Genomic DNA, 144,179 nt, shown 5'->3' with positions numbered 1-144,179 from the left:
TGAAATTTTCACCTACATAGCATTAGCATTAGTAGTAGCAGTAGAGCAGAAGTAACAGTAAAAGTAGTAGGAGTGTTAATGGTAGTAGTAGTAATAAGATTAGCAGCAGCAGCAGTATGTTGCCTTTCAGTCAGTTGAAAATCCCCTTCATCAAACCCAGGAAATTGATACTTAATATAACAAGGTGTAGTTACAATATTGCTGACATATCTTTTGATAATCTTTATGCCCAGTGTGTTTTAATTGTATATAACTTCCCCTCAAGATTTCCAAAAATTTTCATCTTAATACACTTAGCCTTAGTAGCAATAGAAGTAGCAGTTGGGGCAGCACTAGTAGTATTAGTAGAACCATCTGCAGATTGTCTTTAGGTCAAATGTTCTTCCCCCTAGGCATTCCCAGAAAGTTCCAAATTTATACCTGCAGCATTGTGAGCTAATCCACTGGCTTGTGCTTATATGCTCATGGTTATACGATGCTTATGCCTATATCATACTTTGCTATTTGATTGCATGCGTTTATATTGTGCTTTTGTTCTGGGTCAACCATACCTCATCTAGGAGTCTACAACATCCTTTGTCCCTATAAAAATGGACCAGTGCAGTCACTTGCCTTCTATGTGGTTGAGTCAAACACCACACTCATAATTGCTTTAAAGGCAAACAAACACATGAATCTGATCAAGCTTGTACTGCAAATCAAACAGCCATCAGTAACCAAATATTGCAATATATTTAAGGTCATAGGGAAACTTGAAACAGAATGTGAAATACACCCAAAGGACAACATAACACCCATGGTACATCCAGCTAGAAAAATACCACTAGCTCTGAAGCAGAAGCCTAAGGACAAGTTAGAACAACTAAAAAGTCTTGACATCATTAAAAAGGTCAGTGAACCAACAGATTGGGTTAATACCTGGTAATGCTTGAAAAAAAAAAGATGGACACATAAGACTCTGCATTGATCCTTTGAAACTGAACAAGGTGATGAGACACCCCCACTACCCAGTCCCAACATTCAAAGATACTGTTGCTGAGCTTGATATAGGCCTAGTAGCAGTATTCAGCATGCTAGATGCCTACTCAGGCTATTGGATACTCCCACTCTCCACATTGTCTTCCTACTACACAACCTTCAGCCCCATCTATAGACAATGCAGATGGAAAAGATACCCCTTTGGTCTGGTGTCTGCACAAGACAAAGTTCCAGAGGAAAATGGAAGAGGAATTTGAAAGATTAGAAGGTATTAGAATGCTTTTGGATGATATTCTAGTATATAGGAGAAACCACAAAGAGCACCACCAAAGGCTTGTAGACATTCTTAGAGGAGCCAGAGAAAAAGGAGTCCATTTCAACAGTATAAAATGTGAATTTACTGAGACAAAGTCAGATATTTTGCATGTATTACTAGCAAGGACAGGATAAAGCCATACCCAGAAAAGATCAGGGACATAAAAGACATGCCAAATCCCCGGTCTAGAGAAGAGCTGCAGACATTGTTAGGAATGCTGAATTTCCTATCAAAGTGCTTACCCAACCTATCCTCCAAAAATAACCCACTGAGAGATCTCACTAAAGTCATGGAATTCAGGTGGGAAGTTAATCCAAATCCTGCAAGAGAGAGATCAAGAGCTGTATATAAAAAAAATCTAGCATTCTTTAACCATGGAAGCCAAACAGTTGAGCTCAAGGTTGATGCTTCAAAGCATAGACTTGGAGCAGAGTTACCTCAAATGGGAAGATAGTAGGCTTCACATCTAGAGCCCTTAGCAAGATGGAACAGAACTATTCACAGCTGGAAAAAGAATATGCAATTGTGTTTCAGTGCAAACACTTTCATCACTATATCTATGGGTACAAGACCATCACAACAAAATATTATTGCCCCCACTAGAGACCATCCTGTTGCATTGACAGGATTTGGACAAGTCGGTTCGTTTCAAATTATAGGCTCTGTCCTATTTTTATAGGATTTCCCGGGCCCAAATATAGGCCAAATAGAGGATTCGGAAGTCCTCAGGATCAGATCTGTAGTAGATGTCGTGGGATGCCTGGTCACATAAATTTGTCATTTCCTGAGTTTCTACATTTTTTTTTTTTTTAACTAAGAATATGCTGTCAGTGAGCTTGATTCTCCCTCTGTACAAGTCATTGACTAGGCTTATTGCCAAATGTGAGCACCTGTATCGTTCAGGGCTCCTATAACTTACTGGTGCCGCTCCAGACAATCCAAAAAGACTTTTAAGAAAAAGATTTTAAACTGTACAAATAGTAAAAACAGTAAAAAATCAGATACGCATACTATGGCAATGATTGACTGATACAGGTAATATACTTGAAGCTACTCTTGGTGCTTCTTGGGTATCAATTTCGATATGAGGTACGTTTTTCTCTTTGCAAGAGACTGCTAGATTCTCGCAGATTCCACCATCTGCTCTCTTTCACTTGTTCTGGACTTCACAGCTCCTTCGAGCAAAGAAACAGCTAGGGCAATGTCTATGGAACTCTTGGACTCGGTAGCCTTCTTCATTCTGTCGGTCACTTCCTGAAGTAGAGTATCTGCTACTGTTCTCTTTTCTTGATCTGATGCTCTAAGTTTTTTCCTTTTGCTTTCCAGGTCTTCTATTTCTGTCTTTTTGTCATGAACCTCCAGCAACTTCCTCTTGTTGTCCTCTTCGAAAACTGCTTTCACCTTCTCGGATGGCTCTTATTTTTTCTTTTCATCCAGATATTGTTGATACCAAGACCATGCGGAACGTGCAAGATTCAACAGCTCTTTTGTAATAACAAACAGTTCTGGTTCTCCAGAGGCTTGGTAAGTTCCAGGTACTTGCTGTCCCGTGCTCATTCAACAGACCAAAATAATGGCTCCAGAAATGATCGATCCGAGTAATGTCCTCACGGGGTCCAGTTTCCGTTCGCAAAAGCAGCAACTCAGCCTGGGCAACGTCTGAGCTTTTTCCAATTGCAATCTCGCGTACCACAACCGCTGTGTCTGCAATGCTTCTTGAATCCTTCATGTTGATTGGACTCAAATAGCGTAAAGCCTCTAAAGACCATCCTTATCTAGAGGACATTTGTTCCAAATATGGCGGAAACCCGCAATAAAATATTTTTGCACATTGACATAGAAAATGGACTTGTCTTTCACTGTTGCTTTCTCACCAAAAGCTCGTTCCACATTTTCTGAACCTATGGGCTTTTCTGCAAAATTTCCAGCCAGGTTCAACATTTCTGGTGAGAAATTTTCAGTCTTGGTCACGAAATCTGGAGTGAAGACCCGTCTGCAAAGTGTCACAACTTGTCTTTTGCTCTTTGAGTGCAGAACATGAATAAGAGGTTCTTCTTTCTGGAACAGTTGGGTGAAACCCATGAACAGTTCTGCTGAGGCTAGAAAAAACTCGAGTTGGGCCTTCTTCGTTGTACTTTTGATATAAGCCACAATCTTCAGAAATTTGGGAGTGGACAGAAGATTCTTCAGTTTTTTCTCTCTCAGCGCAAAGTTCAGGAAGTATTCTAAGATTGCGGGCCACTGCTGCATGGTTCTAGCTACGCACATCCAATCATCAGCCAGCCGCTTGGGACAAGCTTCATGAAAGCAGTCTCTGGCACCCCCACTTTCTTTTAGCACTTTCGATAGTCTTCACAACGTGCAGGACAGCCATCAAAAAATGAATGCACAAGAATAACAAAGTTGGAACTTTCTTCTCCGAACACCTAAAGACCATTCAAGAAAGCGTTATGGATTATATGGATGTTGCAAGTACCAGTCTTAAACATTCCCTTTCCCGTCACTTTCTTTTGTTTGGCATTGAACCTGTTTCAAACGCTTTTGTTGCCGTTGGGTCCGTCACCTACAAGCGTGATCAGTTTTTCAAGTGGCAGCTGGTTCTGATCAATGACTGACATAATCTTCTTATACAGGTCATCACTTGTCGCGTGGCCCATAAAACTTGTGTATCACTTGTTGCATGGCCAATAAAACTTGTGCATAAATGTCTGCCCTGGATTTCGTTTCCATATGAGAATCAATATTGAACACGTATCTGTAACTCTTTCATACCAGCGTTGTTGGTTGTCTCGTCATATTCTAGTACAAAATATGACTGAATGTCCTTCCCAAGGATTGCATACAGTATGGATGCAGCACATTGGTGATCAGATACGTGAGTTTCTTCGCACATAGGGACATTCTATTGGGGATCTTACTGGGGAAAATCGCATGGAAGGTTTTGATAATATGGTCTGAAGAGTTAGCAGACATGGAACTTAATACCGTCTGAAGTGTCCATATTAACTCAGCTTTATAAGCAGCATCATGCTCACAAAACATATTTGTACCAACTAATGGTTTATCCTTGGTTGTTTCATCAATTCGAGATTGTCCCATCAGGTGAAGCTGCAGTGGACGTAGTTGAGCAGTAACTGCGGCTTTGTGTTCTGCAGATCACACGTGTTGGTTTAGCTGAGCAACCACAGCTGTGCAACCAAGATTTTTCAAGCAGAGTTTGCAAAAAGAACGAGTACTGGTTGTTCCCAGTCTTACACCATTCGTAAATCTTTCTACCGCTGCAATCCGTCTTAGCAAGCCATGAACTATTAAACTTGGTAGGCCCCATACGTAATTACCAAGCATCACATGCAAAATGGCATCCCGCAATTAAAAGGCCATAAAAAGAAAGAATGTGGATATTTCCGAAACTGGGCCGTATTCGCATCAGTCTTTTATAGTGTTCGTTCAGCCAGGAAACGCATAAGTTGGAAGAAAGAACTCCAGTCTCATTAAGCAGAGACTGCTAGCCTATATACTGATCTTCACTCATTTCCAACAGGCCCAGCATGACAAACAACAAAACATAGGCTACTAGCTCAACACAACAGCATAGCCCAGGCAGAAGCAGCTTACTAAGCCCAACACAAAGCATTAGTTAAGTTCAAACAGCTCAACAGTTGTAATTAATTATTGATCTACACCAAAAGACAGCACAGTTTACAAGCAGAGTCAAAAGCAAAGGAAAGCACATCTTGACTTACTTAACGAGCAGTCAAAATTGCAAATTATGAGCAATGTTCTTAGTGCTCTTCAGCCAAAAATTTAGGAATAATAGGATTTTAACCAAAATATAGGCATTTTATAGGAGTGCATTCAAATATAGGAATTTATTGGAATTTATAGGCGAGTCCGAACCCTGCATTGACTACTTGATGCACCAGCATAATTGCAGCAAATGATGATCCAGATTGAGCTCTATGACCTAGACGTACACTACAGCCCTGGATCTGATATTCTGGTACCAGATGCCTTCTCTCAACTTCACTCGCCAAATACTGATGCCCAAATTCAGAATGAAATCAAAGTCTTATTTGCATGCAGTGATGAAACCCCTGCCAGTAAGTTACTCCAAACTAGAGGAGATACGCCATTAGACAGAGAAAGGTGCTCAACTTAAGATACTCATGGACCCTGTACACAAAGGATGGCCTATAACATGCCAGTCATGTCCAAAAGAAGCTGTCCCATTCTGGAATATCAGACACAAGCTAGCAATCCATGATGGGCTAGCTCTAAAATATCAAAAATTGTTGTACCCCATCTTCTCAGAATGAATATACTTCACCAGTTTCAATCAGCACACCTGGGAATAAACAAAACCAAGCAGCATGCCAGAATTATTGCGTACTGGCCAGGAATGAATGCAGACCTCAAGACCTTTATCCAAAATGTGAAGCATGTACAAAGTTTGCAATGAACAATCAAAAAGAGCCATTGTTTAGTAACCAGCTGCATGGCTGCATTGGCATTGGCTGCATGCCAATGGAACAAAACCTGTTATCTCAAAACTGCTGACTATTACAGCAGATATAATTTGAAATAGATAAACTACCAAGTCAGACATCAGCCACAATCATTGACAAACTGAAAGCTAACATTGCACGTTTTGGAATCCTACAGCTGATAACTTTGGACAGTGGTTCTCAACTTTTCTCAGGAGTTCAGAAACTTTGCACAAGCACAAGGAATCAGTCTGAAAACCTCCAGTCCCATCTATCCAGGATCAAGTGGTATGGTGGAAAAATCAGTACAAACTTACAAATGGATACTAACAAAAGCAGAGGAAAGTGGAGTTGACCCACATATCGCACTTCTAGAATAAAGAAACAGCCCAGTTGACAGTCATGCCTCACCTCCCCCACTCCTAGTGAGTTGCCAGGTGCAGTCTGTCCTACCATCACCTGATACCCTAGACTATCCCCCTCCATACCTTTCTACAACACAGTCAATGGAACAGGAAAGACAGAAATCCTATCACAATAAGTCCATGAAATCACTACCTGAGCCACAATCAAATGACCAAGTTTTTGCCCAGAAGAAAATGAACAGCCCCTGGACAAAAGCAAAAATCATATTTTGTCATGGAAACTCCAGATCATCTGCAGTGGAGCCATCTTCCCCCACACAAAAAAGACAAGCCATCTTCTCCACCCTTCGCAACACAAAGCATTATGGCTACATCCCAAAATGTGACCCCCTACTTGCCCAGTCACAAGGACTCAGCCCTCCACCATCACACCAAAGGCCATGCTGCATATAACAGTTTCTAGTACATTAAGCAAAGTGTTAGAGAGACTTCTGTTACCTGAGCTGTTACGAAAGTGTAAAATTGACAATCGACAATTCGGGTTCCGTCGCCACCTCGGTTGTGCATTTGCACATCGCCTTCTTACGCGTATAGTATCGAAAGCTCAGAATCAATCACGGACTCTTTTAATTTGTGCAGTAGATGTGTCCGCGGCGTTCGATTCGGTAATTCATTCAAAGTTAATTTTGAACCTGCTGCGCCAAGGTGTGAACCCACATGTAGCGGCCGTCCTATGGCACTGGTATTCGAGTAGCCTTATCCGTGTTAAGTTGAGTAGTGAACTCCTGTCGAAACCGATTAAGCTTCACCGGGGACTGCGTCAAGGGTCGGTTTTAAGCCCTGTACTCTTCAATTCACTAACCTCGTCGGTAACAAAAAAGATTAACGGTGGTTTTAACACTGAATGTATGGATGTGAGCCTACTGTGCTACGACGACGACATATTACTGGTGAGCACATCGCTTTGTAACCTTCAAGCTAATATCGATCTCCTAAGTCGAGGTTATACTAATATTGGTCTGGTTATTAACCCTGCTAAAACAGAATTTCTTGTATTTGAACCCCCGCGTGCGCCGTCTGAAGTTGCCCGTCGCGAGGCTACCCGTGTTACCGTTGCAGGGCAAGTAGTACTTCCAAGCCGCAAGTTGAAGTACCTAGGTATCACATATGGAAGCGACCTCAGAAGCTCGCGTGCTCTTTTGTTGACCAGGTTCTGTCGGGTTTTCGGTCTGGGTATGCTAAACTTGCAGCTCTGAAGTTTAAATTTAATAAGCATATCCTTGCTAGGTTGTATCGTGCCGTCGCTCTTCCCTTTGCTCACTACATCTCACCCGTTTGGCATTGGCTATCGAATTCGGATATGTTGCGAATCCGTTCAGGCTTTTGCAAATATTTAAAGTTTCTGCTTGGTCTGCCACTTTACCTCCGTAACACTGGTCTGCTAGAAAAGTATCATATACCTGATCCTGTTGAGTTCATGCCGAATTTTGAAAAACAAGCTCTCGTGAAACATAGGGCACTATTATTTGATTTCCCAGCGACTTTCTTGCTTGATAGTTGAAGTGTGATTTGTTTGTATTTAGTAGATTATTATGTTCGGTTGATTTGTTTTCGTCTTTATTTTCTCTTTTCTTTTGTTTTGCTCCGCTTCTTCATGCTTCTTTTTTATAAGCGGGTTTGTAATAAATTATTATTATTATTATTATTATACCTTTTTATTTAGTTCAACATTCTCTGAAAGCTTCACCTGAATGTTCTTGAACTTACAGCCGTAGCTCAGAGCACTCTGGGAGGCTGATATCCTCCAAAACACAGTTCTTCAACCTTTCAACAATTCTGGACTAAATGGCTAGCCAAAAATTTTATTGGATGTGTTTAGAGGATAAAGGGAAGTGGATGGGGGGGCTGATTGCCATCCCATTAATTTTGATTCTTAAAAGAGGGACTGAAAGTTTGGATTCCTAAACAAATGAGCTCCTTCCAAAATTTCTGTAACAACTCCTTCTATGTGAAGTGCCTTAGTGAAAAAAATACTTTGCCCAAACTGTGCTCTTTACTTTAGTCATCTTTTGGTTGGTTCAACATCCCCAAAACAAACCCTGAAAGTTTTAAGTCTATACCATAAGCAATTCCTAAGATAATATTGAATATGAACCTTTCACAGGCTGCAAGCACACAGAATGTTTTGATTCTTTCCAACTTCCTGGTCAATATTCCCTGAAATTTTCACCTTCATACCCTTAGTTGTAGTTACAGCAGTAGTAGTACTAGAAATACTAATAGTTGTAGTACTAACAGTAATAGCATTAGTGCTAGTAGTATGCACATTTTGTCTTTTGGTTAGTTGAACATGCCTCTAAACACACCCTGAAAGTTTCAACTTCATAGAATAAGCCATTGCTTTGATGTTGCTGAACTGAACTCTTGATAACCTGCAATTTATTTACGTAAACAGTTCCTGGGGCATTGCTGATATGTCCTTTTGACAACCTGCATACACATAGTGTTTTAATTTAGTTCAATTTTTACCTCAAGAGTTCATGAATTTTCACATTAGTACTTTTATTCTTAGTAGTAGTTGCAATAAAAGCAGTAGCTGGAACAGTATTAGTAGTAGCATGCACATATTACCTTTTTGGTCAATTGGTCTTCCCCCTAAATGTTCCCTAAGAGTTTCAACCCAATAGCCTAAGCCATTCCTGAGATAAACCCTTTTTACAACCTGCATGTACATGGTGTGATTGATTTAGTTCACCTTATAACTCAATATTCTCTTAGATTTTATCTTTACCCTTAGCCTTAATAGTACTAGAATCATAGTAGTAGTAGGGGAGATTGGGGGTACTCTGGATAGGCCATTTGCTCCCTAATGATTATCTACAGAATTCCATAAAAAATCATAAGGTAGTGTCTTCTCAAAAAGTCAATAGTTGTACTGTTTCTGAATAAGTTGGATCAAACAATTTTGAAGGTAAGTCTCAGGATTTTCTGATCCCTTTACAAGTTCTGTAGCTGCTCACCTGGAGCTCCTATAAAATTCCCACTTGTAGCTTCAAGTTATTTATTTTAGGGCTATTTCTGGTTTTGCAAAACACTGCCATCTGTTCCGGTTTGTTCAAGACACCTGTTCAACCATTTGTAGTCACATTGGGGTCATTTTGGACACCCGTTAATGGGCAACTCTGGACAACTTTCCAAGATGTCTGGAATAACCCCCTTGTGGTCAAAAACATGCATTTTCACATTCAGAGATGATTGACTTTGCCTAGAATTTACAAAGCCTTTATACCTCTCCAGATAATAAAAAAAAACAAATATATAAGAGTTCTTGGCACTTTACTTCATTTTTCTATGCAACTTTAAAGTTTCTCAGAAACAAATATTCTCTTCTTAGTCCTGATATATTTCTGAGTTAATATATTAAGACATAGTCTTGATCCTGGGAACAAATATTTTAAATCATTGTTGCCGATTGGAGGTTGCCAATAGACGATTTTTTCCGCAGAATCTTATATAAAAAAAATAGCCAAATTACTAGAATTCAGTCAATTTAAACCAAATTTCAACCTTTTCTTAAGGTGTGTAAACAGTACCGCGTGGATTTCTTGGGACCAAGCCAAAGAGGGGAGAGAACCTGCCGGAAGCGCCGTATTGGCACCTGCCGGTTTTAATTAGCCTTAAATTGCAGTGGACAGGTGAGCAGGTTTCGACGCTTCCCTTGCTCCCGGTGATATCTGTGCGGCTATTAAACCTTCTTTCTGACTAAGTGAGATACCTGATGTATGTTTGTTTGCTACATACAATGCGGAGCCAGCAGCCTGTATGGTCTCCAATCTTGAACTTTTTATACCGTGCCCGGGCTGTGGGAAATGTTCACACCGATATTGCGAATACTGGTCCAGACATTTTTAGCACTGATTCGTTAATAGAAGCAAAGAAAATATTGTGGAATTTCGCAAACTGCACGAATCGCCCAAGTGACCGACAGAAAGCTGCAGTTAACTGTCTGGACATGCTAAAAATTTTTGAAAAGTGTGATAAAAAGCAGATACCCCTATCCTGTTTCGTGCTGTACGAGCCTGACGAAGTACCAGTATCACAGGGGAATCAAGTGCTACACTTACTTGTAAAGTTAACGAACTATGTGTCAAATTCGATAATTACGTCACGTCAAAGCGCAACCCACTGCCTTCTTTGTCTCAAGACCCCACACAATCATCCAAACCCTCTTTTGCCGTAATACTAAAGTATCTACCTAAAACGCTGAATGACCCGGAAAAGATACTTGGCGCCTTGTTGTAAGTAATAAAAATGAAGCTACTGCTGTAGCTGATGCTATTAAATCTAAGGACGAATCGCTAAGCTTACAGCTAAAAGTTCCAGTGTTTTATGGTATTGCCCATTTTGTTCCTGACAGTGTTACTGACAGTCAGTTGCAGAACTTGATAACTAACTGTAATGAAGTCTCCCGTATCAGCAAAACTAGGTCCTACAAGCTTCGGTTCTCTTGCCAAGAAGACTTATTAGCAGCCATTTCCTCGTCAGTGATAATCGAGTAGAAGCGAATCCGCACTGATAAGTTTCTACCTCTCCCTCCTTGCTGCTACAACTGCCAAGCTTACGGACATATTGCCCAGCACTGTAAAGCTTTAACTCACTGTTTGCATTGCGTGCAGACAGGATATTTGAACAAGCTGCAAACCCCCTGTCAAAATAAAATGAAGTGTGCACTGTGCAACCAAGCTGACCATCCTTGTTACAGCTACAAATGTACTGTCGCACAGAAACTTATGAATCCCCTAAAATGAGTACTGATCTACGCGTTACATCATGGAATATTAATAGAGGTGTCTCAGTGAAATTACTCGTAGTACAAACTCTATGTGACACAAATGAGGTTCTCTATTTACAAGAGCACCTTCTCACTGCCAACAGTCTATGTTTATTGAGTAAGACTGCTTCTACTGTCGTAATAATTTGTGCCGCTAGACACTCCGGGGCTGGTTGGCCAAGTGGAGGTACTGCTATTCTTGCTAGAAACGTCCTCATGCCCAAACACTTTTGCAACATTGACTATTTTATGGCAGCCAAAATTCAGAATTATGTGGTGGTCTCAGTGTATTTACCCACCAATTACCATAATGCTACATCAGACAGACAATTTGATCAAGCAAGCTGCCAAGTCAGTTCCCTTGTGTCTTGATTGTGAACTGCAAAACCTAGCAGTAATCCTTGTTGGTGATATGAACTGTAACCTTTTTGACAACAGTAGCAGTTGTTCTAATATTCTGAATAGTATGTGCCATCAGCTCTTGGTGGTCAAGAATACCCAATGTTTCACATATATCCATAGCTCTGGGAGTACCTCTTATCTGGACTTCTTCATGTGTTCCCCGAGTGCAAAACCAGACTCAGAATCCTGACTTATCTACATTTTCCATGTCTCAGACCATATGCCTATCAGTAATATATTCCCCCTTTAACTTATTGCACCGAGTGCTCCAAGTCCAGACAATGATAGTAAATAGCATGAAACCACCGACTGGGCTTGTGCAGATCTGTTTACGTTCCGGGCTATTAGTGATTCTATTTTGAAAAAGATCAAAGTGCCGTTTCATCTACTTTCCCCAAAAAAACTTATTAACCTTTGCAGAGAAGCAAATATTGCTGAATATTTACTGTGCAGAGATCGTTCACGCTCTATGCTCTGCCGAGCGTGCTAGTTTACCCATACGAAGAGTGTATCTTGGAACTGAGAATCATGGTTGGTCAAGTAACCCTGACTTTGTTAATTCTTGTGCTAAATCAAAATTCTGGTTTCATGTCTGGAAGGAGTGTGGTATGCCATGGCAAGGTTTGGTAAATGAATTTGTCTGAAAACAAAGTGACATTTTACAAAAGTACTTAGGCAACACCAGGCTAAATCAGTAGCTGAACTATCAAGTAAAGCCACAAGTGAACCTAATTTCGTATGGAAACTGCTCAAAAGAGATACTTCAAAAGCCTAAAATGCTTTCAAAATTACGAGTGACCAGTGTTATCGTTACTTTAAAAGTGAATTTTCTTAGCCTGATCCATCATTTTCAAACCAATATGAAAGGGAGTTCGATGGTTTTTTAAGCCAATCAATTGATGAGATCAGTTTTATTGTTACTCAATCTGCAGTTACTGAGTGCATTTCTAAGCTACAAAATTCAACTTCTTGTGGTGTCGATGGTCTCTGTGCAAAGCATCTAAGATGTGGCTCCCCTCTCCTGATGGAGCATTTGACCTTACTCTTTCAGATGATATTCTGTTGTGGTATAGTTCCTCATTGGCTCAGTACTGGTGTAATAACCCCGGTATTAAAGAGGGGAAAGCCCAAGGACCAATTTTCTTCTTTTAGACCAATTATGGTGTCACCGGTTTTATGCAAAGTTTTTGAGTTACTAATTATTGATGAGATATCTGTTAAGTGTTATACACTGGATAACCAATTTGGCTTCAAGAAAGGAGTAGGCTGTGACCATGCTCACCATTTGATTACTAATGTACTTCTACATGCTCATGAAAATAATGAGGTAGTATATTTAGCTGGGTTAGACGTATCTAGAGCTTTTGACATGGGTATACATCCACATATCTTCGTGACTGCTTATAAGCGTGGAGTCAATATTTCTGTCATCAAATCGATACTTGATATGTATAAAAAGCTAAATACCAAAGTTAAGGTTACCATCTCACCTGGTACGGTGGAATTCACTCTGTTGATTCCAGTAAAAAAGGGCATTAGACAGGGCGCTGTTACTTCTCCTCCCCCTGTTTAATAATACTGTCGTTGTGCCACAACAGAAAGTTCAAACCACATGTATATTTAATGGTATTGATATTTTGCTAGCTAACTATGCTGATAACATCCGTGATATTAATAGAACAGCCTTTGGAATTGAGGAAAATTTTGGAATTCTCAATAGGGAGTATAAATTACCTTAAATTACCTTAAATCGCTCTTGCTAGCGATAGGACGAATCCTGTGTCCGCCAGCTTCAGTGATGATAGTTAATCATCATCTATGGCGTCCCAAATGGTGCACCACGGTTTGTTGAGCCACTCCCTATCCACTGATGACTTGAACGCATCCACGCCGGTAGAGGTTACTGTTTTTTCACTAAGGGAGTTCCACAATCTGACAACTCTATTTGAGAAGAACTTGTTCCTTAGTCTGGTGTTGGCTCGTTTCTGGAAAAGCTTTTGAGAATGACCACGAGTTCTATTTGAATTGTCTGGTTGGAAAAGGCCAGGAATGGTACCCTCAGCATTTAGAAGCTTGTATGCTGTTATCACATCGTCTTGTTTGCGACGATATGTTAGAGATGGTATTCGAAGCTTACGGAGACGGGATGGATAAGGGACATCATAGAGGTCTCTAATACATTTCGTTACCCTTCTCTGGACTGATTCTAGAGCTGCTTGGTCTGTCTTATTGATTGGGCATGCAATACACATTCCAAACTCTAGCCTTGGTTAAACTAGACTCTTGTATAGCTTGGTCATAACAGTAGGAGATCTGCTAGTGAACGTTCTTTTGATTAAGCTAAGAGTCTGGTTAACCTTTGCAATAGTCGCTTGTGCATGAATATGAAATTTCAATTTGTCGTCTACCAGGACACCAAGATCTCTCTCCGTGTGGCTGCTGGAAATGGCATTTCGGGACCCATCCCTACAATCCATATGGTACTGAGTGTGTGGGTTTTTCTTCCCAAGGTGGAGAGTCTTGCATTTTGATGTGTTGAATTCAAGCCTCCAAATATTAGTCCAGACAGTGAATGTATCAAGGTCCAGTTGGATTGACTTAATATTCTCCGCTGTGTCTGCACGACCGATAAGTTTCGAGTCATCAGCCTAGAGGCTTACTTTGTTGTTTAGGATTTTTGGCACGTCATTTATATATATATATATTAAATAAAGTCGGACCCAAAACTGTGCCCCGGGGGAAACCACTTCCAACAGCGGCCACCTCGGAGAAAAACGTCCTTCCATCCTCGCCAAATACTTTAACCATCTGTTTCCTATCTGTTAAGAACTGCATCACCCACTCAACCATACCACCACTCACCTCAATAGCTTGGAGCTTGATGCAAAGTCTTTTATGGCAGACTTTGTCAAACACCTTTGCCAAATTGAGTAGTATGATGGTGACTGGGAACCCCTGTTCTAGAAGATCAGTGACATAATTGTAAGAATCAATCAAATTTGTTTCAACCAACCAACCAGACCTAAAGCCATGTTGACATGATGAGAATAGTTTATTGGTTGTAGGATGTTTCAAGATTGCAGTATTAACAATTGCTTCAAGTAGCTTCCCAACTGCAGAGGTGACACTGATTGGCCGGTAATTGCTTTTGTCCTCTTTGCTGCCACCCTTATGTATGGGGGTTATGTGGGCTGTGCGCCAATCCTGCAAGATACACTTTTCATCGAGGGATTTCTGAAAAAGGTGAGTGAGTGGGCCTGATAGTTCAACATGCAATTCTTTTAAGAAGCCTTGGGTGTACACCATCAGGTCCCACTGACTTATTTGGATTCAACTTTTTTAGGCATGCCTCTACATCTACCATCTTGACTGTAATCGGGGGCATAGGGGTTATGATGGTATAGGTGGGGGGGGTCTGGAAGAGGGGCATTATCAGGTGGAGTAAATACAGATGTAAACTGCCTATTTACGGCATTGGCAATTTCTATTGGGTCATCTATTATACGGTCATTCTCTTTAAGTCGCATAACAGAGTGTCTACCAGGTTTACGGGCTGAGGCATAATTCCAAAAGCGTTTTGGATTTAACTTGCTTGCTGCTACTACAGCCTCCTCATGCTGTTCAAATAACTTTCTGGATTGATTTCGTGTCTTAGTATATTTTGTGTAGTGGTTCTTATTGTGTATATTCTGTTTATATAGTCTCCAATACCTTTTCTTCTTATTTCTTGCTCTCTTCAATTCTTTGGTCATAAATGGTAGCGTTTTGGTTTTATAAGCCCATCTTACTGTAGTATTTTTCTCTGAGACCTCTAGCAGTATTTTCTTCATTATATTCCATGATTTATCAACATCATTCTCAGTGATAAAGGACCAATCCTGCCCCGCCAACTCTTGCTTCATCAGATGGTAATCTCTATACACATGTTTGGTAAAAACTGATTTTTCTGGATACAGTCTAAGGGAGCATTGTATGGCAGCGTGATTGCTTGCACCAAAGGGCGGTAGTGGGGCCACATTTAAGAGCGCTTCATGGTCGTTTATTATTAAGAGGTTCAGCAATGATGGGGGGTGGCCATCCTGGTGCCTATTCGGAAAATTTAAAGCTTGGTAAAGTGAATAGTTAGCTAGACACTGAAGAAATGGTACAACTGATTTCTGTACAGAATAGCCAAGCCATCTATCCATTGGACGGAAAGTAGGTTAAAATCCCCGACTATGAGAAGGTTTCCTGTTAGCGCTACTTTTCTATCAATTGATTTTACTACTTCAAAAAGGGACCTTTCTAAATTAGGGGAACTGGGACTTCTGTAAGTCGTACCAATCTGTATTGGCTCACCAGGTAGGTTTAATGATATCGACACTTCTTCTAGGTAAGGCTCATAATCAGATTCAATATTAATATTTCTTACCTGGAAAGTATCTCGGATGTATAGGACGATTCGCCTTCTTTCCTGCTTTGATAGGTTGCTGATTATTTTGTATCCCGGTATATGTATCTGTTGTTCCGTCAGAGGGATAGCAGTCCTTTTTGGTTTCACTTCACAGAAGGCATAAATATCTGAAGCACCTGATGTAATAACACACTTAATTTCTTGAAACTTTGAAGTTAGAAAGTCAACGTTGCTGAAAATAACACTAAGGGCACTAATCTTCCCACAGCTTCCACTGTCAGAGGTAGTTGATGATCTTTCAGAACTCGGCGAATCAATGGTTTGTCCAGATCTAGCACTGTAAAAACTATCGTCTGACTCCCTGCTAGCAAAAGTATCACTTACATCTAATAATGCACTAGAAGAGAAACTATGTACAGGTTTTGGTAGCCCACTTAAGAGTTCCATCTGAGTTGGAGGGGCTGGAGGTAGCAAGTTTTTTAATACAATTTTAATATCTGTCTCTCCATTTGCTTGCCAAGCTTGGATCTCTTCATATAGCTTGGCTCTTTTAGTCCGGTCTGCTTTGGATACGTCATTTCTGAACTGAATTCTGCCAGTTCCTCTCTTTTCATACGACTTCTGGAGAATTTGTTTCTTTGTTTCAAGGTTGACAGCGGAAAAAATGATAGGTGAGTTTGAGCTAGTTTGGTTATTCAGGTTAGCTAAGTGACGGGGATTTATGATGGATATATTTGGGAGGCTATACTCTTGGGACAAATACTGCTGGATAAACTGTCTGTCGTCTGGTTTTGCTGGCACTCCAAACACAACAAGGTTCCGTTTATGTCTCTGTCTGTCTTTATCTTTGCCTATTAACTGCTTCATTTTGTTCTCTAAGTGGCTATCAAGATTGCTTTTTAAAGCTTGTACCTGCGAGACTACAAGACTATTCAGCAAGTCCTGGTCAACAGCAGCGCCAGACGTTTGCTCAAGGGTATCTATCTGTGTCTCAATGGCTTGAAATCTACAATCCATATCTTCAATCACTTCACGCTTAAACTCACTAAAAGACATTTTGACAGCATCTTTAATTTTCACATCAATACCCTGAATGACCGCTAGGGCTGGTTGAAGCAGTTCAAGGGATTTGGTAATAGCATTTTGGATATCCGATGCATTTAGTCTTGCTTGTTTGTCACCTTTACACATAGGACAATGCCACTCGCATCTGATACACCTTGTCATCTTTGTTAAGAGAGCATACTCCAGCTCAGTCATTTCAAGACAATCTATACAAAGCCATTGATTGCAACCATCACAATTCATCGCACTTGATTCTTCATCTAAATTACAACCACAAGCTATGTTCAGTTAGGTGAACATGTTATTAAAGCACAAGATACACTTACATATCTTGGTGTACTAATTGGGTCAAATCTTCGCGCCACGGGTAAACTTCTGAAAGATTTTTTTTTGCCAGAAATGCTAGGAATGTGTATGGTTTACTAGTTTCATTAAAGTTTAAATTTAACCGCCATATCTTAGCTAGCGTTTATAATGCATTTGCTGTTTTGCATCTACTTGCCCTTGCACCATTTTGGTCTCTTCTTACTGCTTCAGATATTAGGGATATATGGAAGTGTTTCTACAAGTATGTGAAATATTTGCTAAGGCTGCCTCTCTGGACTAATAACAGCTCACTATCCTTGCAGTATGGAGTTGCAAGTCCAGTGTCCACGGTACAGAAAAGAAATGAGAGATATCGGAGGCAGATTATTGGTGAAAGCACCTCTGAAATTGTCTGTCTTTGATAATAGGTTTGTTCGTACATATAATTGCCCTTATTTGTAATTTTTTTTTCCTTCTTGTCTGTTCTTCTCTGTTTTGGTTCTGTTTGTATTTGTCAGAATTTATTTGTTTTTTTCCATTTTCTTTCTTTATACTCCATCAGTGTTGTATTTTACATTTATGATGGGCAATAAATTTATAAATACATACATATTAAGACATAGTCAACTTAATGAATTACTTTGGAATTATAATATTTGGTCTCTAGCCAATTTCTTTTAAGATTCACTAGTTCTTACCACCCACTTGCTTTTTTATCCTGTAAGATTTTATCTATTTATTTATTTAACAGATAGCCCATGATTCAACCATGTTCTCTCTATTTGAACATTTGTGACTTTTTATTTTATCCTTTCAAGAAAAATCTTTAAAGGCCTTAAAAGGCAAGTGTTTAGTCATGAGTTAGAAAGATTTGCAGTGGAATATTTTGTGTTCCCTTGAGTGCACTTTCTGAAAAATATGATATGTGGTGCAAGACAACAAAAAAGCCACTTATGCCCAGCATGGTTGACCTGTGTGAGAGGCATGGTATAAAAATGCTTACACCCTCCCACTGGGCATACAAGATGCAAATCCTTCATGTTAGAGGCTTCAATCCTGTTTAGTAGGACACAAAATGAAAGTATGGTTTTGTCTGAATATGGTTAAACACATATGTATTTAAAAAGAGGTATAGCTCAATTGTGATCTATATTTGCAAAAATTTTCCCTTGAAACACAACTTCATTTTTTATATCTACCAGTAGGTATCCTTTCAGTTGTGATGTTTTCCTGAAAGTGTTTTCCTTTCCTTCTTTAATTACTGATAGAATGCTCTTATGTAGGGGATTAGCTTATGAATCTACTTCAGATTTGCCAGATCTTGATATCAACAATATCACTGCCAAGAGTCAAGTAGGGTTTCCCCAGAATTACTAATACCATTCCCAAAGGCTGATGGAACACTGACAACAGGTTGTAGAAACCATTTGAGAGGTAGAACTAGAATATTGGCTGACACTTCAGAAAAAAAGAAGGACAAGTAGATAGCAAAAAATAGCAAAAATGATGGTTTGACAGCCAACTCAAACTCCCAGACTGCCTTTCCCAACAGGTGCTGGTAGAACCAGCTAAGTTTGATGACAATTATGAATAATGTGTGAGAGATCAAGACATGGCAATGTATTTGGATCTGATCTTTAGTCCTGCATTACTTGTAAAAACTTAATCCTATATTTCTAGTTTTGCACTCCTAATCAATTAGTAGCTTGGCTGACTACTTCTTTCTACTTTTCTATTTAGTTGAAGTCCACATGGGTCCATATTAAAAAAAAGAAATTAAAGCCTTACTTAATGTGTCTGAATTAACCCCTATATATGTCTGAAGTCTCTTTGCTATGTAGGGTTGCCTTGGACAGTGAGCAAAAATAGAAAAACAATATTTTTCAGATGTGTTTTAAAAAGAAAAATACAAAAGTTGGACCAAGAAAACTTTAGGGTGAAAAAGTTGTTTAAGCCTTTGAAGTCACCAATTTGTCATCTAAGTTCCTTAAAATAGCTTCCCAAAAATGACTGTCTTGTCTCCCCTAGTGACCTAGTAACAGTTTCAGTGTTTTACCAGGCCTAGTAGTAACAATAGTTAGCAAAAAAAGGCCTCTCTTTGTTTTAGCTCCTTCTTAAAAGCTGCCAATCAAGATATTTACCAAACTAACAGTGGCATTACTTACAATGGCTGCTGATTCAACAGGTTTATTTATTCAACAGTGGCATTAGGGGTGTGGGGGTAGATTTTATATCTGATGTAAATGAGAGGTAGGTTTAAACTCCCCCCCACTTCCTTAATGTGCAAATAAATACCCTGAATTGGTATATATAGGGGTGTGGGTAAAATTCATTTCTGAGAAAAATGATTATTATATTTTGAAAGAGCATAAAAAAAGGCATCAAGTAGTATGTTTACTTTATTTGTAAGTCAATAATATGAATAAGGAAAAATTTACCCAAATATGTACCCAGAATTACATCCTGAATCTAAATATGAAATTCATTTGCATCACAAATGAACTTTACACCAATATTAGCCATATAGTGGATGTCTGGTTTTACTCAAAAACTTTTTTTTTGGGGGGGGGGGGGTAAACAAAAACCTCAGAAATGCATACTAAATTTGTTTATATCTATTTTTGTTATGTTTTTACAAGTCAGACAAACATTTCAGGGGGGGGGGGTGGCCTTGTCTGTACCTGAGAAGTCTCTTCAACCATAGTGAGAGGCAGGGGCAGCCCAAGGCTCATTTTATTGGGGGGGGGGGCAATCCTTGTAAATTTTACTGAAGTCCTACCTGATTTATGCCAAATTTTCTGTAGAAATCAAGAATTTTGCCAAATTTTCGCCAATTTTGCAAAATTTTGGCAAAAATTTTTGCCTGTGGCAAAAATTTTACCAATTGCCAAAAACTTGGGGGGGGGGGAGGGGTGGTGCACAGGTAGAGAGGGCACATAGTCAATACAGTGACCACTAGCCTAGGCTATTTGCACCATCTTTAGAAGGAATCAAATAGTACTGATCTTTTAGTATTTCATTTAGAAGAGCAAATATATTAAAATCAGACACTTTCTAATATTAATGATAAGGGGGATAAAATTTAAGAAAATATCCAAATAGGGCAGGGTTATGGTCTTATATAAGATTTCTGAATGTAATAAATCAAGTATCTTCTTAATGTAGTATTTATTTCAGTGACAGGAATTAACAATACTGTTATCGTGGTCTATTTTTAAATAATGTTAAGCAAACAACTCTTATGTAATTCACTTAAAAATGTTTGCTGATCGTCAATGTTGCCGAAAATATGGCTCACGATATTCGGGCTGCAACATAATTAATAATTTTGATACACATAGCCTCTTGATTTATCTATCACCCGGGTATTAGTTCAATGTATACTTGTCTCCCCCTATCCTTCAATACTCCCCAAAGTATTTGAGTAACAACCATATAATTCTTTGTAATCTAACTTTCTATTTAACTGCGCAAAGATGTAACCTATAGATCTCATAGAAGCCTATTGTGAAAACTGTTTTGTTAATCATAAAACAATTTGGTTAGCTCCATCACCATTGGTGAGTCCAAATTTTAAGATTCACTTGATCCCCCTTGATACTGCCTGAAAGTTTCAAAATCATCCGAAAGACCAGAGATAAATTGAAACTCGGACACATACCGTCCATTAACCTTGGGGCCATAGGATTGAAGTTAACCCGTTTGGAATGCTTATTAGATACTTCAATATATCTAAATAAGATTAATAGCTTTAAAGTTATAGCCAATACTATTGAACTCACGGAAGCCGGATAACAGAGAAAGGCCGGTTAGGAGCTGGTTGGACTTTAATCGCTTTTGAGCCTCAAAATATATTAACACTTTAAATTTCTAACCAAATACATGATTCAGTATTGAATCAGAGTTTAAAATATATAGAGCCTGCTTAAATCGACTATTTTATGACCTGATTTAATCAGTAAACTCTTTTTACCTCAGAAATTGTGAAATATTTCAAAACTTGGCTGTAGACCTGTTTGTAATAATATCCGATCAATTTGGACTCTTATTTGGATATTGTACTCTACTTTTCCTAGATTATTAATGACGCTAACGTAGCCCCGTCCATAGACTTCTCTCTAGCTGTGTCTAAGCGTTCATTTTACTCTGAGATGGCGGGTGAGAAAACGATTTGGAATACTGTGCTAAATTTTTTATTTCAAGCAAGAAAAGTAAGGAATAATTGCATTGATATTAAGAAAACTACTTGTGAATTTTTTACCACTGATTTGATACTTGAAGCCAAGAAGTTGTTGTGGACTGAAGCTGCCACTTCTCCACGTGCTATAGACAGACAAAAGATAATTTATTATATCAGAGATATGATTAGAAATCTTAATATCTGTGATGAACTTTAAGTAGTCCTATCCCATTTTGTCATTTTTGAACCCGATGAGGTGCCTGTAGTGCCCAGTGAAACAACTGCTACACTCACTCTAAAAGTCAATGACTTATACCAAAAGTTTAATAATGTATTTGATTTTAAAATACTCAATGCTAATGTTGGTTCGTCGTATAGCAGGTTGTCCTAAGCTCAAAACCGACCTATGCTGTAGTCTTGAAGAACCCACCTCAAGGTCTTGACGATCCCGTATGGCAAAAAGACTGTCTTAATAAAATTTGTCGTAATACTAGTGATTGTATCTTAGAATTGGAGCCCCGTAAGGGTACTTGGAAACTTATTTTGTCTGATAAAAACGCTGCTCAGTCGGCAGCACACGCTCTCAACGATCATGACCAATCTTTGGAAGCCAAAGTGAAAAGCCAACCATATTTTGAATTGTTTGCTGACCCCTGAAAACTTTAAATATAATGACAGTAATTCAGCGAGTAGCTAACTTCTTTAAAGCTAAACAACTAGGTTGAACGCGCTCCCTTCGGCTCAAATTTGCTGAAAAGACACATCTCAAACAGGCCTCTCGTGAAAGCTTATTAGTTGGATATGAGCGCCTACCAATCAGCGAGTTCAAGTTTCTACCTATGCTATGTTATAATTGTCAACAATTTCGTCCTGTCGTGAAATTGTGTAAGAATCCTCCCAAATGGGTAAGATGTTCTGGCGATTATCCAAAAGCTAAAGACAATTCGAATAAGAAACATATAAAATGCAGCATATGTGGCTCAGCAAACCAACCTTTTTTGCGTTGGTTCAAACCAACGCAATACGCGTTGAAGTATCCAGGCACACAGGCTATAATTAATAAATATAATTAATAAAATATAATTGATAGTAGCTTAATGAAGCGACCTCTTCTGGAAGAATTCGCTCAACATGGAATAAGTTTTAAACTTTTAGCTTTGTTCTTTGTCCTATCGTTGTTTTTTCTTTTCAGTTTTCTATGTTTAAAAAAGGAGCTATTCAAAGCTGGGGGGCGGGGGGTCAGTGGTATGTGATGGATCCTAGTGTGAAGGTAATCTGAATTTGTCTGACTATAGCTCCAGTGACATCCTCTCCTTGGGTGAGCGACTGCTTCAGCTTCAAAATAAACCAATTGATGTTGTTAGTTTGATAAGTAATTCAATAGGTCAGTCTAATAAATTTTTACCAAACCCCCATTTTTCTGGTGCTAGTAAGTATATTTTGAATTTTGATGCTTCAGCTCAATGTTCAAGGTCTTTGTTATGTCTTTGAAGAGCTGAAACAAATAGTACTTAGTGGCCACCCCAATTTAATTGGTCTTTGTGACACTTTCTTCTATTCGAAAACTGAATTTCTATCGCATCTCCATAGGCATTAGGTGGAATATTTGAATCGTAGTAGGATGGCTAAAGGTGGCCATGCTGTTTATGTTTTGGAATATCTTCCGTACTCTGTAATTCGTAACCTGTCAAGAAATGAGATGAGATTTTCGAATCCATGTTTATTGAGATTAAAACCCAAACTAAATCTTTGATTATTTGTAATACATATTGGTCTCCTAGTCGGTCTTTTCCCTCTTTCCTTCAGATTCTTGATGAGGTTTCGGAAGCAATCCAACAGTATTCATGTGAAATTGTCTTTATGGGTAACATCAATATTATTTTGTATTACCAGAAATCATCTTCTACCTTGGATTTTCTCTCACCTATGCTTGCTTGTTGCACATTACTTTCGCCATGTATTGTAGCTCGCATAACTGATACTACTGCTTCTTTGCTTAGTAATATTTTTTTATCTTTGACTTTGGTGCCAAATTCTGTATCGATAAGTGATATCTCAGATCATTTACTTGTATTTTCTCCGTATTATTTTTATTACTCCTTATTTAGGAGGCACCAGGGAGTTGGTTTCTCGTCTTTAACATTGAATGACCAGGAGTTGGCCCTTCTTAAATTGTGGTTAGCAGTCATTCGTGGAGTATTTTTGAAAATGAATCTGATGTAGATTCTATTTTTAGTTCTTTTTATGACTCTCTGAAAGAAATTATCTTGGATTCATGTGATGCCTCTAAGTTGAATCCGGTATAAAAGAGAACGACCCCTTTGAATTCCTTTATAACTCCGGGACTCCTTAAAAGCTTGAGGAAGAAAAGCAATCTTTGAAGGCTTACATGTCGTTTAAGCCATCTCTGCGGGGTTCTTGATTTAAACTTTTTAAAGCTTATAGAAGAGTTTACAATTCGCTTCGCTGGAGGGCAAAATCGTCATTTCACTATAATAAATTATCCGCGTGCGGTATTAGGAAACGTGACAAGTAATCAATTGTGTTATCAGGCTATCTTCTAGGCCCCATTCTGTCCCTTCAAGTGCTTTGATTGGTGGTAAATTTGTAGAGGGTGAGCTGGAAGTGCAAAACGCACTTACTTCTTACTTTGCTAATATCGGGAAAACTACGGCCTCTTCTGTGAGTCCTTCTCTAAATGATTTTAGGTCTCTGAGCCTATCTCTAAAGTTGAAATAACCAGAACTGTCAATTGTTTTAAGAGTTCTGCATCTTCTGGCTCAGACCGTATTTCTACTAAGGTTGTCAAGTTTATTTTTTCTGTTATCGTTTCGGCTTTTACAAGACTTGTCAATTTTTCTTTTGAAAATGGTGTTTTCCCAAGTGCTTTAAAGCATGCACATGTTATTATTCTTTTTAAAGGTGGTTCACGGAATGACCCAGCTAGTTGTCGTCCTATATCTCTCTTATCAGTGTTTGGTAAAATTCTTATTTCTTAATTCTAAACATTTTTTTTTCATGATTCTCAGTTTAGTGTTAGTGCAAAGTACTCAACTTAGCATGCATGTGCAAATATATTGAGTTATTTACATACATCTCTTGACTCTGGTCTGATACCCACTGCTCTTTTTCTCGATGTACGAAAAGCATTTGATTCAGTAAAATACAATATTCTTCTTTAAAAACTATCCCATTTTGGAATACGAGGGAGTACTTACTCTTTGTTTCTATCATATTTATCTGGTCAGGTTATCTAGGCTGATTCGGTCTTTTCCAACCCGTCTGAAATAGAGTTTGGCGTTCCACAAGACTCTGTGATTGGGCCGATTCATGTTACTGACCTCATAAATGTGGTTAAAAATCTAAAACCTACCACTTGCTGTCGTCTTTGTTAATCTGCATCTGTCACTAATTGTGACAAAAGTTCGTCCTTCCCTAATATACTTAGTGTTGTAAAATTAGTGTTAATACTTAGTGTATTAACTAAGTTGTTGTAAATTTGTAAAATTGGTTAAGTAAAGTAAAACTGGTAAAATAAGGTATTCCTTAGGAAGCACAGGGCAAAATTAGTGTTTTAGAATTGCCCTGTAGCTGCAAGACCAGCTGAGTTTTTTTTTTGAAGCATCTCTTACAGCTTTTCATGAAATTGTTTAATGACTCTGATTTTCCTGGGCTTAAAAAAAGGTAATGCCCCTCCATCTAGAGTTTCATTAATCTAACTGACTGTCTAGTTTATCCCTTTGGTAATCTTGTGCCTTGGGTAATACCTCAGCAACTGGCCAGTGCCTGATTTCGGAAATCCATTCTGTAAAAAAAATAAATAAAAAAAAGAAAGAGTCAAATTTACCATTATTTGGGAGTAAAATCATGTTAGTAATTTTTTTTCTACATTTAAACCTAAGAAATGTTATCCTAAAACCCTTGCTTTTTCAAATAGCCGTGTTCAGCCACATTCCTCATATCATATACATGTTATTTTTCATTTATCTACAAAAGTGCCGAATACAATTATAATAGAGGTTTGTAACACTTTGATGACTTTGATTAACTAAGCACTGGATCATGAGAGCGGAATATTCAATCTACTTTCTCAGTCATTTGGATTTGCAAGTCAACAGTCAACAGTCAACAGTCAACAGTCAATCAGTCAACAGGATTTGCTTGCAATCCTCTCCTTTAGACTTAGATTCTGATTCAAATGACCGTGCCTGTCTTGAAGTCCCCCTCCTCCCAACAAAAGTCCTGGATACTGTCTTGAAGATTATATATCAATTTATACCTCCATACTCCCATCGTCTCTCCCTTTGAGCTAATCCTGTATTTATCTGAAGATTTTTTTCAAAGAAAATGCTGAAACAGAAACAACGTTAAACTAGAATAAGAATTTCTTTTAGACACTGTAGTCAGTAACAACTCATTCAGTAGCAATTCGTTGAACAGCAGGATAAATCTAAGAAAAGAACCCTGGAACTTTCGATTTTCAATTGACTGAGCCCCCTCCAAAACTTGTTCGACCACCCCCTCCACATACAGAAACCCTGGGAAAAAATAAATGAACAAATATTAATACATTGAACCCTTATTGGCAGTGGCGCAAATTTAATCAAAATACGGAGGGGGGGGGGAAGTTGGAGCCGATTTTAAAAAATTAAGTGAAAATGACAGTGAAAACTGAAAAATGAGCCATATAGTACCATAAAGGCAAATATATACTAAAGAAAACTGACCTGTTTCTCTGGATACTTTAATTATACAGGCTTATCTCAATTTTGACCAGATATTTTTGCAGAAAATAAATTTAAGCTGAGGGGGGAACAAACTTAGGTCAGGGGGGGGGGAGGGCAAACTTGGATCTGGAGAGGGCAGTTACCAACTGCCTACTTAAAACTTGGATACTGGAGATATTCCTATAAACCAAATCTACTATAACTTAAAATTAAAGGATTAAAATAAAATTTTTCTTTAGTTTAAATTATCATCATCTGACCACTTTTAATGAGAATTAAGCCAGTAGACAAGCTAAGTCAATCACTAAGCAGATGATACTTGCCCAATTTAATTGATGAATACTCTTTCATTTATTCCAGCTTGGTTTTTTGGTTTGTTTGACTCCGTCTTTCTTCAGCTCAGTTAGAATTAATTCGAAAGATTAGTTTTCCTTCTTTTTTTTGAAAACTGTATGACAGCTGGCGCGAAAGTCCCTAACGATATATCTACCTCTATCATTTTCGATTCTTTTTCGTCCGCTGGCTGACATTACCCTCATTTTTCTCGGGTTTTTGGTTTTATCATTTTGTTTTCTTGTTTGTCAAATGTCAATCCTGGTTGTAGCCCTTTCTGTCTTAAACAGTTCATAGAACTAATTTAAACCGGGGAACACAGCTGTACATGAAGCAAAATCATATTCAATCCTCTTTCTGCCAACCCCTTCGTGCTTTTGTGCACTGAAAATTGCAAGGCGTCGTAAAATATTTCAGTAAAATATCTAAGATACCGGTAAAATATATGAATTACTTAAAATACTTAAATTACGTAAAATGTGTAAATTATGTAAAATAGGTAAAATACAAATTTTACGTGGGTCCGCAAAATTACGGTAAATTACGTAAAATGCCGAATTTTACCGTGACCAATTTTACCAGTTATAATAGTATATACGCTTATTGCTTTTGCGGATGACAGCACGCTTGGCACATCTGGTTGAACTGAGCCTGATATCTGTTCAAACATGATTGTCCATTTTGAGAGAAAAATCATCCAAGTCGCCAAAAGTACGTCTTTTAGACATGTCTAAGAGTATTCTAGTTTTTGTTGAAAATTAAATGCATCCACGGTCAAACTGGCATTTTTCCACACTGCGTCATTTATAAACTTGTGTCAAAGTAATAAATACAAGAATTAAAAGAGTCAGAAATAAAGAGAGCTGAGGGATGTCTCTGATATATATTTTTCTCTGTTTCATTCATATGTTATCTTTTAAACACTTTCCCTAGAGGGCTCTTTCGAGTATATTCCTGAGTAACTGCTTTTTAATCAAAAGCTTACTTAAAAAAAACATCCTAAAAAAAAAATCTTTTTAAACATCCTAAAAAAAACATCTGTTTTCAAACAGAAAAAAATTTACGCAATAATTATGGTGTATAAAATCATTGGTAGCGCTCGAATCACTTATGAAATTAAGAATTTAAATATTCTAATTCTTGAACAGAATACCTGAAAAATTAGTAATTTTTACACAAAATTAAAGAATAAAAAACAGTGGCAACAAAAAAATAAACAGAAATTAATCTGCGCATTAAGTTTTACTAAGTTTAATAAGGCGGTTAAGCTGAAACTTTGAAGGAGTGTCGAAGGAATGTTAAACTAAATAAAAATGCACCACTTGTATCCAAGTTATCACACAGGCATACCTACAATATCTCAGAAGCGAAATATGGTATTCAGTTGATACTTCTAGGAAATTTTGAGGGGAAAGCTGAACTAAATAAAATGCATTACGTTGACCCAAATTGTCAAAAGGGTATATCTGCAATCTGCCAGGAACAGACAAAAGTATTAAGTTCAAACTTTCAGGGAATGTTGAGATGGGTGTTCGATTTTGCAAAAGACACTATATTTATCCAAGTTGTCAAAAGGATATATCAATAATATCATAGGAAAGCCATGGTAATTAAGTTGAATCTTATACTGGGGAGAATATTTAACTAAATCACCAGACACTCTTTATACCTAGGTTGTCAACAGAGCATACCTGCAACGTATCAGAGACCATCAAGGGTAATGAGTTGTAGCTTTCAGGGAATGTTGAACCAAATCAAACGACACTAGTTGCATCAATGTAGTCAAAAGGGGATATCTGCAATGTCTCAGGAATGGTTATGGTTATTATGGTGAAACTTTCAGAGAATGTATTAGGGATGTTGAAATAAATCAAAAAACACTATCTGCATCAATGATGTCAAAAAGGCGCATCTGTAATTTCTCAGGAGCGGCTATGGCTATGAAATTGATATTTTCAAGTAATGTCAAGGGGCATGTTAAGATAGATAAAAAGATACTAATGCGTCCAGGTTGTCAACAGGATGTATTCGTAATATCTTACGAACAGCTAAGGGTATTAAGTTGGAATTTTAGGTTGAGACGTGCTTCTTAAATCACTCTTAACTCTCTCCAGTGCATTTACTTGTAACTTTGTTATAATACCGTCTACGTTTCTACAAAATATTTCCTAAAATGATAGTTTCTGCAGGGAGAAAGATTGCTTAGCCTGGTTTTGCTTCCAAAAATACCAAAACTTTAATACAATGCCGGATGCACAGAACATAATTCGTACTTTACTGAAACAAAAACAAATGACTGTGGATTTTCAGTTTAATTTACATATACTGATATTTATCCATTAAAGTTTTAATAATTTTGAATTTATTAAAGTAAAAAAGTAAAAAATTTAAAAAGTATTTTGTTTTCAGTAAAAGGCAAATTATGTTCTAGTCTTGAGACCTAGTCTTATGTTCAGCCCTACTTATGTTAATTTTTGCTCGTTTTTAGTTTAACTCGGCTATTTATCGTAATTACTGTTCGTTTTGAGTTTCATTTAATTATTGATAGTGATTTGCGGTATTTTTACGCTTGGAAGATTGGTTGGCTTTATTTCTGCTCATTTTTGGCTTAACGGAGCTCTTTACTTTCTTTTGAAAATAACGTTTTGTGAAAAGAGTTTTTGAAACTCATTTTTGTTCGTTTCTATTGAAATAGTCTTTTTCATGATTTTTTTATATCTATTCGATTTTTTCTATAAGAATTCATAAATTGGATTCTAAAATATTTTATATATTTTCACTTTTTCAAACAGTTCGTGGTAACGAACTGTAAGTAAGGAGCGACCCGGTTCAATGGTAACCGAAACTTTAGAAAACGGGATTTTGATACCAATAGATACATCAAAAGAATTAGATTTTATTGCTGATTTCAAATATATAAGCTTCATCAAGTTTAGTCCTACACATCAAACGTTACGCGCCTGAGAAAATTTGGCTGATTTTCAAAAAAAGGGGGAAAGACCCCCTAAAAGTTATAGAACCTTAATGAAAATCACACCATCATATTCAGCGTATCAGCGAACCCTACTGTAGCTACTATCCACTATCCAGCTACTATCCACAAAAATGTGGAATTTTGCATTTTTTGCCCTTTCTAGTGCCCTTTTTAAGTGAACAGAAAAATGGAGGGCAACTAGGCCCCCTCTCACGCTGATTTTTTTCCCCAAAGTCACCCGATCAAAATTTCGATACAGCTATTTTGTTCAGCATGGTCGAAAATATGATAATTATGTCTGTTAGGATGACTTAATCCACTGAAGTCCCCGGGGGTGGGCTGAAAGCTCTGAACTTTACGAAATGTTAACATATAGTATTGGTTATTGGGAAGTATACAGACGTTTTCGGAGGGGGGATTTTTCTGGTACTGGGGGATGGGGGGGCTGGGTGGGTCGGGGGCTATGTGGGAGGATCTTTCCATGAAGGAAGTCTTCATAGGGGAAGGGACATGGCTATGAAGGGGACGCCGGATTTCCCAGCATTATTAAAACAGAAGATTAGAAATTAGTTAAAAAAAAAAAAGTTTTTCAACTGAAAGTAAGCAGCAGCATCAAAACTTAAAACGAACAGAAAATACTACGCATATGACTAATTTCGTCCGTTAGTCAATATCGGGCTCTTTAAGCCAACGATCTAATAATATTTTCGTAAGACATATTTATTCTAAATATCGGCCAGTATGAATAAGCGGTCATTTTTAAAGAACCGGAAAAAAATTCGAAATTGAGTTTTAAGAGCAAGGTATTGACTAGGGAGCAAACCACCTAATATGCGTATTAAAAATATATGAATATAGAAGTTCGTTACGTAATTTAACTCGTAAGTTACGTATATTTATTACTAATAAAAACGTTCGTAAATAAAATTAAACAAGTTTCGAGAAACCCGTTTAACCAAATAAAAGAAAAATTAATATGCAAATTTTGTTTTAATTATTCATGTATGGTGAGCCAAACTCAAGACCTGCATTAATTCAAAAACGTTCAAAAATTAAATAAAAAAATCGTTGACTTAAAAAAGTTTGACTTTTTCACAACTCTATTTTTTTAACAATAAAAAACTTTAGCGTAAAGAGCGAGGAGTTGAGCAGGGGACAGCCCCTTTCATATATGAAATAATTCCTTTTCGTTTTAAGTTTTAACGTCGTTCCTTACTTTCATTTAAAAAAACTTGTTTTTTTTTTATTTAATCAAACAGTTCGTGGTACCGAACTGTAAGTAAGGAGCGACCCGGCTCAATAGTAACCGAAACTCTAAAAAACGGATTTTATTGCTGATTTCAAATATGTAAGTTTCATCAAGTTTAATCTTACCCATCAAAAGTTACGCGCCTGAGAAAATTTGGCTGATTTTCGAAAAAAGGGGGAAAGACCCCCTAAAAGCTATATAACTTTAATGAAATTCACACCATCATATTCAGCGTATCAGAGAACCCTACTGTAGAAGTTTGAAGCTCCTATCCATAAAAATGTGGAATTTTGTATTTTTTGCCAGAAGAAAGATCACGGGTGCGTGTTTATTTGTTTTGTTTTTTTTTCTTTTCCCCAGGGGTAATCGTATTGACCCAGTGGTCCTAGAATATCATAGGAGGGCTCATTGGAACGGAAATTAAAAGTTCTAGTGCCCTTTTTAAGTGACCAAAAAATGGAGGGCAACTAGGCCCCCTCCCACACTAATTTTTTCTCAAAGTCATCCAATTAAAATTTGAGATCGCCATTTTGTTCAGCATAGTCGAAAATCTAATAAATATGTCTTTTACGATGACTTAATGCCCCACAGTTCCCAGGGGAAGGGCTGCAAGTTATAAACTTTATCCATTGCTTATATATTGTATTGGCTATTGGGAAGTATACAGCCATTTTCAGGAAAAAAAAATTTCTGGTGGGGGGGGGGCGGGAGGAGGGGGTTACTCGGGAGAATCTTTCCGTGGAGGATGTTTCTTAGGGGTAAGGGACATTTTTATGAAGGGGGCGCCGGATTTCCAAGCATTATTTAAAAAACGATCAGAAATTAAATTAAAAAAAAAAGTTTTTTCAACTGAAAGTAAGAAGCAGCATTAGAACTTAAAATGAACAGAAATTATTACGTATTTGAGGGGGTTCTCTCCCAAGTCAAAACCTCGCTCTTTACGCTACATTTTTTTTAGGGCTTTCAAAAGAGCTATCTATTCTAATTAAAAGGCCTTTGGGATTCAGGGGTTTGTGAATTAAATTTTGTTTTAACTTTTAACGTATAGAGCGTGGTATTGAATAAGGGGAGAACCCCATCATATACGTAATAACATATACGTAATAAAAAAAAACAATAAAAAAACAAGCGATACGGCTCAATAGAAATCGAAACTTTTAAAAACGGAACTTTGATAACAATAAATGTATAAAAAGAATGGGCTTATAATGCTGATTCTAAATATATGAATTTTATTAAGTTTAGTATTACTCATCAAAGGCTACGAGCCTGAGAAAACTTACCTGATTTTTTAAAGAGGGGGGAAACATCCCCTACAAGTGAAAGAATTTTAATAAAAATCACACCGTCGGATTCAGCGTATCAGAAAAAACCCTATAACATAGGTTTCAAGCTCATATCTGCAAAAATCTGCAACTTTGTATTTTTTGCCAGAAGCAAAATATACGAATATAGAAGTTCGTTACGTAAGTCAATTTGTAAATTACGTCAGAACCAAATTTGGAGACATCCATTTAACAAAAGAAAAGTTAAATTTTTAAGCAAATTTGTTGGATTATTCAATGACTGTTATACAAAATAAAATATGATAATAACTAACTAAAAAACTATCAGAAATTAAATAAAAAAACAATTTTTTTCAACTAAAAGTTAGAAGCGTTATTAAAACTTAAAACGAACAGAAATTGCTCCGTATATGAAAGGGGCTGTCCCCTCCTCAACGCCTCGCTCTTTACGCTAAAGTTTGACTCTGTCTCACAACTTTATTTTTTAAAACAATAAAAAACTTTAGCGTAAAGAGCGAGGCGTTGAGGAGGGGACAGCCCCTTTCATATACGGAATAATTTTTGTTCGTTTTAAGTTTTAATGTCGCTGCTTATTTTCAGTTTAAAAAACTTATTTTTTTTATTTAATTTCTATAAGAATCCGTTGTATGGGTTGCTATTTGTGTGTCGGAGAAACTTAATCTACAATTTTTAATCCTGACACAAACGAAATTTTTAATTTTATAATTCTTGAAGTTGACGTGAAAAATAAAACTTAATATCATTCTTAATAGATTCTACCTATGCTCTTTGACAACCTTGGTACACTTGCACTTTTTTATTTATTTAAATTGTAACAGCAGAAACAGTGATTGTAGTAACCCCAAAAGTTTCAACTGAATACCTCCAGTTGTTCTCAATTTATTGCTGAGGTAGCCTATTGGCAACCATAAACACAATGCGTTGTGATTTAAATTTAAAGCAAAATCTATTTCTACAGCATAATGGGTTATTTGCATAATTGTGGGGGGTTGCCATGCCCAATATCCTCAAAGACCTAGTTATGGACCGTTCTACTATGCTAAACAAAATGACTTTCACATAATTTTGATTGAATGTGAGTAGTGTAGCTATAATATAAGGTAGCAGAGAGTCCCCCCATATAGCTACAATGCTTACAAGCGGGAAGTCCCCCAATGTAGCTATAACAGTTTCAGGAGGGCAGGTAGCCAAGGTAGCTACAATGCTTACAAGCGGGGTGTCCCCCCATATACCTGCAACAGTTACAAGCGGGCAGTCCCCCCATGTAGCTATAACAGTATCAAGCGGACAGTACCCCTTTTTATATTAATATATACAAGCGGACAGTACTCCTTTATAGTTTCAATGATAGAGAGCGGGGTGATAGGAATTACTGTTGCTATAACGATAGAGAGCGGGGTAATAGGACATTACAGTGTCAATTAAAGGTAGCAGACAGTACCCTTTTTTATATTAATACATACAAGCGGGTAGTCCCCCCATGTAGCTATAATGATAAGTAGCGGGCAGTCCCCCCATGTAGCTATAATGATAAGTAGCGGGCAGTCCCCCCATGTAGATATAATAGTTACAAGTGGGCAGTCCCCCCAACATACAACAAGACAAGCATTGTGTTAATTAAAGGTATGTTATGTTACTGTTTTAATGGTTATTGTTGTTATGTTATGTTACGGTTATTTTATAGCGGTTGTTAGTTTTGTCATGTTAATGTTATTTGATGGTTAGTGTTGTCATATTATGTTGAGATCCCTTCATAGCTATCTTGATTTTATTCTATGTTTATGTTATGTCATCTTGGTTATGTTATGTTGTTTGATGGTTATGTTGTGATGATATTGTTTCATGGTTATTTTGATGTTAATTTAGGTTGTTATGTTATATTTCTATTGTTTCATGGTTATGTTATGTTGATGTTATGTTATGTTGGTTATGTTATGTTAATGTTATTTGATGGTTTTTGTAATTATGTTATGTTGATATTGTTTCATGGTTATGTTATGTTATGGTGGTTATGTTATATTAATATTGTTTGATGGCTATTGTTGTTATGTTATGTTGATGTTATTTCATGTTCATTTTGATGCTATGTTATGTTATGTAATATTTTTATTTGGGCGATTCTCAACTGTGTTCGGTATAATACACAACTACCATTTGAACAGTGTTTTAAGGTCCCCTACCCCAACACCAAGGACCCCCTCCCCCCAAGTTTTTGCCCCTCCCCCCAACTCCTGCCCCTAACCCCCCTCCCCAACCCCCTGCTAACCCCCCTCCGACCCCCCTTCCTTCAAACCCCCTCCCTCCAACCCCCTCCCTCCAACCCCCTCCCTCCAACCCCCTCCCTCTGACCCACCCCCCTCAGGCCCCCACCCCACTTTTTTTTAACATGATATATTTTTTCAACTTTTTTTTTAAATCTCTTAGAATGACATGTAGCATACTTACTACATCAAAAAAACTCACATTTATCAAATTTAATATTTTTCGAACTCAAAATGAGAATCATATAGAAATATTAGTCGTGACTTTTACTAATAAAAAAATAATGTTTGTAGTGACCTTTTTTTTGGAAAGTTTTTTTTTGACAGTTTTTTTCAACTTTTTTTTTGCATTACTAAAAATCAGCACTAAACATATTAAATCTACAAATTGTTTTCACGAGGAAAAAATAAAAAATCAATTTACAGAATCCAAGAAGAAAAAAAAACAACATTCAATAAGTTTCACGAATAAAAAAAATTAACATGCAACAAGTTCCATGAACAAAACCAGTTCCATTTTGATAACAATCAATGTATAGGTTTCACAAAGATTAAAATCAACATGTAACAAGGTTCATGAAGAAAAACCAGCATGCAACAAGTTACACATACAAAAAAATCAGCGTGCAACAAGTTCCATGGAGAAAATCAGCTTCAAGAGGAGAGAAATCAATGTGCAAGTTTCTCAATGAGAAAAGTCAACATGCAACAAGTTAAACAAACCAAAAAAAATATGCAACAAGTTTCATTAATAAAATCAGCACGCAACAAGTTCCTTGAACAAAATCATTTTCACGAGGAGAAAAATCAGTGTACGAGTTTTGCAAAGAGAAAAAAAAATCAACATGCAACAAGTTTCACGAACAAAAAAAACAACAGCAAGCAACAAGTTCCGCGAACAAAAAAACATTCAGCACGCAACATTTTCCATTAGAAAAATCAGTTTCACGAAGAGAAAAATCAATGTACAAGTTTCGCGAAGAGAAGAAAAAGCAACATGCAACATGTTTCACGAACAAAACAAAATCAGCACGCAATTAGTTCAAGAATCAGAAAATATGCATGCAGTATGCTCCAAAGACAAAATTAGTTTTAGGAGGAGAAAAAAAATCAATGTAAATGTTTCACAAAGAGAAAAAATCAACATGCACAAAGTTTCACGAATAAAAAAACAGGATCCAACATGTTCCACGAACTACAAAAAAACAATCAGCACGCAACAAGTTCCATTAACAAAATCAGTTTCAATAGGTGAAAAATCAATGTAAAAGTTTCGCGAAGAGAAAAAAAAAACAGGATGTAACAAGTTTCACAAAAAAAATCATCAATCAACAAATTCCACGAACACAAATCAGCATGCAACAAGTTCCAAAATCAGTATGCATCAAGTTTCACGAAGAAAAATCAGCACTCAACAAACTCCACAAACATAAATCAACACGGTCAAGTTCCATGAACAAAATTGGCTTCAAGACAAGAAAAAGATCAATGTGCAAGTTTCATGAAGAGAAAAATCAACATGCAACAAATTTCATGAACAAAAAACCATCATGCAACAAGTTCCATGAACAACAATCAGTTTCGCAAGAAGAAAAATCAGTGTACAAGTTTCGTGAAGAGAAAAAAGCAACATGCAACAAGTTTCACGAACAAAAAAAATCAGCACGCAACAAGTTCCAGAATCATAAAAATATGCTTGCAGTATGTTCCAAGCACAAAATTAGTTTTAGGAGGAGAAAAAAAATCAATGTACATGTTTCACTAAGAGAAAAAATCAACATGCAACAAGTTTTACAAATAAAAAACAGCATGCAACAAGTTCCCCGAACTAAAAAAAAACAATCAACATGCAACAAGTTCCGTTAACAAAATCAATTTCACGAGGTGAAAAATCAAAGTACAAGTTTTGCAAAGAGAAAAAAACAGGATGCAACAGGTTTCACAAACAAAAAATAATCATCACAAGTTTCATGAACAAAAAACCATCATGCAACAAGTTCCATGAACAAAATTGGCTTCAAGAGAAGAAAAAAAATCAATGTGCAAGTTTCACGAAGATAAAAATCAACATGCAACAAGTTTCATGAACAAAAAACCATAATGCAACAAGTTCTATGAACACGAAACAAGTTCTATGAACCCAAGTTCTATGTTCATAGTTCGAGTTCTATGAACACGAAATCAATGTGCAAGTTTCACGAAGATAAAAATCAACATGCAACAAGTTTCATGAACAAAAAACCATCATGCAAGTTCCATGAACAACAATCAGTACGCAACAAGTTCCTTGACCAAAATCAGTTTCACAAGGAGAAAAATCAGTGTACAAGTTTCGCGAAGAGAAAAAAGCAACATGCAACAAGTTTCACGAAACAAAATTTAGCAGGCAGTAAGTTCCAGAAACAAAAAGCAGCACTCAACATGTTCCAAGATCAAAATCACTTTCACGAGGAAAAAATCAATGATCTTAGAACATGTTGAGTGCTTCTTTTTTTTTCTGGAACTTGCTGCCTGCTGAACATTTTTCGTGAAACTTGTTGCATGTTGATTTTTCTCTTCGTGAAACTTGTACACTGATTTTTCTCCTTGTGAAACTGATTTTGTTCAAGGAACTTGTTGCGTGCTTTTTGTTTGTGGAGCTTGTTGAGTGCTGATTTTTCTTCGTGAAACTTGTGGCATGTTGCTTTTTTCTCTTCGCGAAACTTGTACACTGATTTTTCTCCTTGTGAAACTGATTTTGTTCAAGGAACTTGTTGCGTGCTGATTGTTGTTCATGGAACTTGTTGCATGATGGTTTTTTGTTCATGAAACTTGTTGCATGTTGATTTTTATCTTCGTGAAACTTGCACATTGATTTTTTTTCTTCTATTGAAGCTAATTTTGTTCATAGAACTTGACCGTGCTGATTCATGTTTGTGGAGCTTGTTGAGTGCTGATTTTTCTTCGTGAAACTTGTTACCTGCTTTTTTTGGAGCTTGTTGCATGCTGATTTATGTTCATGGAATTTGTTGAGTGATGATTTTTTTGGTTGTGAAACTTGTTGCATCCTGTTTTTTTCTCCTCGCGAAACTTGTACTTTGATTTTTCACCTCGTGAAATTGTATTTGTTAATGGAACTTGTTGCGTGTTGATTGTTTTTTTTAGTTCGAGGAACTTGTTGCATGCTGTTTTTTATTTGTGAAACTTGTTGCATGTTGATTTTTTCTCTTAGTGAAACATGTTCATTGATTTTTCTTTCTCCTCCTAAAACTAATTTTGTGCATGGAACATACAGCATTCATATTTTTGTGATTATGGAACTTGTTGCGTGCTGATTTTTTTTGTTCGTGAAACTTGTTGCATGTTGCTTTTTCTCTTCGCGAAACTTGTAGACTGATTTTTCTCCTTGTGAAACTGATTGTTGTTCATGGCACTTGTTGCATGATAGTTTTTTGTTCATGAAATTTGTTGTATGTTGATTTTTCTCTTCGTGAAACTTGCACATTGATTTTTTTCTTGTCTTGAAGCCAATTTTGTTCATGGAACTTGACCGTGCTGATTTATATTTGTGGAGCTTATTGAGTGCTGATTTTTCTTCGTGAAACTTAATACATCCTGATTTTGGAACTTGTTGCATGCTGATTTATGTTCGTTGAATTTGTTGAGTGATGATTTTTTTTTGTTTGTGAAACTTGTTGCATCCTGTTTTTTTTTCTTCGCAAAAATTTTACATTGATTTTTAAACTCGTGAAACTGATTTTGTTAATGGAACTTGTTGCGTGCTGATTGTTCTTTTTTTAGTTCGTGGAACATGTTGCATCCTGTTTTTTATTCGTGAAACTTGGTACATGTTGATTTTTTCTCTTTGTGAAACATGTACATTGATTTTTTTTGCTGCTCCTAAAACTAATTTTGTGCGTGGAACATACTGCATGCATATATTTCTGATTCTTTAACTAATTGCGTTCTGATTTTTTTTTGTTCGTGAAACTTGTTGCATGTTGCTTTTTCTTCTCTTCACGAAACGTGTTCACTGATTTTTCTCCTCGTGAATCTGATTTTCTTCAAGGAACTTGTTGCGTGCTGATTGTTGTTCATGGAACTTGTTGCATGATTGTTTTTTGTTCATGAAACTTGTTGCATGTTGGTTTTCTCTTCGTGAAACTTGCAAATTGATTTTTTTTCTTCTCTTGAAGCCAATTTCGTTCGAGGAACTTGCCCGTTCTGATTTATGTTTGTGGAACTTTTTGATTGCTGATTTTTCTTCTTGGAAGTTGTTTCATGCTGAATTTTTCTTCGTGGAACTTGTTGCATGCTGAATTTTTTCTTCGTGAAACTTAAACAATAATTTTTTCTTATTTAAATTGGTTTTGTGCTTGAAACTTGGTGCGTGCTGAAGTTTGGTTCCTGAAACTTGTGGCATGTTTATTTTTTCCACTCGTTAAGCAAGCACATTGATTTTTTTTCTACCTAGTGAAAATAATTTTGTTCATGGAACTTATTGTATGCATATTTCTTTGTTCGTGATCCATGTTAGATGATCTTTTGTTCGTGAAACGTGTTGCAGTGTGATTTTGTTTATTCTCTTCTCGATGCTTGTACATTGATTTTTCGCTTTGTGAAACTGATTTTGTTAATGGAAGTTGTTGCATGCTGATTATTTTTTTTTCTTGTGGAACTTGTTGCGTGCTGTTTTTTTTTATTCGTGAAACTTGTTGCAGGTGGATTTTTTTTCTTCGTGAAACATGTACATTGATTTTTTTCTCCTCCTGAAACTAATTTTGTTCATGGTACATACTGAATGCATATTTTTTTATCGTGGATTTTTTTGTGTGCTGACTGTTTTTTTTTGTTCGTGAAACTTGTTGCATGTTGATTTTTTTCTCTTCACGAAACTCGTGCACTGATTTTTCTCCTCGTGAAACTGGTTTTGTTCAAGGAACTTGTTACGTGCTGTATGTTATTCTTAGAACTTGTTGCACGATGGTTTTTTGTTCATGAAACTTGATTTTTTTTCCACATAGTGAAACTGATTTTGTTCATGGAACTTATTGCATGTATATTCTATGCTCGTGTTTCATCTTACATGTTGATTTTTCTCTTCGTGAAACATCTACGATGATTTTTCTCATTGAAAAAACTGGTTTTGTTCATGGAAATTGTTGCGTGTTTATTTATGTTCGTGGAACTTGTTGAGGGATGATTTTTTTTGGTTTGTGAAACTTGTTGCAGCCTGTTTTTTTCTCTTCGCAAAACTTGTACATTGATTTTTTTTACCTCGTGAAACTGATTTTGTTAATGGAACTTGTTGCGTGCTGATTGTTTTTTTTGTTCGTGGAACATGTTGCATGCTGGTTTTTTCTCGTAAAACTTGATGCATGTTGATTTTTTCTCTTAATGAAACATGTACATTGATTTTTTTCTCCTCCTAAAACTAATTTTGTCCATGGAACATACTGCATGCATATTTTTCTGATTCTGGAACTTGTTACTTACTGATTTTTTTTTGTTCGTGAAACTTGTTGCATGTTGTTTTTTTCTCTTCGCGAAATTCGTACACTGATTTTTCTCCTCATGAAACTGATTTTGTTCAACGAACTTGATGCATGATGGTTTTCTGTTCATGAAACTTGTTGCATGTTGATTTTTCTCTTCGTGAAACTTGCATATTGATTTTTTTCTTCTTCTCTTGAAGCCAGTTTTGTTCATGGAACTTGACCATGCTGATTTATTCCTGTGGAACTTGTTGAGTGCTGATTTTCCTTAGGAAACTTGTTTCATGCTGATTTTTTTTCTCTTCGCGAAACTTAAACAATCATTTTCTCCCCGTTAAACTGATTTTGTTCGTGGAACTTGTTGCGTGCTTATATTCTTATTCCTGAAATTTGTTGCAAGTTTATTTTTTCTCTTCGTGAAACAAGTACATTGATTTTTTTCCTACCCAGTGAAACTGATTTTGTTCATGGAACTTATTGCATGCATATTTCTTTGTTCGTGATCCTTGTTAAATGTCGATTTTTCTCATCGTGAAACTTCCATAATAACTTTCCTCATTGAGAAAACTGCTTTTGTTCATGAAACTTGTCGCACGCTTATTTATGTTCTTAGAACTTGTTGAGTGATGATGTTTTTTTCGGGAAACGTGTTGCAGTGTGATTTTGTTTATTCTTGTCTCGAAACTTGTACATTAATTTTTCTCTTCGCGAAACTGATTTTATTAATGGAAGTTGTTGCTTGCGTATTGTTTTTGGTTCGTGGACCTTGTTGCATACTGTTTTTTTACTCGTGAAACTTGTTGCGGGTTGAGTTTTTCTCTTCGTGAAACATGTACATTAATTTTTTTTTCTCCTCCTGAGACTAATTTTGTTCAAGGAGCATACTGCATGCATATTTTTTAATGTTGGATTTTTTTTTGTGCTGGCTTTTTTTTGTTCGTGAAACTTGTTACATGTTGCTTTTTTTTCTCTTTGTAAAACTTATAAACTGATTTTTCTCCTCGTGAAACTGATTTTTTTCAAGGAACTTATCGCGTGCTGATTTTTTTTTCGTTCGTGAAACTTTTTGCATGTTGCTTTTTTTTCTCTTCGCGAAATTTGTACACTGATTTTTCTCCTTGTGAAACTGATTTTTTTCAAGGAACTTGTTGCATGACGGTTTTCCGTTTAGGAAACTTGTTGCATGTTGATTTTTCTCTTCGTGAAACCTGCACATTGATTTTTTCTTCTTCTCTTGAAGCTAATTTTGTTCTTGGAAATTGACCGTGCTGATTTATGCCTGTGGAACTTGTTGAGGGCTGATTTTTCTTCGTTAAAGTTGTTGCATGCTGATTTTTTTCTCTTCGCCAAACTTAAACAATGATTTTTCTACCACTTAAATTGATTTTGTTCGTGGAACTTGTTGCGTGCTGATTTTTTATTCCTGAAACTTGTGGCATGTTCATTTTTTCTCTTCGTGAAACAAGTACATTGATTTTTTTTCTACCTAGTGAAACTAATTTTGTTCATGGAACTTATTGCATGCATATTTCATTGTTCGGGATCCATGTTAAATGTTGATTTTTCTCTTCAAGAAACTTCTACAATAATTCTTCTAATTGAGAAAACTGGTTTTGCTCATGGAGCTTGTTGCACGCTGATTTATGTTCGTGGAACTTGTTGAGTGATGATCTTTTGTTCGTGAAACGTGTTGCAGTGTGATTTTGTTTATTCTCTCCTCGAAACTTTTACATTGATTTTTCTCTTCGCGAAACTGATTTGATTAATGGAAGTTGTTGCGTGCTGATTGTTTTTTTGTTCACGGAACTTGTTGCTTGCTGTTTTTTTTCGTGAAACTTGTTTCAGGTTGATGTTTTCTCTTCGTGAAACATGTACATTGATTTTTTCCTCCTCCTTAAACTAATTTTGTTCATGGAACATACTGCATGTATATTTTTTTCATCGTGGATATTTTTTGTGTGCTGACTGTTTGTTTTTGTTCGTGAAACTTGTTGCATGTTGATTTGTTTTTCTCTTTGCAAAACTCGTACACTGATTATTCTCCTCGTGAAACTGATTTTGTTCAAGGAACTTGTTGCGTGCTGATTTTGTTAATAGAACTTGTTGCATATTTTTTTTGGTTCGTGTAACTTGTTGCATGTTGACTTTTCTCATCGAGAAACTTGCACCTTGATTTCTCTCCTCTTGAAGCTGATTTTCTCCATGGAACTTGTTGCGCGCTGATTTTTTTGTATGTGTAACTTGTTGCATGCTGGTTTTTCTTCATGAACCTTGTTACATGTTGATTTTAATCTTTGTGAAACCTATACATTGATTTTTATCCAAATGAAACTTGATTTGTTCATGAAACATGTTGCATGTTAATTTTTTTATCCGTGATACTTATTGCATGTTGTTTTTTTCTTCGTGAATTTTGTACATTGATTTTTTTATTTTTTCCTCGTGAAAAAATTGTTAGATGGAACATGTTGAGTGCTGATTTTTAGTCATGTAAAAAAAAGTAGAAAAAAGCTGTAAAAAAAAACTGTCAAAAGAAACTGTCCAAAAAAATGGTCACTACAAACATAATTTTTCTATTAGTAGAAGTCACGACTAACATTTATATATGATTCTCTTGATTCTATATGATTTGGAAAATATTAAATGTGATAAATGTGATTTTTTTATGTTACAGTCAAGTATGTTACATGTCATTCTAAGAGATGTAAAAAAAGTTGAAAAAATATATCATGTTAAAAAAAAGTGAGGGGGGCCTGAGGGGGGTCGGAGGGAGGGGGTCGGAGGGGGGTTAACATGGTATTGTGGAGGGGGGTAGGGGCAGGAGTTTGGGGGAGGGGCAAAAAGTTGGGGGGAGGGGTCCTTGGGGTTGGGGTAGGAGACCTTACAACACTGTTCAAATGGTAGTTGTGTATTTTACCGAACACAGTTGAGAATTGCCCAAATAAAAATATTACATAACATAGCATTATATCAAAATAACTATGAAATATCATCAACATAACGTAGATAATTTCGGAGACCACACTGCCTTTCCATGACGATAAATAAAAGTTCAAAAGTCACTGTATATGTGACCGAAATATCTGGTATTTTTGTGAATTTTTATCATCACTGTCTATTAAAAGGATTTTATCCCTATTTGAACTTTTATTTATCATCAACATAACATTACAACAATAGCCATCAAACAACATTAACATAATATAACCACCATAACATAACATAACCATGAAACAATATCAACATAACATAATAACAATAACCATCAAATAACATTAACATAACATAACCAACATAACATAACATCAACATAACATAACCATGAAACAACATCAACATAACATAACAACATAACTTAACATCAAAATAACCATGAAACAATATCATTATAACATAACCATCAAACAATATAACATAACAAACATAAAATAACATCAAGATAACATAACATCAACATAAAATAATAACAATAACTATGAAACAACATCAACATAACATATCAACAATAGCCATCAAACATTATTAACATAACATAACCAACAATAACCATATAACAACATCAACATAACATAACAACAATAGCCATAAAAACATTAACATAACATACCTTTAATTAACACAATGCTTGTCTTGTTGTTTGGTGGGGGGACTGCCCGCTTGTAACTGTTATATCTACATGGGGGGACTGCCCGCTGCTTATCATTATAGCTATATGAGAGGACTGCCCGCTACTTATCATTATAGCTACATGGGGGGACTGACCGCTTGTATATATTAATATAAAAAAGGGTACGTTTGCTACCTTTAATTGACACTGTAATGTCCTATTACCCCGCTCTCTATCGTTATAGCTACAGTAATGTCCTGTCACCCCGCTCTCTATCATTGACACTATAAAGGAGTAGTGTGCGCTTGTATATATTAATAATAAAAAGGGGTACTGTTCGCTTGAAACTGTTATAGCTACGTGGGGGGGACTGCCCGCTTGTAACTGTTGTAGGTATATGGGGGGACACCCCGCTTGTAAGCATTGTAGCTACATTGGCTACCTGCCCTCCTGAAACTGTTATAGCTACATTGGGGGACTGCCCGCTTGTATGCATTGTAGCTATGTGGGGGGACTCTCTGCTACCTTATATTATAGCTACACTACTAATTTGTTTGGAAAATGAATGGGATTGAGAGAAGGGGTGCTTGCCTTCGAATCTCTTTTTACTCTTAAAAAGGGCACTAGAACTCTTAATTTTAAACCGAACTGTCTCCTTTACAAGTTTCAATGACATTTCTAGTAATTATAGAGTGGTGCTGCCTATGATATTGCTTATATGCCGTTTGAAAATCAGCATGCATACAGTTTTTTCGTTTAATTAAATCTCTCCCTAAACAATAACTAAAAGTTTCATATTAATACCCTTAGTGTCATTAGTTACAGTGACTGCAGTGGTAGTACTAAAAGTATCCACATAGTGCCTTCTAGCTAATTCAAAATCCCCCACAACTTAACCTTCAAGGTCTAGCTTAATAATATAAGTTGTTCTTGAAATATTGCTTTGTCCCCTTTCTGAAAGTCGATATACGATATGCTCAAAGCTTGTTTTGATTTCAATCAACATCCTGTTTTTCAATCAACAACACGTTCCTTCAACACACCCTTCAACACATACTGCAAGTTTCAACTTAATACCATCAACCGTTTCTGAAGCATATCTGAAATGTCTGCTTGACAACCTGTGTAGGTATAGTGTGTTTCGATTTAGTTCCATATAGTTTCCAGTTCAATAATATATCCCAAATTTTTCACCTTTACTTAGTTCCATTTATATTTAGTTCCATAATATATGCCAAATTTCTGCCTTAATACCCTTAGTTCTAATAGCAGTAGTAGCAGTAGTAGCAGTAGAATTAATTGCAACAGGCTTAGATTTAGCGACAGTATTAGTGACAGAAACGGAAAAAATATTAACATAAGTAGCAGCATGCGTAGAAGCAGTAGTATTAGGATGCACATATTTTCTTTTAGTTAGTTCAACATCCCTCACATCAAGTGCTGTTAGTTTCAACTTCACACACCAAACTGTTCCTAACATATTGCTGATGCACCCTTTTGACAACCTGCATTCAGACGGCGTGTTGTGATTCAGATCACTTTCCCCCTTAAAGCTCCTTGAAAATTTCACTGGCATAGTTGTAATAGTGGTCAAAGTAGTAGTATTAATATTACTAGTAAGAGTGTTAATAGTAATAGCGGTAGTATTAATAGCAGCAGTAATATTGCCATATTGCCTAATGGTCGGTAAAACATATCTCTCAGCAAGTCCTGAAAGTTTCAACTTAATATAATTAGCCATTACTATGACATTGCTGATTTGTCCATTTGATAACCTGCATGTGCATATACTTCTTGAAATTTTCATTCCAATGCTCTTAGACTTACAACTAGTTGCAATAGAAGCAGTAGTAATAGTAGTAGTATAACGTGTAGAAGTAACAGCAGCACTAGCCGTAGTGTGCACATATTGCCTTTTGGTCAGATGATCTTCCTCTTGAAGCATTCTCTGACAGTTCCAACTTAATAACCGAATCAATTTTTGAACTACCCTTTTTTCATGATGTGTATGCACATAGCGTCTTCTGATTTACTTTGAATTTACCATAAATACTGTAAATGGAGTATTGTGGTAGTAATGTAGTAGTAGTAGTAGTAGTAGTGTAGCAGAAGTAGTGGTGGTAGTTGTAGTAGTGTTGGTAGAATGCAAATATTGCTTTTTTGATCATCTCCCTTATCATTTCCTAAATTTTCCAAATTAGTATGCTCAGTTATTCCTGAGTTACGCCCTTTGTTAACCCTTATACACATAATGTCTTTTGATTTAGTTCAGCACAACCCTCATCATTCTCTGAAAGGCTCACCTGAATACCCTTCGTCTTCTTGGAAAGCAAAGTTCAAACAAGCAAACCTTTCTCAAAAACATATACTATGAATTAACCTTGCCCTGAGGAAAATGGGGAGGCGGAAATCCCCTAAGACGAAATTACTGGACCTTTTAACAATACTGAACGAAACAGCTTTCTTAAACTTTTGATCAAATGTGTTTTGGAGAATGATAGGCTTGGGGGTGGGATTGCCCTCCATTCACTTTAGACTCTCAAAATGGGCCCTAAAACTTCCGACTTCCAATCAAATAAACTCCATCTGATCCAAAGCTTTTACGACCGTCCGTTCCATTAGAACCTTATATGCCCCCGGGCATAGCTTACAATCCTTGCCCCTGGGTTCTGAGAAGTTGTCTCCATCATATAGACATTGTTAAATGATTTTCGGACTATAAATAACAAAACGATTGTCTCACAATTTCAATTGCACGAGACCCGGGAAAAGAGGATGTCAGGGGGGGGGGAGGCTAGTCACTCTTCATCACTGTTGACTCTTAAGAGCGAATGCCCTATTTTAGAAAAAAATACTAAAAAAAACAAACGGACTGATGGCCTCTGTAGTTTCTTTGCTGAAGTTGAAAAAAATGAAACAATTTATAAGGCTTATTGGAACTATATTTGAGGTTCAAAATACGTATAGTTTTTTTTTGACGAAGTTTTCGGATGGGAGTAAAGAGCGAAGCTGAAACTTAGAAAAAAATTCTTTGTTCACCGTTAATGCAACAAATTAAAAAAAAACTGCTTAGAAAAAACTGGCTCCTTATATTTTCTGTATTTGTGGATTTCTGAAAAACTAGTAGTTTACTGAAAACTGACCTTCGGTGAATTTTTCAGAGAGTTAAAATCATCTCATAGAATTTATTGACATTATGGTTCTTCATTTTCTATAGACAGCATATTCTTTGCTGTCTCAGAAAACCTTTTATTTTTTAAATTAATTGACATACCAGAAGATCAAACAACTATTTATCAGTAATCCTTAGATAAACAAAGACCTTCAACCGTCAGCATGACAGTCATGAGTTTGATACTTTGTACGGAAGATTCATGGAAAAATGGTAACTGCTCTTTGGTTTTGTGTTCAGTGTTGCTGCAGTGTTTTGCAATTTCAGTGTTGCTGCAGTGTGTTGCAATTTCAGTGTTGTTGCAAGGGTTGGAACCAAAATAGATATTTATATCCCCTGCACTTGCGAGTTTATTTTTGCGTATGTAACAAACGATTAAGTGTCATTTTTTCCTGCTAAGAAAGAGGTAATTTCATTTTATGATTTTTGATTCACTTTGTCTGCTGAATGGCTTAGATGATAGAGAGGTATAGATTGCGAACAAGGGTTGATCATTAACCTCGCTCTTTACGCTAAAGTTTGTTATTGTTTTAAAAAATAAAGTTTTTTGACAAATTCAAACTTTAGCGTGAAGAGCGAGGTATTGAGGAGGGGACAGCCCCTTTCATATACAGAATAATTTCTGTTCGTTTTAAGTTTTAATGTCGCTATTTACTTTCAGTTAAAAAAACTAGTTTTTTTATTTAATTTCTGAACGTTTTTGAATTAATGCTGCTTTGATTTTGGCTCACCGTACATGAATAATTAAAACGAAACTTGCATATTAATTTTACTTTTTTTGGCTAAATTGCTTTCTCGAAATATTGTTCTGACGTAACTTACGAATTAACTTACGTAACGAACTTCTATATTCGTATGTTTTTTTACGTATATTAGGGAGTTTGCCCCCTTGTCGATACCTTGCTCTTTACGCTAAAATTCGAATTTTGTTCGAATCACAAAAAAAAACTTTTGCAAAAAGGGCGATGTATTGACTAGAGAGCGAACCCCCGCATATACGTAATAATTTCTGTTTGTTTTAGGTTTTATTGTTGCTCCTTACTTTCAGTTGAAAAAACTAGTTTTTTTTATTTAATTTCTGATCGTTTTTTAAATAATGCTAGGAAATCCGGTGCCCCCTTCATTGAAATGTCCCTCCCCTAAAGGAAAAATCCTCGATGGAAGGATCCTCCCCCTTAACCTCCTCCTCCGATACTCCTCCCATCAGAAAAATCCCTCCTGAAACGTCTTTGTACTTCCCATTAACCAATACTATATGTAAACACTGGGCAAAGTTCATAACTTCCAGCCCTTCCTCCAGGAACTGTGGGGGGATTAAGTCATCCTCAAAGACATATTTATTAAATTTTCGACTATAGTGACCAAAATGGCTATCTCAAAATTTTGATTGGGTGACTTTGGGAAAAAAATGAGCGCGGGAGGGGGCAAAGTTGCCCTCCATTTTTTTGGTCACTTAAAAAGGGCACTAGAACTTTTGATTTCTGTTCAAATGAGCCCTCTTACGATATTCTAGGACTACTGAATCAATACGATCACCCCTGGAAAAAAAAACAACAGAAAAACAAACAAATAAACACGCATCCGTGATCTTTCTTCTGACAAAAAATACAAACTTCCACATTTGTGCAGATAGGAGCTTGAAACTTCCGCAGCAGGATTTTCTGATACGCTGAATCCGATGCTGTGATTTTCAATAAAGTTCTATGACTTTTTGGGGATGTTTCCACAAATTTTCCAAAATAAGGCAAATTTTCTCAGGCGCGTAACTTTTGATGGGTAAAACTAAACTTAATGAAATTTATATATTTGAAATCAGCATAAAAATTTGATTCTATTGATGTATCTATGGGTATCAAAATTCCGGTTTTTAGAGTTTCGGTTACTATTGAGTCGGGTCGCTCCTTACTTACAGTTCGTTACCACGAACTGTTTTATTTGCCATTTTTCATAAGACGGAAAGAGTCACACTATCGAAATTACAACGAATGTAATTAATATGGCAATATTTCCTCAGGAGAGAGGGGTGAGGGGTAAAATGAAGAGACGCGCATTTCAAAATAATATATGTACATTTTTTGAGCGTTTTAAAGTCGTCTCCAGGATTTTATAGCGTTTGGTTTGGAGAGTAGAACCACTAAATATTTAACAAAACTTGACTTTTGATGGCACGACTCTGTGAAGTGCTATTGCAATTGCAACTCGCTGGTCACAGTTACAAAGCACCACAAGTGGAAACATTTATCGAACCGGACTCGAACTCTCTAAAGGCCCAAATATAGCCAAAGCTACCAGTCCTTCTAATATTTAATTGGGCCGTGCTGGACCTTTCCTTGGATGTATGAGAATATAACCATTCTCTCGAATAAGTCTGATCAAGGACAGCCACACAGATATGTAACTGTTGATGATATATTGATGAATGACTTCTACCTGTTCACCTAGTAGTTAAGTAGATGACATTTACCCTCCTTCCTCCAATAGATGTGAGATTTAATCAGACCACAAACAGATGTACCTCTGTCCTAGCCCTTAGGTTCCTGCATTTGTGTTTGGGATTCAATGCTAGTAGCAAGAAAGATGGCAAAAGCTATCGAAGCTACAGGAGCGTAATGGTTCCTGGCCGGTACAATACGAGCGTAATCCGGGGCTCCTACGGCATAAATAAAGTTATTAAAGTTTTTCATGAAATTGCACACCGTAAAGTGTCTCCTGGTCACACGACAACTTCACCTTCTTGGCTTTATAGGAATTATTTCATAACAAATAACCGAATTAGTTAGACGCGGAGTCAGAAATCTCAGAAAACTTTTGACTAATTAGAAATTAGTCAAAAAACGATCTTCTTAAGCGTTATTTTCTTTTAATAACTTAAGCTTAGATGAAAATATTCTTTTGTCTAACCCTTCTTCTTTTACCAAGCAAAATATTTAAGAATGCACTATTATATATGTAAACACCTTTTTGTGTGTGGTTTATTTAAAATTATCCACAAGTCTTCTTCTTTTAGTTGAACTCTGCGGACTTTGTTGAAAGGTTAACAAAGATCAGCTTTTCTTTAAGAACATGGATATAATATGGATGTAAATGGATAATAAAAATAGATATGAAAACATTTTTGTGTTTTTTGTAACCCCCTCCCGAGAAAATTCTTTAGTAAGTAGTGTTATATTAATATATACAAGCGGGGTGTCTCACCATATAGCTATAGCAGTTACAACGGGGGTGTCTCATCATATAGCTATAATAATCAGTAGCGGACAGTACTCCCGCCATACAAGCAGACAGTACAATGACCGGATTCAACCCACCATGAAAATTCGTGCTGTTCACGAAACCATGGTTTTGGGAGTTAAATAACAAGTTTTCGGATAGAGTCATGGCCGTTCACATATCTAATATTATACATGATTCTTCATTATGGTATGATTATAGGCGTTGACAGAAATGAAATGGTAAACCATCTGAGGGAATGCTAACTCCTATTCAGAGATACAGTTTTTTTTTATTTTGGCGATTCTCAACTGTGTTTGGTATAATACACAACTACCATTTGAACAGTGTTATAAGGTCCCATACCCAAACCCCAAGAACCCCCTCCCCCAACTTTTTTCCCCTCCCCCCAACTCCTGCCCCTAACCCCCTCCCTAAACCACTGTTAAACCCCTCCCCCTCCAACCCCCTCTCTCTGATCCCCCCCTCTTAAAGCCCCCCCACTTTTTTTTAACGATATATTTTTTCAACTTTTTTTTTACATCTCTTAGAATGACATGTAACATACATACTACATAAAAAAATCACATTTAATATTTTCCAAATTCAAAATGTGATTCATATAGAAATGTTAGTCGTGACTTTTACTAATATAAAAATAATATTTGTAGTTACCATTTTTTTTGGACAGTTTTTTTTTACAGTTTTTTCAACTTTTTTTTACATGACTAAAAATCTGATCTCAACAGGTTCCATCTATAAATTTTTTCACGAGGAAAAAATGAAAAAATCAATGTACAAAATTCACGAAAAAAAACAATATGCAATAAGTATCACGAATAAAAAAAATAACATGCAACATGTCCCATGAACAAATCCAGTTTCATTTGGATAAAAATCAATGTATGGGTTTCACAAAGATTAAAATCAAAATGTAACAAGGTTCATGAAGAAAAACCAGTGTGCAACGAGTTAAACATACAAAAAAATTAGCGCGCAACAAGTTCCAGGGAGAAAATCAGCTTCAAGAGGAGAGAAATCAATGTGCAAGTTTCTCAATGAGAAAAGTCAACATGCAACAAGTTACACGAACCAAAAAAAATATGCAACAAGTTCCAAATCAGTTTCACGAGTTGAAAAATCAATGTAAAAGTTTCGCGAAGAGAAAAAAAAACTGGATGCAACAAGTTTCACAAAAAAAAAAACATCACTCAACAAATTCCAAGAACATAAATAAGCATGCAACAAGTTCCAAAGTCAGAATGCATCAAGTTTCACGAAGAAAAATCAGCACTCAACAAGCTCCACAAACATAAATCAGCACGGTCAAGTTCCATGAACAAAACTGGCTTCAAGACAAGAAAAAAATCAATGTGCAAGTTTCACGAAGAGAAAAATCAACCTGCAACAATCAGTGTACAAGTTTCGTGAAGAGAAAATAGCAACATGCAACAATTTTCACGAATAAAAAAAATCAGCACGCAGCAAGTTCCAGAATCAAAAAAATATGCATGCAGTATGTTCCATGGACAAAATTAGTTTTAGGAGGAGAAAAAAATCAATGTACATGTTTCACTAAGAGAAAAAATCAACATACAACAAGTTTCACAAATAAAAAACAGCATTCAACAAGTTCTCCGAACTAAAGAAAAAACAATCAACACGTAACAACTTCCATTAACAAAATCAATTTCACGAGGTGAAAAATCAAAGTAGAAGTTTTTCGAAGAGATAAAAAAACAGGATGTAACAAGTTTACAAACAAAAAAAAATCATCACTCAACAAATTCCATGAACATAAATCAGCATGCAACAAGTTCCAAAAACAGCATGCAACAAGTTTCACGAAGAAAAATCAGCACTCAACAAGCTCCACAAACATAAATCAGCAAGGTCAAGTTCCATGAACAAAATTGGCTTCAAGAGAAGAAAACAAAATCAATGTGCAAGTTCCACGAAGAGAAAAATCAACATGCAACAAGTTTCATGAGCAAAAAACCATCATGCAACAAGTTCCATGAACAACAATCAGCACGCATCAAGTTCCTTGAGCAAAATCAGTTTCACAAGGAGAAAAATCAGTTTACAAGTTACACATAGAGAAAAAATTAACATGCAACAAGTTTCACGAACAAAAAATAAAAAGAGCGTGCAACCGGGTGCCTGCAGCCAACCTACAAGTCCCACCTTTTTTTCCAAATAACTGCATTCAAGTTAGGTTCAAATAGGTTCACTTGGTGTGGCGCGCCACGCCAAGTAAACCTAATTGAACCTAACTTGAATGCATGTTGATTTTTCTCTTCGTGAAACTTGCAAATTGATTTTTTTCTTGTCTTGAAGCCAGTTTTGTTCATGGAACTTGACCGTGCTGATTTATGTTTGTGGAGCTTGTTGTGCTGATTTTTCTTCGTGAAACTTCGTTTGTGCTGATTTTTCTTCGTGAAACTTGATGCATGCTGATTTTGGAACTTGTTGCATGCTGATTTATGTTCGTGGAATTTGTTGAGTGATGATTTTTTTGTTTTTGAAACTTGTTGCATCCTGTTTTTTTCTCTTCGCGAAACTTTTACACTGATTTTTCACCTCGTGAAACTGATTTTGTGAATGGAACTTGTTGCGTGCTGATTGCTTTTTTTAGTTCGTGGAACATGTTGCATCCTGTTTTTTATTCGCAAAACTTGGTGCATGTTGATTTTTTCTCTTTGTGAAACATGTATATTGATTTTTTTTCCTCCTAAAACTAATTTTGTCCGTGGAACATACTGCATGCATATTTTTCTGATTATGGAACTAATTGCGTGCTGATTTTTTTGGTTCGTGAAACTTGTTGCATGTTGCTTTTTTTTTTCTTCACGAAAATTGTAGACTGATTTTTCTCCTCGTGAAACTGAGTTTGTTCAAGGAGCTTGTTACGTGCTGATTGTTGTTCATGGAACTTGTTGCATGATGGTTTTTTGTTCATGAAAGTTGTTGCATGTTGATTTTCTCTTTGTAAAACTTGCAAATTGATTTTTTTTCTTCTCTTGTAGCCAATTTTGTTCGAGGAACTTGCCCGTGCTGATTTATGTTTGTGGAACTTGCTGAGTGCTGATTTTTCTTCGTAGAACTTGTTGCATGCTGAATTTTTCTTCGTGGAACTTGTTGCACAATGAATTTTCTTCGTCGCGAAACTTAAACAATGATTTTCTCCCCATTAAACTGATTTTGTTCGTGGAACTTGTTGCGTTCTGATTTTTTTGTTTATTTATTAATGCAGTTTTTCAAATAACTGCATTCAAGTTTGGTTCAAATAGGTTCACTTGGCGTGGCACGCCACGCCAAGTAAACCTAATTGAACCTAACTTGAATGCATGTTGATTTTTCTCTTTGTGAAACTTGCAAATTGATTTTTTTCTTGTCTTGAAGCCAGCTTTGTTCATGGAACTTGACCTTGCTGATTTATGGCTGTGGAGCTTGTTGAGTGCTGATTTTTCTTCGTGAAACTTGATGCATGCTGATTTTGGAACTTGTTGCATGCTGATTTATGTTCGTGGAATTTGTTGAGTGATGATTTTTTTTGTTTGTGAAACTTGTTGCATCCTGTTTTTTGTCTTCGTGAAGCTTTTACACTGATTGTTCACCTCGTGAAACTGATTTTGTTAATGGAACTTGTTGCGTGCTGATTGTTTTTTTTAAAAGTGGAACATGTTGCATCCTGTTTTTTATTCGTGAAACTTGAAGGCTGTTGATTTTTTCTCTTTGTGAAACATATAAATTAAGTTGTTTCCCTCCTAAAACTAATTTTGTCCTTGGAACATACTGCATGCATATTTTTCTGATTCTTAAACTAATTGCGTGCTGATTTTTTTTTGTTCGTGAAACTTGTTACATGTTGCTTTTTCTTCTCTTCGCGAAACTTGTACACTTATTTTTCTCCTCGTGAAACTGATTTTGTTCAAGGAACTTGTTGCATAATGATTGTTGTTCAATGAACTTGTTGCATGATGGTTTTTTGTTCATGAAACATGTTGCATGTTGATTTTCTCTTCGTGAAACTTGCACATTGATTTTTTTTTCTTCTCTTGAAGCCAATTTTGTTCGAGGAACTAGCCCGTGCTGATTTATGTTTGTGGAACTTGTTGAGTGCTGATTTTTCTTCGTGGAAGTTGTTGCTTGCTAAATTTTTCTTCGTGGAACTTGTTGCACGCTGAATTTTTTTCTTCGCGAAACTTAAACAATCATTTTCTCCCCATTAAACTGATTTTCTTCGTGGAACTTGTTGCGTGCTGATTTTTTATTCCTGAAACTTGTTGCATGTTTATTTTTTCTCTTCGTGAAACAAGTACATTGATTTTTTTTCTACCTAGTGAAAATAATTTTGTTCATGGAACTTATTGCATGCATATTGCTTTGTTCGTGATCCATGTTAAATGTTGATTTTTCTCTTCGTGAAACTTCTACCATGATTTTCCTAATTGAGAAAACTGGTTTTGTACATGGAACTTGTTGCACGCTGATTTATGTTCGTGGAACTTGTTGAGTTATGATCTTTTGTTCGTGAAACGTGTTGCAGTGTGATTTTGTTTATTCTCTTCTCAAAACTTGTACATTGATTTTTCGCTTCGTGAAACTGATTTTGTTAATGGAAGTTGTTGCAAGCTGATTTTTTTTTGTTTGTGGAACTTGTTGCTTGCTGTTTTTTTTTATTCGTGAAACTTGTTGCAGGTTGATTTTTTTCTTCGTGAAACATGTACATTGATTTTTTTTTTCTCCTCCTGAAACTAATTTTGTTCATGGTACATACTGCATGCATATTTTTTTATCGTGGATTTTTTTGTGTGCTGACTGTTTTTTTTGTGAAACTTGTTGCAGATGAATTTTACTTACAGTTACAGGAGCAAATAGACAAGGTCCCAGGTAGAAATATGATGTTATTACTGGGATATTTTAACGCCCAGGTTGGTAGAAATAAGGATAGATGGTATTCCACCTTAGGTAAATTTGGTGTAGGAAAAGAAAACAGTAATGGATACAGACTTTTGAAATTTTGTAGGTATAACAATCTAGTTATAACCAATACGGTGTTTGGTCATAAAATGGCTCATATGTTAACATTGTATTCATGTGATGGTAAGAAAGAAAACCTTATTGATTATGTTATAGTAACCCAAAGACTGGCAGGATCAATACAGGATACTAGGGTATATAAGAATGCTGCTATTGATGTTAAAAGTAAAGATCACTATCTGGTAGTGTCAAGGGTTAATTTAAAGCTGAAACATCGGAAGGGTAATTTCCTCCCGGGAAGTTATGATTTTAGTAGACTCCAGGATGAGAATTTGAGAGAAACTTTCAAGGAACAGTTGAATAATAAACTTGAGAGTTTAAAATTTGATAATGTGGAAGATGGTTGGAATAATTTTAGAAAAATAATTTGTGAAGTTGCTGAAGGTGTATTAGGGAAGAAAACTAGAATTGCAGCTAAGAATATTAGTGAAAAAGCTTTATGTTTAATAGAAAGGAGAAGGGACTTGTACAAAAATTATCTGAGTGATAAATCGCATGAAAACAAAAGAAATGTAAAGAAAGTGGAGAAAGCATTGAAATATGAACTAAGGAGGTGTGAAGTGGAGGCCATGGATAAAAGTGACGAGGATGTAGAAGATGCAGCTAGACGGCATAATAGTAAAATATTGTACTGGCACGTTAACAAATTGAGAGGTAGTAGTCAATCCGGACTTGTCCCAGTTTAAGATAGGAATGGGGTGGCAATTAGCGATAAGGAAAAAGCTAAAGCGAGATTGGCCGAACATTTTGAGAAATTGCTTAACCAAGATAGAGTTGCAGGAAAAAATTTAGAGGAAAATGAAAAAGTCTATAATACCTTGGATGTGAAGGAAGATTTGTTTTGTGAGGAGGAATTAGCAACAGTACTAAAAGGATTAAAGAATAATAAGGCTCCAGGGGATGATAGGGTAATAAATGTGTTTCTTAAATATGGTGGCTCTGAGGTTAGAAATAAGTTACTGAAGTTTATGAATATGATTTTTGAAAAAGTGGAAGTACCTAACGATTTTAGGAAAACCTAAATTAAGCCACTTTATAAGAAAGGTGATAAAGGTGAGTGTGGTAATTATCGAGGCATTAGTCTGGTCTCTGTAGGTAGCAAATTGCTTAGTAATATGATACTTTTTAGACTGAGAGATGCCGTAGACAAAGTTTTAAGAGAAGAGCAGTGCGGTTTTAGAAAAGGTAGAGGAGGTGTTGACCAAATTTTCACTCTTAGGTTAATAATTGAGAAGTGCCTAAGTTTTCAAACACCTTTTGTCCTCAGTTTTATAGATTATGAGCAAGCGTTCGATTCTGTTGAGAGAGGAGCTTAGTACAGGTGTTATCCTTGTATGGCATACTAGACAAATACATCAGTGATTAGTGCTATGAACGAGACTGCTGCGCTTAAGGTAGGAAATGAGGTTGGCAGCTGGTTTTGTATTAAATCAAGACTGAAGCAGGGTTGTTCTATCCCCCTTTATATGGTTTATTTTGATGGACTTTGTTTTAAGGAGCACAGGAAAGGCAATGGGAGACCACGGAATCAAATGAGGAGGAAAAACTCTCCTGGACTTGGATTATGCTGATGATTTAAACATCCTAGATGAAAGTGTGAGCAAAATGAATGAAGTTTTAGAGGTTTTGCGAGTTCAGGGTGCTAGTATTGGTTTGAAAATTAATGTTAGGAAGACTAAGTTACTAAGGCTAGGAATACGTGAAGATGAAAAGGTGACGTTGTGTAATGAAAAGATTGATAAGGTGGGCAGCTTCACTTCCTTGGTAGTATTATTAGTAAAGATGGTGGGAGCAGTGAAGATTTTAAAAATAGAATAGTCAATGCTCAGGGTGTTTTCTCACATTTAAAAAAAGTCTTGAAGAATAGGAAGATAAGTCTTCAAACCAAGATTAGAATCTTAGAAGCTACAGTGATGACAGTGGTCAAATATGGCTCTGAAGCATTTACGCTCCGAAAAGCGGATGAAGATTTGCTAGATGTTTACCAGAGAAATTGCTTAAGGATTGTTCTGGGTACCCGGCTGACTGACCGTATTTCAAACAATAGGCTATACGAAAAATGTGGCTCAATACCGCTTTCTAGGTCTATAATGAAAGAAAGGTTGAGGTGGTTAGGGCATGTTATGCGGATGAAGGATGAGAGATTGCCGAAGATTGTTCTTTTCGGCCAACCATCTAGGGCTAAACAGAAAGCAGTCGTCCCCGTCTGGGGTGGGAAGACGTCATAAAGAAAGATTTAAAGGAAATGGGAACTTCGTGGGCGGGTGTAAAAAGGGAGGCTTTGAATAGATTGGGGTGAAGGAGGAGCGTGCGTAGCTGTGTTGGCCTCAGGCGGCATGGTGCTGCGATGAGTTGTTAGTAGTAGTAGTAGTAGAAACTCGTACACTGATTTTTCTCCTCGTGAAACTGGTTTTGTTCAAGGAACTTGTTGCATGCTGATTGTTGTTCATAGAAATTGTTGCATGATGGTTTTTTGTTCATGAAACTTGATTTTTTTTTCCACATAGTGAAACTTATTTTGTTCATGGAACTTATTGCATGCATACTCTATGCTCGTCATTCATGTTACATGTTGATTTTTCTCTTCGTGAAACATCTACAATGATTTTTCTCATTGAAAAAACTGGTTTTGTTCATGGAAATTCTTGCATGCTTATTTATGTTCGTGGAATTTGTTGAGGGATGATTTTGTTTGGTTTGTGAAACTTGTTGCAGCCTGTTTTTTTTTCTTTTCGCGAAACTTGTTCATTGATTTTTTACCTCGTGAAACTGATTTAGTTTATGGAACTTTTTGCGTGCTGATTGTTTTTTTAGTTCGTGGAACGTGTTGCATGCTGTTTTTTATTCGTAAAACCTGATGCATGTTGATTTTTTCTCTTCGTGAAACATGTACATTGATTTTTTTTTTCTCCTCCTAAAACTAATTTTGTCCCTGGAACATACTGCATGCATATTTTTCTGATTCTGGAACATGTTGCTTGCTGATTTTTTTGTTCGTGAAACTTGGCGCTTGTTGCTTTTTTTCTCTTCGCGAAATTTGTAAGCTAATTTTTTTAGTCGTTAAACTGATTTTGTTCAAGGAACTTGTTGCATGATGGTTTTCTGTTCATGAAAGTTGTTGCATGTTGATTTTTCTCTTCGTAAAACATGTACATTGATTTTTTTCTTCTTCTCTTGAAGCCAATTTTGTTCATGGAACTTGACCGAGCTGATTTATGACTGTGGAACTTGTTGAGTGCTGATTTTTCTTCGTGAAACTTGTTTCTTGCTGATTTTTTTTTCTCTTCGCGAATTTTAAACAATGATTTTCTCCCCGTTAAACTAATTTTGATCGTGGAACTTGTTGCGTGATGATTTTTTTATTCCTGAAACTTGTTGCATGTTTATTTTTTCTCTTCGTGAAACAAGTACATTGATTTTTTTCTACCCAGTGAAACTGATTTTGTTCATGGAACTTATTGCATATGTATTTCTTTGTTCGTGATCAATGTTAAATGCCGATTTTTCTCATCGTTAAACTTCCATAATAACTTTCCGCACTGAGAAAACTGGTTTTGTTCATGGAACTTGTTGCACGCTTATTTGTGTTCTTGGAACTTGTTGAGTGATGATCTTTTGTTCGGGCAACGTGTTGCAGTGTGATTTTGTTGATTCTCTTCTCGAAACTTGTACATTGATTTTTCTCTTCGTGAAACTGATTTTATTAATGGAAGTTGTTGCTTGCGTATTGTTTTCGGTTCGTGGAACTTGTTGCTTGCTGTTTTTTCTCTTCGTGGAACTTGCTCATTGATTTTTTTTCTTCTTCTCTTGAAGCCAATTTTGTTCATGGAACTTGACCGTGCTGATTTATGCCTGTGGAACTTGTTGAGTGCTGATTTTTTTCTCTTCGCGAAACTTAAACATTGATTTTTCTCCCAGTTAAACTGATTTTGTTCGTGGAACTTGTAGCGTGATGATTTTTTATTCCTGAAACTTTATGCATTTTTATTTTTTCTCTTCGTGAAACAAGTAAATTGATTTTTTTTTTCTACCTAATGAAACTAATTTTGTTCCTGGAAATTATTGCATGCATATTTCTTTGTTCGTGATGTTAAAAGTTGATCTTTTTTCTTCATGAAACTTCTACAATGAGTTTCCTTATTGAGAAAACTGGTTTTATTTATGGAACTTGTTGCATGCTGAAGTATGTTCGTGGAGCTTGTTGAGTGATGATCTGTTCGTGAAACGTGTTGCAGTGTGATTTTGTTTAATCTCTTCTCGAAACTTGTACATTGATTTTTCTTTTCGTGAAACTGATTTTGTTAATGGAAGTTGTTGCATGCTCATTGTTTGTTTTGTTCGTGAAACTTGTTGCAGGTTGATTTTTTCTCTTCGTGAAACATGTACATTGATTTTTTTTCTACTCCTGAAACTAATTTTGTTCATGGAACATACTGCATGCATATTTTTTTTATCGTGGATTTTTGTGTGTGCTGACTGTTTTTCTTGTTCGTGAAACTTGTTGCATGTTGATTTTTTTTTCTCTTTGCGAAACTTGTACACTGATTTTTCTCTTCGTTAAACTGATTTTGTTCAAGGAACTTATTGCTTGCCGGTTTTTATATTCCTGAAACTTGTTGCATGCTTATTTTTTCTCTACGTGAAACAAGTACATTGATTTTTTTCTACCTAGTGAAACTAATTTTGTTCCTGGAATTTATTGCATGTATATTTCATTGTTCGTGATACATGTTAAATGTTGATTTTTCTATTCATGAAACTTCTAAAATGATTTTTTGCTTGCTGTTTTTTTATCTCTCAAACTTATTGTAGGTTGGCTTTTGCTCTTTTTGAAACATGTCCATTGATTTTTTTTTCTCCTTCTGAAAACAATATTGTTTGAAGAGCATTCAGCATGCATATTTTTTTAAAAGTGGATTTTTTTGTGTGCTGACTGTTTTTTTTCTTTCGTGAAACTTGTTTCATGTTGATTTTTTTTTCTCTTTGTGAAATTTGTACATTGATTTTTTCTCCTCGTGAAACTGATTTTGTTCAAGGAACTTATCGCGTGCTGATTTTTTTTTTCGTTCGTGAAACTTGTCGCATGTTGCTTTTTTTCTCTTAATGAAAAGTGTACACTGATTTTTCTCCTCGTGAAACTGATTTTGTTCAAGGAACTTGTTGCATGATGGTTTTCTGTTCGTGAAACTTGTTGAATGTTGATTTTTCTTTTTGTGGAACTTGCTCATTGATTTTTTTCTTCTTCTCTTGAAGCCAATTTTGTTCATGGAACTTGACCGTGCTGATTTATGCCTGTGGAACTTGTTGAGTGCTGATTTTTCTTCGTGAAACTTGTTGCATGCTGATTTTTATCTCTTTGCGAAACTTAAACACTGATTTTTCTCCCAGATAAACTGATTTTGTTCGTGGATTTTGTTGCGTGCTGATTTTTTATTCCTGAAACTTGTTGCATGTTTATTTTTTCTCTCGTGAAACAAGTACATTGATTTTTTTTTCTACCTAGTGAAACTAATTTTGTTCATGGAACTTATTGCATGCATATTTCATTGTTCATGATGTTAAAAGTTGATTTTTTTTCTTCATGAAACTTCTACAATGAGTTTCCTCATTGAGATAACTGGTTTTGTTCATGGAACTTGTTGCACGCTGATTTATGTTAGTGGAGCTTGTTGTGTGATGATCTTTTGTTCGTGAAACGTGTTGCAGTGTGATTTTGTTTATTCTCTTCTCGAAACTTGTAAATTGATTTTTCTCTTCGTGAAACTGATTGTACTAATGGAAGTAGTTGCGTGCTAATTGTTTATTTTGTTCGTGGAACTTGTTGCTTGCTGTTTTTTTTTATTCGTGAAACTTGTTGCAGGTTAATTTTTTCTCTTCATGAAACATTTACATTGATTTTTTTCTCCTCCTGAAACTAATTTTGTTCATGGAACATAATGCATGCATATTTTTTTTATCGCGGATTTTTTCTGTGTGCTGACTGTTTTTTTGTTCGTGAAACTTGTTGCATGTTGATTTTTTTTTCTCTTTGCGAAACTCGTACACTGATGTTTCTCCTCGTGAAAATGATTTTATTAAAGGAACTTGTTGCGTGCTGATTTTGTTAATGGAGCTTGTTGCATATTTTTTTTTGGTTCGTGTAACTTGTTGCATGTTGACTTTTTTCATTGAGAAACTTGCACATTGATTTCTCTCCTCTTGAAGCTGATTTTGTCCATGGAACTTGTTGCGCGCTGATTTTTTTGTATGTGTTACTTGTTGCATGCTGGTTTTTCTTCATGAACCTTGTTACATGTTGATTTTAATCTTTGTGAAACCTATACATTGATTTTTATCCAAATGAGACTGGATTTGTTCATGGGACTGGTTACATGTTAATGTTTTTTTATTCGTGAAACTTATTGCATGTTGTTTTTTTTCGTGAATTTTGTACATTGATATTTTTATTTTTCCTCGTGAAAACAATTTGTAGATGGAACATGTTAAGTGCTGATTTTTAGTCATGTAAAAAAAAGTTGAAAAAACTTAAAAAAAAACTGTCCAAAAAAAATAGTTACTACAAACATTATTTTTCTATTAGTAAAAGTCACGACTATCATTTCTATATGATTCTCATTTTGAGTTCCGAAAATAATAAATGTGATTTTTTATGTAGTATGTTAAATATCATTTTAAGAGATGTAAAAAAAAGTTGGAAAAACATATCGTTAAAAAAAAGAAGTAGGGGGGCCTGAGGGGGGGGGGTAAGAGGGAGGGGGTTGGAGGGGGGTCAGCAAGGGATTAGGGAGGGGGGTTTAGGGGCAGGATTTGGGGGAGGGAGTCCTTGGGGTTTGGGTAGGGGACCTTACAACACTGTTCAAATGGTAGTTGTGTATTATACCAAACACAGATGACAATTGCCCAAATAAAAAAAAATATGTATCTCTGAATAGGAGTTAGCATTCCCTCAGATGGTTTACCATTTTCATTTCTGTCCACGCCTATAATCATACCATAATGAAGAATCATGTTTAACATTAGATATGTGAACGGCCATGACTCTATCAGAAAACATGTTATTTAACTCCTAAAACCATGGTTTCGTGAACAGCACGAATTTTCATGGTAGGTTGAATCCGGTCATTGTACTTTCTGCTTGTATGGCGGGAGTACTGTCCGCTACTTATCATTATAGCTATATGGTGAGATACCCTGCTGTAACTGTTATAGCTATATGGTGAGACACCCCGCTTATATATATTAATATAACACTACTTTCGTAAGCCTTCCTCCCCCCAACAAAAATACGTATACGGCCCTGCACGTGCTTAAAGTGTTGTCACTTTAAAAGTCGATCTAATATTCTAATTTTAACATATCATTTGAAACCAACAAGCTCACACACATAAATGCGGATATTTTGGCAGAAGTAAGACTCGAGTTGTGGAATATATAGGCCTTCTTAGCGCGTCTTGATTTATGAATTTCATTATCCGATGTGAATAATTTTCCTTATTTCTAATTTGGTAGAAAACACCGCTCTCTACTAAGTCAATACTACTGCGCTGAGGATGAAAATACTATTCAGACTTTTTGCGTTTTGACTAATAAGCATGCATTGCTTAGAAATAGTTTTCAAACCCTAGTTTTGAAAATGGAACCATACCCACTGCAATAACTGTGCCTGCATCACCCTGAAAGGAGTTTCGTATATATTAAATAAAAAAAATGTTTTTTTTTCCAAATGAAAGTAAGGAGTAACATCAAAACTTAAAACTTACAGAAAATATTAATTATGTGTGGGGGGCTACCCCCATCTCAACACCTTGCTGTTTACGCTAAAGCTTTTCTGAACTTTAAAAAGAGCTTATTATTCTAATTAAACGGCCATTGTACTTCAGGAGCTATTCTTAAAGAATCAGGAAGAAAATTCAAACTTTAGCGCAAAGAGCGAGGTATTGAAAGGGGGCAACCCCCTCATACAATTAATCATTTCTGTTCGTTTTAAATTTTGATGTTGCTCCTTAATTTTGGTTGAAACATTTTCTTTTTAGTTAATTTCTGATCCTTTTTAAATAATGCCAAGAAATCTGGCTCCCCTCCATGAAAAATTCCTTCTGCCCACGAACAGTACCCCCATGGAAAGTTATTCCCACGTAAGAATCCCGTCCCCGACCAGGAAAAATCCTCCCAGACGATTCCTCTTAAAATATCCACAGCATTCAATCAATCAAAGAATCAATCAATTTATTCAATCAACAAACTCAACAAATTACACTTCAATATAAAATCCCCCGTAAGGCTCTATAGCCAGGAAAAAAAACAGGGGAGAAACAAAAATGAAACAAAGACATAAAAAACAAAAACATTTTCACATCATGCATTCACACCTTTATGAGACTCAACACAAGAAAAAAAAATAAACAAAACATAAAATCAATAAGAAAAAAAAATCATAAAATACAATGATCCTTATAAAAAAAGAAGAAAAAAAAATCTAAAAATCAAAAACTAAAAAGGGGACTACAAAGCAATCAATTTATTCCAATTTATTCAATTTATTCAATTTATATAAAAGATTTTATATACTGTGAGGAGGCGTGTTTCAATCAGTCTAGACACTTGATTTTTTGTATAAGCCAATTAATTGAAGTTTTTATTTAATATATTTCCATTTATATACTGTGAGGAGGCGTGTTTCAATCAATATAGACATTCGATTTTGCTTATACGCCAATTAATGGAAGTGTTTATTTAATATATTTCCATTTATATACTGTGAGGAGGCGTGTTACAATCAATATAGCAACTCATTATCGTGTATTCGCCTGTTCCTTGAAGGTTTTTTTTTATATATGTCAATCTCTATACTGTTAATAGTAGTTTTTAAATCTGTACATAAACTAAAGTTTTTGTATAATACAGGTCATTTAAGGTTTTATTAAAAATATTTCCATTTCTATAATGTGAATAGGCGTGTTTCAATCAGTATAGACATTCTATTTTGTGTATACGCCAGTTAATGGAAGTGTTTATTTAATATATTTACATTTATATACTGTGAGGAGGCGTGTTTCAATCAGTACAGACACTCGATTTTGTGTATACGCCAGTGCATTGAAGGTTTTATTTAATATATTTCCATTTCTATACTGTGAAGAGGCGTGTTTCAATCAGTACAGACACTCGATTTTGTGTATACGCCAGTGCAAGGAAGGTTTTATTTAATCTATTTCCATTTCTATTCTGTGAATAGGCGTGTTTCAATCAGTATATACACTCGATTTTGTTTATACTCCAATTCATGGAAGGTTTTATTTTATATATTTCCATTTCTATACTGTGAAAAGGCGTGTTTCAATCAGTATAGACACTCAATTTTGTGTATAAGCCAGTTCATGGAAGGTTTTATTTAATATATTTAAATTTATATACGGTGAGAAGGCGTGTTTCAATCAATATAGACACTCGATTTTGTTTATACGCCAATGAATGGAAGTGTTTATTTAATATATTTCAATTTATATACTGTGAAGAGGCGTGTTTCAATCAATATAGACATTCGATTTTGTTTATACGCCAGTGAACGGAAATGTTTATTTAATATGTGAGTTTTGTTTCCTATTTATTTATATTTTTCTTGTTTGGTATGTTTTTGTGTTGATGTAAGTTAAGGTTTTTAAAAAGAACATTTTTTGTTTCATTTTTTTCTTTCCTTTTTTTTCCTCTGATAAAGGCTTCCGGACGTGGGGCCGAAATATTCGGAGTTATCTGTTTAATTAAGTGTTTATTTTATTGTATTCACTGCTTTATAAAAATTAAAGCCCATTTTTCTGGTTTAATTTTTTGTAAATGGAAAAGTAGTGTGGTATAGTTGCGCTTTAATTTTTCGATCACTTTAAAAGGGCACTAGAACTTTAATTTCTGTTCGAGTGAGCCTTTTCCCAATATTCTAGGACCATTGGTTCGATGCGATCATCCATAAGGAAAATAAACAGAAGGACAAACAAATAAAGACGCATCCGTGATCTTTCTTCTAGCAAAAATGAAAAATTTCACATTTTTGCATATAGGGGCTTCAAACTTCTACAATAGGGCGCTCAGATACGCGGAATCTGACGATCTCATTTTCATTAAGATTCCCTTGACTTAGTAGTGTTTTCTCCCTTTTTTGAAAATCAGGCAAATTTTCTCAGGCGCTTATCTTTTGATGGGTAACATTAAACTTAATGAATTTTTGTATATTTGGAATCAGTATAACAATCCAATTCCTTTGATACATCTACTGATATCAAAATGCTATTTTTTAGAGTTTTGGTTACTATTGAACCGTGTCGCTCCTTACTTACAGCTCGTTACCTCGAACCGTTTGATTCATACTCACTAGGAGGGTAGACCTAAAGTAAGTCAAGATGATTTTCAAATACATATTCGTAAACTACAACAAAAAATTTATTAAACATATCAATAAACCTTTCTAGCAGCAATTTCTCCTTTCTAGTTTTGCAATGTCCAGCCGACTATCTGAAATCGACTTTCAACCTTTACCAAGAGATGTCCAGCGCAGGATTGCTGAAGCATTTCCAATAAGTAGAAATATGGTGAAAACTGAAAAAGGAGGATTTATTATATCTTCCAACTATAAAAACTATGCAAAAGATGTTTACAATTTTCCACTGAATAGCACTGACGTTTGGGTAGTTACTTTTCCAAAATCAGGTAAAGCATTTCTCTTCTTCTATGAAACATAGACATGGCTGCTTTTCATTTCTTGGTGAATCAAACAGAAACAGAAACAATGGAGTATCAGACACGGCATATGTATCTATACAGTAATGAGCGCTCCTATCTTCTCCATTAAAGAATTTTGGGCCACAGCATGCCTCGCACATTTGTTCTTGGGTCCTCCTTTGCGCGTGCGCAATGACGAATTCTTAGCGATGGCTGGCGCAGGGTTGCCACCAGGACCTGGAAGAATTTACTAAATCGGAGAGGAATAATTTACTAGATCGCATCTGTTTTTACTAAATGCTGAAAATATATATACATATATATATATATACATATATATATATATATATATATATATATATATATATATATATATATATATATATATATATATATATATATATATATATATATATATATATATGTATTATGTTACATTTCCACTTACTTTTAATTTCTCTCAGCAGGCTCCTATCTCCTCAATAAAAATTTTCAAACTGAGGCAGGGTTGCCACCCTGACCTGGAAGAATTTACTAAATCAGACAGGAAAAATTTAGTGGATCGCATCTGTTTTTACTAAATGCTCAAAAAAAAAATTTCCTATAGTCAAAAAAATAGTCAAAAAAATTTCCTATAGTAAAAATCCTATAGTAAAAATCAAGCATCGATTTTTACTATAGGAGGATAATCAACACAATTTTCACAATCTTTTTCCTTTTATCTTCTTTTTTTCTCTTTTCCTCTTTTCTTTCGTTTTCATAGTACGATTGAAAATTCCGGAAACCTACAAGTCCAAAAATCCTATATATATATATATATATATATATATATATATATATATATATATATATATATATATATATATATATATATATATATATATATATATATATACGCAAGGGATAATCAATACTCCAACGCTAGTTCCCCGGACCACGATCGGCCAGCAGTGCTATGATGTGTCCCAAATCTGAAACAAACGTTCATAACTATATATATAAAAAAATTGAGAATGTCGACTTTTAGCGGTGAATTTCGACAAAAACCCAATACACACGTGAAAGATCAAATATTTAATTACATTCTTGTGCGTTCGGACACACGCCGGTTTATGGCGACAATCAGAGATATGCTCTGGTGAATGTCCGAAAGCGAGAAAAAAAAAACCCAATCCTTAAAACTCAATCCATATCTCTAGTGAATGAAACAAAGAGGGTGCAAGAAGTAGCGCATCAAGTTCTTTCAATATTTTTCATATATGGCGCTCCAACCATAATGATAAAGAACTCTGAAATCAGGTCATATTCGACATTTGCGCTCTATGGGAAGATGTTATGATAGTTCATGGAAAGCCTTGTCATAGTAATAGCATCGTCTTTTGTGCCTAGCGAACAAATGACAAATATTGAAACCGAAGAACAACTTAAGGACACCCTAGACGGCCAATCATTTTGGTCAAAAGCTTCCGTCAGCCGATTGGCTTGTGCTTCAATCAACCTTCCATCGACTCTTCAATCAACCCTTCAATCTTGACCAAAGCTAATTTCAAGTTTAATTTTAACTCACGGCCAGATTTTTAGTTTCAGTTCAGAGTCGGGTAGTGAAGTGTCTATCGTTCTGATTTGGCTTTTCTTGCATGTACCTTAGTTGCGCTCAAGCGGGAAAAAAAAGAAAATAGGAAACGTCGTTGGTCCAAAAAGTGGTACAAGATGAGAAATCGCTTCATGTATGATCATTTACTGAACGTTCTGCACGATAAAGAACAAGAGGACTACAGGAACCTACCCCCAGGAAAATACTATGTGTTTACCCCCCAGAAACCCCCCCCCCTCCCCACAGAAAATAAGAGTTTCAAATTTGAGGATTTTATTTGAGTTTTTCTTTAGTTTCGTTGAGAAGTGCTAAGGAAAGGGAAACAGAGGAAGCGGGTGCTAAATTAAAAAAAAAGAAGAGAAAAATATAGGTGAATAATCGTCAAAATTAAGCTAAAAACTTGTGGTACCACAAAGTTCTAGAAAGTTTAGCTTGCCTTTGAAAGGATAGTTGGCTTTGGGAACCAACAAGTTCTTATTGCTGAAGTTTACCAACGAAAGCATTGTCAATTTTTACGAGTTTTTTACGGGTAGTGGCAAAGTTTTGTATAGAGTAAAAAAAAACCTTATCATTCGAATTAAACAGCCATCGTGTTCCGGGAATTGAGACAAAAAGTCCGAATTTTAACGTCAAAGAGAAAGGTCTTGAGGAGGGGACAACCCTTTTTATATACGTAATAATTTCTGTTCCTTGTAAGTTTTGATATTGGTCTTTACTTTGAGTTGAAAAACCTTTTTTTTACTTTTATTTCTGATCGTTTTTAAATAATGCCGGGAAATCCGACTCCCCCTCAAAGAAAAAATCCTTTCTTCTACTGAAAATTCCTCCATGGAAAGTTCTTTTTACAAAAATGTCCTCCCCCTCCCTCACCAGAGAAATTTCCTCCAGACAATTCCACTAGCTGAGAATTCCACCGAAAAAATTTCTTGCGGATGAACTCGAACGAAAATTTTTTCTTAGCACACTTTAATTTGCAAAAAAGCTTTAATTTTTGATGCTTTTTAAAATCATGCCGGTAATCCTCTCCGTGGAAAATTTTTCCATCAAAAACCCAGCAAAAGGGGATTTTCCAGCAAAAATTTTTTTGGGAGGCGGGGGTGTGCAACAGAAACTTTAAACACCGCATCAAATCTGTGAAATCGATATCTATTCCTTTAAGATTACTGGGAATAATTCTGGTCTGCGCTGTTATTATGAAAGTAAAGAGTAACACTAAACGCCAAAATGAACAGAATATATTCTGTATAGGAGGGGGACTGCCCCTTCATCATCCCGTTCACCACCTCATGATCGCAGAACCTTCGGAGTGTACTCAATAGATTAGAAATTGAGAGTTCTAGTCCTTTTTTAAAGTGCAAAGGGATTAGAGACCAACCTGTTGCATGGGGATGTTATTTTCCGAGGGAAATTTTCCGCAGGGGGGGGGAGGTAAACGAAACCCACCAAATAATCGAGTTTCTCAGCCTTAAATAGAAAAGTGTGGTCTGCAACTAGAAAGGTTGTGCAGTGTGATCTAAAATTATGTTTTTGAAATGACCTATATATTGTAAAACATAGGGATAGGAACTTAAAATCAAGCGACATAATCCCTTAGTAGGTGGGACGTCCGTGATCTTAGTGCGATATGTGTCTGAATTAAGTTGTAAGCCAGTAAGAACAAAAAGGTTTCTGTCCCTTTTACATGTAGTCTACGCCACCAATATAAAATTATTTTGTATTTTAGGATTTTCTTAGCGATGGGATTTACAATTCACTAAGTTAAAATTACCCACTTTAACAGAAAACACAAAGAAATAAATATAAAGAAGACGAAAAGGTCTATGGCCAGTAAATGAAAAAAACAAACAAAAACAAACAAAACAAATCCGAATATTGCGCCCGTATCTAACAAGGCGTTTTTCGCGTAGAAAAAAACCCACTAAAACTAATATATATATATATATATATATATATATATATATATATATATATATATATATATATATATATATATATATATAAATATATATATATATATATATATATATATATATATATATATATATATATATATATATATATATATATATATATATATATATATATATATATATATATATATATATATATATATATATATATATATATATATATATATATATATATTTTCTACTCGCTTTCATTCAGTGAACCCCTAGCTTGAAAACGGATATTCTATAGTCTCTGAACAAGAAAGAACTGGTTTCTTCAAGTAAACGGATTAGGACACAGTTGAAATTTGTTGCACCATTGACTTTTCTTGAGTAAACCTACTGCGAGCTAATTGATCTGTGTTCACCTTTGGTGCCAAACTATTTGGTATTGAAATAGACTGATATTAGTGGATTTTATAGATTATTTTGGATATATATTATTGCATCTTTGGAGCATTTTTCCAACTAAATTTTTCCTTAAGGTTCTTTATTTAGATAAAGATAAGTTGCTTTTACTTTTGTCCTCTCCTTAATAAGAAATGCTTGCATTTAAAGAGTTTGATATCGCGTTAGCTAACTTCAAAAATTATCCTCATTGGCCAGTAAAGATACTAAAAGTGTCCAAGGATAGCAAAGGAAAGCCATCAGATTTGGTATTTTTCTATGGGACACATGACGAATACAGACTTGTTGAAGCCAACTTGGCAGAATATAATCCAAGCGTTAGCCGAACTTGAACAAAACAGACTGCAGGTGTAAAGACTGCATTTGAGGAATTGAAAAATTCACCCGATATTTATAAATCCCTTTCCAAGGCATTTAATGCATTAACAATTAAGGAATCTAATACAGGAGAATGTGCATTGTTGATGGATAAAATCACTTCTACGGAACTTGACCTGGAAAAAACTAAGCGAGAGTTACTGTAAAATTTAACTAAGAAGGTTAATGAAAGGTTTTTGGATGTTGATTCCTTTCGCCAGTCATCCCACGACATTATCTGTGAAATATATGATGCAATTACTCTTGATTATATACCAAAATTTGAAAAAATTGAACAATCGCTGAAAACTCTTCGCAACCAAATTATAAATCAAGAAGAGAAAATCAAGAAAATTGAGATGAAACTTGATCCATTTAAACGAGAAGTGCTGCTTGATTTGCTAATTTTGCATGGTGCTAAGCAACAGTCCGGAACTGACCTCCAATCAACAATCCTGCAAGTTTTCAAAACCAAAATTAACCTGACTGAAATTAATGTTGCCCGAATTAGGAATATCTACAGATTCAAAATATGCCCTGCTTTAACCGATGCCTCCCTAAACGACAAAGTCCATCCTGTTTTAGTTAAATTTGTGAATAGTGATATAGCGAAGAAAGTCTTCAAAGCAAAAGCTAGGTTAGCTTCAAGTGGAATTTCCCTATCGGAAGCATTGACAAAGAGGCGACGTGAGATCCTATATGCCGCTAAGGACAGATCTGGTCATAGAAATGCTTGGACTGATCGTGGGCAAATTTTGGCAAGGCCTAACGGTGAAAGTGTCACTAAAAAAATTCATACTCTAGCCGACTGTGTTTAAGATTTTTTTTTTTTTTTTTTTTTTTTTTTTTTTTTTTTTTTTTTTTTTATATGTTTAGTATCTTGTCAATCATATATTAAGCGTATTTTATTTATCTTTTGCTTATTTTTTTCTTTGTGTGTATCTGTCTAATGATTTACTTTCGTTCCAATTAACTTCAATGAAATTTATGGATTTCAATAATTATTCTTTTTTGTTACATGCCTGTTCTCACAAGTCATTGCGTCAGTTTGGGATTTTAATCCTTTGTTATCTTGAAAATAATTTTACTTTTATTGGTCTCATGGGTACATTAATGCAGTGGAGCTTTAGCGTTATATATTTTTTATTTTTTATTTCAGGAACTGAGTAGTATGATTAATGATTTAAGAAAGTTACTAAATCTATCTGAAATTATTATTATTAATTTGTTCAATAATATAAAATGTATATCTATCTTACTTATTGGTATGATTATTGTGATTTTATTTATTTATTTATGTCGTTAACCTTTGGTCTGGGGAGTTTCGTTGCGGAGCGGATCTACCATCCACCGTAAGTAAAATGATTAATTCTTTTAGTGACCAGGGTGATGTTAACTCTTTGGGGGAACGTTTTATTGAGTTACAAAACATTCCTTTAGATATAGAAAGTATAATTAATAATTCAGTTGGAAGTAGAAATAGGAGTTATAATGATCCTAAATCGGTTATTGAAAGTAAATATGTTTCGCAATTAAATGGTTCTGCCTCTTCTAAACAAGATGGTATTTTTTCTGTGCTTCACCTAAACATTCAGGGACTTTGCTCCTCTTTTGATGAGCTGAAACGGATCGTCAGTGGTGGAACTCTGGATGTTATTGGTTTATGTGAAACTTTCCTGGATTCAAAAAAGGATATGCTTTTAGATATACAAAGATTTAGGATGAAGAGGATGAACCGGAAACAGATGGTGAAAGGTGGCCTTGCCCTGTATATTGCCGATCATCTTGTACATAATATCCGAAGTGATTTGATTAGAAATGAGGAAGGAGTCTTTGAATCTCTTTTTATTGAGATTAAGTCAGGTTGTAAGGATTTAGTAGTCGGTTTGGTTTACAGATCCCCTAGTGGATCTACTCCTTCGTTTATGAAAATTCTGGAAGAGGTTTTGGACTTAGTCCAAAAGCATCCTTACGAACTAATCCTTATGGGGGATTTCATCCTTCATCTGTTGGATCAAAAATTCTGTTTCGGCTGCAGATTTTTTGTCAATGATGCTTTCTGCGGGAGTTCTACCTTCAGTTTGTATACCAACCCGAGTTACTGAGATGCATGCATCACTTATTGATAATATTTTTTCGTCACTAGATGTCTTAGATAATTCGGAGATGATTAGTGATATTTCTGATCATTTCCCTGCTATTTCACGATATAGGACTGCTAATCGATCGCAGCGTAAAGCTTTGCCATCTAATCTCCCATTTTTCTGTTTTGGTGTCAGTGAGATCAGTCTACTTAAATCTCGCTTGACTGATCAGCCATGGGATAGTTTGGATTCTGAATCGGATTTTAACCGCTCTTTTGATTTCTTTTATGATTCAGTAAAAGAAGGTATCCTAGAAGTTTGCCACCGGAATCCAAAGCCTCATACCTCGAAAAGGATAGTACTGCTGAATCCGTGGATGACTCCAGGTCTCCATAAAAGCTGGAAAAGGAAAAATTATCTGTGGACACTGTACAAGACTTTGTCATCTGCTTCTCATCATCAGCGGTTCAAGGCCTATAGGAATATATTTAATTCTCTGTGTCGGAAGGCCAAGTCTCAGTATTATCACAGGAAATTTTCTGAGTATGGAAAGGATGTTGGGGAGACAGATAAATTTATTAATTCTGTACTTAAACCTACTCCCCCCCCCCGCCTTCAGTTCCAACAACGCTTATTGTTGACGTTAAATTTGTCAAAGGATAAGAAAATGTTCAGCTAGAGCTTACGTCTTTTTTTGCTAATATAGGAAAAACGACTGCTTCATCTGTGAGCTCTAGAACTCCTCGTTGCGATTTCAGAGCCTATCTTGGACCCCCATGTTTGAAGTCAATGGTCTTGAACCCTGTTTCTGAGTTTGAGGTAGCTCGGATCATAAATGCATTTAAAGGTTCATCGTCTTCAGGGCCAGACAGAATTCCTACAAGGGTTATCCGTGCCGTTCTTCCTGCTATTATGTCACCATTGACTAAGCTTGTCAATCTGTCTTTCGTGAATGGAATTTTCTCTGAATCCCTCAAGCGAGCTAATGTTATAGTGCTGTATGAAGGTAGGTCCCAAAGTGATTCTGCAAATTACAGGCCAATTTATCTTTCATCTGTTTTCAGCAAAATTTTTTACAAGGCTTTGCTATCCAGGCTCCTTAGTTTTCTGGATGTAAAAATATTTTTCCATGATTTCCAGTTCGGATTCCGAGCGAATCACTCTACAGAGCATGTTTGCGCACCTCTCTTGAATTTCATTCATTCGGCAATAGATTTTGGTCTTATCCCGGCAGCTTTATTTTTGGATGTTCGTAAAGCCTTTGATTCTTTGACTCATCAAGTTATCGGATTTACACAAAATTGAATGTCTATATTGATTGAAACACGCCTCCTCACAGTATATCAGACTCATCAGATTTACAAAAAATTGAATGTCTATATTGATTGAAACACGCCTCCTGCACAGAAGACAAGTGGAAGACATATTAAATAAGCACTTCCATGGCACCGGCGTAGAAGCAACCCGCATGTCTATACAGATTGAAACACGCCTCCGTCACAGTATATACAATGGGGAAATATATTAAACAAACCCTTCCATTCATCGTTTGGTAACAAATCGAATGTCTGTAATAATAGATTGAAACGACGCCTCCTCACAGTATATAAATGGAAATATATTAACATAGCTTACTTCCATTCACTGTATGCATGTATAAACAAACGATTCAGAATGCCTGTATTGATTGAAACACGCCTCCTCACAGTATATAAATGAAAATATATTAAATAAACACTTCCGTTCACTGGCGTACACACAAAGTTCGTGACACCTATAATGATGCGAAGCACGCCTCTCACGGTATATCAGGCTCATTCAGATTTGCAGCAAATCAGAATGTCTATACCAGATTGAAACACGCCTTCACACAGTATATAAATGGAAACATATTAAATAAACACTTCCATTCACTGGGCGCGTAAACAAAATCGAATGTCTATATTGATTAGGAAACACGCCTCCTCACAGTATATAAATGGAAATATATTAAATAAACACTTCCATTCGCAGGCGTATACACAAAATTGAATGTCTACATTATTGGATTGAAGCTTGCGCCTCCTCACGGTATACATAAAGTGGAAATATATTGAAATTAAACACGCTTCCCACTCGCATTGGCGTATAGACAAAATCAGAATGTCTATATTGATTGAAACACGCCTCCTCACAGTATATAAATGGAAATATATTAAATAAACACTTCCATTCACTGGCGTATACACAAAATTGAATGTCTATATTGATTGAAACACGCCTCCTCACAGTATATAAATGGAAATATATTAAATAAAAACTTCCATGCATTGGCGTATAAACGAAATCGAATGTCTATACTGATTGAAACACGCCTCCTCACAGTATAGAAAGCGAAATATATTAGTAAAAACTTCCATTCATTGGCGTATAAACAAAATTGAATGTCTATATTGATTGAAACACGCCTCCTCACAGTATATAAATGGAAATATATTAAATAAACACTTCATTCACTGGCGTATACACAAAATTGAATGTCTAATCATGCATTTGAACACACTTCTACAGTATACCACGCCAGACTCATCAGATTTACACAAAATCGAATGTCTATACTGATTGAAACACGCCTCCTCACAGTATATAAATGGAAATATATTAAATAAACACTTCCATTCATTGGCGTATAAACAAAAATCGAGCGTCCAGACTGACTTCGAAACACGCCTCCTCACAGTATATAAATGGAAATATATTAAATAAACACTTCCATTCACTGGGCGTATAAACAAAATCGAATGTCTATATTGATTGAAACACGCCTCCTCGCGGTATATCAGACTCTATCAGATTTACACAAAATCGAATGTCTATACTGATTGAAACACGCTTCCTCACAGTACTCTTACGTGGAAATATATTAAATAAACACTATCCATTCATTGGCGTATACAAAAACAAAATCGAGTGTCTATATTGATTGAAACACGCCTCCCACACAGTATATAAATGGAAATATATTAAATAAACACTTCCATTCACTGGCGTATACACAAAATCGAATGTCTATATTGATGGAAACACGCCTCCTCACAGTATATCAGACTCATCATATTTACAAAAAATCGAATGTCTATAGTGATTGAAACACGCCTCCTCACAGTATATAAATGGAAATATATTAAATAAACACTTCCATTAACTGGCGTATAAACAAAATCGAGTGTCTATATTGATTGAAACACGCCTCCTCACAGTATATAAATGGAAATATATTAAATAAACACTCTCATTCATTGGCGTATAAACAAAATCGAGTGTCTATATTGATTGAAACACGCCTCCTCACAGTATATAAATGGAAATATATTAAATAAACACGTCCATTCATTTGCGTATACACAAAATCGAATGTCTATATTGATGGAAACACGCCTCCTCACAGTATATCAGACTCATCAGATTTACAAAAAATTGAATGTCTATACTGATTGAAACACGACTCCTCACAGTATATAAATGGAAATATATTAAATAAACACTTCCATGCATTGGCGTATACACAAAATTGAGTGTCTATATTGATTGAAACACGCCTCCTCACAGTATATAAATGGAAATATATTAAATAAACACTTCCATTCACTGGCGTATACACAAAATTGAATGTCTATATTGATTGAAACACGCCTCCTCACAGTATATCAGACTCATCATATTTACACAAAATTGAATGTCTATACTGATTGAAACACGACTTCTCACAGTATATAAATGGAAATATATTAAATAAACACTTCCATGCACTGGCGTATAAACAAAATCAGTGTCTATATTGATTGAAACACGCTCTTCACAGTATATAAATGGAAATATATTAAATAAAAACTTCCATTAACTGGCTTATAAACAAAATCGAACGTCTATATTGATTGAAACACGCCTCCTCACAGTATATAAATGGAAATATATTAAATAAACACTTCCATTCACTGGCGTATACAAAAAATTGAATGTCTATATTGATTGAAACACGCCTCCTCACAGTATATAAATGGAAATATATTAAATAAACACTTCCATGCATTGGCGTATAAACAAAATCGAATGTCTATACTGATTGAAACACGCCTCCTCACAGTATATAAATGGAAATATATTAAATAAACACTTCCATTCATTGGCGTATAAACAAAATCGAATGTCTATATTGAATCAGATTATTTGACTCATCAAATTATCACATATTGGTATAAGATCAAATGTTTTCTCTTGGTTTGAATCATATCTTTCTGGTAGACTTATTTCAATAGATCCGTTTTTCTGGAGCCCTTCTGAAGTAGAATATGGTGTCCCCCAGGGATATGTTCTTGGCCCCGTTTTATTATTGATTTATCTCAATGATCTGATTTCAGCAGTCAAGAACACCAGTCCTCTAGTATGTTGTAATATGTCTCATTCGGCGGGTTCATTGTGTCCCAATGCTACTTCTGATGAAGATTGCCTCGTATCTTTTGCTAATGCCAGCACTTTTGTGACTTAAGGGAGGACAGACTTTGATTTCAGATCAAATCTCGTGGCACGCTGTGCCAGAAGAGTGTCTTGGGCTCAGGTGAATTGATTGGCCTTGAATGTTACCAAGTCACATTTTCTTATTTTTTCTCGAATTGGTGTAGCTTTCTCTCATCTGACACAGCTTCAGGTGTCACAAGGCTCCTTGTGTAGACCAAAGAATCGGTTGGTCCGGTTTCTTGGTATCCTGCTTGATGAGAACCTTTCGTTTAGACACCATATAGCCATGATTAGGGTTAAGGTCTCACGTAGTTTGGGTGTCATTCGAAAACTCAAACACACCTTTCCTGGATCTATTCTGAAGCTTCTTTTTTCTGCCTTGTCCAGTCATATGTCTCTTATTGCCCCATAGTTTGGATGTCTACTTTTCCTTCTACACTGCAGTCGCTTTCTGTCAATTATAACAAAACACGGCGTCTGGTTATGGACACCAACCCTTCTTCACGAAGACCACTTCTAAATCTACAGTCTATCTACATTCTTTCTTGTGCTTCTTTTGTTTTTCATCAGCTTCATGGCAATCTTCCAAAATCTCTTCAAAAACTCCTCAGTTTATTTCTGATTCAGCTCCATATAACCTTCGTTCGTCACATAATATCTGCATTCCTCCTACTCCCACTGTGCGGTCAGATTTCAATCCCCTCATCGCTTGTAATCAGGTTTGGAACTCCCTGCCTTCTTCAGTACAGAAATGCCACTCGTTTGGCACTTTCAAGAGGATTCTTATGGACCATTTAGTTAAGAATCAAACTGAATAATTAGTTTTTTTATTTTTTATTTATTTTTTTTATTTTTTTTTTTTGTGGAGTTGATGTCCCCTGAATGTTTAGTTCTGTTTTATGGTGGTCTTCTCTGCGCTTTGACTCCCAGACCTCAGGTATGACTATCAATATTTATTGCTGAAACTTGTATAGTTCACTAAGGAGTAGCATTCATGAAGACGGGTTAAATTTTATTACTTTCGCACCATTTTATTACAGTCCAATAATTATAAGCCATATGACTGAAATAACCCATAAACCTCAATTTTGCTACCTAGCCTTAGAAATAAGCAGAGCTGATTGAACTGGAATTTATATAGTTTTAAATACAAGCTTAAAAGGGCTGTACATGGCTTAAGTTATGATATTTAAATATCTTGGATAAGAGTTATGAATAATAGCTCTTATATATATATATATATATATATATATATATATATATATATATATATATATATATATATATATATATATATATATATATATATATATATATATATATATATATATATATATATATATATATATATATATATATATATATATATATATATATGTATATATATATATATATATATATATATATATATATATATATATATATATATATATATATATATATATATATATATATAAATCTAAAATAGACTAACCTAAAATATATAATATACAATTACTTAACTTTATATTCCCAGTATCGGTATTAATTGATAAACCTGCAAAAACTTTTTTTTTTATTTCTAATGCTTCAAGAGCCCATTGAGTGACACCTTTATCATTGGAAATGGCTGTTGCCTCCTCAAGCTGCACAAAATGGTCCGAATTAAAAAAATATATGTTCTGCTAAGGCTGAAGTGAAACTTTCTGGAGATTTTGTAATTATTGTAGATTTTGATTTACGTCATATATATTTTTCCAGAATTTAGAAAGTTAATCAATGGTCTGATTGATTTAAAACAAGTTCAAATTTTATGTTTCAGTCAAGTCCGTTTAAATTTTCTCCCCAAGAATTGGTATGTAAGGCAATTAAATGTATCTATTGGAAATTGTAGGGTCCAAAAGTTGAGAAACTTCGTTTTTACTACCTTTTTCATGCTTAATCTGTCTTTTCTGCATTTTTTCATTTATAAATTTTACAGGATACCCGTTGCAAAATAAAATATCCCTCAAATACAATAGTTCATTATCAATATACTCCGGGGAACAAATTTTAAAAGCTCTATCAACCAATGATATGACTGTTCCCTTTTTTTTCTTTTTACTGAAATTGGGTGAGATGGACGAAAATATAAATACCTGTCATTATGAGTTGGATTTCTATAAATTGAAAAAAGTAAACCATTATCATTCTTTATTAATAAAATATCTAAAAAGGGTAGCCTATCTTGTTTTTCTAGCTCTAGAGTAAATTTAATATTTTTGTCAAACCTGTTTTAACAGTCAAGAAACAAATAAGAAATCCAATCCATGTTCCCAAAAGCAGAAAACACTGTCCATAAGCCTACCCCACTTTATGTTACGAGTTACCCACTTTAAGTTTTGAGCGTAAGAAAACTAGATTGACTTTAGAAAAAGGGGAACAATTTATTCCCAAAAAGGGGTGCAATGTTGATGAGATTTTACCGTTAAATCAGATGACACAAGTCTCCGGCTGTGGATAGTATTTCACCTGAGATTTACAAAGCATGCCCACATCTGATTGTAAACCAGTCACTGCTGTTATTGAAAGAAATATGATAAGCCAAGAGTTTCCCGAAGGGACAGGAACATTTCAGTTATCCTATCTGTCAGAGGGAGCGTTGTAGCGCTGCATACAGTAAAGAGCAGTAAGGCTTCAGTTCATTGTTATTAATGCTTATTTTTGCCCAAAGGCACTTCATATGGAAGGGCGGTCGTATACGCACCGGAGGGGCTCATTCGATAGAAAATTGACAGCTTTACCTCCCTTTTTAAGTGTCAAAAGTGAACAAAGGACAACCAGCCTCCCTCCCCACCCTTCTTCCTCAATGTACAAGATCAAGATTTTGAGATAAACATTTTGTTTAATATTTTCGAAATGTCAAATAACTATGCCTCAGGGGTTGACATGGCTCCTTACTAGAAGAAGGTGCACCCAGGATCAAACATACTTTATTTTTCCAATACCTTATATGTTTACAATGGACAACTTCCATAGCTTATAAGCCTTGTTGCAGGGGCAGTATGAGTAGGATGGCATAATGACTCCGACGAGTACATAATTTAAGCATGGTTTATTGATCCACTAACGGGTCAATGACACCTCTTTCAAGGTCAATCAGGGATGTTTCTAAGCCTAATGAATACAGACGGGAGCGACGCAATATCTTCACTGATGTTACATAATTTATTCTAAGAGTATTGATCCACTAGAGGTGACTAGATATCTGAGAAATTGATTTACATAATCGACAATGATGGAAATCTGACGGGGAATTCTAATATAACATTAGGGGATAAAGAAACAATATGGCTTCTCTGGTCTTTAGCTTCAGAGATAAATTAATATTCTATTTTTAAATATGGCTTCTCTGGTCTTTAGGTCTGAGAGATAAATTAATATTCTATTTTTAAATATGGCTTATCTGGTCTTTGGGTCTGAGAGATAAATATTAATATTCTATCGAAGCCATAATAGTGTAACTAGGAACACCTTAGATTTTCTCAGAAATTCATACGAGACCAAGAAAGATTGAATATATTTTACGCAGGAAATGGTTTCCTGGGAATTTCAAATGTGACAGCATAGGGATGCCGAAACAAAGGAACACGCAGGAATTACTTTTAGGGGTTATTTGGGCGAAAAAAATTAATCTGCATTTTTGGAATTTTTTTGGGAGAAACAGTTTAAGACATTTTAGAAGATGATTTGGGGTGAAACTCTATGGTCGTTATAATACACATCCATTTGAACAGTGTTGTAAGGTCCCCTACCCAAACCCCAAAGGGCCCCCGGGCCCCTTTCCTCGGGCCCCCAAAAGGATCCCCCTCCCCCTGGCTCCCCAAAGGGGCCCCCCTCCCTCCGGTCCCCCAAAGAGCCCCCCTTCCCCCGTTTTTTAATACTTTTTTTGTGCCCTTGAGACACAGTAGGGCCCCCTCCCCCATTAGTGTTTTGTCGTGGTTTACCATGTCACTGTTACGTTCTCTTGATATTTCAAAGTTCATTTTGGAATTTTCATTGAAATGTAAGAGTTGGAATATTTCAATAGTGTTTTTTCGTGGTTTACCTTGTCACAGTTACATTCTGAAGATGTTTCAAAGTTAATTTTGGATTTCTTTCGTTGGAATATAAGAGTTGGAATATTTCAGTAGTGGTTGTCGTGGTTTACCTTCTCACTATTACATTCTCTTGATAGTTCAAAGTTCATTTTTGATTTTTTTTTCGTTTAACTGTAAGAGTTGAAATATTTCAGTAGTGGTTTGTCGTGATTTACCTTGTCACTGCTACATTCTCATGATGCTTCAAAGTTCATTTTGGTTTTCTTTTCTTGAAATGTAACAGTTGGAATATTCCAGTAGTGTTTTTCCGAGGTTTACCTAGTCACTTTTACATTCTCTTGTTATTTCAAAGTTCATTTTGGATTTCATTCGTTGAGATTTGATAGTTGGCATTTTCAGTACAGTTTTCTTGTGGTATACCTTGTCACCGTTACATTCTCTTGAACATTCAAAGTTCATTTTAGATTTTTTTCCATTTAACTGTAAGAGTTGAAATATTTCATTAGTGTTTTGTCGTGGTTTACCTTGTCACTGCTACATTCTCATGATGCTTCAAAGTTCATTTTGGTTTTCTTTCGTTGAAATGTAAGAGTTGGAATATTTCACTACTGTTTTGTCATGCTTTACCTTGTCACTGTTACATTCTCTTGTTATTTCAAAGTTCATTTTGGATTTCATTCCTTAAGATGTGAGAGTTGGCATATTTAACAACATTTTTCTTGTGGTTTACCTTGTCACAGTTACATTCTCTTTATGTTTCAAAGTTAATTTGGAATTTTTTTTCCCTTGAACTTTCAGAGTTGGAATATTTCAGTAGTGTTTTTTCGTGGTTTATCTTGTCACTATTACATTCTCTTTATGTTTCAAAGTTCATTTTGGATTTCCTTCGTTGAAGTGTAAGAGTTGGAATATTTCAGTTGTGTTTTGTCATGGTTTCCCTTCTCACTATTATATTCTTTTGGTTTTTCGAAGGTTATTTTGGATTTCATTCATTAAAATTTAAGAGTTAGCATATTTGATTACACTCTTTTTGTCGTATACATTATCAGTCTTGCATTCCCTTTATGTTTCAAACTTCATTTTGGATTTCTTTTTTTTGAAATTTAAGAGTCGGATTATTTCAGTAGTGTTATATTGTGGATTACCTTGTCACTGTTACATTCTCTTGATGTTTCAAAGTTCATTTTGAATTTTTTTTTCGTTAATATACAGGAGTTGGAATGTTTCAGTAGTTTTTTCTCGTGATTCATCTTGTCACTGTTACATTCTCTTGATGTTTCAAAGTTAATTTTGGATTTTTTTTTTCGTTGAAGTGTAAGAGTTGGAATTGTCACTGTTACATTCTCTTGATGTTTCAAAGTTCACGTTGGATTTTTTTTCGTTGAAATGTAAGAGTTAGAATATTTCAAAAGTGTTTTGTCGTGGTTTACCTTATCAGTGTTACATTCTCTTAATGTTTCAAACTCATTTTAGATTTTTTTTTGTTGAAATGTAAGAGTTGGCATATTTCAGTATTGTTTTTTCGTGGTTTACCTTGTCACTGTTATTTTCTCCTGATGTTTCAAAATTCATTTTGAATTTTTTTTTTCGTTGAAATGTAAGAGTTGTATTATTTCAGTACTGTTTTGTCGTGGTTTACCTTGTCACTGTTACATTCTCTTGATGTTTCAAAGTTCATTTTGGGTTTTTTTTTCGTTGAAAGTAAAAGTTGGAATATTTCAGTAGTGTTTTGTCGTGGTTTACCTTGTCACTGTTACATTCTGAAGATGCTTCAACGTTCATTTTGGAATTTTTTTTCATTGAAATGTAAGAGTTGGATTGTTTCAGTATTGTTTGTCATGATTTACCTTGTCACTGTTACATTTTGAAGATGTTTCAAAGTTCATTTTGGATTTTTTTTTTCCGTTGAAATGTAAGAGTTGGAATATTTCAATAGTGTTTTGTTGTGGATTACCTTGTCACTGTTACATTCTCTTGATGTTTTAAAGTTCATTTCAGATTTTTTTTCGTTGAAATGTAAGAGTTGGATTATTTCAGTAGTGTTTCTCGTGCTTTACCTTGTCACTGTTACATTTTGAAGATGTTTCAAAGTTCATTTTGGATTTTTTTTTTCCGTTGAAATTTAAGAGTTGGAATATTTCAATAGTGTTTTGTTGTGGATTACCTTGTCACTGTTACATTCTCTTGATGTTTTAAAGTTAATTTTAGATTTTTTTTTTCGTTGAAATGTAAGAGTTGGAATATTTTATTAGTGTTTTGTCGTGGTTTACCTTGTCACTGTTACATTCTCATGATGTTTAAAAATTCATTTTGAATTTCATTTGTTGAAATGTAAGAGTTGGAATATTTCAGTAGTGTTTTGTCGTGGTTTACATTGTCACTCTTACATTCTCTTAATGTTTGAAAGTTCATTTTGGATTTTTTTTCGTTGAACTGTAAGAGTTGGAAATTTTCAGTAGTGTTTTATTATGTCACTGTTATTATTGTCACTGTTACATTCTCTTGATGTTTCAAAGTTCATTTTGGATTTTTTCGTTAAAATATAATAGTTCGAATATTTCAGTAGTGTTTTGTCGTTTTTTACCTTGTCACCGTTACATTCTGAAGATGTTTCAAAGTTCATTTTGGATTTTTTTTCATTGAAATGTAAGAGTTGGATTATTTCAGTAGTATTTCTCGTGCTTTATCTAGTCACTGTTACATTCTAAAGAGGTTTCAAAGTTCATTTTGGATTTTTTTCGTAGAAATGTAAGAGTTGGAATATTTCAGTAGTGTTTTCTCGTGGTTTACCTTGTCACTGTTACATTCTTTTGATGTTTTAAAGTTCATTTTAGATTTTTTTTCGTTGGAATTTAAGAGTTGGAATATTTCAGTAGTGTTTTGTCGTGGTTTACCTTGTCACTGTTACATTCTCATGATATTTCAAAGTTCATTTTGGATTTTTTTCGTTGAAATGTAAGAGTTGGAAGATTTCAGTAGCATTTTGTCGTGGTCTACCTTGTCACTGTTTGATTATCTTGATCTTTCAAAGTTTATTTTGGATTTCATTCGTTGAACTGTAAGAGTTGGAATATTCCACTAGTGTTTTGTCGTGGTTTACCTTGTCACTGTTACTTTCTCTTGATGTTTCAAAGTTCATTTTGGATTTTTTTTTCGTTGAAATGTAAGAGTTGGAATATTTCAGTAGCGTTTTATCGTGGTTTACCTTGTCACTGTTACATTCTCTTGATGTTTCAAAGTTCATTTATATTTTTTCTTTTAACTGTAGGTGTCTGTTTATTTAAATAGTATTTTGTTGTGGATTACCTTGTCACTGATACATTCTCTTGATGTTTCAAAGTTCATTTTGGATTTTTTTTGTTGAAATGTAAGAGTTGGAATATTTCAGTAGTATTTTGTCGAGGTTTACCTTGTCACTCTTACATTCTATTGATGTTTCAAAGTTCATTTTAGATTTTTTTTTGAAATATAAGAGTTGGAATATTTCAGTAGTGTTTTGTCGTGGTTTACCACAAATTCGAAATTCGTTTCATCTTTAGTATTATTAGATTCATTGGGATATATGATCAATAGCAGTAATAATGTTCACTTGCTCATTATTTTTCTATCAAATTATCTTTATATTCATTAGTGATATTGTCTACTAATGTCCTTTTTATTTTGTTGGCGACTACACTGTCTATTCTCACATTGTGCTTACAAAAGTAATATTTCTGGTACGTAGACAAGATATGATTTATTACATTAGTGCAACAGTTGGCTTTTCTTTTCCCCTTTGCTTTCATTTGAATAGTAATACCAGAACGATGGGAATAGGATATATCAATAGGTAGCGTGTTACCAGAACCATTAGCAAGAAGATGCCCATTTTCATCAATTATTATTTTTAAGTTGGCATTCTCTTTTAGCACTACCATCTCTGGTGCTCTTACTCTCGCATATCCACCTTGAGCAATGTTGAATGGTTTCGCTAGTCCAAAGAAATTTAGCTTTTCACTGTCATGACAACGTATACATACATTTCCAATAAGATCTCCATTAATGCTTGTCTCATAGTTTAAATATCGATCTTTGTAGGTATTCAACACAATGATGATTTTATCGTGTGTACACACTTTCTTTGAATAATTCATTTTCACTCTTTTTTCTAAGTATAATACAAGGTTTTTATCATGCCACTCTGTGAAAATTACTGATTTCATACCTACATTTAACTAGATGGTGTCGATAACCCACCATAGAGCATCACTGAGACAGCCGCATAGTGTCAATGAACATTCGTAGAGTATCATTGATACAACCGTATAAATAAATATTTATAAATAAATGGAAACGTTCGCTTTCAACCATGTTGGAATTGTTTGCTTTTTAAAGTCATAATATAAAGGACTGTTAAGATGATTAATAAAAAAGCTCTAATCAGGCATAATCCTTCTTCTGGCAAAAAATACAATGTTTCGAATGAACCCTCTTATGATATTCTAGGACCACTGGGTCGATTCTATAACGAATATTGTGTTTCAGGAGTCGTTCTTAAAGAATTGGGACGGAAATACCAAAACCTTAGGTAGGTTAGGTTAGCTTACATGCGCACACGTAAGCTAACCTAACCTGACCTAAGGTTTTGGTATTTCTGTGCAAAAATGGGAAATTTTGTATTTGATGTTTCAATTGTGTACTGTCATCTATATCTACATCCCCCTCCTGATCACCTGGCTCTTTACGCTAAAGTTCAAATTCTGTCCTAATTCTTTAAGAATGACTCCTGAAACACAATGGTCGTTATAGAATCGACCCAGTGGTCCTAGAATATCATAAGAGGGTTCATTCGAAACATTGTAGGACAGTGAAGTCACCAGCAAAATAAAAAGGAAATTAGTAGACAATATCAATAATGAAGATGAAGATAATTTGATAGAAAAATAATGAGCAAGTGAACATTATTACTACTATTGATCATATATCCCAATGAATCTAATAATACTAAAGATGAAACGTATTTTGAACCCATAGGTGACATCCCACTAAAAATTGTATATGACTCAAATTGGAATAATGATTAATCTACTGGTTACGGAGTAAGAGAAGAGAGTGGCTACAGTGTCATTTTATTGCTTATTATAGAACAGCTTATTTTATGGAACAGCTTCAGAAGGCTCAAAGTTGTTCTATGATATTAATAATTTACAATAATGTTGTAACATATCTATATGTTAATATCCTACATGCTGTTATTTCAATAAAAATATTTTATGCATTATTTCGTTATATTAACATTATTTTAGGGTGCGTTAGCAAATCATACGTTTAGAGTGTTTATTAAAAAGTCAGAGATGTAAGAAAATATAAAAACAGAATCGAGAGACTAGTGATGATATCTTCAAACGTATAGCTATAGATGGAAGCACAGTCAGACAGATACACGGCTATAGTGTGAGGGACAAGCACGAAAATAAAGGTTTATTTAAGGTCACTTAATCTATTCTAAATATTCTTCATATACAATAATAAAATAAATAAAAAAAACGACTACTTGTAACTAAAATAAATATATTAAAATATACTTGAAGAATTATTTTAAATATTACATAACTGTATATATTTTAATGAGGCTTCAGATACTAGAATAAAAGGAAATTAAAACGCAACACAAAATAAATAAATATAATGTATGCGAAGAATTATCTTAAATAATACTTACATGTATCTATTCTAAAGATGCTTTAAATACCTTAATAAAATAAATTAAAAAACGACTAGTTGTTACAAAAATAAATACATTAAAATATATATGAAAAATTATCTTAAATATTACTTAACTGTATCTATTCTAAAGATGCTTTAGATATCAGAATAAACAGGAAATTAAAAACAACTCTACTTGTAGGAAAAATAAATCGATTAAAATATATCTGAAGAATTATCTTAAATATTACAATTTAAAATAAATTTGAAGACTTATCTTAAATATTACTTAACTGTATCTATTCTAAAGATGCTTCAGATACCAGAATAAAAGGAAATTAAAAACATTTATACTTGCAACAAAATAATAAAATATAATATATGAATTTGAAACATCTTAAGAATGTAACAGTGAGAAGGTAAACTGTGACAAAACACTACTGAAATATTCCAACTTTTTCATGTCAACGAAAAAAAAAATCCAAAATGAACTTCCAAACATCAAGAGAATGTCACAGTGACATTGTAAACCAAGACACAACATTACTGAAATATTCCAACTCTTACATATCAAGGAACCAAAAAAATCTAAAATGAATTTTGAAACATCAAGAGAATGTAACAGTCAATAGGTAAACCACGACAAAACACTACTGAAATATTCAAAACACGACAAAACACTACTGACAGCACCACGACACAACACTACTGAAATATTCCAACTCTTACATATCAAGGGAAAAAAAAATCTAAAATGAACTTTCAAACATCAAGAGAATGTAACATTGAATAGGTAAACCACGACAAAACACTACTGAAATATTCCAAATCTTACATTTCAACGAAAAAAAAAATCCAAAATGAACTTTGAAACAACAAGAGAATTTTACAGTGACATGGTAAAGCATGACAAAACACTTCTGAAATAATCCAACTCTTACATTTCAACGAAAAAAATCCAAAATGAACTTCGAAGCATCTTCAGAATTTAAAAGTGACAAGGTAAAGCACGAGAAACACTACTGAAATAATCCAACTCTTACATTTCAATAAAAAAAAATCCAAAATGACCTTTGAAACATCTTCAGAATGTAACAGTGACAACATAAACCACGAGAAAACACTACTGAAATATTATACGTCTTACATTTCGACGAAAAAAATCCAAAATGAACTTTGAAACATCATGAGAATGTAACAGTGACAAGGTAAACCATGACAAAACACTAGTGAAATATTCAAACTTTTACAGTTCAACGAAATAAAAATCCAAAATGAACTTTGAAACATTAAGAGAATGTAACAGTGACAATGTAAACCACGACAAAACACTACTGAAATATTCCGACTCTTACATTTCAACGAATGAAATCCAAAATTAACTTTAAGACATCTTGAGAATGTAACAGTGACAAGGTAAACCACGACAAAACACTACTTAATATTCCAACTCTTACATTTCAACGAAAAAAAAAATCCAAAATGAAATTTGAAACATCTTCCGAATGTAACAGTGACAAGTTAAACCACGAGAAAACACTATTGAAATATTCCAACTTTTACAGTTCAATGAAAAAAAAAAATCAAAGATGAACTTTGAAACATCTTCAGAAAGTAATAGTGATAATTCCAACTCTTACATTTCAACGAAAAAAAAATCCAAAAATGAACTTTGAAACATCAAGAGAATGTAACAGTGACAAGGTAAACCCCTACAAAACAGTACTGAAATAATCCAACTCTTGCATTTCAACGAATAAAAATCCAAAATGAATTTTGAAACATCAGGAGAATGTAACAGTGACAAGGTAAACCACAACAAAACGCTACTAAAATATGCCAACTCTTACATTTCAAAAAAAAAAAAAATCTAAAATGAGTTTGAAACATTAAGAGAATATAACAGTGACAAGGTAAACCACGAAAAAACACTTCTGAAATATTCCAACTCTTACAGTGCAACGAAAAAAGAAAAAAATATATCCAAAATGAACTTTGAAACATCAAGAGAATGTAACAGTGACAATTCCAACTCTTACATTTCAACGAATAAAAAATCCAAAATGAACTTTGAAACATCAAGAGAATGTAACAGTGACATGGTAAACCATGACAAAACACTAATGAAATATTCCAACTCTTACATTTCAACGAAAAAAAAAAATCCAAAATGAACTTTGAAACATCAAGAGAATATAACAGTGACAAGGTAAATCATAATAAAACACTACTGAAATAATCCAACTCTCACATTTCAACAAAAAAAGCCCAAAATGAAGTTTGAAGTATCAAGAGAATGTAACAGTGACAAGCTAAACCCCATGAAAAGTGTACTGAAGTATGCCAACTCTTACCTTTCAACGAATGAAATATAAAAAGGAACTTTGAAAAATCAAAATAATTTTACAGTGACAAAGTAAACCACGAGAAAACACTACTGAAATATTCCAACTCTTACATTTCAACGAATGAAGTCCAAAATGAACATTGAAACATCAAGAGAATGTAATAGTGAGAAGGTAAACCATGACAAAACAGTACTGAAATATTCCAACTCTTACACTTTTACAAATGATATCCAAAATGAACTTTGAAAAATCAAAAGAATGTAACAGTGACAAGGTAAACCAAGCTAAAACACTTCTGAAGTATCCCAAGTTTTACATTTCAAGGAAAAAAAATTTAAAATAAACTTTCAAACATGAGGAGAATATGAAACTTAAACATAAAGAGAACAGTGACAAGGTAAACTACAAGAAAACTGTACTGAAATATTCCAACTCTTACATTTCAACGAATGAAATCCAAAATGAATTTTGAAATAACAAGAGAATGTAACCATGACAAGCTAAACCATGACAAAACACTACTGAAATATTCCAACTCTTAAATTTCAACGAAAGAAATCTAAAATGAACTTTGATGCATCATGAGAATGTGACAGTGACAAGGTAAGTCACGACAAAACACTACTTAAATATTCCAAATCTTACAGTTAAACGAAAGAAAACAATCAAAAATAAACTTTGAAACATCAAGAGAATGTAATAGTGAGAAGGTAAACCACGACAAACACTACTTAAATATTCCGACTCTTACATTTCAACGAAAGAAATTCATAATGAACTTTGAAACATCTTCAGAATGTAACAGTGACAAGGTAAACCACGACAAAACACTACTGAAGTATTCCAACTCTTATATTTCAATGAAAAAAAAAATCTAAAATGAACTTTGAAACATCTGCAGAATGTAACAGTGACAATGTAAACCACGACAAAGCACTACTGAAATATTCCAACTCTTGCAGTTCAACGAAAAAATCAAAAAATCAAAATGAACTTTGAAACATCAAGAGAATGTAATAGTGAGAAGGTAAACCACGACAAACCCTACTGAAATATTCCAACTCTTACATTTCAATGACAGAAATCCAAAATGAACTTTGAAACATCTTTAGAATGTAACAGTGACAAGGTAAACCACGACCAACACTATTGAAATATTCGAACTCTTACATTTCAATGAAAAATCCAAAATGAACTTCGAAACATCAATAGAATGTAACAGTGACATGGTAAACCACGACAAAACACAAATGGGGGAGGGGGGCCCTTCTGTTTCTCAAGTGCACAAAAAAAAGTATTAAAAAATGTGGGGGGGGGGGGCGGGGGGGCTCTTAAGGAGCCCGAGGGGGAGAGGCCCCTTTGGGGGCCCAGGGGAGGAGTCCCCTTTGGGGGCTCGGGGGGCCCTTTGGGGTTTGGGTAGGGGACCTTACAACACTGTTTAAATGGAACTTGTGTATTATAACAACCTTAGAGTTTCACCCCAAGTCTTCTTCTAAAATGTCTCAAACTGTTTCGCCCCAAAAAATCCCTAAAATGCCGATTAATTTGTTTCAAGTTCAAGTTCAAGTTCCATTTATAAGTTCCATTTTTGCCCAAATAATCCCTAAAAGTAGTTCCTGCGTGTTCCTTTGTTTCGGCATCCCTGCGCTGTCGCATTTGAAATTCCCTGGAAACCATTTCCCGCGTGAAATATATTCAATCTGTCTTGATCTTGTATGAATTTCTTAAAAAATCTAAGGTGTTCCTAGTTACACTATTATGGCTTCGATAGAATATTAATATTTATCTCTCAGACCTAAAGACCAGATAAGCCATATTTAAAAATGGAATATTAATTTATCTCTCAGACCTAAAGACCAGAGAAGCCATATTTAAAAATAGAATGTTAATTTATCCCTCATACCTAAAGACCAGAGAAACCATATTGTTTCTTTATCCTCTAATGTTACATTAGAATTCCTCGTCAGATTTCCATCATTGTCGATTATGTAAATCAATTTCTCAGATATCTAGTCACCTCTAGTGGATCAATACTCTTAGAATAAATTATGTAACATCAGTGAAGATATTGCGTCGCTCCCGTCTGTATTCATTAGGCTTAGAAACATCCCTGATTGACCTTGAAAGAGGTGTCATTGACCCGTTAGTGGATCAATAAACCATGCTTAAATTATGTACTCGTCGGAGTCATTAGGCCCCTCCTACTCATACTGCCCCTGCAACAAGGCTTATAATCTATGGAAGTTGTCCATTGTAAACATATAAGGTATTGGAAAAATAAAGTATGTTTGATCCTGGGTCTCCAAGAAGGCTTAATGTGTGAAGATGAAACATAATGGACATGTTGAGAAGGTTTTCAACCCCTTCAAAACACTATGTGCTTGCTAGTTGTCCAAAAGGAATATCAGCAAGATCCAAGGAACCAATGACAGTATTAAGTTGGAACTTTCATGGTTTGCTGAGGAGATGATGAAGAGGGATTGAATGATGACCATTTCTCCCTTCTTTGCCCTTATTAGGTGCCCCCTCTTCAAAATTGATCTAAATTTTGAAATAATCATTTTATTGTGACTTTGTTCACGAAAACTAGCCAGAAGGTCTAATATCAATATCCAGGGACCTTTATCTAATATCTATATCTATCTAATACCATAATATATAACAATATCTAATAATATATAATTATATAATATATAACATATTACATATTATATTTTATTATAATAATAACATATTATGTAATATATAATAATAATAATATCTAATATTACCTAATAATATATAATATAATTTATAATAATATCTAATATCTATGCCTCCAGCGATTTCGTGCCGTCGGAGCTCCGGGGCAGGAACTGTAAATTATGTAATTTTGACCATTGTCTACTTGTAGGATTTATGGACAGGAAGAGGGAACAATTTTGATTCTAGGTGTGCCCGAAAAGGCTAAGGGTATTGAGGTGAAACTTTTTAGAATATTAAGGGGTATGTTGAACTTAATCAAGAGACACTATTCAGATCTATTAAAAGTAGCTGGAGGGCTTCCAGCACTCATCCCATGCTTGTTTTTGCTGCTTTGTCTCCAAAAGTATTGAATTTTGAAATGCTCATCTTGTTCAAAATAGTCTAAAGGTCAAATAACTATGCCTATGGGGATGATATAATCCACACAGCTCCTTGACGGATGCCAAACACGATCAAACCATGGTATTTGCATGCTCATTGTCAAAAGGACGTATAACCAATACCTAAGAAACGGCTGAGGGTGTTAAGTTGAAACTTTCAGGGTATATTGCGAGGGAAGTTTAAAGGTAGTTAGAGGGCTGTCAGCACTCATCCTATGCTGGTTTTTGCTGCTTTCCCTTCAAAAGCATTGAATTTTGAAATGCTCATCTTTTTCAAAATAGTCTAAAGGTCAAACAACTATGCCTATGGGGATGATATAACCCATACAGCTGCTTGACGGTTGCCAAACACGATCAAACCAAGGTATTTGCATGCTGATTGTCAAAAGGACGTATCAGCAATACCTAAGAAACGACTGAGGGTGTTAAGTTGAAACATTCAGGGTATGTTGAGGTCTTAGCTTACTATTGAAAAATCTTATTCTGTAGCTTAATTTCACTTAGAAGTATGCACAATAAGTTCAAAATGGCTACCTCATTTTGATGAAACCATCGATCATTTGAGGAAACCTTAAACGAAGGTTTGAAAATGAATTTGAAGCTTTCAATGCATTACCATTCAAATAAAAATTTTCACTTAGTTCCACCTTGTTTCAAAATACCAGAACAGCAGATTTATCAGCATTTTATCTTAGCCTCTTCACTGCTAATTGTTCATTAGTCAAATCTTAAAGTTTTTGCAATACAGGGGCACTTCTTTTTTTACCAATACAATGTCTTCAGTATAAAGAAGGGAAAACAAAGATTTATTTGGTAATCCCACAACAGGTGCTCCGCTATTTCTAAAGTAATCGTCTATGTCGTTAAAAATAAAGAGAATAACCTAGGTCAAAATCAATATCCTTGCGTTAATCCTCTACTCGAATTTAATTCAACACCCCGCTCTCCCTGAATAATCTCAGATAGTTTCATCTCGATAACTCCAATTGTTACTTGGATATCAATTATTGACTTTCATAACATCTAGTACCTAATTTGTGAACACTTTAGGCTTAAATATTGATCTTTACTCTCCTCTGAAGGTTCAATTTTACAATATTCCAGAAATTTTATTCAAATTGTTCCCTGTGGTCCCCCAAAAGTTCCTTTACATAATGCAAATCGATGCTTGGCCAGTAATTATTGACCTTCGTAGCATCTAAAACCCTTTAAACTTGGGATGGGGAATCCTCGTTTGTAAAAACTAAAAAATGATGTTCAGAATTAAATATAAATGATATTTGCCTCAAGGGTTAGTCTCACAGAAAGTTTCATCCCAATAGGTCATTCCAATCCTAAAATCAAACAGTTCGTGGTAACGAACTGTAAGTAAGGAGCAACCCGGCTAAATGGTAACCGAAAATCTAGAAAACGGGATTTTGATACCGACAGATACATCAAAAGAATCAGATTTTAATGTTGATTTCAAATATATAAGTTTCATTATGTTTAGTCCTGCCCATCAAAAGTTACGCGCCTGAGAAAATTTGGCTGATTTTCGAAAAAAGGGGGAAAGAACCCCTAAAAGTTATAAAACCTTAATGAAAATCACACCATCATCTTCAGCGTATCAGAACCCTACTGTAGAGGTTTCAAGCTCCTATCTACAAAAATGTGGGATTTTGCATTTTTTGCCAGAGGAAAGATTACGGATGCGTGTTTATTTTATTTTTTTTTTTCCAGGGGTGAGCGTATCGACCCAGTGGTCCTAGAATATCGTGGGAGGGCTCATTGGGACGGAAATTAAAAGTTCTGGTGTCCTTTTTAAGTGACAAAAAATGGAGGGCAACTAGGCCCCATCGCACGCACATTTGTTTCCCAGAGTCACCCGATCAAAATTTTGAGATAGCCATTTTGTTCAGCATGGTCGAAAATATGATAACTATGTCTTTTAGGATGACTTAATCCCCCGAAGTCCCCGGGGGATGGCTTAAAGTTGTGAACTTTACCCAATGTTAACATATAATATTGGTTATTGGGAAGTATACAGACGTTTTCATGGGGGATTTTTTCTGGTGGTGGGGGGAGGGGGTGGGTCGGGTATTATGTGGGAGGATCTTTCCATGAAGGATGTTTTCATGGGGGAAGGGACATTGCTGTGAAGAGGTGACAGGTTTCCCAGCCTTGTTTAAAAAAAGATCAGAAATTAAATAAAAAAACAACAAGTTTTTCAACTGAAAGTAGGCTAAAGAGCAACATCAAAACTTAAAACGAACAGAAAATATTACGTATATGATTCGGTTTACCCCCTAGTCAATACCTCGCTCTTTAAGCCAAAGATTTTTTAGTACTTTCATAAGAGCTATTTATTCTAATTAACGGCCTTTGTGATTAAGGGGTCATTACTCCGCCTAACTCCGCCTGTAATTGGCTTCATTGACGTGACAGCATGTCCCAAGCCAGGAAGAAGGAGGAGGCTTGGGCGTCAGGTTTGCTACCTGTCCCTGTAAAAAAAAACACCCGGCAACGGAAACGTCGACAATAGCGCCAGATGAACCATCTTCTTCTCTGATAATGAACCCAGCGTGCCTCAGGACACGATTCCTGACTGCGAAACAACTAACGTAAATTGGATTCTGGAACTTAAGAACTATGAGTTAGTTATCAAAGACCGGGCAAGTTTTCAGGGAGATAAAACAGTACAAAATCGAAATACTGGCCCTAAGTGAAATTCGGTGGAAAGGTATTGGCCATAAGAACCTAGAGAATGGATATGTGTTAGTCTACAGTGGTGGTGACACCAATCATAGATCAGGGGTAGGTATACTGTTGTCCCCCGAAGATCATCGATCTCTTCTCAAATGGACACCTGTGAATGACAAGATAATGTTAGCTCAATTCGTTACAGAGCACGCGAAGTTCTCAGTGATCGTGTGCTATGCACCTACAAATGAGGCGGATGAGGATACCAAGGACATTTTTTACGAAACATTACAGGCTGTTACTAAAGACATCCCCAAGCATGATTTGCTGTGTGTTCTTGGTGACTTAAATGCAAAAGTGGGAAGTGATCGTCAGTATTGTCCTGAAATTCTAGGTTAGCATGGACTTGGCAAAATAAATAAAAATGGCGCGTTACTAGTAGACTATGCACTAAGTAATGATCTTGTTGTTCCCAGAACTTTTTTCGACAGCAAAATAGTGCATAAGTACACATGAACGTCACCAGACGGCTCAACTCGGAATCAGATATACCATTGTTTGATCTCCCGCAGGTTGCGCACAAGCCTTTTAGATGTACATGGTTACAGAGGACCTGAACCACAGGCCAATCATAGACTTATGGTCGCTCGCGTGCTGATCAAACTTCATGCCCCTCAGAAACCAATTTCAAACCTGAAGATGTTTTACGATACGGACAAACTTCATGATCGTAAGGTTCGTAGAAAGTTTTTTATAACTCTACAAAATAAGTTTGATTCTCTAGCAGTAGGAGCAAGCGTACCAGAAAGCATTGAAATGAAGTGGGACACCGTAAAAAGTGTATACACTACGGTCGCTGAAGAAAAGCTGGGGTTCAGAAAGAAACCAAAGGAAAGGTGGATCTCTGACATCACCTGGAAGTTGACTGATGAGCGTAAGGTACTTAAGCAGACCTTACTGACTGCTGCCATACGGCGTGTAATGTCAGCTTCACAGCTTCTCTACAAGGAGAAGGACAAAGAAATTAAAAAGAGTCCTAGGAAGGATAAAAGACTTTCCTTCGAAAATAACGTTGCGCTAGCTGAGGTAGCCTCTACAAAGGCGGGTTCTAAAACCGTTTACCGGCTGACTAATGAGATAGTTGGGAAACAGAGCAGCAGAATCACCCTGGTAAATAACGAGAATGGAGTGATTTTATCAGATCCTGATAAAATTGACGAAAGGTTGGCTGTCCACTTCGAGAAATTATTAAATAGAACTAGACCCAATGACCGAGAAAATGTACATCATACCCCCTTTTTACAACTTGACATAAATACAGACCCGCCAAGCTCTGCCGAGGTCATGTATGCAGCAAAAAAGCTGAAAAACGGACAAGCTCCTGGCATAGACGGAATCCCAGCGGAAATCCTAAAGTATTCAATAGGAACATGCCGCTCTGTGTGGATCACTTTTTTCACCAATATATGGAATATATGGAAGGTTCCAAGTGAATGGACCAAGGGGATATTGGTAAAAATATTCAAAAAGGGAGACACAATGGTGTGCGATAATTGGAGAGGTTTCAACTTTCTGCCAGTACCGTGAAAACTATTGGCTTCCATTATATTGTACCGGATACGGGAGGCACGAGATACACATCTGCGAGAAGAGCAGCATGGCTTTAGAACCGGCAGATCGTGCCCTGACTTGATATTTGTACTGAGAACACTGGTCAAGGAATCAAAAGAGTGGAACAACAAGTTATATCTACTGTTTATTGACTTCGAATAGGCGTTTGACTCAGTTGACCGAGAATGCTTGTGAAAAGTCCTTAAGTATTATGGGGTGCCAGTAAAACTAGTGAGCATGATAATATCCCTGTACGAAGAGACCGAGTGCTGCGTTAAGGCCGTGAATGGTACAACCAGATTCTTCAAGATAATGTCTGGTGTGCGTCAGGGACGCGTACTTTCCCCATTTCGTTTTGTAATTATATTGGATTACATGTTAAGACGAAACTCTGGATATGGCGTAAAAGTAAGCAGCAAACAACTTTGTGATTTAGATTTCGCGGATGACGTGGTCTTGCTAGGAGATTCTAAACAGAGGTTGCAGCAGCTACTTGACGCAATTACAGAAAATGAAGAAAATGTCGGGCTAAGCATAAGCGTTGACAAATCAAAGAGGATGTCCATCACAAGCTAACCACTTGTTCTGCATCACAAGAATACAAGTCTAGAACAGGTGAAGGACTTCAAATACCTGGGCAGCTCGATCGATTGTGATGGTGAAATAATGGCAGAGATTAAACGCAAAATTGGTCAGTCAACTGGAGCTTTCAATAGACTTAAGCCCATTTGGAGAAGCAGCAAATATTCCTTGCGACTGAAGCTAGGTCTCTTTAGTAGCAATGTGATCTCCATACTCCTTTACACTAGTGAGTGCTGGAAAATGAGCCAGCAGCTCAAAAAGAGAATTCTTGAATTTGAATATATGTGCCTGAGGAGAATTTTAAACGTAAGTTGGCAACAGAGAGTCAGTAACTTTGAAATCCGGAATAGAACGGGACAGCCTTTCATTATTGCGATTCTGAGGAAGAAAAAGTGGTCATATTTGGACCCTGTGCTCCAAATGAAAGAAGGCCGCCTTCCTCGGACAGCGTACGACTGGAAACCAGACGGCAGAAGAAGACGAGGTTGTCCGAAGAACACTTTGCGGCGAACTTTTGATCGAGATGTGAGGACGGCTGAAACCTCGTTAATACCTAAATGGGAAGATGTCACCGCTGCAGCATTGCTTCGGGACGAGTGGAGAGGCTTCGTCGACGCCCTATGCCCCACCAATGGCTGAGGAGGAACTAAGTTCTAAGGAAGTAAGTTTTAAAGAATTGGAACAAAATACGAACTTTAGCTTAATGAGCAAAGTATTGACTATGGGGCGAACCCCCTAATATACGTATTAAAAATATATGAATATAGAAGTTCATTACGTAAGTTAATTCGCAAGTTACGTATATTTATAACTAATAAAAACGTTCGTAAATAAAATTAAACAAGTTTCGAGAAAGCCATTTAACCAAATAAAAGTAAAATTAATATGAAAATTTTGTTGTAATTATTCGTGTACGGTGAGCCAAAATCAAAGCCTGCATTAACTCAAAAACGTTCAAAAATTAAATAAAAAAAATAAGTTTTTTTAACTGAAAGTAAGGAAAGACGTTAAAACTTAAAACGAAAAGAAATTATTCTTTATATGAAAGAGGCTGTCGCCTCCTCAACGCCTCGTTCTTTACGCTAAGGTTTGACTTTGTCACAGCTCTATTTTTCTTAAGCAATAAAAAACTTTGGCGTAAAGAGCAAGGCGTTGAAGAGGGGACAGCCCCTTTCATATATGGAATAATTTCAGTTCGTTTTAAGTTTTAACGTCGTTCCTTACTTTCAGTTAAAACAACTTGTTTTTTATTAATTTATATAAAAAAGGGTTGGCTTACTATTCAGATGGTCTGATTAAGTCATCTGTGTTCAAAATAACTGATGACATATGTGCCATCAATCAATCACAGAGCATGTGCAAAAAAAGTGAAGACGTATGAGTAACCACTCACGCAGAGAGTCCAAAGTATTGAATTCAGTTATGGAAACCCAGAATCCTAGTATATCCAGCTAGTGCTAATATACAGATCAAGTAAGAGTTCATTGCCCCCAGAATGGTTTTGGAAATGTGCCATGGTACGGGGTGACCATAGAATCTGACAGACAGATTCTACTTACCTTCCGTCCTAAAATATACATGCAGTTCATAAGAAAGTTGAACATGGCTATAGACTATATATCCAATGAGAATAATGGATGCAGAGGATTGCAGAGTTGCACTTCATATCGTAGGTTTTTGGGTAATAGATTTTTTTTTCTGCGGGATGGGGTATCTAAGCGTAAGAAAATTGTTTTAGTCCTGCATTTCCATGCTTTCTATGAGGGGTGCATGAGGGAACTGAATAAATGTTCAGACGGTTACAAACTAAAGCATTTAGTGAGTGTCTTTAGGGGGCGAAGACACATTATTATACTGATGTTGGCTTATTTTGAGTGAAAGAGAAGGATTTATTGACAAAAGATATAAACAAAAAGGTATTCTAAAAAGCAAAGCTTCACCGTGGGGGAGGTAGAGAAAAAAAATCCTTAAAATAAAAAGAGCACTTGTTCACCGACACCACAAATACAATTAATACTAATAAAATTATACTAAACAATAAATGCAAAAGAAATTCATACATTATGTTTTTCCTCTGGAAACATCAAATCAACAAAACCCCGACAATAAATAAATAAGTCAATCAAAGCTCATATTAGTTCCTCAATGGTTTTTCTAGATATATTGGCGTTTTTAATAATTTTAATATAACTAGTTAAACTATTATAATTCCGTGTGCCTTTATAAAAAAAATTTTTGAAGTTGGGTACATTTCTCCAACAGACTTAAGAAAAGATATGCCGGCTACAATCCTTACTGCGTGATTTTGTAGAACTCTTATTGACTTTGGAATAGAAGGAAAAGTAGAGAGCCAAATACTCGAACAATAAAGTATATACGGGTTTATTATTTTTCTTTTAAAGAAAAATAATGATGGCGAAGGGCAGATTTAGGAAAACAATGCTGGAGTTTCTTCATTATACCCAAATTTCTTGCCAGAATTTTACTAGTTAAAGTTATATGTTTATTAAAACAAAAAGTTTCATCTATTACAATCCCAAGGTATTTCAAAGACACAGTCCGTTTTATAACGCTATTGGACATATCTAATTCCTTGATCCATGGGTAAAAGTCGGTGATCACGAGAAAATAATAAAGTTATACTTATTCATGTTAATCCTTAGTTTATTTACCCACAGATGATTCCTTCATGGAGATCTCCAGCAGCTCCGCTGTCTTAGCTGTGCTGATGACTGTTGTGTCATCAGCAAAAAGTGAAACTGTTTCATTCGTCGGGTTTACCGTTAGCTCATTTATTCTATAGCAAAAATTATTTGAATACTTTTAAGGATCATTAATAAATATCAAGAATAATATAAGACCAAGAACAGGTCCTTGTGGAGCACCTTTAGTTTTTGGATACATAGGCTACAGTTTATTTCGAAAAACAATTATACCATATGAGCTCTTTTTTTTGAAGCATTGTTCAACAGAAGTTAAACTTTAATTCCAAAGGTGGGCTTTGAGTGGCGATATTTTATTAAAAATTAGCAAAAAAATAAAAATGAAAAATCAATTTAATTTTCACAGGGAGCATAAAATTCAAAAAAATAAACCGGCAAGTTAAAATGCTTTAATGCAACTGGTAAAATTGAAAAAAAAAAACAACGAAAAAAAGAAGCGAAAAACCTGGCAATTATCCATAATTACAATTGTTGCACTCATGAATACTTTCAATGAAACAAAAAGGACTTTGACTGAATGTTTGGGGGTCAAGAAGGAGGGGGGGGGGAGCTCCTAGCATACAAAATAACTTTTGTTCTTTTTAGTTTAAATCCGACAATTTACCTTCGTCAAAGAAAGAACTTTGTCTTCAAATCAATGTGTCTTAGTGCAGGTTTGTTTCATATTAGTAAATGGAATAAAGTTAATTGGCTGAGTAAATGTTGGTAAATGTAATGAAGTTAGAAAAACTATGGACATGAGTCCAGTAAATGGCAGAAAGAGGGAGAGGAAGATAGAGAAAGAGGGCGATAGAGGGAGAAAATTTCATATTAATTCCCATTGTTTTTGACTACCTGGTTTAATCATATTAATTCAATACTAGTCTCCAATTCTCCTTTTCCTTTCAGTTAAATTTCTTGTGAACCTTTTAGACTTGATTAGTTTAGACACTTTTTTATTACAGGGACAACATGGACACAGGAGCAAGTGTGGCTCTTTGGAATAATTTGGACTTTGTAAACGCTAAAGTTAGCCTAAATGATCGATTCTTCTTTTTTGAGATGGCAGGCTTTCTATCAGAAGAAGCAGTAACAATTATGCAGGGAGGTACAAAGAATACCAGTAAAACTGTCAGTGTAAAAGAAATCGTCAAAAAGTGGGAGAATCCGAATAAAATCTTGCCTGAAGAGAAGAATAAATCATTATTCAAGCCAGTAGCAACACCTAAGGAAATTGCAGCCATATAGTCACCTCGGTTTGTCAAAACCCATCTGCCTTTCTATCTATTACCACCAAAACTATTAAGTACTTGCAAAGTAGTTTATGTAGCCAGGAATCCTAAGGATGTGTGTGTTATCTGGTACTACCATCATAAGCTTATAAAATTTCAAGAGACAAAAGCATCTTTCGAAGAATTCATGAATCTTTTTATCAACGATGAAGTGATGTTCTCACCTTATTGGCCACAAGTTAAAGCAGCATGGAACATGCGTCACCATCCCAACTTTTTGTTCTTATTCTACGAAGATATGAAATCCGATTTAATTCCTCAGCTAAAAAAAATATCAGCCTTTCTTGGGAAGCAATACAATGACGAAGATTATAAAATCCTCAAACACCACCTAGTTATTGACAGCTTCAAGAAAAACCCAGCTGTAAATAACTCTGAGCTACAGAAATTTGGATTCTTTCAAACAGATGGCAGTTTTATCAGAAAAGGAAGAACAGGTGGTTGGAGAAATCATTTTAAGCCAGAGATGAATGTCAGGTTTGACAAATGGATAGAAGATAATTCAAAACACAAGTTTAATATTCAAATATGACCTTGAAACTCAAGACTAGCCTAATTTCTGATTCTAATTTTTAGTTTTTCTTATTATGATTGTAAAAAGAAATTATTTTAATGTTCCTATAGACATTATTCTAATTTTCTGTCAGCATGCAGTTGATTTATTTGGTAATTTAAATTAATTAAATAAAATTAAATACTAGAGTATATCACCCTTTGCTTATACAAAAGTAAAGAGTAGTGTTAAAACTTAAAATGCCACGAAATTATTCCGTTTATGAGAAGAGCTGTATCCTCCTTAAACTCTTACTCTTTACATTGAAGTATTATATGGCCATGCTGAAGCCATTTATGGATGGTAATGGGTAATTGCAACATTTGTTTATGGATTGTCTTTTAAAATATTTGAATTAAAATTGTTTATATTTTAAAGCAAATGTATATTAATAAGCCTAACACATTACTGTCACCCTTATGGGCTATGGGCAGTGAATTGAAATTTTGAAGGAACGCTGAAATGAGTGCCGTACAATGTCAAAAGTCATTACGTGCCATAATCATAGGCAGCACAATCGTGCTGCCTAAGTATTTAACGATGTTGGCGCAATGTATTATTTATTATTATTTTTTTCCTTTAGACCAGGGTACTTCGTATCGAAGGAATTTTGGTAGATACTTGAAAAGGGCTCATTCAATCGGAAATTGGAATGGCTAGTGCCCTTTTTAAATGTCGAAAGCGAGTGGAAGGCAACTAACACCCCTCCCACGCCCACCATTTTCCTAAACATATCCAATCAAAATTTTAAGATAGCCATTTTGTTCAGTGTAGTTGATTTCCAAATAGAAATTATATTTTTGTGGAGGACACTCCCCAGGAGCCCTCAGGGCAAGGGTTGTAAGCTATACCCTGGAGCATATAAGGTTTATATAGAAAACTTTGTCGTAGAAACTTCAAAAAGGACTTATTTGATTGGAAATTCAAAGTGCTAGTGCCCCTTTTAATAGTCGAAAGTGATTGGGGGCAACAGACCCACCTCTCACGCCCACCTTTTCCCCAAACACATCCAATCAAAATTTTGAGATAGCCATTTTGTTCAACGTAGTTAAAAGTTCTGGAAATTAGTTCTTTGAGGATGATAGCCCCCCCACAGTACTCAGGGCAAGGATTGTAAGTTATACCCTGGGGCATCTAAGATTTTTTTGGAAAGCTTTGTCGTAGAAACTTCGAAAAGTGCTCATTTGATTGGAAATTGAACTGGCTAGTGCCCTTTTTTAACAGTCGAAAGGGATTGAAAGGCAACTAAAACCCCCTTCCACGCCCACCATTTATCCAAACACATCCAATTAAAATTTTGAGAGAGCTATTTTGTTCAAAGTAGTTGAAAGGTCCCGAAATTATATCTTTGAGGACGACACTTCCCTCCCCAGCCCTCAGGGTAAGAGTTGTAAGTTATGCCCGGGGGCTATATAAGGTTTTTTTTGAAAGCTTTGTCGTAGAAACTTGAAAAAGGGCTCTTTCAATTGGAAATTCAAAGGGCTAGTGCACTTTTTAATAGTCGAAAGTGATTGGAGGGCAACTAACTCCCCTCTCACGCTGACCTTTTCTTCAAACACATCCAATGAAAATTTTTAGATAGTTATTTTGTTCAACGTAGTTAAAAGTCTTAGAAATTAGATCTTTCAGGATGATGACCCCCTCACAGCCCTCGTGGCAAGGGTTTTAAGTTATGCCCTGGGGCAATGTAAGGTTCTTATAGATAGTAATACTGTATAAACTTCAGAAAGGGCTCATTTGATTGGAAATTAGAAGGGCTTGTGCCCTTTTTAATTGTCGAAAGTGATTGGAGGATAACTAACACCTCTCTTACACCCACCATTTCCCCAAACACATTCAATAAGAGTTTTGAGACTTTCATTTGTTTCAAGTTGTTAATAAATCCGGAAATAATGTTTTTGAGGATGACACTCCCCCCACAGCCCTCAGGGCAAGGGTTGTAAGTTATACCCTGAGGGCATATAAAGTTTTTTTTTATAGAAAGCGTTGTCGCAGAAACTTCAAAAAGGATTCATTCGATTGGAAATTGAAACATCTAGTGATCTTTTTAATCGTCGAAAGTGATTGGAGGGCAAGTAACCCCCCTCTCACGACCACCATTTCCCCAAACACATCCAATAATAATTTTGAGATAGTCGTTTTATTCAACGTAGATGAAAGTTCCGGAAATTGTGTCTTTGAGGATGACAACCCCCTCACAGACCTTACGGCAAGGGTTATAATTTAAGGCCTGGGTTACATAAGGTTCTTATAGAAAATACTGTCGTAGGAACTTCAAAAATGGCTCTTTCGATTGAAAATGGAAAGGGCTAATGGCCTATTCAATAGTCGGAAGTGATTGGAGGGCAACTAGCCCTCCTCTCACGCTGACCATTTCCCCAAACACATCCAAGCAAAATTTTGAGATAGCCATTTTGTTTAACGTAGTTGAAAGTTTCGGAAATTAGGTCTTTGAGGAGGACACCCACCAGCAGTTAGAACAAGGGTTGTAAATTATGCCCTGGGGGCATATAAGGCTCTTATTGAAATCGTTGTCGTAAAAACTTCAAAAGGGCTCACTCGATTGGAAACTGAAAGGGCTAGTGCCCTTTATAATAGTTGAAAGTGATTGGAGAGCAGCTAACGCCCCTCTCACACCCACTATTGCCCAAAACACACCCAATCAAAATTTTAAGATAGCCATTTTGTTTAACGTAGTTAAAAGATTCGGAAATTAGGTCTTTGAGGATGACAACCCCCTCACAGCCCTCAGCGCAAAGGTTTTAAGTTTTGCCCTGGGGGCATATAGGGATTTCCTAGAAAGCGTTGTCGTAGAAACTCAAAAAGGGCTCACTCGATTCGAAATTGAAAGGGCTAGTGCCCTTTTTAATAGTCAAAGGTGATTGGAAGGCTTGACATTTTTATAGTAAACATCTATGTGGGTACAATATATTATTTTTTTCTGTTTAGACCAGGGCACATCGTATTGAAGGAGTGGTCGTAGAAACTCAAAAAGGGCTCACTCGATTCGAAATTGAAAGGGCTAGTGCCTATTTTAATAGTCAAAGGTGATTGGAAGGCTTGAAATTTTTATAGTAAACATCTATGTGGGTACAATATATTATTTTTTTCTGTTTAGACCAGGGCACATCGTATTGAAAGAGTTGTCGTAGGAACTTCGAAAAGGGCTCATTCGATTGAAAATAGAAAGGGCTAATGCCCTTTTTAACAGTTGAAAGTTTTTGCAGGGCAATTAATCCCCCTCCCATTTGCTCATTTCCTTAAAAACTAAATGTTGCCTTATGATTAAATCAAAATGCACTGTGTTAATGCTAATTCCCAATAAGGCATCTCAGCCGTATCCCAAGAACACACGGTATTGTTCAACTAGAAATACTGCAATACTGATTGACAATATACTCCTTTTCTTTAACCGTCACACATCTTTTACCTCGCATATCATAACCTCTGATGTTTCCGATCACTACACAGTCATCACAATGGTCCCAGCAAGGGCAGGCCGGTCCACTAAGTCAGCGTCTAATCGTGTTTTCACGTATCGAAATTTTTCCCAAAAAAACATTGATTACTTCACTGAAACCCTGAAATCGAATGATTGGTCTGCTGTAGCTCATGTGTCTTCGGCAGATATGCCAGCAAATGCACTCACGAGCCTGCTTAAACAGTTAACAGAACGGTGTTTTCCTCTACGAACAAGTCGGATCAAAAGTGTTCCCGAAACTCCTTGGATGACGAAAGGTCTCGTTCAGTCTACCGAACACTGAAATACTGTACCTGAAAGCTTGTAAATCTACAACTCCTGAAGCGAGAGAGACATACAAAAAGTACAGAAATACATTAAACGGATTAGTATGTAATGCAAAAAGATGGTATTATGTGGAGAGAATAAATGAATGTAAGAGTAACTTGAGAAAAGTATGGGAGGTTGTTAATTAAATAATTTGTCAAAAAAGGAAGAAGGTGGCTATACTAAAGAAATAATAAATATGCGTGGTGAGATTGTAGCAAGCGAATCTCGTGCTGATGCTTTTAATCAATTTTTCGTTAATCAGACATCTCTACATGCTTCTGGCCCATCTCCTGAACAAACCCACAGTAGAACAATATCAGGTCTTTTTCTAGCACCATGTACGAAGCATGAATTACTAGTGATTATCAGTAAGCTGCCTAATGGCAAAACCCAAGACACCTTTGGGCTGTGCAACTATATCTTGAAGAAGGCCTCTACAGATATTGTAGCTCCACTTACACACTTGGTCAATCTTTCAATAGCAACCGGAGTTTATCCTAGTGTGTTTAAAACCACCCAAGTCCTCCCCCTCTACAAAACAGGAGACAAGAGTCTTATCTCTAATTATCGATCCATATCAATTCTACCGGTTATATCAAAAGTCCTCGAGCGAGTGGTTTATAACAGAGTATATAGATTCCTCGATGTCAAGTAGCTACTCTCTCCCAGTCAACCCGGGTTTCGGGGTAATCATTCAAATTTGCATGCCATAGTTGATTCAGTTGAATACATATTAAATAGCCAGGATGCTGGAGAAAAGGTACTAGGGATTTTTCTGGATTTCACTAAAGCTTTCGACACGGTATGCTATTCAATCCTCCTCACAAAATTACATTCATTTGGAATATATGGTGTTGCTCACGAGTGGTTTTCGTCGAACCTGACTGATCGTAAGCAGTGTGTAATTGTGGATGGTAGTGTGTCGCCAGAATTACCGATAAAATCTGGCGTACCTCAGGGGTCGGTACTTGGACTGCTATTGTTTATGTTGTATATCAATGACCTGACAACAGATCTTACTACAAATGCACACCCAGTACTATTTGCTGATTCAATTCAATTTATTCAATTTATTAAATACTACAATAAATGCATAAATACACCTAAGCGCTAGAGGTCCCAAGAAGCATAGCTTGTAGAGGACCTCGTATCAATCACAAAATCCACACAAAACAAATCAGGGAAGGAAAAATAATACAACAATATCTCAAAAATATAAAGACAATGCGAGAAAAATCAACAACAAAAAAACAACAAAAAACAAACAACTGCTACACAATAACCTTTGACTTAATTTTATCTAAACTGAAAATGTCCTGTAATTTATTAAAAATCCAAATCATTAATAATTTTATTAAACACCGGGGTTCGAATATCATTCAACATAATAAGAGAGGAGAAAAGAAAGAAAACTATATAAAGTAAAGCGGAATAAATAGATAAAGCAAAATGAATAAAGAAATAAACAAAAAAAAACGAAATTACTTCAAGCCTTAGAGAATATTTTTCTGCAAAGGGAAGAGGATTTTTTAAGAAGAGAAATTTCACTGGGAATAGAGTTCCAAAGAGCAATTGCTCTATAGATTGGTGACCTCTGAGCTGCTGAGGATACCCTTTTAGGCAACCAAAATTGGTGAACAGAGTTCCGAAGTAAAGTCTGGCACTTATGTGTTGATGGTGGATCAAAGTAGGATATAATGTTTGGATGAAGTGAGAAATTGAAGGCTCGATGAGCTAGTGTTAGGTTCTGTTTCTTGATAGCCAAATCTAAGGCATCTAGACCTGTATCACTGTAGAGATCAGCTGTAGGATAGAGTCGGGGTAGGCGATAAGTTGCCTTCACCGCTCTATTCTGTGCTGTTCAGAGTTGCCAAAGGGAAGAATAGTTAGTATTGCCCCATACAGTGCAGCAATAAGAAAGATAAGGAAGGACAAATGCATAGTAAAGAGAAAGCATTACATCGGGAGGAAGAAATTGATTGGCGCGATGAAGCATATACACTTGATGAGAAATTATAGAATGTGTATAGGAAATATGAGTTTTGAAAGAAAGAAAACAATCAACATGCACACCAAGAAATTTAACACAAGAGCACTGGGGAATTATATCAGTACCATAAAAAACCAAGATTGTTGGGGAAGGTTCAGACATGTGGTATGGGGTTCGAAAATGAATAATACTACTCTTAGAGCTATTCAACAGCATCCCGTTCTGCTCACACCAATCACGCACATGATTGAGCAGAAGCTGACCCTTAGCAACAGCAGAGGGCAGATCATTAGAAACCACAAAAAATTACTATCGTCTGCAAGCAAAACAGTGTGGGTATCAAGTTTGGGAGATGGAGGAAGGTCATTAACATAAGTAAGAAAGAGGAGTGGTTCCAAAACTAAGCCTTGAGGTACCCCTTTGGAAACCAAAGCTAGATCAGAACATTTCCCATCATAACGCACAAACTGAGATCTATTAGACAGGTAATATTTAAACCATTCAAAGGCAATTCCCCGAACTCCAAGTAGAGACAGTTGATGACTCAAATTTCTTCACTGCTGCTGAATCATCCGAGTCTGCTGCAAAAAAGGCCCAAAAAACTCTTGAAAAAGTATCTGACTGGTGTTTTCGTACCAAAATCCTGGTAAATGCTACAAAAGGCTGCATCACAGTGTCCACTTCTGTTCCTACAAACTCCTCGTTGTCTCACACTGTCGGACTGTCAATCAATGGAAATCCCATTCCTCAGACAACAGTCAAAAAGTTCCTCGGCGCATTTGTAGATTCCTCTCTTTTGTTCAAATATCACATATCCCAGCTGTCTTCAACAGTCTCACGGCAAACATCAATGTTACATAGAGGTAGCCTGCTTCTAAGTGCTGACATGATGAAAATGCTTTATAATGCTTTTGTCTTCCCCTACTTGAACTACTGCTGTTCTATCTGGGGCAATACATTCAAATCTAATCTAAAATCATTAAAGAGATCACAAAACCGTGCAGTCAAGGCCACATATTGCCTCCCCAGGCTATACCCCTCAACAGACCTATACAGAGACACTGGAGCAATAGATATAATATAGATAATCAACGTTGGTAATCTGCGTTTAGCAGACTCGGCAATATCGAATAGAATTCTTCAAGGTCTTTCCAGGTACTTCGAACTTTGTAGCACAATTCATCGAGGAAGAGCTCTCCGCAGCAACAAGTACAATTTTATGCTGCCGAGAAGAAGGCTTACAAGGTCTCAACACTCTCCAGTTTATAGAAGCATTTCTGTATGGAACTCAATTAAAGAATCTATTAAATCCATAAAATCATATGGCACACTCCAAAAACGATACCTCTCTTACACAGTATTGGATACTGCATGAGTTAATGTCTCAATTTTTCGTTTGTGTCTTATCCTCTCACTTTCCTTCTTTGACTCCAGCTGGCCTCAATTCTTTCCTTTCTAATTCTTTATCCCTCTCTTATGTTATCAGCTCTTCTCTTTTCATTTCATAGTGTGATATAAATTTGTTCACCAATAACGTGTGGGACTCGTATAAGCATTGCTTTGATTAGAAATGTTCATGTTAATTGTTTCGTTTGTTCATTTATTTAAAAATAAAAGGTTGATTGATTGATTGAGAACGACTGATGGTATTATGTTTTAAATTTCGGGGCAGCTTCTGCTCTTAAAATTTAACCAAATCAAAATAGCCTAACTGTCCAAGCTATGAAAGAAAGTAAACAGATTTTTTTGTGAATGGTATCAAGATTTCTATTTCAGGGCAACTAGAGGATATGAAGCTAAATTAAACACTACTATTTGTGTCCAGATCTTTAAAAGGGTGTATGTTGTTAAAAATTGCTGAGAAAATTTCTTCAGCATACAAATAGCTGTACAAACTATAAAGTCTTAAAAATACAAAAAGATTTAAAGTGTTACTTTCTTTTTCCCTGAAAAGACTATGTCAATATAAAACGAACAGAAATTAATTAAAAAAAATTTTTTCCACAAAATAAGTTTTTCAAAAGAAAAGACTCCATTAAACCAAAAATGAGCAAAAATAAAATGAAATAATCTACCAAACATGAAACTACCACAAATCAGCATCGATAAATAAATGAAACCCAAAACGAACAGAAATTACAATAAATAACCGAGTCAAACTCAAAACGAGCAGAAATTAACATGAGTAGGGCTCAAAACCCCTATGCCTTCCCAAGGCCAGAACATAATTTGCACTCTACTCAGAAAAACACAGATGAATGTGCATTTTCAGTTTAATATACATATACTGATGTTTAGTAATCAAAATGTTAATATTATTTGATTTTATTAATGTTATAAAAGTAAAAACTTTTTTTTTCAGTAATGTGCAAATCCAATACTACATTCTATTATTCTCCGAATACACGATACGTTGAAGCGTGGAGCATGTTTCCGCAAGAACTATGATGCGGGGGTTTTTCTTGGTTTTTCAAAAATGAAAATATTTACTAAATGTCAAAAGCTATAGATAATTTAAATGAGATGAAGATTTAAACATTTTGTGAATAATTGTGAGGTTTTTGATTTTTTTTTAGTTTGAATAATAATAATTATCCCTTTGTGATAGGAATGGTGAAAAGGGAAATGAAGACAGAATATGTGGCATAACAAATGTACTATAAGGGCGAGCAAGTAAAAAACGGTTTTCAGTAATTTACTACCAACAAGGAGTCCATAGGCACGGCGAACTGTTTCAGCAAAATGCTGAATAAGAGTCAAACACGTCGATTTAAGATTTGAGGCAATTGAAAGGCCAATATAAGTAATTGTGCTAGTAGTGGTACATACGTGATTACAAAGCTGAATAGAAATGGTAGAGGGATGTTTAGAACTGGGATCAAACACAATATATTTCACTTTTACTCTCACTAAAAGCAAGGCCAATGCTATGATACGCAATTGTTAGTCAAAATTTTTTGTTCTCAATTCAGGAAAATGACCCGCTGGGACTTAAGATATCATCAGCAATTCTGAAATGCAACCCGCTGTGGCTCAACAACTGCATTATTGTGCAAAAGAGAGGAGCTATTAGCACCCTGTCTAATACCTTTACAAATAAGAATCAATACTGCAGACCTTTTAATCGGAGTAGATGACCCGGGAAGTTTTATCATTACTTAAGGTAAATATCTCTAAGTGTTACAACATTAGACCTAGACAGACTAAGCTGAAGAGTGGTTAAAAGCAGCTACGCATGTAATCTGGTGTCAAAAGCTGTCAGTTTGACAAAATTATGTTTCAGCCCTTGATTGTTCAAATTTTAATCATCCATCCAACTCAAAATGGTTCAAAATTAACAACTTAATTCCTTTAGGTAATTTTGATTTGTCATAGATAAACGCTTTTGACTATCTTAAATACATACAATTTATTTTGATCTACTTCGTTTAGTTTTAACTAAATACCCTTTGCTGTTCCTGAGGTATTGTAGATTCATCCTTTTGACTATATGAGCGCAAAGTGTCTTTTAATTCAGCTCAACACCCCCTCAACTTGCCCTGAAAGTTTCAACTTAACACCCTTTGAAATTCTAAAGATATTGTTAATATATCCTTTTGATAGTATAAATGCACATAATTTCTTTAGGTTAAATTAAACATCACTTCCATAAATCTTTAAATTAATCATCCCGTAACAATATCCTTGAAGTTTCAGCTTTATAAACTTAACCGTTCCTTAAATATTGTAGATATGCTCTTTGACTACCTTGAATGCACGTATGGTCTTCTGATTTTGTGAAACGTCACCAACAACATACCTTAAAAGTTCCAAAGCCTATACCCTTTGCTCATAACGGGGTATTGATTAGATATTCCTTCAATGATCTGGGTATACATAGTATGTTTTGATTTAGTATTACATTCCCCTTTAAGCTTCGCTAACATTCTCCACAATATATCCTATTCTGTCTCTTAGATATTACACGTAAGTATCATTTTGATATCAAGAATTTACTTACGCTTTTTGGTTTAGCAGTAGTCGTAGGAGTAGAAGAAGTTGTAGCGGTTCCAGTCTCTGTCATTATCGCAGCATGAGTAGTAGTAGGAATAGTTGTTAAGAAGTACCCATCAGATGCAGCTACTATTGCAATCTTGAATAGTTGCAATCAGGGTCGTAATTAAGGCCAGTTTTAGTCAGAAGTAGTTCGAAATCACAAGTGGTCAAAATTAAAAGTAGTCACAAGAAGCCACAAGCTCAAATAATCTTAGGTGAAAATAGTTGCAATGGCAGTCACAAGTAGTGATGGTTGCACAAAGAATTAGTAGCATTCATGAGTATGAGCAGTTGCAGGTGGAGGTAGTTCTAATCGTAAATTGTCATAGTAACAGTTAGTTATTGAAGTCGCAATAATTCACATTATCAGTTATAAATACTCACCGTTTCCACAGCCACAGTCTTAAGCCGCAGTCTTAAGTAGTCACTATTTCAAGTAGCTGCAGTCTTAATCCAAAGTCGTCTCAGCAAGTAGTCTCAGCTAATTGCAGTGACATGCATACGTATTTTACTTCTTAGCCCTCGCATTCTTAATTATAAGTAGCCAAAGATTTAGTTCCAAGTAGTTGCAGGCCTGGGTAATTCTAGCCGTAAGCAGTCGCAGTTCCAAGTTGTCGGAGTCACAGGTATTCACAGTAATAATCGCCAGTGGCCGTAGTTAAAAGTAATCACGGTCACTGACGGAGTAGTTATAGTAGTAATAGCAGTAGTAAAAGCGCTAGCAAGGGTATTTTTAGTCTTAGTGCCCACATAGTAATAATATAAATGAATAAATAAATCTTAAAGCGAGTAATGCTTAAATTGAATATATAAATCAAGCTTAAAACTAAAAAAATATTTGGCTATTGAAGTATAAATGAAACCCAAAACGAACAGAAATCAAATAGTTCGTGGTAACGAACTGTAAGTAAGGAGCGACCCGGCTCAATAGTAACCAAGACTCTAAAAAAGGAATTTTTATACCAATAGGTATATCAAAATAATTATATTTTAATGCTGATTTCAAATACATATGTTTCTTCAGATTTAGTCTTAACCATCAAAAGTTACGAGCCTGGGAAAATTTGTCTTATTTTTGAAAAAAAGGGAGATACCCCCTAAAAGTCATAAAACCTTGATGAAAATCATACCATCAGATTTAACATATTAGAGAACCTTACTATAGAAGTTTCAAAATCTTATCTGCAAAAATGTAGAATTTTGTATTTTTTGCCAGAAGAAAGATCACGGATGCCTGCTTATTTGATTTGTTTTCTTTTTCCCAGGGATGCTCGTATCGAGCCAGTGGTCCTAGAATATTTCGGGAGGGCTCAATCGACTGCAAATTAAAAATTCTAGTGTCCTTTTTAAGTGACCAACTAGGCCCCCTCCCACGCTCATATTTTTTCCAAAGTCACCCGATCAAAATTTTGAGATAGCCATTTTGTTCAGCAGGGTCGAAAAATATAATAGCTATGTCTATGAGGATGACTTAATGCCCAACAGTCCCCGGAGGAAGGTCTGCAAGTTATGAACTTTGCCCAATGTTTAAATACAGCATTGGTTATTGGGAAGTATACAGAAGTTTTCAGGCGGGATTTCTTCTGGTAGTTAAGGGGGGGGGTCAGGGGTTACGTGGGAGGATCTTACCATGGAGAATGTTTTCATAGGGGAAGGGAAATTGCTATGAATGAAGGGGGTGCCGGATTTCCCAGCACTATTTAAAAAAAACAATCAGAACTTAAATAATACAGAAAACAATTTTTTCAGCTGAAAGTAAGGAGCAACATCAAAATATAAAACGAACAGAAATTATTACGTATATGATTGGGTTCGCTCCCTCGTCTTTACCTCACTCTTTACGCTAAAGTTTTTTTTTGTACTTTCATCAGAGCTATTTATTCCAATTAACGGCCTTTGTGGTTAAGGGGTCATTCTTAAAGAATTGGAACAAAATTTGAACTTTAGCGTAAAGAGCGAGGTCTTGACTAGGAGGCGAACCCCCTAATATACGTAATAAAAATATCAAGGCCGTATCCAGGGGGGTGGTTACCCATTTTGACCCCCCCCCCCCTGCGAAATGTTTGTTTGACTCGTAAAAACGTAACAAAAATGGATACCCCCCCCCATGGATGTAATGGATGGTTACAATGGATGTAACCCCCCCCCCCCACAAAAAAAATTAGTAACCCCCCCCCCCCCGAACTAAAATCCTGGATGCGCTTCTGAAATATATACGAATATAGAAGCTCGTTACGTAAGTTAATTTGTAAGTTACGTCAGAACAAAATTTTGAGAAAGCCATTTAGAAAAAAAAAGTAAAATCAATATACAAATTTCGTTTTAATTATCCATGTAGGCTACAATGAACCAAAATCAAAGCTGCATTAATTCAATAACGTTCAGAAATTAAATAAAAAACATAATTTTTTTTTAGCAGAAAGTAAGGAGCGACATTAAAACTCAAAACGAACAGGAATTATTCCATATATGGAAGGGACTTTCCCCTCCTCAATGCCTCGCTCTTTACGCTGAAGTCTTTAATTGTTCTGAAAAATAGAGTTGTGAGAAAGAATCAAACTTTAGCGTAAAGTACGAGGCGTTGGGGAGGGGACAGCCCCTTTCATATACGGAATAATTTCTGTTTGTTTTAAGTTTTAATGTCGCTTCTTACTTTCAGCTAAAAAAATGCAAACAAACATACAATAGATACTAACGTAAATGAATAAATAGATCTTAAAACGAGTGAAACTTAAATTAAATATGCAAATCAAGCTTGAAACGAACAAAATCACTACAAACAAGAGTTTGAAAATCGCCTCTTTCTCTCACTGTAAAAGTCTACAATCTACTACGTCATGGCGCTTTATTGAAAATTAATTAAAAAAAAACTTCACGAAAAATAAGTTTTTCAAAGAAAAGTAAAGGCCATTTTAAACTTAATTTTAAAGTAAAGTAAAGGCCATTTTAAAGCTAAGCAGATACAATTACCTGTTAAAATTCAAACTCAAAACGACCAGAAATTACTATTAAAGAATAAATGAAACCCAAAACGAACAGAAATTAAATAAAAAATCATAGCAAAAAACATACAACAAGTAATAATATAAATGAATAAATAAATCTTAAAGCGATTAATGCTTAGATTTAATATGAAAATCAAGGTTAGGCTAAAACGAAAAAAATATTTTCCTATTGAAGTATAAATGAAACTTAAAACGAACAGAAATAAAATAAACAGTCAATGCAAATAAACAAACAATAAATATTAATGTAAATTAATAAATAAATCTTAAAACGAGTGAAACTTAAATTGAATATGCAAATCAAGCTTGAAACGAACAAAAATCACAACAAACAAGAGTTTGGCTGTCACCCCCCCCCCTGCGTTAAGTTTCTATTGTTAGAAATGATTGCGGCCTCTTCAAACTGTGTGAAATGATCAAGAAAGCTGAAAACACGCTCTGCCAAAGCCGGAAGTTTTTGGAAGTTTCCTAAATTTTAGATCATTATAGATCGAATTATAATGCTCAATAAAGCAATCCATAAATTCTTCGTGAGTTCGATCAATATAAAGATTTCCACAAGATATAGAATGCCCTAAACACCGCTTTCTAAATTGCCACCAATAAAATTGTTCTCCAAATTCATACAACTGCTAAATGATCTAATTGATTCAAACCATTTTGAGTAAGACTTCAATGTCATTTTGAGTAAGATTTCCTGAACTTTTTCACCTACGCTTGACTTGATGCATAAGGTAATTAAGTAAAAAACAAGTTTTTAACTGAAAGTAAGGAGCAACATTAAAACTCAAAACGAACTGAAATAAATCTGTAAATTTAAGGGTTTAAGCTCTCCTCCGTACCTTGCTCTTCACGTAAAAGTTCTTGGCATTTTTAAAAAGAACTTCCTATATTACTTCATCGGCCCCTATATTTCAGGACATGATTTTCCAAAAAGGGGAAAAACGGTCAAAATTTAGCGTAAAAAGCAAGGCTTGGAGAAGGGGGAAACCCCTTCATATACTGAATAATTTGTGCTGGTTTCGAGTTTTAATGTTGTTCCTTACTTCTAGTTTTAAAAAAAAATCTTGTTTTTTCTATATTTAATTTCTGATCGTTTTTAAACAGTGGCGGTAAATCTTGCTCACCCTCCATGGAAAAATCCGTCACTTCACGGGAAACTCACCCGTGTAAAGTTCCTTCCACATAAATACACCCCCTTTCCCTTATTATATCATCCGGACAATTCCATTCCTTCGGAAAATCTCCTTCTCCCTGTTTAAAATTTCCCACAGAAGATTCACCCGGAAAAATTCTCCGTAGCATACTTTCATTTTAAAAGACTAAGTTCTAATCGTTTTTCCAATCTCTCTGGAAATTCCCCTTCCATAAATATTATTTTCTGGAAATCTAAAAACGCTAAAGACTTCCCCCGGATAATTCCCAAGGAACAACTCCAAATATAAAATTTAGCAGGCAAAGAGATAGTAAGACAGATAAAAGGAATTTCGTATGGGAATTCTGTAAAATCCACACAGTGTATAATTTTTCTTGAAAAGTTCACCCCAACAAATTTCCCTCCACATGGAAAATCATCCCCATGGAAATTCATCCCGCTCACAAGCTCCCCCCGACAACTTTCTTTAGTCTTCCCAATAACAAATACTATACATAACAAATTTGCACTTTTTTAACGTAAAGACATATCCCCTAAGGCGGGTGGGGGGCCTCTTACTATCTACAAAGGCATAGTTGTGGGATTTTAAGCTATGTTGAACAAAACAGCTATCTCAAAATCTTAATCGCAGGATTTTGGGGGAAAAGGGGCAAGTGAAGAGGGCTATTTGGCATTTTAGATTCACAAGACTACGATTCTTCGGTTATATTCTACTTACTATAAAAACAAAAAAACGATGAAAAAAACTTACCATAAACTAAACTTACCATTAAAAAAAAATTATTACTATAAAAAAAACTTACTATAGACACAAAAAAACGAAGATACACAGTCATCTGAATCTAAAATATAAAATTGCGGTTCTGATAAACGGCCCGGTTTTGAACGGATAAATTAAATATAAAAAACAAGTTTTTTTTTTAAACTGAAAGTAAGGAGCAACATTAAAGCTTAAAACGAACAGAAATTATTCCGTATATGAAAGTGGCTGTCCCATCCTCAGTGTCTTGCTCTTTACGCTAAAGTTTTTTATTGTTTTAAAAAATAGAGTTGCGAGAAAGAGTCAAACTTTAATGTTAAGAGCGAGGGATTGAGGAGGGGACAGCCCCTTTTATATACGGAATAATTTCTGTTCGTTTTCAGTTTAAATGTCGCTCCTTACTATCAGATAAAAAAAATTGTTTTTCTAATTTAATTTCTGAACCTTTTAGAATCAATGCAGGTTTTGATTTTGGATCACTGTATATGAATAATTAAAACAAAATTTGCATACTAATTTTACTTTTTTTGGTTAAATGGCTTTCACGAAAATTGTTTGATTTTATTTAAGAACGTTCTTATTAGTAATAAATATACATAACTTACGAATTAACTTACATAAGGAACTTCAATATTCGTGTATTTTTGTTATGTATATTAAGGGGTTTGTCCCCTAGTCAATACCTCGAGTAGAGAGCTATCTTATAGTCGTGACAGCACACCATATATGGGCATAGAGTCATTAGGGAGAATGATTGCGTAATCGGTCAATGACCTCTTTCTCCAAGGTCGAGTCCCATTGCCCACCCCTGCTGCCACCTACAACTTTTTTTAATGCTGACGGGACTTCTAATATGGGCATAGAGTCCCTAGGGAGAACACGTGGTAATGAGGTCAATGACATGGAACACCTGTGCTGTCAGTCATTAATCAAATTGTTTTCGGGGAAGTTAATTAATGTCTGACGGATGACGTCAACTTAATTAATGTCTTTGGAGTTCGACCAGAATAGTTTTCAGGGCAAAGTTTAGATAACACATGACAGCTGATGTCATGATTGATTGATTTGACACGAAAGGGGAATTAATTTGTTGTTTCTAAGGGGAATTATTGATTCACAAAAGGGGAATTAATTTGATGTTTCCAAAGAGAATTGTTTCCGAGCGAATGTCTATATTAATGTCTTTGGAGTTCTACCAAGAGAATTGTTTCGGAGCGGATGTTTTAATCTTAGCGATGAATAGATTAACACGGGAATCAGGTTTCTTAGTAATTTCAAATGTGACAGCGCAGAGATGCCAAAACAAAAGAAGAACACGCTGAAGCTACGTTTAGGGGTTATTTGGGCGAAACCGTTTTAGACATTTTAGGGAATTATTTCGGCAAAACAGATAGAGACATTTTAAAAGATTATTTTAGAAGAGGTTTTAGAAGAGGTTTTGAGTTTGGCCGTTATACTACACAAGTTCTATTTAAAAAGTGTTGTGAGGTCCCCTACCCCAACCCCAAAGGGCCCCCATACCCCAACCCCCACCCCAAGGGTTCCGCTACCCCTAACCCAAACCCCAAAGAAACCCCCCGCCCCCAAAGGTTCCCCTCGGCACCCCAAGGGTCCCCCCGGTCCCCCCCACGGCCCCCCGCGCCCCCCAGGCATGATTTTTCAAAGTTCATTTTGAAGTTCTTTCATTGAAATGCAAGAGTTGGAATATTTCACTAGTGTTTGGTCGTGGTTTGCCTTGTCAAAGTTAAATTCTCTTAATTTTTCAAAGTTCATTTTGGATTTCTTTCGTCGAAATGCAAGAGTTGGAATATTTCAGTAGTGTTTTGTCGTGCTTTACCTTGTCACAGCTACATTCACTTGATTTTTCAAAGTTCATTTTGAATTTCTTTCGTTGAAATGCAAGAGTGGGAATTATGTTTGTAGTGTTGTGTCGTTGTGTACCTTGCCCCTGGTGAATTCTAGTTATTGGTCTAAGTTCCTTTTCGTTGTTCGTCGTTGAAACATTCGAGTTAGACAACTTCGTGGGTGTTTCGTAATGGTTTAACCTATTACTGATAAAGTAGAAGGATTTTTATTAATTCGATTTTAATTTCTAACGTTGAAATGCAAGAGTTGGAATATTTCAGTAGTGTTTGGTTGTCGCTTACTATGTTACAGTTACATTCTCTTGATTTTTCAAAATTCATTTTGAATTTCTTTCGTTGAAATGCAAGAGTTGGAATATTTCAGTAGTGTTTTGTCGTGGTTTACCTTGTCACATTTACATTCTCTTGATTTTTCAATGTTCATTTTGAATTTCTTTCATTCAAATGCAAGGGTTGGATTATTTCAGTAGTGTTGGGTCGTGGTTTACCTTGTCAAAGTTACATTCTCTTGATTTTTCAAAGTTCATTTTGCATTTCTTTCGTTGAAATGCATGAGTTGGCATATTTCAGTAGTGTTTTGTCATTGTTTACCTTGTCACAGTTATATTCTCTTGATTCTTCAAAGTTCATTTTGGATTTCTTACATTGAAATGCAAGAGTTGGATTATTTCAGTCGTGTTTCGTCGTGGTTCACCTTAAAACAGTTACAATACTTTGATTTTTCAAAGCTCATGTTGGATAACTTTAGTTGAAATTAAAGAGTTGTATTATTTCAGTAGTGTTTTTTTGTGGTTTACCTTGTCAAAGTTACATTCTCTTTATTTTTAAAAGTTCATTTTGTATTTCTTTCATTGAAATGCAATAGTTGGAATATTTCAGTAGTGTTTGGTTATGGTATACCTTGTCACAGTTACATTTTCTTGATTTTTCAAACTTCATTTTGAATTTCTTTCATTGAGATGCAAGAGTTGGAATATTTCAGTAGTGTTTTGTCGTGGTTTACCTTGTCACAGTTACATTTTCTTAATTTTTCAAAATTCATTTTGAATTTTTTTTCGTTGAAATGCAAGAGTTGGAATATTTTAGTAATGTTTTGTCGTGGTTTACCTTGTCAGAGTTACATTTTCTTGATTTTTCAAAGTTCATTTGAATTTCTTTTATTGAAATGCAAGAGTTGGAATATTTCAGTAGCGTCTTGTCGTGGTTTACCTTGTCAGAGTTACTTTTTCTTGATTTTTCAAAGTTCATTTTGAATTTCCTTCGTTGAAATGCAAGAGTTGGAATATTTCAGTAGTGTTTTGTCGTGGTTTACCTTGTCACAGTTACATTCTCTTGATTTTTCAAAGTTCATATTCAATTTCCTTCATTGAAAAGCAAGAGTTGGAATATTTTAGAAGCGTTTTGTCATGGTATTCCTTGTCAAACCTACGATCTCTTGATTTTTCAAAGTTCATTTCGGTTTTCTTTCATTAAAATGCCAGAGTTCGACTATTTCAGTAGTTTTTTGTTGTGCTTTACCTTGTCACACTTACACTCTCATCATTTTTCAAAGTTCATTTTGGATTTCTTTCGTTGAAATGCAAGAGTTGGAATATTTCATTAGCGTTTTGTCCTGGTTTACCTTGTCACAGTTACATTCTCTTGATTTTTCAACGTTCATTTTGAATTTCTTTCATTGAAATGCAAGAGTTGGATTATTTCAGTAGTGTTTTGTCGTGGTTTACCTTGTCAAACTTCCATTATCTTGTTTTTTTAACGTTCATTGTGAATTATGTTCCTTGAAATGGATGAGTTGGATTATTTCAGCAGCGTTTTGTCATGGTTTACCTTATCATTGTTACATTCTCTTGATGTTTCAAAGTTCAATGCGGGTTTCTTTCACTGAAATGCAAGAGTTGGATTATTTCAGTAGTGTTTTGTCGTGGTTTACCATGTCACAGTTACATTCCCTTGATTTTTCAAAGTTCATTTTGGATTTCTTTCGTTGAAATGCAAGAGTTGGAATATTTTAGTAGTGTTTTGATGTGGTTTACCTTGTCACACTTACATTCTCATGATTTTTCAAAGTTCATTTTGAATTTCTTTCGGTGAAATGCAAGAGATGGAATATTTCAGTAGTTTTTTGTTATGGGTTACCTGGTCAAAGATGTACTCTCTTGATTTTTCAAAGTTTATCTTGAATTTCTTTCATTGAAATGCAAGAGTTGGATTATTTCAGTAGTGTTTTGTCGTTGTTTACTTTTTTACAGATACATTTTCTTTATTTTTAAAATTTCATTTTGGATTTTTCTCATTGAAATGCAAGAGTTGGATTATTTTAGTAGTGTTTTGTCGTGGTTTACCTTGTCACAGTTACATTTTCTTGATTTTTCAAAGTTCATTGTGGATTTATCTCATTGAAATGCAAGAGTTGGAATATTTCAGTAGTGTTTTGTCCTGGTTTACCTTGTCACACCTACATTCTCTTAATTTTCAAATTCACTTTGAATTTATATCCTTGAAATGCAAGAGCTGGAATATTTCAGTAGTGTTTTGTTGTGGTTTATCTTATCACAGTTACATTTTCATAATTTTTCGAAGTTCATTTTGAATTTCTTTTATTGAAACGCAAGAGTTGGAATATTTGAGTAGTGTTTTGTCGTGGTTTACCCTGCCAGTGTTACATTATATGGATTTTTCTAATTTCATTTTGGATATCTTTAGTTAAAAAGCATAACCTTGAATATGTATCGTGAGTAGGGGCTTGGTTGAAATATTAACTTTTCATTTCTATTTTTTTTTCAAGGTTCATTTCGGTTGTAGTTAGCTGAAATGCTAGAGTTAGAATATTTCTGACGTGTTTTGTCACGGTTTACTCTTTCAGAGTTATAATTTTTTGATTTTTAAAAGATCAGTTTGGATTTCCTTCGTTGAAATGCAAGAGTTGGAATATTCCAGTAGCGTTTTGTCGTGGTTTACCTTGTCACAGTTACATTCTCTTGATTTTTCAAAGTTCATTTTGAATTTCCTTCATTGAAATGCAAGAGTGGGATTATGTCAATAGTGTTTTTTCGTTGTTTACCTTGTCACATTTACATTACCTTGATTTTTCGAAGTTCATTTTGGATTTGTTTCTTTGAAATAAAAGAGTTGGATTATTTAAGCAGCGTTTTGTTTTGATTTAAAACGTAATAGTAACATTCTCTTGATGTTTCAAAGTTCATTTTGAATTTCTTTGATTGAAATGCAAGAGATGGAATATTTCAGTAGTGTTTTGTCGTGGTTTACCTTGTCACACTTACATTCTCTAGATTTTTCAAAGTCCATTTTGAATTTCTTTGATTGAAATGCAAGAGTTCGAATATTTAAGAAGTGTTTTGTTGTGGTTTACCTTGTCACACTTACATTTTTTGATTTTTCAAAATTCATTTTGGATTTCTTTCATTGAAATGCAAGAGTTGGAATATTCAAGTAGTGTTTTGTCGTGGTTTACCTTGTCACAGTTACATTCTCTTGATTTTCAAAGTTCATTTTGGATTTATCTCGTTGAAATGCAAGAGTTGAATTGTTTCAGTTGTGTCTTGTCCTGGTTTACCTTGTCACAGTTACATTCTCTTGATTTTTCAAAGTTCATTTTGGATTTCTTTCGTTGAATTGCAAGAGTTGGAATATTTCAGTAGTGTTTTGCCATGGTTTACCTTGTCACAGTTACATTCTCTTGATTTTTCAAAGTTCATTTTGAATTTGTTTCATTGAAATGCAAGAGTTGGATTCTTGCATTGGATTCTTGCATTGGACTCTTGCATTGAAATGCAAGAGTTGGAGCTGTCGTAGAAACTTGTACTATATATATATATATATATATATATATATATATATATATATATATATATATATATATATATATATATATATATATATATATATATATATATATATATATATATATATATATATATATATATATATATATATATATATATATATATATATATATATATATATATATATATATATATATATATATATAGTACAAGTTTCTACGACAGCTCGTTCGATACGAAGTGCCCTGGTCTAAAAGAAAAAAATATGATACATTGTGCCAACAACGTTCTTTACTTAGGCAGGGCTATTGCGCTGCCTATGATTTGCAGCTTTGATGGGTCTCTGTGTGAATACCAGAGATTAATTTTGGATTATATTGGATATTAATATCAATATATCGATATATCGCACCGAATATCGATAATGAATATCGAAACGTAAATATTGATATCGGAAACGATATTATTTTGGTTTTCTCTGGCATCCAGCGGTGAACATCCAATTGAAAACATCCAACATAGAAAAGTGTTTCGCAAATGGCAGAGAAGAAGAATAATCTATTCAATATACTGAGTCGTACATACTGATACACAGTAGACTAAGCTGTATCCAGAAGATGGCAGAGCCCGTTCTGAAACTACAGTTAGTTAGGGTGGGCTCTCAAATGTGGGTGAGAACCTCCAAAAGCTTTGGCTTGATAAAGTACCTCCTATGCTTATAGGTCTTGCTCAGATTACACTCTTCAAAATTACCATATACCTCATTCCGTGTTTCTAGAAATTGAATATTACCCCTGGCGATCTTCTCCAAGTTGAGAATAAAATAGAAAGAGACGTGAGTCAAACCTTTCTGAAATCTGTATCAATAGATGCAAGTGACGTGACAGTCCCTGTGATTTCAGCCAATACAGAATCAAGCCAGTTTGTGTGGATCACAAGACGAAGTTTCAGTGTTCGATGTCAGGCAATCTTCGTCAGCAGTTGTATCTGTCACGGTTCTAGATTTTCCGCAGAGAGTCCTTAGTTCCAAGAAAAACTGATACACTCAGTTCATGGAAGTCTTTTAATATGGGTCAAAGAAATACCAATCCGTGGTTGTCATAAAATTAATATCCATGCCTACCACTAATATCCTTTCTGAGAGTGGATTCCAAGCCTGATTTGTTTATAATCAAATAGTTTGTGGTAACAAACTGTAAGTAAGGAGTAACTCGGCAAAACTGCAACCGAAATTCTAAAAACCGGAATTTTATAGCAATAGATACATCAAATGAATTGGCTTTTATGCCGACTCAAGATGTATAAAATTTATCAAGTTTCATGTATCCACCAAAATCTACGAGCCTGAGAGAATTTGAAGGATTTTTTAGAAAAAGTAGAAACGCCCCTAAAAATTCAATACACCTTATTAAAAATCACACGATCAGACTGGACATATCAGAGAACCATACTGTAAGGGTTTTCTAGCTTCCATCTACGAAGAAATAGAATTTTTTAATTTTTCCCAGAAAAAGGATCACGGATGCGTATTTATTTGTCCTTTTTTTGTGTCTCTGCGTGCGCGTGTTTTTTCTTTCTCTGTCAGGGAGATAGTATCGAGCCAATGGTCATATAAGATCAGTAGAGGGCTATTTAAAATGGAAATTACATTCTAGTTCCCCATTTCGTGATCATAACGATTGGAGGGCAACTAGATTCCCCCTCTTTATCCCATGCTTCTTTTTTCCCAAAGCCATCCCAATAAATTTTGAGATAGCGATTTTGATCAGCATAGTTGAAAGGTCTAGTATTATACTTTTGGAGATGACACGACCCTGAAGGTTCCTGGAGTAAAAGGTTGTAAGTTGTGAAATTTGTCTAGTGTTTACATATAGTATTTGTTATTGAGAAGAAAAAAGATATTTTTGGGGGAGAGCAAATTTATTTAAGGGAGAGGGGGATTTTTTGCAGTGGGATTTTCCAAGGGAAGAACTTTCTGTGGTGACGGAAGTGTCTTGGGAATAAACTTTCAAATGGAAACTATACACGGGGATAGGGGGATTTACCAGAATTCTTGTGGGGATGTAGTTGTCTATTGCTAGATTTTCAGGCTCTCTTGTCTGTAAATTTGTCAAAGGACCTATCCAGGGGGCTTAGTTATCAATATCAATCATGAATTTGGGGGTTGCAAAGTAACAAAATTTGACATTTGCTAATTATTGAGTGACAGCACGCTTCTTTTTAAGAATGGATCATATCTCGACGAAAAAAAAAAGTAGAAGAGAAGGAATTTTGACTGAACTGGTATTTTTATCAAATGACTAAAATTTAATACACAGGGATGATTTTTCGAGGGGTAACCGTCTAGGGAGGGAATCATCCGGGAGGTACATTAGCCATAAAAGTGTTAATACGCAAGCAACGATGAAAAACTAATAAAGGTTCATTTGAAAGTAATTCTTGGGGTTAAGGAGCGGGGAATTTCTTCGACACTTTAAACACATAAACAACTTAGAGATTTTTGTTGAAAGTCAAATTCAAAACCAATTTCTTCTCTGGGTTTACGGGTAACAGCCGTTCTAAGATTTTCAATTATGTTTGAAAAATAGAGTGGGGGATTAGCTAGGACACCATAAATATATAAAAATGTCAAATGGATGGTAAGTTTGAAGGAAAACAGGGTTAGATCTTTTTGCAGGGATGGGGCTAAGTACCAAAAGGAGTAGGTTTCAATTGCCTAATTTTCGAATCGTCACTTAGCCTTCAGATTAAAACTAAATGATTTTTTAGGACTTGCTATATAATTCTTCTTAGTTCTCATGCAAATTTTTAGTCTATGTTATTGTCATTGGGGTTGAGGCTGTGGGAGGGAGAGTAATAGTTTCTTAGGAAAGACCAAGTTGATTCAGGTTGCGTTTAATGAAATTGAGTACAGTGAGGTATAATTTTGTGTAAATACAAATATATTAAATGAACATAAAGGGGGATTAAAGGAACACGAGAAATACATAAACGATTAAAATAAATTGTCATTGAAAATACAATTTGAAAGTGTGTTTTCTGGTGGATTTATCCAGGACTGTCGTTCTAAGAAATTGAATTATATTTGAAGAATATATGAGCAACTAGCTGAAAACTATACATAAAGAGCCGACTAAAAAAAAGGGGGAACTCAGGTAATTTTGAATAAACAGCTGACATAGGTATTAGCCTATTTTCTTCAATAGGAAAATTTGAATGCAAAGACAGCTAGGAAACGTATGTTTATACGTAATACATAGCAATAACATACGGGAGCTGAGTAAACATGCCGTTAGAAACATGAATACGAAATTTACACAGCTTTTTTAATTATACCATTTAATAATTCCACCCCCCACAGCCCGCTAGGCAAGGACTGTAAATTAGGATTGAAACTTGAAATAGAGAGCTCGAACACAAGAAGTCATCCAACCCTAAACAAATAATTCTCTTTTTCATTTAAGATGTCGAACCTTACCTCCCTGGCTAAGTTCTTAGACCTTATGTCCAGAAGATGAGTGGACGAATGCAGGAGAGAAAGGGGCTCGGTTATGAGAAAAATAGCAATTCTTATGTGAGGACCAGAAATGTATTCTGGAAAGGTCTTGAGATACTATGAGATATAAGATACTATGTCCACCTTATTTTTTTTGGAAGAGGGGGCAGGGGGAGGGGCGTAGAAGATTTTTGACCTATCAGAATTTTGCGGTGAGTTAACTATTTTTAAATTGTTAATTTAAAATATAATGCGCACCTACAAATAGGACTTTGAGTTTTATCTAATCCGACAAAACTCCCTTATTCAACACCCTTTTTTGGCCCGTCTGGAACCCCGAACGACTATAAACTTATATATGCCAAATGACCTTTATCTCGTAAACATTGAAGAGATATGGAATATCCACAAGTCATCGGGAACGCCTCGGCTCCTCGTAACTCAGATTTCTCTCTGATTTTATGATTTTCAGTCCAAAGAGACCCTCACTCTCAGTCGATGCAGCATTTTCAGCTGCTTTCTCACTCCTTAATAGACTTGGTGACGCAGGGGCAACACGCAAATGGTTCGGTCTACCAGACCAGCATATCTTTCAGCAAGCAACCCGTCTTAACTTACGGGTTGCTGGAGCTCTTGTAGCTCCTCGACATGCTGAGATTAGATCCGTTTGTAAGTAAACCTTTTTAGCTACTGCACAACTTTCTGCTGTTACGTGGAATTATTTTTCGATCGTTACAGGTTTCCTTCTAATGTTGCTAAATACTGTTTTTCTTTGAGTGAATTAAGTCCAATAGGGTAAGTATGAACATGATGATTACGTTCTAAACCTTATAATTTTACTTTTTATAAAAAAATGTTAGAACTACAAGGTTAAAATTGTACGTTTATGATTTTCTTAATTGGATGTGTGGTAATTGTTTAGTCGTTGGGCAAAACGCAAGAAGTGAAATTTGTCTAATGCTAATTAAATAAAACAAAGTATGATAAAAATTTAATAGTTTATAAACAATATATTTGTACATTAGGGGTGGGGTGAGGGTAAAGACAAGCAGATATCAAATACGTAACCTAACCTATACACCTTTTTTGCCCCTTTAACCTAAAAAACCTGAAGTTTAAATTTTTTTCACAGAGTGAGCAATACCTCACTAGGCAGTGGACACCTATTTTTCATATAGAATCTTTGAGATTTCGATGCAGCTCTTCTCGTGTGTTACCTGGCGACTAAATAAGTACCGAATTTGTCTTTGTTGTCTTGGTTCTCTGTTCCTTTTTTTTTTTAAAACTTTGTATTCTGTCCGAAATATGGCTTATTGATAATACTATGATTAAAATTCACACGCTCACGTTAAAAACCATATTTGGGAAAATATATAGGATTGGATATTCTTCTGATTTTGGGGATGGAGTACCCTTCCCTTAAGAAAAATGAGAAAATTACACTTTATTATAAGCCCGGTTGTGTCCCCCCCCCCCGTAAAAGTTTTCTCTGTTGTCTTTGCACATATATTTGTAAGTGTCATTATTTGAGAGAAAGCAGAGAGGATGCGGACAGTTTCATTTTGAATTTTGGTTTCAAACAGTTCGTGGTACCGAACTGCAAGTCAGGAGCGACCCGACTCAATAGTAACAAAACTCTAAAAACCGTATCTTTTAATTCCAAAAGATGCATAAGATAATCAAATGTTTATGCTGTGTTCCAATATATAAATTTCATCAAATTTAGTCTTACAAGTCAAAAGATACAAGCCTGAGAATATTTGCCTTATCTTCGAAAAAAGGGAGAAACGCCCCATAAAAGACAAAGAATCTTAATCTTAAATCGTACTATCAGAATCAGCGTATCAGAGAACCCTATTGTAGAGCTTTCAAGTTCCTATCTGCAAAAATGTGAAATTTTGTATTTTTTGGCAGAATGAAGATAACGGATGTGTGTTTTTTTTTTTTCAGGGGCGATTGTATCAACCCAGTGGTCCAAAAATATCGTGATAAGGCTCATTAGAACGGAAATTAAAAGTTCTAGTGACCTTTTTAAGTGACCAAAAATTGGAAGAAACTGGGCCCCCTCCCACGCTCATTTTTTCATAAGGTCACCTGATCAAAATTTTGAGATAGTCATTTTATTTAACATAGTTAACAAATCTAATAACTATGTCTTTGGGGATGACTAAATTCCCTAGAGTCGCCAGGGTAAGGGCTGCAAGATGTGAACTCTGGCCATTGTTTAAATTTAGCTTTGGTTATTAGGAAGTTTAAAGATTTTTTCTGGGTATATTTCTTCTGGTGAGGGGGGGGGGCGGGGGGAGAAGTGGACGGCGGAATATAAGGCCATGGAGGAATTTCGTTGGGGGAACGGGAGGTTACACTGAGAGGCGCACCAGATTTCCAAGAATTATTTAAAAAACGATCAGAAATTAAATCAAAAAACAATTTTTTTAACTAAAAGTAAGAAGCAACATTAAAACTTATAAAAAACAGATATTATTACGTATATGAAGGGGTTTCCCCCATCGTCAATACCTCACTCCTTATGCTAAAGTTTTTTTTAGTACTTTCATGAGAGCTATTTATTCTGATTAAACCCTTTGTGATTCAGGGATTATTCTTAAGGAATAGGAACAAGATTTGGACTTTAGCGTAAAGAGTGAGGTATTGGCGAGGGGGAGAATCCCCTCATGTACGTAATGAAAAATAGTAATAAAGAAGTTCGTTACATAAGTTGACGGCATAATAGACGGCATAATAGTAAAATATTGAACTGGCACGTTAACAAATTGAGAGGGAGTAGTCAATCCGGACTTGGCCCAGTTAAAGATAGGAATGGGGTCGCAATTAGCGATAAGAAAAAAACTAAAGAGAGATGGGCCGAACATTTTGAGGATTTGCTTAACCGAGATATAGTTGCAAGAAAAAAAATAGAGGAAAATGAAAAAGTTTGTGATACCTTGGATGTGAAGGAAGATTTGTTTTGTGAGGAGGAATTATCAACAGTACTAAAAGGATTAAAGAATAATAAGGCTTCAGGTGCTGATAGGGTGGTAAATGAGTTTCTTAAATATGGTGGCTCTGAGGTTAGAAATAAGTTACTGAAGATTATGAAGATGATTTTTGAAAAAGTGGAAGTACCTAACGATTTTAGGAAAACCTTAATTAAGCCACTTTACAAGAAAGATGATAAAAGTGAGTGTGGTAGCTATCAAGGCATTAGTCTGGTCTCTGTAAGTAGTAAATTACTTAGTAATATGATACTTTTTAGACTGAGAGATGCCGTAGGCAAAGTTTTAAGAGAAGAGCAGTGCGGTTTGAGAAAAGGTAGAGGATGTGTCAACCAAATTTTCACTCTTAGGCTATTAATTGAAAAGTGCCTGAGTTTCCAAACACCTTTGGTCCTCAGTTTTATAGATTATGAGCAAGCGTTCGATTCTGCTGATAGAATAACTTTAGCAAAGGTTTAATCCTTGTATGGTATACCAGACAAATACATTAAAGTGATTAGTGCTATGTACGAGAATAACACTGCTGCGGTTAAGGTAGGAAATGAGGTTAGCAGCTGGTTTTGTATTAAATCAGCGGTTAAGCAGGGTTGTGTTCTATCCCCCTTTATATGGATAACTTTGATGTGCTTTGTTTTAAGGAGCACAGGAAAGGCAATGGGAGACCACGGAATCAAATGGGGAGGAAAAAGTCTCCTGGACTTGGATTATGCTGATGATTTAAGCATCTTAGATGAAAGTGTGAGCAAAATGAATGAAGTTTTAGAGGTTTTGCGAGTTCAGGGTGCTAGAATTGGTTTGAAAATTAATGTTAGGAAGACTAAGTCACTAAGGCTAGGAAAATGTGAAGATAAAAAGGTGACGTTGGGTAATGAAAAGATTGATCAGGTGGGCAGCTTCACTTACCTTGGTAGTATTATTAGTAAAGATGGTGGGAGCAGTCAAGATGTTAAATATAGAATAGCCAAGGCTCAGGGTGTTTTTTCACAGTTAAAAAAAGTCTGGAAGAATAGGAAGATAAGTCTGCAAACCAAGATTAGAATATTAGAAGCTACAGTGACGACAGTGGTCAAATATGGCTCTGAAGCATGGGCGCTCCGAAAAGCGGATGAAGATTTGCTAGATGTTTTCCAGAGAAATTGCTTAAGGATTGTTCTGGGTACCCGGCTGACTGACCGTATTTCAAGCAATATGCTATATGAAAAATGTGGTTCAATACCGCTCTCTAGGTCTATAATGAAAGAAAGGTTGAGGTGGCTAGGGCACGTTGTGCAGATGAAGGATGACAGATTGTTCTTTTCGGCCAACAGATTGCCGAAGATTTTTCTTTTCAGCCCGCCATCTAGGGCTAAACGGAAAGCAGGTCGTCCCCATCTGGGATGGGAGGACGTCATAAAGAAAGATTTGCAGGACATGGGAACTTCATGGGCGGATGTAAAAAGGAAAGCTTAGAACAGAGTGGGGTGGAGGAAGAGCGTGCGTAGCTCTGTTGGCCTCAGTCGGCTTGGTGCTGCGGTGAGTTGTTACCAGTAATAGTAGTAGTAGTTACATAAGTTAATTCGTAAGTTACGTATATTTATTACTATTAAAAACGCTCGTAAATAAAATTAAAAGTTTTTGTGGCCTTTTTAAGTAACCAAAAAAGCTGAAGGATAACTAGGCTCCCTCTCACACTCCTTTTTTCTCAAAATCGTCCGATAAAAATTTTTAGACAGCCATATCGTTCAGAATTGTTGAAAGGCCGAATAACTATAACTATGAGGATATCATGACCTTCCCACAGCCCCTGGGTGAAGGTCTTTAAATTATAAAATTTGCCTATTGTTTGCGTATAGTATTTGTTATTCCATACATCCCCACATAGAAGTTAACCCTGGGCCCTAAGAGGTGAGTCTCTCTGTGACTCTGTTTGTGAAATTAAGCATTGCGAATAATAATCTGGGTGTCAGTATTGGGTGATAGTTATTTCTAATTCTTTCTCTTAAGTTTTTTTTTAAAATTTAGTTGTATCCATTCATAATTGGGTCCCTTTAGCAATTAATTTAATATAAGGTTTATGTTCATTTCCATAGAAGTGTTAAATTTCTACCGTAATTACCTCCTTTGATAAAAATCAGCGTATTATTTAATGATTTGTTCTTCGTACTACAGCTCCGCAGATGGTAGAACTTTTTTTTAAAACTCTGTAAGCTTTACAAATTAGTTTTGTTATTCCCTGCTTATGAAATTTCTAAAACTAAATAATTTTTTTAATACTAAGAGCTTTTCTACTTTAAATTGTAATAAAAATTGCCTTTTTATTTAATTCTAAAGTTTGCAACTCTTCCTAGGCTCAACATTTATAAGTTCTGACGAGTTGTATGCTGAAGGAGATGCTGGTCCGGTAGACATTTTACCTGAAACTGAAGCTCCTCGACATGCTGAGATTAGATCCGTTGGTAAGTAAACCTTTTTAGCTACTGCACAACTTTCTGCTGTTGCGTGGAATTATTTTTTGATCGGAACAGGTTTCCTTCTAATGTTGCTAAATTCGGTTTTCTTTGAGTGAATTAAGTCCACTAGGGCAAGCATGAAAATGATGATTACGTTTTAAACCTTTAAAATGTTACTTTTTATCAAAAAATGTTAGAACTAAAAGGTTAAAATTGTACGTTTCTGATTTTCTTAATTGGATGTTTGGTACTTGTTTAGTAGCTGGGCAACACGCAAGAAGTGAAATTTGGTTAATGCTAATTAAATAAAACAAAGTATGGTAAAAATGTAATAGTTTAGAAACAATATATTTGTACATTAGGGGTGGGGTGGGGGTAAAGAATAGCATATATCAAATACGTAACCTAACCTATACACCTTTTTTGCCCCTTTAACCTAAAAAACCTGAAGTTTAAATTTTTTTCACAGAGTGAGCAATACCTCACTAGGCAGTGGACACCTATTTTTCATATAGAATCTTTGAGATTTCGATGCAGCTCTTCTCGTGTGTTACCTGGCGACTAAATAAGTACCGAATTTGTCTTTGGTGTCTTGGTTCTCTGTTTCTTTCTTCTTTTTTTACACTTTGTATCCTGTCCGAAATATGGCTTATTGATGATGCTATGATTAAAATTCACACGCTCACGTTAAAAACCATATTTGGGAAAATATATAGGATTGGATATTCCTCTGAATTTGGGGATGGAGAACCCTTCCCTTAGTAAAAATTAGAAAATTACACTTTGTTATACGCCCTTTTGTGTCCCCCCCCCCCGTAAAAGTTTTCTCTGTTGTCTCTTCCCATATATTGGTAAGTGTCATTATTTGAGAGAAAGCAGAGAGGATGCGGATAGTTTCATTTTGAATTTTGGTTTCAAACAGTTCGTGGTACCGAACTGCAAGTAAGGAGCGACCCGGCTCAATAGTAACAAAACTCTAAAAACCGTATATTTTAATACCAAAAGATGTATAAGATAATCAAATGTTTATGCTGAGTTCCAATATATAAATTTCATCAAATTTAGTCGTACCCGTCAAAAGATACGAGCCTGAGAATATTTGCCTTATCTTCGAAAAAAGGGAGAAACGCCCCATAAAAGACAAAGGATCTTAATCTTAAATCGTACTATCAGAATCAGCGTATCAGAGAACCCGATTGTAGAGCTTTCAAGTTCCTATCTGCAAAAATGTGAAATTTTGTATTTTTTGGCAGAAGGAAGATAACGAATGTGTGTTTTTTTTTTTCAGGGGCGATTGTATCAACCCAGTGGTCCAAAAATATAGTTATAATGCTAATTATAGCGGAAATTAAAAGATATAGTGACCTTTTTAATTGACAAAAATTGGAAGAAACTAGGCCCCCTCCCACGCTCATTTTTTCATAAGGTCACCTGATCAAAATTTTGAGATAGTCATTTTATTTAACATAGTTAACAAATCTAATAGCTAGGTCTTTGGGGATGACTTAATTCCCTAGAGTCGTCAGGGTAAGGGCTGCAAGATGTGAACTCTTGTTTATATATAGCATTGGCTATTGGGAAGTATTAAGATTTTTTCAGGGGATTTTTCTTGTGATGTGGGGGAGGGCGGGGGGAGAAGGTTACGTATGAAGAACATTCCATGGAATTTTTTAGGGGGAAAGGGAGTTTTCAATGAGGGGGCACAAGATTTCCAAGAATTATTTTAAAAAACGATCAGAAATTAAATCAAAAAACGATTTTTTTAACTGAAAGTAAGAAGCAACATTAAAACTTATAAAAAACAGACATTATTACGTATATGAAGGGGTTTCCTCCATCGTAAATACCTCACTCCTTATGCTAAAGTTTTTTTAGTACTTTCATGAGAGCTATTTATTCTGATTAAACCCTTTGTGATTCAGGGATTATTCTTAAGGAATAGGAACAAAATTTGGACTTTAGCGTAAAGAGTGAGCTATTGGCGAGGGGGAGAACCCCCTCATGTATATAATAAAAAATAGTAATATAGAAGTTAGTTAAATAAGTTAATTTGTAAGTTAAGTAAATTTATTACTATTTAAAATGCTAGTAAATAAAATTAAAAGCTCTTGTGGCCTATGTAAGCAACCAAAAAATCTGAAGGATCACTAGTCTCACTCTCACGCTTCTTCTTTTTCAAAGTCGTCCGATAAAAATTTTTAGATACACATATTTTTCAGAATTGTTGAAAGGCTGAATAACTATAACTATGAGGATATCATGACCTTCCCACAGCCCCTGGGTGAAGGTCTTTAAATTATAAAATTTGCCTATTTTTTGCGTATAGTATTTGTTATTCCATTCATCCCCACATAAACACTGGGCCCTAAGAGGAGAGTCTGTCTGTGACTCTGATTGTGAAATTCATCATTGCGCATAATAACATGGGTGTCAGTCCTGGGTGATAGTTATTTCTAATTTTTTCTCTTAAGTTTGTTTTTAAAATTTAGTTGTATCCATTTTTAATGGGGTGCCTTTAGCCATTAATTTAAGATAAGGGTTATGGTCAATTCCATAGATGTGTTAAATCTCTTCCGTAATTACCTCCTTTTATAAAAATCAGCGTATTATTTAATGATTTGTTCTTCGTACTACATCCCCGCGGATGGTAGAACTTTTTTTTAAAAATCCGTAAGCTTTAAAAACTATTTTTCTTATTCCATACTTATGAAATGGCTAAAAATATATTATTTTTTTTATTGTAAGAGCTTTTTCACTTTAAAATGTAATAAAAATTGCCTTTGTAACTAATTCGAAAGTTTGCAACTCTTCCCAGGCTCAACATATATAAGTTTTGGCGAGTTGTATACTGAAGGAGATGCTGGTCCGGTGGACCTTTCACCTGAAACTGAAGCTCCTCGACATGCTGAGATTAGATCCGTTTGTAAGTAAGCCTTTTTAGCTACTGCACAACTTTCTGCAGTTACATGGAATTATTTTTCGATCGTTACAGGTTTCTTCTAATTTTGCTAAATTCGGTTTTTCTTTAAGTGAATTAAGCCCGATAGGGCAAGTATTAACATGATAATTGAGCTCTTAACTTTTATAATGCTACATTTTATCAAAAAATATGAAAACTGAGGGGTTATAATTGTGAAGGTCTGATTATCTTAGCTGAATGTGTACTACTTATTAGCAGTTGGGCAAAACGCACTAAGTTAAGTATAGTTAATAAAAAGGAAATAAAACAAAGCATGACAGAGATTTAATAGTTTATAAACAAAATATTTGTAAATTAGAGGTGGGGTGGGGGTAAATCATAGTATATGTTGAATACGTAATCTATCCATTATGCATTTTTTGCCCCTTTAACCTCAAAAAAAAAACAAATGAAAAAGGCAAACCAATGAAAATGAGGATCATTCTTCCCTAGGTTGCAAAAAAATACTATTTTGGGGTTTAGGAAATATAGGCCTAAAGACTCAATTTTGGGGCTTCAGACGCCCAATCCCCCCCCCCCCCCCATTAAACAACTTCTGGGGAACTATTCGATATCTAATTTTGACAATGCCCAACATTGCTATAATGACTTGAAATGGACTATTCCTTAAATTTTGATGATATAAATCTGTTAGAAATATTTCTTTGATAAATTTCGATTCGACGCAATTTAATCTATAAAAAAAATCAAAGCGTAAAAAACCAAGAACTTAAAAACTCCCTGGTAATAAATTTCTAAGTAGATAGCAGATGGATTGAATTACTAAGCAGATACTTGAGTGACAACTTAAGCATTAAAAATCAATCATTGCACAGGCACGAGTCAGCTCTTCTAAGCAGGGTACTTCCTAGGTATGGTGGCCCCAGGGTCAGAATAAAACCCTCCCCCTAAAAAAATACATAAAGAGTGAACGGCTAAAGCAATTGATTTTCTTATTGGCCGTGGTACCCCCAAACAGGCAAAGCTCATGGGCTAAGGGCATTCTTTGAAAGGCCCTGCTTCATAGCTCCACTTGCATTTCTTGCTTTTACACTTTTTACCTTGTCTTTGCACTTCTGAATGCCAGAATTCGTCCTTCTCTCTACTTTACTTCTCTCTTCTTCTTTTCAGACCTGAGTGAACTGGTTTCTGACTCTGAACTTCCTCATGCTACTCCCCCGACTCCATCTCAAGATTGGTCTGCCCCTGATTTTGGTTCGCCTGACAATTTATTTGCAGCTTCACCAAAACTTAAATATGTTTCTAGTGATACCAATTTTTTACCACCCTTTTTGTCTCCTATGAAAGTTGCCCATTCAAAGTCTTCTTCAAAATCCTTCCTAGAGTCCGAAGATCTTTTATCAGGAATTAGATCAAGGTCAGAAGAATTGACTCAAGATGATATTTCCAAGAAAACCGTGTCTTTTACAGAGACATCTAGTGGTGCACCAACTTGTTCAGTTGATCCTCTTGAGGTAGTTCTACCACAGGCTGATCCAGATGAAGAGCTTTCAATTGATGGAGATAGTGATGAAGAAAAGACTATTAAAAGTATAGCAAGGACTGCATACACGCATGGGTCTCGTTATGGTGGATTTTGTTACCTAGGTCTCCAGCAAGAATGTTTGTACACGATCAGTTCATAACATCTGGTTTGGATGCCAGATCAAGATTTGTCGGCAATCCATCTAGTAGAGCCAGTGAAATAGACTTTAGTGATCTTCAAGATGAGATAGAACATGAGAATAATTTTTCCCAAGACTATCTAAACCCAATTTATGAAGCTCTGTCTTCCAAGCGTCCAATTGAAGACTGGGAGGATGATGCTGCTTTGAAAGAGGGTAAGCTTTCAGAAATATTTTCGAGCAATATTACTAGCCTCAAATTAGAATTACTCACAAAGTAATCTTAAGTCTCATGATCTTTTTCCCTTTGTACTGCCTATTTTTATGCTTTTTCCTATTCTATTAACTGTTTCCTTTTTCTTTCACTCTGCCTATTCCCTCTCCCCTCTCTCTCTCTCTCTCTCTCTCTCTCTCTCTCTCTCTCTCTCTCTCTCTCTCTCTCTCTCTCTCTCTCTCTCTCTCTCTCTCTCTCTCTCTCTCTCTCTCTCTCTCTCTCTGGTTATCTCTCTTTCACTTCTCTCTCTCTCTTTTCTGTATCTGTCTCTTTCCCTCTGAGTCTCATTGTCAATCCTCAGTATCAATTATTGTGAAAGGATTCACTAAAAATATAAATAAAACGAAACATTTGCGCCAAAAAAACAGTATCTTTACAAGATTCTAAAAAGAAAATATAGTCGATAGTATAAATCGATAAATTTGAATATAGATGTTCACTTGAAACAACAAGAAAATTTAGCTACTCCTGTTACCACATAAACCAAAAGTTAAGGGTTTGAATATGTTATGAGTCATGAAAACATCTTTCTCAGCTAATGCTGTAACAGTACATTATATTTGTATTGCTATTGATGAAGCACGCTCCTTGTCTCTGTTAAATCCTTTGAACAAATATTTTGAACAAAATGGGAATCTCCAAATTTTGAACGATTCTCCTTAGAGAGTGGAATGAAGTAGAAAAAAGGCGAGAGAGGGGGGAGGGGTAGCTGTCTTAAATTCACTTTTGATTCATATAAAGTTCACTAGTGCTGTAAATTTCAGATCAAACAAATCCATAAATATTTCTCAGAACAACCCCTACATATGAACTGATTCCGGGAGAAAAATTCATGTGTAATCAAACATTTTGTGGTACCGAACTGTAAGTAAAGAGCGACTCGGCCCAATAGGAACCGAAACTCTAAAAAACAGAAATTTAATATCAATAGGTTCATCAAATGAATCAACTTATTATGCTGATTTCAAATATGTAAGATTTATTTAAGTTCAGTGTTACTTGAGAAAATTCAATGTAGAGAAAACTTGAAACATCTCCTAAAATTTTAAAGAATCTTGATGAAAATCACACAGTCAGACTCAGCATATCAGAGAACCCTACTGAAGAAGTTTCAAGCTCCTATATACAAAAATGTGTAATTTTGCTATTTTTGCCAGAAGACAGATCATGGATGCGTGATTTTCCCCAGGGGTTATCGTATTGAAATAATGGCCCTAAAATATGGGGAGGGGACGCATTTGAAAGGAGATTAAAAGTTCTAGTATCCTTTAAACTGACAAAAGAGATTGGAGCGCAACCGGCCCCCTCCCATGCCAATTTATTTTTTAGTTATCTAATCAAAATTTTGAGATTGCCATTTTGTTCTGTATAGTTGAAAGATCAAATATTCTCAGGCAGTATCGGCAACTAAAAGACCTGCTAGTGCTGTTATTATCCCTAATGACCTACATCGACCAGGCACTCGTAACGTGGCACCCAGAGGAAACCATTCTCCAAGAAAAGGACTTAACAGAAGACCTCGCAGTGGTTTTTCCCGTGATTTTGTTGATAATAGACAGCGAGTGCTAACCGATATTAATAGTCGCAGTCATGAGTATTACCATTTTGCCTTTCCCCCGACAGAGGCCAGGAACGAGAAACTCCAAGAAGTGGCTAGTGATATTAATGCACTGACAGAAAGGGTAGATGCATAGGAAATAAAGAGCCATATACTGAGTTTAGTGTCATCGAACATACAAGGACTAAACGATAAGCTGCCTTATTTATATGATGAATTACTTTCGTTTGATGTCATTTCGTTTATTGAAACATGGAAAGATCATTCTCCTATATCACCTCTCCCAGGGTATTTGGTTGAACAGGTTGTGCGTAAACCAGCAATAAATAATAGACACTATGGTGGTATTTTGGTTTTGATTAAATCATCAGCTATTGATGGTTATGAAAGAGTTAATAGTAGATCTGAAAACTTACTTTGGCTGCGTATTTGTTTTAAATGTGGGAAGAGATTAATTTTGAGCGTTGTGTATATCCCTCCGCAAAATAGTTCGTATAGTCGAGAAAATACTTGGAAAATTTTAGATGATGAACAGTCGCTAATACAAGAACGTTATAGTGATTTTGAGTGCGTTTTGATGGGGGATTTTAATGCTTATACCGGTGTTGAGGTTGAGGTTCCAGATTTATTAATCCCAGATTTATGAGATTTGGTCCCAATTTGTTGTAGAATACCGCGAAGAAATAAGGATGAAAAAAGAAAAATAAATGTTTGGGAAGAAAGCTCCTGGCGCTTTGCGAGGAACATGGTCTGATCATTGCGAATGGAAGGTTTGGAAATGATAAGAGTCTGGGCGAGTTTACTTGCCTTTCGGGCCCAACTCCAAGTGTTGTAGATTATGCACTGATCAATACGAAATTTTTACCTGAATCGATTGATATTGATGTACTAGATTTAGTTGGATCCGATCATAGAGCTACTAAGCTTCAGCTGAAGACTGGGAAGCTTCAGGATGATGTTTTTCAAGTTAGAAATTTATGTAATGGGGAGGTTAGATTAGAGGGCTTAGGAAAACGAATTAGATATGATTTAACCGATAATGATTTTAAAACATTTAAAAGGGAGCTTGTGAAGTTGCATGTAACAAATAAGTTGAAAGCGTTAGAAGACGATGGAAAAGATATACATGGTATAATTATGGAGTTAAATGAATTAATTTGCAGTTGTGCAGTATCGTGTAATCTGAAAAAAAGAAAAAAATGAGCGACATTTTGAAGGTCAGATATTTATTGAGTCATTTAAAAGAATGTGATAGAGCTGAAGATCAAAGTTTAAGATTAGCCGAATATATAGATAAAAGAAGAGATTATAACAGGTTTATTAAAAGGAAAATAAAAGAGTTTGAGAATAAGAAGAAACTGGATATTGCAGATGATTTTAGAAATAAAGATTTTAAGAAGTTTTGGGGTTATATAAGGAATGATATTGGAAATGAAAAAGTAAATACACAGGTGGCTCCAGACGCCAATTCATGGCCTGATTACCTGGAAAGCTAGGAAGGTGATTGTACAGAAATACAAGAGGTAGCATATACCCCAGAGATGATTGTTTATTCTATGAAGGAACATGATTATGATTTAGTAGGGGAAGCGAGAATAAGTTTGTATTCAAGCATTTAAAGGAGGTTCGGCTGCGGGTAATGATGGTGTACCAATAACGTTAAGGTTTTGGATAATTTTTGATTTATGAAAGTAAAAAAGTGAAAACATTTAAAAGTATTTTGTTAACAAGCTGTTGATTTCTAAAGAATACTAAACTTTAAAAGGAAAGCCACATCTTCTTAAGTTGTGTTGTACCATATGTTCTTAGCTCATTTTTACTTATTTTTCACCAACATTGCTTTTTTTTAGTACACACTACTGCAGAAAACTGCATTAATGAACATCGATGTCTTTTTAATTAAAATTGTGTTCCCGGTTTTTCTGAATTTTTAAGATACATGTGGTCCACTTAACCGATTCATACAATCCAAATTAATTTTCACTGTCCTTTATATTTTCACTTTGTGGACCAAAGCAGTTAAAGATTTGTGTTTCCCCTCAGAATTAAAACTGAAATTTGAATTTCAGATGACCCTTTAGTCCTTAACGATGATGACGACCAAGACAATGTATCAACAAACCCATGCCCGGATGGACAATTGCAGTGTGTTCTCGACTCAAAATGTATCAGTTTAAGTCAAATCAGTGACAGCAAAGCTGACTGTGGCAATGGTGCCGACGAGCAAAATTGTGGCTCAGAAAACTTTTAGAAATGGAAGTTGCAGATTAAACTTAAAGTTGTGTGAAGTTGTGCCACAGTATACAGTAGTGACATTAAGAACATTGCGGTGCTAGAGACTATGATGTTAAAAGGAAATAGATCTACGTGGAGTTTGAGTCTCTGAACACAGAAAAATGACCTTGTGTCATTATAAATGGTTTGCTAAAAGTCTCATTGCATACTTCTGCTGATTTCTTAGAGATAAAGCCAATTTTTAAGACCTGAACTTTCTGAAGTGATACAGTTTTCAAATGGGTGGAATGTATAGATCTTCGTTTATACATCTGGAATTTCAAGTCCCAAGACATTGCTGAAATTCTACTATTTCAGAAAAGAAACAGAAGAATATTTATTTAACCAAAAAATTACAATTCCACATGGTGTGTTTAATAATCTCTGTAGAGATTATGGAGAAGAGAAGATATCTTTTTTCAACAAGAACAAATTGGAACCATAGTGTCTTTTCAGTGATCTAAACTTCTGTCAAACTTTAAATGAGTTAAATTTCCTTAATACGATTTCCATGGTAGTTCTTTAACATGATTTATTTGCCCATTATTCTCACTTTTTTATTTATTATCGTTTTTTAACTTTTCTGAGACGGCAAAAATGACAGTTAGAATGGCACTTAGAAACAAATTCTTTGAAGCGGTGAGGTACAAGATTTGCACAGTGTTTAAATAAGAATGAAATAAAAAAACAAGTTTTTTAAACTGAAAGTAAGGAGCGACATTGAAACTTAAAACGAACAGATTTATTTTAAATAATAAAGCTGTGAGACAGAGTCAAACTTTAGCGTAAAGAGCGAGGCGTTGAGGAGGGGGCAGCCCCTTTCATATACGGAATAATTTCTGTTCGATTTAAATTTCAATGTCGCTCCTTACTTTCAGTTTGAAAAACTTGTTTTTTTTTATTTGATTCTTATTTAACCACTGTGCAGATCTTGTACCTCCCCGCTTCAAAGAATTTAGTTTTTTAGTTAATGCAGCTTTTATTTTGGCTCACCGTCATTGAATAAGTAAATAAAATTTACATACAAATTTTACTTTTCTTTTGCTAAATGGCTGTCTCTAAATTTGGTTTTGACGTAATTTACAAATTAACTTACATAACGAACTTCTATATTCGTATATTTTTCTTCTGGCAAAAAATACTAAGTTGCAGATTTTTGCAGATATGAGCTTGAAACCTATGTAATAGGATTTTTTGATACGCTGAATCTGACGGTGTGATTTTCATTAAAATCTTTTACTTGTAGGGGATGTTTCCCCCCTCTTTCAAAAATCAGGTAAATCTTCTCAGGCTCGTAGGCTTTGATGAGTAATACTAAACCTAATAAAATTTATATATTTAGAATCAGCATTATAAGCCCATTCTTTTGATACATTTATTGACTTCAAAATTCCGTTTTTAAAAGTTTCGATTACTATTGAGCCGTATCGCTTGTTTTTTTTATTGTTTTTTTTATTACGTATATGAGGGGGTTCTCCCCTTAGTCAATACCTCGCTATTTACGTTAAAAGTAAAACAAAATTTAATTCACAAACCCCTGAATCACAAAGGCTGTTTAATTAGAATAGATAGCTCTTTTGAAAGAACTAAAAAAAAACTGTAGCGTAAAGAGCGAGGTATTAACTTGGGGGAGAACCCCCTCATATAAATAATAATTTCTGTTCGTTTTAAGTTCTAATGTTGCTTCTTACTTTCAGTTGAAAAAACTTGTTTTTATTTTATTTAATTTCTGATCGTTTGGTCCTACCTTTCATCAATTTTCATCAAGTTTAGTCCTACCTATCAAAAGTTACGCGCCTGAGAAAATTTGGCTGATTTTCGAAAAAAGGGGGAAAGACCCCCTAAAAATTATTGAACATTAATGAAAATCACACCATCAGATTCAGCGTATCAGAGAACCCTACTATAGAGATTTCAAGCTCTTATCTACAAAAATGTGGAATTTTGCATTTTTTGCCAGAAGAAAGATCACGGGCGCGTGTTTATTTGTTGTTGTTTTTTTCTTGGTAAATTTTCTCAGGCGCGTAACTTTTGATGGGTAGGACCAAACTTGATGAAAATTATATATTTGAAATCAGCATTAAAATTTAATTCTTTTGATGTGTCTATTTGTATCAAAATATCGTTTTCTAGAGTTTCGGTTACCACTGAGCCGGGTCGCTCCTTACTTACAGTTCGTTACCACGAACTTTTTGATACCTTACTCCAAAAGCCACACTTTTTTAATTATATATGAAATGCCAAAAGTCTCAATGTTGACACAGTTGTGTTGTGTTGAAGTTGACATATTATTTGAATTTAAACCTTTAAATTGACTGTATATCCATTCCTGATAATTTCCATACTTCCATAGGCATGGCCATATCCAGGAGTAGGAAACTGGTTAACAACCCTCCCAGCCCCAACATTTTAATTTTCTGATTCATAAAAAGTAATAAAAATACATGTAAGCAAATTTTTGTTGCGTTTTGCAAAAAAAAAAATTAACCTCTCCCCAAACAAAAATCCTGGATACGCCCTCGTGCATAGGCTATTGTATGTGCATTTAGTTGTGACAATTATTTCTTTCCTTTGAATTTATGTTTATCATTATCTTGCTTATTTATTTTCCGAACTTTAAATTACGGCTCACGGTAATTTTTGGTAATTAATCATCCAATCATGATGACGAATTTATTTGGAACTCAACAATGGATTTTAATTTAGACTAGGGGGTTTTGTACTCCTACAATTCTTAAAAAGCAGTGTTAAATCTTAACAATTATTATTTTTTTAAGTAATTGGTGGTGAATCTTATTTCAAATATAACGAGTATAATACTTAAAAAAGACAATGGCTTTGCACTGAAATATGTACCCTATATAAATAATGTCTGAAGATAAAAAAAATAATTTTTATATTATTTTGTATTTATCTTTTTAATTTTATTTAAATTTGAATTTAATAACCAAATAATTTAATTTGTTAAATAAAATAATTAATAAAAATAAATAACATTTTAGTTAAATAAAATATTTTAGTTTAATGATTAAATTTTGTAGAGTCTAAATAGTATATAAATTGTTTGATGGTATATGAATGATAATAATTATCAATGCTATTGTAATCAAAACTACTGGAGCGAGAATTAATTCATCAAGCACATCACTTGACCCATTCCTAGTTTTTTAGCCGCTAGGGGCAATGAATTTTGTCATAGATAAAAAAGGACTTCCCAGGCAGTGATGGATCCAGAGGGGGGGGCGAGGAGGGCGCACATCCCTAGAATAGTCTAAAGCAGTGTAATTTACTTAATTAACTCAAGTTTGCGTTAATTAAACTTGCTCCTAACGCAAGTTTATCGGATCAACCTATTTTGCACCCCCCCCTAATTTTTTTTCGGGTCAACCTATTTTGCGCCCCCCTTCTGAAAAAAAATCCTGAATCTACCCCTGTTCCCAGGTAGTACTAATTCTCTTTTTTTCTATTAAAAACACAATTTTTCTTCTTAGTTCTTTTCTTTTATTAAAAATGCTTGCTTATAAATTATTGAATGAATCATAGCAAATCATAGTGAATAGTGAGTTAATCAATTGAGAGTAGAGAATGAATAATTTACTTATAATATTGAATGCAATGATCTTTTTCTGATTAAATAATTGAATGACTGGATATGTTAAAGTGACATCAATTATTAACTATTTTATGCTCCAAAGCCCCGTTCTCAAACAAACATAGATACTATTCAGAATATTGAAGATGTTCGGTCACCAAGCTTGAGTCAGCAGTCTTACACATCTTATCAGAGAAGCTACTTAAACACATCTATTGGATCTAGTATGTCCAGTGGTAGGGTTCCTGGTGTTCCTTGCTATAATTCAGACATTATGAAGGAAGAGTCTTGTTGAAGCACAAGCAGCTTACGAACTTTACCACCTGAGTTATTAGCACTAGCGGCAGGACTACTTCGTGGCTCGAAAACTACTGGCATTGATGAGCGAAATATTTATGAAAGTCGGGGGAGAAGAGCGAGAACGCCCAATTCGTATATAGAAAATACTAATAGAGTGTCGAATCGACTTTCCCACTCTTTAGAAAGATTGATTGACGAGGATGTTGCCAGCGTTAGTCACCCATGGTATGGGAGTGAGCCTTGGGATGAAGATAGTACTTGGCGTGCAAATTTGCGACGGGCATCAGTACGTAATGCCAAGACGGCTCAGCAAAACCCTCCCACTGGTATATCACGCTCATTATTGGTGTTTTCTGAGGATCACTAGATTCCAGTCTTTATAATTATTTATCTTTTAATCTTTAAATATGTACATGCTCCCAGTGAATTTCGTTTCACATAACAAATGTTTTCGGAAAAGCGAGTACCCTAGTGTTTATACATTAATGGGGGTTTATTTTTCATGATACCGGTTGTGGATTAGTGCGTATAATTACTGTTCCAGTTATATTTATGCATAGTTTTATATGTAAAATTTAGAGTGCGTTCGAGCATCCCTTATGTGGCTTATGCTTCTGACCCTAATTTCCATGGATGTAAGGAATCATAAACACTACGTCATCTTATGAAAAACTAAGTATAAGTTTCCGAGCTTGTCAGATATTTGCTCTTTGCTAGACCGCCCCTAAGGGAGGAGCCATGAAAGTAATCTTGGTGAGCTTGAACGCACTGTCAAGTACAGGGTTGCCACCCTGACCTTGAAGAATTTACTAAGTCGGAGAGGAAAAATTCATTAGATCGCATCTGTTCTTAATAAACCCTCAAAAAAAAAAATTTGCACAGTTACGCATTAATTTTTGTTGTAAGAGTATAATCATTAAAATTTTCCCAATCTTTTTTCCTTTTTTCTTCTTTTTTTTTCTCTTTTCCTCTTTTCTTTCGTTTTCATAGTATGCTTGAAAATTCTGGAAACCCTACAAGTTCAATAATCCTTTTTTTGGATATATGCTATGAACGCACTGTTCATAGTGTATATATATAATGTATACATATATGTATATATGTATGTATATATGTATATGTAATATATATGTATATATAATATATAATATATATATATATATATATATATATATATATATATATATATATATATATATATATATATATATATATATATATATATATATATATATATATATATATATATATATATATATATATATATATATATATATATATATATATATATATATATATATATATATATATATATATATATATATATATATATATATATATATATATATATATATATA

The 144,179-nt window shown here is 35.3% G+C and overlaps 1 pseudogene across 1 annotated transcript; it reads left to right on the top strand.

The window, feature by feature from the left end:
* The first annotated feature begins 46,624 nt into the window (after positions 1-46,624).
* LOC148940971 (luciferin sulfotransferase-like) lies at positions 46,625-100,927 on the top strand (annotated as a pseudogene). The gene is made up of 3 exons (XR_016143360.1): positions 46,625-46,830; positions 65,161-65,378; positions 100,035-100,927. The product of XR_016143360.1 is annotated as a luciferin sulfotransferase-like (transcript).
* The last annotated feature ends 43,252 nt before the right edge of the window (positions 100,928-144,179 follow it).

Source organism: Artemia sp. Qi Xiang Cuo, chromosome 19, assembly GCF_049724085.1.
Source record: "Artemia sp. Qi Xiang Cuo chromosome 19, ASM4972408v1, whole genome shotgun sequence".
NCBI classification, from domain to species: Eukaryota; Metazoa; Arthropoda; class Branchiopoda; order Anostraca; family Artemiidae; genus Artemia; species Artemia sp. Qi Xiang Cuo.
Note: the sequence above shows the minus strand (reverse complement) of the source record. Positions and strands in the feature narration are given on the sequence as shown.